This window comes from Sciurus carolinensis, chromosome 7 (genome assembly GCF_902686445.1).
Source record: "Sciurus carolinensis chromosome 7, mSciCar1.2, whole genome shotgun sequence".
In the NCBI taxonomy this organism is placed as follows: Eukaryota; Metazoa; Chordata; class Mammalia; order Rodentia; family Sciuridae; genus Sciurus; species Sciurus carolinensis.
The window spans coordinates 20,240,914-20,385,092 of NC_062219.1; the positions used below are offsets into that span (position 1 = coordinate 20,240,914).

The 144,179-nt window shown below is 37.7% G+C and overlaps 1 protein-coding gene across 1 annotated transcript; it reads left to right on the forward strand.

Annotated features, from left to right (window-relative positions):
• The first annotated feature begins 4,815 nt into the window (after positions 1-4,815).
• On the forward strand, positions 4,816-93,896 carry Epm2a (EPM2A glucan phosphatase, laforin). The gene is made up of 4 exons (XM_047559032.1): positions 4,816-5,349; positions 44,132-44,306; positions 83,897-84,138; positions 91,453-93,896. Exons 1-4 carry the CDS (start codon positions 5,061-5,063, stop codon positions 91,728-91,730), a joined length of 984 nt encoding a protein of 327 aa, XP_047414988.1. The 5' UTR covers positions 4,816-5,060; the 3' UTR covers positions 91,731-93,896.
• The last annotated feature ends 50,283 nt before the right edge of the window (positions 93,897-144,179 follow it).

Sequence of the window (144,179 nt, forward strand, 5' to 3'; positions counted from 1 at the left end):
TTTAGAACAATCTTTAACTTCCCTAGCTGAAGTGGTCTTGCAAAACAGAAGAGGTTTGGACTTAGTATTCTTACAACAAGGAGGCCTATGTGTGGCTCTAGGGGAAGAATGTTGCTTTTATATAGATCACTCTGGAATAATTAAGGATAACATGGCAAAAGTCAGAGAAGGACTAGCAAACAGAAAGAAAGAACGGGAAGCTAGTCAGAACTGGTTTGAATCCTGGTTCAATTTTTCCCCTTGGTTAACTACTCTGGTGTCTGCTGTGGTAGGACCCCTATTATTGTTGCTACTAGCTTTAACTATAGGACCTTGTATGGTCAATAAGTTAATTGCTTTTATTAAGGAAAGAATAAATACAGTACAGCTAATGGTGCTAAGGGCCCAATATCAGCCCATGAAGCCGCAGCAAGGGTTAAAGTAATAGAGACCCAAGATTGGCTCTCTAAATGCTCTTGGAGAGGGGGGAATGAAAGATAGAGACACCGGCTTCCCCAAATTGCCCACAGCCCTGCTCTTCCGCACCTGTTTAAACACAAGCTTTCCCAAACTGCCCACAGCCCCGGTTGTAAAAATGGTAAAGAATGTATAAACACAGACCTCTCTCGTCTTATCTGTGAAGGCCAGGGGAGCTGACCTGAGAACAAACTTTGCTAACGATAACCCTCCTCCCGGAGGTCAGAGCAACTCAGAACTTAAGATAACTTGCTTTACAATTGTATATGTTAGCTATTTAGGAAGAACACTGTATAACTGCTTGCCTTTTATTATATAAACCCTGCTAACGAAGGCTGGGGGGCCTCTCTTAGCGTCACTGGTTAAGGACGCAGAGGACCAAGCTCGAGCTTGCTAATAAATGACTCTTTGCTGCTTGCATTGATCGTGGTCTCTGGTGGTCTTTGCGGGGTCTCGAGCCTTCGGGCACAACAATGGTATCAGAGGTTTTAGTCAAAGTCATTTGTCTCTGTTGTTTCTGAGTTTGTGATGAGGCAGAAAAACATGGCAGACAGTCATGGTGACAAAAAGAAAAGAGAGAGAGAGAGAGAGAGTGTGTGTGTGGGGAGGCTGGAGTCTCAACACTCCCTTGAAGATCACACCCCCAACGGCCTACTTTCCTCATGAAGGCTCAACCTCCTAAAATTTCCATCATCTCCCCGTGGGGCCAATGGCTGGGGACCAAGTCTTCATGAGCCTTTGGGGGAACTTCCAAACTGTGACACCAAGTAAGAGCTTCCCCTGAGGGGACTCTGAAAAAAATTTACATTTGAATTGAATCCTGAAACTGTAAGTTTGAATTTATCACACATTCTTCAAAAAATATTGTGGTTGCCTATAGGACATCTTTATAGAAACGAAAGTCAGCGACAATAAATTGGTTTGGGCTTTCGAAAACTGTTATCAAGAATCTGACCTCAAATGGATTTCATAAATAATCCCTTTTAATAAACACCATGATTCTTTAAAATGTCAAAGGAAATCTCACATGGATAACCCAGCACGGGAAAAGATCTGTGAATAACAGCTTAACTTGTTAAATTCTTAACCTTGCCTTCTTAGGTCTGTATTTCTGTTGCCAACATGATAGGTATTATAAAGGCATAAAAATTACAATTTTCTAGGGTCTAATGTCAAAACCTCTTTACGTACCACAATACTTATGTCTACAGACTCATTGATTAGTTCAAACTACCACTCATGATTCTCTATTCCATCATTCCTAAGGACAAAGTTAGTTATAGGAAATAATTACAAGAAGTTCATATTTTAAATTAAAAACCCATGAAGCATAACATTTAAATGTTTTTTAAAAGTTTTTCCTTATCAAAATACACATTTATCTACATATCTTGAACTATAAGGTGAATGGATGCCTCCTTAGCATGTGACCTGGCCCTTTCCTTGCTGTGGACTACATACTAGTCTCTTCTGTACCTCAATGTCCTCATCTGAAAATGAGGATAACAATTATTGTTCTCATAGTGTTTCCTTGCAGAACCATTACCAGGTGGGGGTAAAGGCTAGTTTCTACCCACTTTTAGTACTCCACAAATACTATGCTCCACAAATATTCACAAATTGGCAGGAAAATAGGTTTTACTCAAACTTTGAAGGAAGACAGAAGAAATTTTTAAGCTTCAAATTTCTAAAGAAAATCGAAGGGCCAGGAAAGCATTTTTTTTTTTTTTTTTCCCGGTATTGGGGATTGAACCCAGGGCTTTGTGCTTGTAAGGCAAACACTCTACCAACTGAGCTATATCCCCAGCCCAGGAAAGCATTTTTAACTGAAGAAGTGAGGAGGCAAAGTGGGACCAAAAGTAAATAGATAAACAGATAATAAATACATAAACAAATGCATGCAAGCAAGCAAGCTGTAGCTCGGCTGTGTTAATCAGAAATGTGTCAGTCTTAGCTTCCATCTTTCAGGCCAGGAGGGCAGCACTTCCGTCTTTACTTTCAGTATGAGAAAGTGCAAAAAAAGAAGTTAACAGGAAGTTTACAAGGTAAACTTTTTTTTCCTTTTGTTGGTGGTGCGGGAGGGATTGAACTGAGGACCATCATGCATACAAGGCAGTTTCTTTACCAGTGAGCTGTATCCAGGCTCTAGAAGTTAAAGCAGTTTGGAGCTTTAATTCTCAGTATAAGGAATTTCCCTTTCATTTTAGAAGGATTCTCTTCAGCAGTTTTTTTTTTTTTTTTTTCCCCAATAGGATTCCTAAATCAAATGAGGTGATATGAGTATGGAAACCACATACCCAGCATATAATAAGGGCTCAGTGGCTGTGTACCCAAATGATTGGCAGTCAAAACATTGTGGTAAGGGCTCTCCCAGAACAGAGAGGGAAGAACATGACACTCAGTAGCTATGTGCACATGTGCCTCAGAAAAGGACAGATGCGGCCCACCCGGTGCAGATATACGACGGCCCCGGCGCTGTCATGCTAACATGGTCATAAGTCTGTTGAAATTTGATGGTTCAGAATATCTAATTAACATGTATGTTCCCATTTAGGGAAGACAGAGGAAGTAACATGTAACAGGGTACATAAGAAAACTCCCTGCTGAGCTCAGGGCTCAGCCTTGGGATACCAATCCACTGGGCCAGTGTGGGTACCAATAAATCTTCCTTCTGAATGCCCAGGTGCCCTGTCTTTCTGTGCCAGAATCCCACATCAATATAATTGAGTCTTTGAAATGTCATTTAACTCATATCTTGTATTGTTTTCCTTTCCAGTTGTATTTTGCTTGCTACACAGTGTAGCCACCATATCTGCACCATATTTAAATTCACAGCATAAAAAAGGCTCATATATTTTGTTTGGGGGCTTAAAGGGGCACTTTTTTTTTTTTTTTTTTTTCTTTGCAAGGCAAGGCAAGCACTCTACCAACTGAGCTATATCCCCAGCCCTAAAGGGATACTTCTTTCAGTGGTTAAAATCATTTGTCTTATGATGAGAGCAGAAAAAGGAAGTAATGCATGTTGAACAAGTGAGTTGTTTTCCTTTCCTGTTATTGTTTTATCTGTGGGATTGCAGGACTCACTTTGAAAGTTGATGGGAAAAAAAAAAAAAAAAAAAAGACATTTGGAAAGTATAGGACTCAGGCAGCACCACAGAACACAAGGGAATACTGAACTGTTGGCTCCTGGGTCCTGAAGAAATAGGAAGTCATCAAAGTCAGAATTCGGTCTTGCACGGCCAAATGACTCTTATTTTCCTAAAATTACTCCAAGAATATTTTGTAACAGCAACTTGAATAAACCTCACATGCGACTGAGTTCATGTCTGTTTTGCTACCAAATCAGCCATGTTTGGCCAGCCTTGCTGTCTTACATTTTTCTTGATGTTTATCCTTAAGCTTAGCAACCAACCAAACTTTAAGTGGAGTATCAACATTTAACAGTGAAATGTATTATTAGTTTACTAATTGTTCTACAGAGAGAGTTTGTGCAATTTACAATATTTTGTTACTTTTGTGTCTTATCATTTTCTGCATGCATAAAATTCCGTCCACCCCCTCCCCAAACAATACTGACAAGTTTCCAAATACTGGGAAATATGTTCTTAGAGTGACTTTAATTCACTTAAAAAATGTGTAGTATGCTAAAAGTTGGTGAATATAGAAAGGTAAGATGTGAGAAGAACAGTGGAAGAATCAAAAAGTACAAACAAATAGAACATTGGTTTAGTTATGGCAGGAACAAAGTGAAGTCCCTCCATCCTCCTGCCCAGATTTAAATATTTTTCTCTTGGCCAAAATATCTGAGTCTCTGTTTCTTGACTTAAAAATGTCTTAAGGTTAAAAAACAGTGATTTTACTAGAAGGAAATTTTAAAGGGTTTTATTTTTATGCCATTTAAAAAAAAATCATGAAAGGCATCAGTAACAGTTTGGGTCTTGTTTTGATCTTGAAAAGCACTTGAAAGTATGTACTCCAAACCCATTTTCACATACTAAAAATAGAGTGTTTTCGAAAACAGAAAGCGATCGTGTGTTTTGCCAGGCACCCAACTGCAGGAGGAAGGGGAAAGCACGAGCTGTGTCTGGTCCGCGCTGCGTCCTGAGCAACGCGCCCTCTGCAGCCGGTGGGATCTTGGAAGACCCCTGGTTTCTGCCCTCCTTTTACAAGATCCCCGAAGCTCAGCCAGGCCTTGGCTGGGCTCTGCGGCTGGGTCCAGGGCCTTCCTGCAACTGCACTATCTGGTGGCCCCGTCTGCAGGCCGTTTCCTTAGGGCCTTCGCGAGGGTCCCTCTGAAGGCCTCGGAGGGCGACTGCACGGTCACGAGCTCCGACGCTCTCGCCGGGCCGCCTGTCGCCTCCTTTGCCTCCATTCGCAGCGTCCCCGGTGCCCGAAGAGGCCTCGGGTGGCTCCGCCGACACCCTCCCGGGTCGCCAGCCCGGGCGGCATGAGGCCAGCGCTGCCCGGCCGCGTGATGTAGCCCAAAAAAGGCGCTGCCCCGCACGTGGGCGGGCCGCCCCGGGCCGCCCGCGCCGCCGTCCAATCGCCGCAGCCGCCCGCGCGGGGAGCCGGGCACCCGGAGCCGCGCCGCCGCCGCCATCGCCATGCGCTTCCGCTTCGGGGTGGTGGTGCCGCCCGCCGTGGCCGGCGCCCGGCCGGAGCTGCTGGTCGTGGGGTCGCGGCCGGAGCTGGGGCGCTGGGAGCCGCGCGGCGCGGTGCGCCTTAGGCCGGCGGGCGCGGGGACGCCGGCGCCGCCCGAGCCGGGCCTGTGGCTCGCGGAGGTGGAGCTGGCGCCCGAGGCGGCGGCGCGCGACGGGGCGGAGCCGGGCCGCGTGGACACGTTCTGGTACAAGTTCCTGAAGCGCGAGCCGGGGGGCGCGCTCTGCTGGGAAGGTAGGGCCGCCGCCTCGCCTTCCCTCTCCCGGCCGCCCGCCTCCCGCCCTGCCCCTGCCCGCGCCCGGCCGCCGCCTCGCCGCCCCTCTCCCCGCCTCGCCGCCCCGCTCGCCCGGGCCCGGCCTCCTCGCGCTCGCGGCCCCGCCGCGAGGTCCCCGTCGGGGTCGCGCCCGGCTGGGCCTGGGCTCCCGCGCCCTCCTTGCCTGTCCCAGTACCTCTAAGAAAAAAAAAAAAAATCCCACCTTGAAAGCCCGCCTGTTCGCCGACCCCAGGCGCCAGCGCCCTGCTTTACAGACGCCCGGGGTCTGCGGGGCCTGAGGAGGCCGCCGGTGCCGGTGCCGGTGCAGGGGCCATCCACGTGCAGGCGGTCGACCGCGGCCTGGTTCCTTGAAATGTGAAAATACTTGTCGGTTGTAAAAATAAAACGATAAAGCACGAATTGAAAACGTACACTGTCTTCTACATATGTAGACAAATCGCCTACACAGCACACATACGCACCCGTGCGGTATTTATTCAGTGTAGGCAACTCGTAGTCCAGATCTTTGTAACACAAAACTTGTGTAGTGTGTGATTCTGAATCTGCCTTTTCTTGTTTAACCACGCCGTGGAGACCTTTCGGTGTTACTGCACACAGAAGTATTTTATTTTTTAATGGCGAAAAACAAATATCTGCATCCTCCAAAAGTGTATTAAGGTTATTTCTAGTTTTCAGGTCTCCCGTGTTATAGACAATAATGGCTTAATGGGAAGTCCCTGTGCAAAGTTATTTTTGAGCATTTGGGAATATTTCCAGAGGGTGGATTTAAAGAAATGAAATTATTGATGAAAATGTAGCCTGTTTTACATTTCAATAAGGATTGCCAAATTACACTCCAAAAGGGAGATTCCATTGTCTTCTTCCCCCACCCTCAACGGTGTCTGAACGGAGATAACCCTTCTTTTTTTCTTTTTTTTTTTATAGTTGGTGTAAATTTTACTTTTTATTTCATTATCGTTTAACTTTTTAGGGTTTTTTTTATTGGTTTGTAAGTTATGCATTACATTAGGATTTACTTTGACGTAATTACAAATGCATGGAGCATAATGTGCTCCAGTTAAGCCCCTAGTATTTACCCTTACCCTCTTCTTCCTCCCTCCCCCTGTTCCCTTCCTCTACTGATTTTTCTATTTATTTACATTTTTTAAAAATAATTAGTGTCTTGTGGATATACATAATGGTGAGATTCACTGTAGTATATTTATATATTTACATTGGAAAGTTAGGTCAGATTCTTTCCACTGTTTGTCCTTTATCCTGCCCCACCTACCTCCCCTTCAACTCCCTTCTTCTACTCTCCTGATCTTTCTTTTATTTTGATAGCAGCCCCCCCCCCCCAGTTTCTTTTCTCTCTCTGTTTTACCTCCTAATTTAAATTAGCTTTGACATATCAGAGAAAACATTGACCTTTGACTTTCTGAGTCTGGCTTATTTCACTTAGCATTAGAGTCTCCAGTTCCATCCATTTACCAGCAAATGACATAATTTCATTCTTTTTCACAGCTGAGTAATACTCCATTGTGTGTGTGTGTGTGTGTGTGTGTGTGTGTGTGTGTGTGACTTTTCTTTATCCATTTATTTATTGAAGGACACCTAGGTTGGCCCCATAGTCTGGCTATTGTGAATTGTGCTGCTATAAACATTGATGTAGCTACGTCCCTTTAGTATGCTGATTTTAGATCTTTTGGATATATACTGAGTAGTGAGATAGCTGGGTCAAATGGTGATTCCAGTCCAAGTTTTATGAGGACTCTCCATACTGATTTCCACAGTGGTTGTACTAGTCTGTGGTCCCATTGACAATGTATGATTTTACCTTTACCCCCAAATTCTCACTAGCATTTATTATTATTTGTATTCTGGATAATTGACATTCTGATTGAATTGAGATGAAATCTTGGTGTAGTTTTGATTTGCATTTCCCTGATTGCTAGCGATGTTAAACTTTTTCTCATATATTTGTTGGCCATTTGTATTTCTTCTTTTGAGAGATGTCTGCTCAGTTCTTTTTCCCATTTATTGATTAGGTGTTTTTTTGGCATTAAACTTTTTGAGTTCTTTGTGTATTCTGGATATTAATCCCCCATCAGAGAAGTAGCTGGCAAAGATTTTCTCTTCCATTCTGTAGACTCTCTCTTGGTGTTCTCAATTGTTTCCTTTGTGGTGCAGAAGATTTTTAATTGGTTCTTAGTTTTATTTCTTGAGTTTTAGCGGTCCTGTTAAGAAAGCTGGTGCCTGTACCATTATAACCAATACGATGGAGTGTTGACCCTGTGTTTTCCTCTAGCAGTGGTGAAGTTTCTGGTGTAATTCATGTCTGTGATCCACTTTGATTTGACTTTTGTGCAGGGTCTCACCCCTCTCTTTACAGTTGAAAACCACATTGGTTATTTTGGTTTGAGATCTTTAGTTGGAAGTGAAAAACAGAATGTGAACCAGCCTCGAAAAAAAAAAAGAAAAAATATTAATTCATGTACCAATGAAGAGGAGCACGCAGTGCTGCCTGTCTCCCGTCACTTGCTTTCTGACTTTCTCTCCTCCCCTGGGTCTTGCTTTCTTCAAACATTGCCTTCATCCCCACCAGGCTAGACTCACACGTATACGCCTAAATCCAGAGAAGAGAATGGATGTCAGGTGAGCTACCACACTGCCTCCTCTTGGCTCCCCCAAGACGACAGGAGGACCCCCCGGCCCTCGCCCTCACAGCTGCGTCCAATGGAATAGAAAGTCCAACGGAATAGATGCAGGAGTGTGCAAGAGACCACCTGGAGTCCTCTTCATCTAGAAAGCAAAACCATCACCAAAATACACCCCTTTTCCTCTTATATTTAGAATTGGCCAGAATTGCCGTTCTTGACTCTCTGCGGCAGAATTTAGGCAAATACATTACTAAACTGAAGAAAATTAGGATTTTGATCACCAAGAAAAATGAGGGGGGTGCATTTCAGGTAGGCAATTAAAAAAATGTCTGCTACATTTTAAAATGAGATATCAAATATGGTATTTATTTGTTTAATATGTGACATTCCTCCAGATTGTGAACTCCACAGAATAGGGACTGTGTAATTTGTTCATTAAAAAAAAACAAAACAAAACCCTACACTTAGTTGGTGCCTAGCAGCTGCTCAGTAAGCATCATCTGACTGAGTGGAACACAGAGCAGGAAGGATGGAGGTTTAATGCATCGTTGTGAACTGGGGTCTGTACTTCCTAGATTGCATTATTTTTTACCTGATATACTTTTCCTCATTTATGATAAATCTCACCCATGTGACCACAGTACATTATGAGTTATGACTGCAGGGGTTTCTCATACTTGCCTTGTTTCTGAAGTGACTTTGAAAGTTTTGAGGAGTACTTCTCAGGTATTTTATAGAATGTTTCTGTTATTTTGCTCATTATTAGACTGGGGTTATGGGTTTGGGGGAAGAAGAGCATAGAAGCAGATTGCCTTTTTTACCGCATCATATCAGGAGCATATGGCACGGCAGGACTGACCTTTGTGGATGTTCATCCTGACCACACCACTGAGGTAATGATTGTTAGTTTTCTCTGCAGCAAAGTTCCTCTTTTTGATTGGTTTATGTACTGTGTACTTTGGAAAGAAGTCACTGCCCAGCCCACATTTAAGGAGTGAGGAGTTACACTCCACCTCTTTGCAGGCAGAATGTCTACATAAATTTTGATGCAATTGCATGGGGGATTTATCTCATTTATGTATTTATTATGCATTTATTCATTTTAACCTCAATATGTAAAAGGTTTAATTGACATAATTTGCATAGCATAAAGTTCACCCTTTGTAAGCATACAGTTCTGTGGTTTTTAGAGTCAGCAGTTGTATAATCATGAACACTAATTCTATAGCATGTTTGACGTGACAGAAAGAAATCCTGTGCTCATTAGCAGGCAGTGCCTGTCCTCCCCTCCCCTTTGTCCTGCAAACACCAATTTAGCACCTCCTGTCTCTATGGATTTGCTAATTCTTGATTCATCACAGAGATGGAATCATGTCATACGTGCCCTGGTAGCAGGCTTCTTTCCCTGACGGTGTTTCCATGATCGTACATGTGGTGTTTCTCAGAACTTCCTTCACTTTCACCGTAATATTCTTTTGTGTGCACGTATCCCATTTTGTTGATTCATCCGTTAATAAAGACTATGGGTTGTTTTCACTTTTTGGATAATGGTGCTGAGAATGTTTATGTCCAAGTTTGTGGGTAGACATAGTTTTCTGGGTATGTATCCTGAAAGGGACTTGCTGAGTCACGTGGGTCCTGTGTGTTTTCTAAGGCACCATCCCACACTCCCACCGGTGCTGGCAGGGTGCTCTGCATCCTCGTCCACACCGACTGTGTGCGTTTCTAGTTTCTAGTGTTTCATTCTGGAGGAGGGGAAGTGACTTTCCACTGTGGTCTTGATGCACTTTTCCTTTAATGAAGGATGATGGTGGATGTTTTTTATTTGCTTATTGACCATATGTCAGTTTAAAAGATATACTTTTGTGTGTACCTTCTTTGGAGGAAAATCTACCCAACTCCTGTGCCTATTTTTTAAGGTGATGATTTGCTTTTAATTGTTCTTTTGTAAGAGTCCATGTTTTTAAAATGTCCACCTCAGAAGAAATATCTGGAAATATCAGGAGAAATGTATGCAGACCATCCCTGAGTGGGTGACAGGAGATCGTGCAGTCAGCTGTTGATGCACCCACCTTGGGCTCAACACCAATGCTTTCACGTTGATTGGCTTTGCACAGTGCTCCACTTTACTGTGAATAAGCAGGGCGGCATGGCTGAGTGCTAATCTAGTGGCATCATCTGTTGGGCACCTTTATCCTTCCTTTTCCAATCCTAAATTGTCATCTTTCTTTGCCCTGCCCCGAAGTGTAAGTGCTTTTTTTGAGCTTCTGTCCTCCGATCACCTCTCCTCTCAAGCTAAATCTCTGGAAGCCCTCTTCCAAGCGTATGCTGTCTATCTCTCATCCCAATCTCTCTTCGGGACACTAGTCCAATATATCTTATTGTCTACCAGGCTTTTGCACCAGAATGTCCTGTCCTGTAAGTACTTTAAAGTCAATATGTCTGTACCTCCTCTTTAATTACCCTTTGTGAAACTTTGTTTTCCCTGTGGTTTTGATTTAAAGAGCCTGCAGCTCAGTCACTCAAGCATATGAAGCATAAGAACTTTTGAGGCAGGGTTGCCTGAGTTCTCAGCCTCTGGGGATAGTAAGCATTTCCCAGGTCACATTCTTAGAGATGTGATTTAGTATTTCTGGTACTGATCAGGGAGCAGGAACTCTATCATTTTCCTAGATACTTGTGGGAGTGACCTGGTTTGGAGGTCATTGTTGGAGGTTCTGCCATTGGAATGTCTCAGTCCCTCCATGTAGACCTTTTCTTACCATCCGCTGTCTCTGCTCTTGGCGGGGTCCTACCATTGTGGTGACCTGCAGCCTGCTCGGAGGCCTTTCTATCCCTTCTCTATTCAGTGCTTCCTTCGCACTGCTGCCAGAATGACCTCCCTGAAATACAGATGGGCTAATGTCACATGTGGAATCGAAATGACTCGATGACTTCCCATTCCCTACAAAGAGTAAGTGTAAACGTCTTGGTGTGGCCTTTCTTGCTCCTCATGGCCCTGCAGTTATTTGCTTTTTCCTGCTCTTCTCCTGACACTTCCTAAAAGCAGTCTGCATTCAGCTACTTAGCCTGTGGTTTCCATTGTCATTCATGCAACTCTTTCTTGCTGCGCCCTTTCCTTGGATGGCTGTGTGACCTATGAGTCTTATCTCTACAAAGAACCATGGTATATTGATTTGGCTTTGGTATAATAATGTGGAAACTAACCAGAGGTAGCATCTTTGTCCTTTTGGACTGCTAAAACAAAAGGACTTTAGACTGAGTAATCTGTAAATAATAGAAATTTGATTCTCACAGTTCTGGCAACTGGAAGTTCAAGTTCAGGCTGCCTGAGGATTTGGTAAGAGCTTCCAAGATAATGCCTTCTTGCTGCAATCTCCTATGGAGGAAAAATAGACACTGTATCCTCAGGTGACAGAGGGTGGAAAGGGATGAACTTGTTCCCTCGAACCCTTTTATAAGGGTACGGATTCCATTTGTGAGGGCTTTAATCTCATGACTTCATCACTTCCCCCCAAGGCCCTACCTACTTCTTAACACTGTTGCATCAGGATTAAATTTCAACGTGAATTTTGGAGGGGCACAAACATTGACACCACAGCAGGTAGCCTTTTCAAATAACTTATTTATTATTTATTAATGACAAAAATTATACAGGGTAAGACTGGTAAATCTATTTAAAAAAGCTTTTTTAAAAATTAATACGTAACACACACATATATATACTCTATTCTCTTGGGTTAAGGCACAGCATCTGAGTCGCCAGGTGGTGTCTGCCACGACATACTAGTGGCATTGGAGGACCAGTTGCTCTTCTTTTCTCCAGTTGCTGGATTCAGAGTAGAAGCTTCTGTGCGAGCTCCTGGTCCTAGACTTAAGCTCCCAGCATTAGCAGAGGGAAAGAATAACATTGTTGCAGTTGGAGCAAATATGCAATTTCCAGAACTCACATTTTTTGGTCACATGTATGGTTAGTGCACTTGTGTCTGGTGCTTGCACTCAGCTGTTTGTAGGTTTATATATATATATATAAATTCTTAGGTAAACCTAATGTGTTTATTCTAGTTAAAATTTGCACAATCAAGTTCTGATACCTGTAGCTGTCTGGCTAGCTTTGTGCATATGTTGAGTTGCGTTCTGGAATGGTGGTTTCCTTCTCTTGACACAGCTACTCCCCCGTATCCAGATCTGGGATTTCAAATCATGCTTCATGCTCACATTCAGAAACTTTCTCTCTGACTTCTTGTCTAATATCTACTCATTTGTATCTTACATATCTGAAGCTTAAATATTCCACATCCTCTAGGCTTCTATGATAGCCTTTTTTAAAACATTTAAATAAAAATTTTAAACATTTAAATAAAATTGCTTGATTTCCCACATACTGAGAAATCTGGTCTCTTTCCTCTGTGTTACCCAGAGCTGCCTTTCCTAAGTGTATCTTGGAAAGTGGCAGATCATTCCTGTTCACCAATATCTGGAGCCTCTCCCCATAGGTAGACTATTCTTTGCTTTGTGGAAGAAGTGTATCTTTACCATATGACTGGCTTTGGCCAATAAAATTTGAGAGGAAATACCACGTGTCAGTTCCTGTTACTCTACATCATTCTCTTTTCTCTCTGACAAGAGATTACTTTTGTTGTTCCAAATAGCGGTTTCTCTGTCTGATGGTCCCAATGTGAAGATGGCAACCAGCTGAAGAAGAACCTTTAGCTAATCTATGATGAACTTTGTTATGGGAGAAAAGCAAATCTTTGCTTTTTTGTACTGCCAATAACTTGGGGTTCTTTGTTATCACAGCATGTCCTAGGACCTAAAAGAATGCCTGGTATCTAGTCGGTGTTTATTAAGTATCCAATGAATAAATGAATTTGAATAAGTCACTTTCCAGGAATCTCAAACTGGAAATATCATGCTTTTGGTCTTCTTTTCTTCAGTGCATGATGTGCCAGTGAGTTCATAGCACAGGATTAAGGAGCCACTGTCTTAAAGCATTTGTGTTTTGAAGAGTGCTTGAAAAAAGGAAACATTTAAAAAATTAAGACAGGTATATCCTGTGGAAAAGAACACAGATCTCATGTTGATTTTAAAGGAAAAATGCCAGTCTTCCAAGAGTTTTCATGTCAGTAGAGTACTGCTTTCGACTAGGTTCCTAAGATTCATTCACTGGACGTGTTTGGTAATCTCCATGTCTCAGTTTTATCCTCTGTAAAATGTCTACAGTTTTGAACGAGAGAGATGTCATACTCTTTAGAAGGGGTCCTTTAGTGTGGATAGCAGCAGAACACCAGCCAGCAGCCCTGGACTCTTAGATTATTTCATCTAGAATCTCAGGTTCAGAAAGTGCATGAACAATTCTGCTGTGTGTACCAATGGATGTTTTTGAGGAATAATACAGTTGAAAGTACTTGGAAAATTATGAAGCTGTATTTTTCTAACTGAACTATGATATGAAATCTTGCAATCTTTTCAAATGATTTTACCTACATTATGTTTCCACTAGGTGGCAGCATGTCCCTGGTATTCTATAATTTTTGCGGTTTGTGTGTAATCTCAGAAAATAATTTAACCACCATTTTAAATGAGTACCTCATTCTCAACTTGCTTTTTCTTCTTTCTTGTCCCATATGCCCTCTTTCCTTCTAGACAATTTCAAAAACCATTCTTACTCATTTAGAAAGATAAATGAAGTAAAAATGAATCTAATCTCCCTAAGACTAAGCAATTATTCTAGGACTTCTTCATTTGGGAAGAATTATTAGATAACTTAATTTTGCTCTGGTGTAAGCAAATTACTTTAGTGTAATTTTTGCTATCTAAGTACTTAAAATAATTAAAGATCATCTACAGAAACCTTGCTTTTTCTTTTTCTCTTTCTTTATTTTGCAGTATTGGGCATTGAACCCAGGGGTGCTCTGTCACTGAGGTACACTTCCAGCCCTTTTTATTTACTTCATTTTGATGTAGGATCTTACTCAGTTTTAGAGCCGGCCTTGACTTTGGGTTCCTCCTGCTTCAGCCTCCCAAGTAGCTGGGATCACAGATGCGGGCTGCCATGCCTGGCACCCTTTGCTATGAATTCTTTAAAAATTATTCTTTTCAATAAACTTATGCAGACATTTTTGACTGTGATGTCTGCTTTATTCTGTATATCAGAAGATCATCACATAATTGTTACGCTGAGGATCCAAGATGGCGGCCTAGAGGGAGACTGCACCTCCGGTCGCTCCACAACCCAGGAGTTAAGAAGGGGAGGCATTGAGAGACTCGGACTGAAGTGGAGCCACGGGTGAGTCTGCCCACTGGGTAAAGCTCGGCCCGGGTGGCAGGCCCAGATAGAGGTGGCTTATCGGAGCCGGGCAGGGCAGCTAGAGTCATCCACAGGCAGTCCTGCGCACTCCGGCGGTGGGCCCCGCCCACACAGCCAGCTTCTCCAGGTTCTCGGAACGGAACTGGCCTGCTAGTGAGAGCCTGTCTGAACAGAGCAGGCTCCGAGTCCCGGAGCCCCTGCAGTGCAGTGTACTCCTGCAAAGAACCAGCGGAGAGCCTCGATCTGCAGTCAGCCTCAGGGATAAGGGCAGGGCAGCCGGAGACCTCTTCAGGCGGCTCTGCCCACTCCGGCTGCGGGCTCTCTTCACGGGGCGATCCAAGATGGTGGCCTAGAGGGAGACTGCACCCCCGGTCGCTCCACAACCCAGGAGTTAAGAAGGGGAGGCATTGAGAGACTCGGACTGAAGTGGAGCCACGGGTGAGTCTGCCCACTGGGTAAAGCTCAGGCCGGGTGGCAGGCCCAGATAGAGGTGGCTTAGCAGAGCCGGGCAGGGCAGCTTGAGTCTTCCCAAGGTAGTCTCCCACACTCCGGCAGTGGGCTCTTCCCACACGGCCAGCTGCACGGTGCAGGCCCACAGTGAGAGCATTTCCGCACAGAGCCAGTTCCAAAACGTGGAACCAGTAGGGGGCTAGGGGCAGTATTCTTCGAATGAGCTGCTTTATCAGATTCCTCCAAGACATCAGGCTACTGAAGGCTGGGAGGTGATACACTGGAAATCTACTGGGACACTATAAGCCAATAGTGGAAAACTGCAATATCTCAGGGTCCCACTGACAACTGACCATTATGAGAAAACAAGGGAAGAAAATGTCCCAAACAAACCTAGATACTACATCAATAAAACCCAATGACAGCAGAGCAGAAGAAATGTCAGAAAGGGAGTTCAGAATGTACGTAATTAAAACGATCAGGGAAGCTAATGAGGAGATGAAAGAGCAAATGCAGGCATTGAAGGAGGAGATGAAAGAGCAAATGCAGGCATTAAATGATCGCACCAATCAACAGTTAAAAGACCAAATACGGGAAGCAAGAGATCATTTCAATAAAGAGTTAGAGATACTGAAAAAAAAACCAAACTGAAATCCTTGAAATGAAGGAAACAATAAACCAAGTTAAAAACTCCATAGAAAGCATAACCAATAGGATAGAACACCTGGAAGACAGAACCTCAGACATTGAAGACAAAATATTTAACCTTGAAAACAAAGTGGAACAAACAGAGAAGATGGTAAGAAATCATGAACAGAATCTCCAAGAACTATGGGATATCATGAAAAGGCCAAATTTGAGAATTATTGGGATTGAGGAAGGCTTAGAGAAACAAACCAAAGGAATGAACAGTCTATTCAATGAAATAATAACAGAAAATTTCCCAAATCTGAAGAACGAAATGGAAAACCAAGTACAAGAGGCTTATAGAACTCCAAACATACAAATTACAACAGACCCACACCAAGGCACATTATTATGAAAATACCTAACATACAAAATAAAGACAGAATTTTAAAGGCCGCGAGAGAAAAGAATCAAATTACATTCAGAGGGAAACCAATAAGAATATCAGCAGATTTTTCAATCCAGACCCTAAAAGCTAGAAGGGCCTGGAACAACATATACCAAGCCCTGAAAGAAAATGGATGCCAACCAAGAATCTTATACCCAGCAAAACTTACCTTCAAATTTGACGATGAAATAAGATCCTTCCATGATAAACAAAAGCTAAAGGAATTTATAAAAAGAAAGCCAGCATTACAGAACATTCTCAGCAAAATATTCCATGAGGAAGAGATGAAAAACAACGATGCAAATCAGCAACAGGAGGCGCTAGCCTAAAGGAATAGCCAAATAAAGGAGAAACCAAATCATGTCAAAAACAAATATGAGTCAATTGACTGGGAATACAAATCATATCACAATAATAACCCTGAATGTTAATGGCCTGAATTCATCAATCAAAAGACACAGACTGGCAGATTGGATTAAAAAGAAAAATCTAACAATATGCTGCCTGCAAGAGACTCATCTCATAGAAAGAGACACCCATAGACTAAAGGTGAAAGGATGGGGAAAAACATACCATGCACACGGACACAGCAAAAAAGCTGGAGTATCCATCCTCATCTCAGATAATGTGGACTTCAAACCAAAACTAGTCAGAAGGGATAAAGAAGGACATTACATGCTGCTTAAGGGAAGCATAAATCAGCAAGACATAACAATCATAAATATCTATGCCCCGAACATTGGCTCATCCACGTACGTCAAACAAATCCTTCTCAATTCCAGAAACCAAATAGACCACAACACAATAATACTAGGCGATTTTAACACACCTCTCTCACCACTGGATAGATCGTCCAAACAAAAATTGAATAAAGAAACTATAGATCTCAACAACACAATCAGCAATTTAGACTTAACGGACATATATAGAATATACCATCCAACACAGAATGAATACACTTTCTTCTCAGCAGCACATGGATCCTTCTCTAAAATAGACCATATTTTATGCCACAAAGCTACTGTTAGTAAATACAAGAAGATAGAGATACTACCTTGTACTCTATCAGATCATAATGGATTGAAATTAGAAATAAATGACAGAATAAAAAACAGAAACTTCTCCAATACCTGGAGACTAAATAATACACTATTATATGATGAATGGATAACAGAAGACATCAGGAGGGAAATAAAAAAATTCTTAGAAGTAAACGAGAACAAAGACACATCATATCAAAATCTCTGGGACACTATGAAAGCAGTACTTAGAGGAAGATTTATTTCATGGGGTGCATTCAAAAAAAGAAGTAGAAATCAACAAATAAACGACTTAACACTACAGCTCAAAGCACTAGAAAAAGAAGAGCAGACCAATACCAAAAGTAGTAGAAGACAGGAAATAGTTAAAATCAGAGCCGAAATCAACAAAATCGAAACAAAAGAAACAATCGGAAAAATTAATAAAATAAATAGTTGGTTCTTTGAAAAAATAAATAAAATTGATAAACCCTTAGCCACACTAACAAAGAGAAAGAGGGAGAAAACTCAAATTACTAAAATTCGGAATGAACAAGGAAACATCACAACAGACACGAGTGAAATACAAAACATAATTAGAAGCTATTTCGAAAATCTATACTCCAACAAAACAGAAAACCTTGAAGACATCAACAAATTTCTAGAGACATATGAACTACCTAAACTGAACGAGGAGGACATACACAACTTAAATAAACCAATTTCAAGCAATGAAATAGAAGAGGTCATCAAAAGCCTACCAACAAAGAAAAGTCCAGGACCAGATGGGTTCTCAGCCGAGTTCTACAAAACCTTTAAAGAAGAGCTCATTCCAATACTCCTCAAACTATTCCATGAAATAGAAGAGGAGGGAACCCTACCAAACTCGTTCTATGAAGCCAATATCACCCTGATACCTAAACCAGACAGAGACACATCAAGGAAAGAAAATTTCAGACCAATATCCTTAATGAACATCGATGCAAAAATTCTCAACAAAATTTTAGCAAATCGCATACAAATATATATTAAAAAGATAGTGCACCACGATCAAGTGGGTTTTATCCCAGGGATGCAAGGTTGGTTCAACATTCGGAAATCAATAAATGTCATTCACCATATCAACAGACTTAAAGTTAAGAATCACATGATTATTTCGATAGATGCAGAAAAAGCATTTGATAAAATACAGCATCCCTTCATGCTCAAAACACTAGAAAAAATTGGGGTAATGGGAACATTCCTAAACATTATAAAGGCCATCTACGCTAAGCCCATGGCTAATATCATTCTAAATGGTGAAAAACTGAAAGCGTTCCCCCTAAAAACTGGAACAAGGCAGGGATGCCCTCTTTCACCGCTTCTATTCAACATCGTCCTTGAGACTCTAGCCAGAGCAATCAGACAAACCAAAGAAATTAAAGGGATACGAATAGGAAAAGAAGAACTCAAACTATCCCTGTTCGCTGATGACATGATTATATATTTAGAGGAACCTGGAAATTCCACCAGAAAACTTTTAGAACTCATAAGTGAATTCAGTAAAGTAGCAGGTTACAAGATCAATGCTCATAAATCCAATGCATTTTTATACATAAGTGATGAATCTTCAGAAAGAGAAATTAGGAAAACTACCCCATTCACAATAGCATCGAAGAAAATAAAATACTTGGGAATCAATCCCACAAAAGAGGTGAAAGACCTCTACAATGAGAACTACAGAACACTAAAGAAAGAAATTCAAGAAAACCTTAGAAGATGGAAAGATCTCCCATGTTCCTGGATAGGCAGAATTAATATCGTCAAAATGGCTATACTACCTAAAGTTCTATACAGATTCAATGCAATTCCAATTAAAATCCCAATGATGTACCTCACAGAAATAGAGCAAGCAATTATGAAATTCATCTGGAAGAATAAAAAACCTAGAATAGCTAAAGCAATCCTCAGTAGCAAGAGCGAAGCAGGGGGTATTGCAATACCAGATCTTCAACTATACTACAAAGCAATAGTAACAAAAACGGCATGGTATTGGTACCAAAATAGACAGGTAGATCAATGGTACAGAATAGAGGACATGGACACAAACCCAAATAAATACAATTTTCTCATACTAGACAAAGGTTCCAACAATATGCAATGGAGAAAAGATAGCCTCTTCAACAAATGGTGCTGGGAAAACTGGAAAACTATATGCAATAGAATGAAACTAAACCCCTATCTCTCACCCTACACAAAACTCAACTCAAAATGGATCAAGGACCTCGGAATCAGACCAGAGACCCTGCATCTTATAGAAGAAAAAGTAGGTCCAAATCTTCAACTTGTTGGCTCAGGATCAGATTTCCTTAACAGGACTCCCATAGCACAAGAAATAAAAGCAAGAATAAACAACTGGGATAGATTCAAACTAAAAAGCTTTCTGTCAGCAAAGGAAACTATCAGAAATGTGAAGAGAGAGCCTACAGAGTGGGAGAATATCTTTGCCAACCATACCTCAGATAGAGCGCTAATTTCCAGAATCTATAAAGAACTCAAAAAACTCTACACCAAGAATACAAATAATCCAATCAACAAATGGGCTAAGGAAATGAACAGACACTTCACAGAAGAAGATGTACAAGTAATCACCAGATATATGAAAAAATGTTCAACGTCCCTAGTAATAAGGGAAATGCAAATCAAAACTACCCTAAGATTTCATCTCACCCCAATTAGAATGGCGATTATCAAGAATACAAGCAACAATAGGTGTTGGCGAGGATGTGGTGAAAAAGGAACACTCATACATTGCTGGTGGGGTTGCAAATTAGTGCAACCACTCTGGAAAGCAGTGTGGAGATTCCTCAGAAAGCTTGGAATGGAAACACCATTTGACCCAGCTATCCCACTCCTTGGCCTATACCCAAAGGACTTAAAAGCAGCATACTACAGAGATACAGCCACATCAATGTTCATTGCTGCTCAATTCACCATAGCCAGATTGTGGAACCAACCTAGATGTCCTTCGGTTGATGAATGGATAAAGAAACTGTGGCATATTTATACAATGGAATATTACTCCGCAATGAAGAATGATAAAATTATGGCATTTGTAGGCAAATGGTTGAAATTGGAGAATATCATGCTAAGTGAGATAAGCCAATCTCAAAAAACTAAAGGACGAATGATCTCGCTGATAAGCGGATGAGGACATATAATGGGGGGTGGGACGGGCTAGCATTAGGTTTAGGGTTAGGTTTAGAGTTAGGCTAAGGAGAGCGGTAAGAATGAAGGAAAGAAGGACTGTGTAGAGGGAAAAGAGGGGTGGGAGGGGTGGGAGGGGTGGGAGGGGTGGGGGGGAGGGGAAAAATATAATAAACATCATTACCCTATGTAAACGTAAAAAAATAAATAAATAAATAAAAAAAAATTATCATAATGATCTAAAAAAAATAAAGTGTGTTGTGGTTAGGAATCCTAAAAAAAAAAAAAAAAAAAAAAAAAATTGTTACGCTGTCTCCTTTGATGTTTATGACATGTTTGAGAAACACTTTATTGTGCTACCATTTCAGTTTACTTTGTGTCAGAATTTCTTAGAGAATTAATTCTAGAAGATTAATTAAATGAGAAAAGGTCCTTGCAAAGCTTGATAAATTATTCCCTGTCGACTTCTGTCGATATGAAGGACTCAATGTAGTTGATGACAGAGGTGTATTAAAGTGGTCTTGCCTTATTGCAAACGAAAAAATTCAGAATTATTCAGCAGCACGATGCATTGCATTCACTTGTATGGGGACCACCAATGCAATTTTTAAACTGCTGCACTCATATTCTGTGTAAGAGAAAGTGCTCTGAAAAATTAGGCTATTTAAGATAGTTTATAAAAGGATGTAAATAGAGGAAATCTTCATTTATAAATTGGCTAACATTTGACAGTAAAATTCAATTGCTTTGTGTCAAATAAATCCTGCTGTTTTCAGGGGGGAAAAAGTTTTTTTAAAAAAATTTTTGCTTTAAAATGACTGAAATTAAATTGATATGTCACTGGAAAGTTTAATATATTTTGCTTATGGTCATGGTTATGAAATTCCATTTTTTCTCTTTTATAGTATAATGGTAGGTTGTGGGCATTATGTGCATAAGTATTTAAAACTTTTTTTTGAGGAAGATGATCTTTCCCTTGTCCCTGTTCTTTGCAAAGGAACTTAACTACCACATGAGGTGAAAAAACTCTGATGTTTGATCATCATTATATATTTCTGATTAAGTTTAAAAATTGCTTTAGAAATTTTGTCCAGCCAAATATCGGTCCCCATTTGCACAAGGGGGAAGATAGAAGAACATTGTATCTTAGTATCAGCAAAGGATTTTAGAGAAATCCCACAATTTCTTTTACAAAGATTAGAAAGTGACACTGCCTAGCTAGTAGGTTAGTTAGGCAGGTTCCCTGCAAGTTGAGCAAATGGACCTAAGTGCTGTGGTGAGTAAACAGAGAAGGTGAGGCGAAAGCCAGCAGCGAGCCGGCTCCTGGTCCCAGGTCCTTCCCTGCCGCATCTTCACTGGGAACTCAGGAAGTGTGCTTCACAAATTTGTTGGTAAGAGAAAATGGAGAGTTGGTTTTGGTTTGAGAGGAGCAGTTTTCAAAATATGATGTCCCAAAGTGGAATAAATGGATACAAATGTGTATTTGCATTAGTAAATTTTGTCATAAAAGTAGAAAATAAGATACTTGTTTTACTTGAAAATGAGGTGAGTTAGTTATTGGAAAAATCAGTGGTCTTGTCTTGGAAACACATGAACCCATGTGAAATTACTATTCTTATAGTCTTGTCTTGAAACATATCAGGCTGAACAAAGCTGTTAAAACTATTTGGGCATGGAAGAAAAGTAAGAGAAGAGTAATAGTTATGAGCTACTATTGAGTTATTGAACACCGACTGTGATAGTTCCTGTGTTAAATCCTTTTAATGGGTTATCTAATTGAATTCACAACAACCCTATGAGTTAGGTAGTACTGTTAGCCCTTTTTTGCAAATGAGAAAAAAGAGGTTTAAATGATTTTCTCATTACCTGTACAAACAGTAAATAATACAGTTGACCTACTGTATTTTTGGGTTCCACATCTGTGGATTCAATCAACATCTGTGGATAAAAAATATTTGAAAAAATAATTGTGTCTGTACTGAACATATACAGACTTTTTTGGGGTCATTATTCCATAAATAATATAGTATAACAACTATTTGCATAGTGTGATGGTTTGGCTATGAGGTGTCCCCCCAAAGTTCCTGATAATTCGGGAATATTCAGAGGCAAAATGATTGGATTATGAGAGTTGTGACCTCAGCAGTCCATCTCAGTTTGAATGGACTGACTGGGTGGTAACTGTAGGTAGGTGGGGTATGACTGAACAAGGTGGGTCTCTGGGGTGTGCCCTGGAAGGGAGCAGCTTTCCTGTGGCCCCTTCCTCCTGTCTCTCTGGTTCCTGGCCCAGCTGGCATGGGCTGAGTAGCTTTCTTCCACTGGGCCCTTCCCCCATGATGTCCAGTCTCACCTTGGGCCTAGCCAGAGCAATGGAGTCAGCCTTCTATGGATTAAGATCCCTGAAATTATGAGTTCCAAATAAATTTTTTGTCCTCTAAGTTATTCTTGTTGGGTATTTTGGTCACAGTGATGAGAAGCAAACTAAAACACATAGTCTTTGCATCATATTAGGTATAATAACTAATCCAGAGATGATTTAAAGTCTGTGGGAGCATGTGTGTAGATTGTCTGCAGATAGTCTTGTCATTTTATACAAGGGCACATGCATCTGTGGGTTCTGGTGTCTGAGGGTGATACTGGAACCCATCCTGCACTGACACTGAGGGACGACTATGTAACTTGGAATGGAATCTGAGTCAGAATCCCGAGGCTATGCGCCTGACTTACAATATACATTGCTTCCCGGAGAAAAGTATCCTGGAACCCCAGAGGAACATTTCCACAGAGTAGTCATTAAATGCTTCAGGCAGGTAAGGAAAGATAAAAATTTAATATGGCAACAGATGACCTCATTTAAAGTCCTTTTGGTGGGGTGTTGAGGGAGATATAATAGCACACTGGACAGTGACTAGGGAAGTGAGGGTGCTGGGTGAAGAGAGGCCAGAGGACGGAGGACAAGCTAATAGATGACTATGGGCAGAGATGATCAGAAAACCAGGAGGGAATTGGGGGAGGGTCAAGGCTTGGGTTAAAAGGCGGAGATTCTATGTTATAATAAGAGAATGTAAAAGCCAAATAACCAAGAAATAGACAAATAACCTGTTCCTCCCTCTTTGTCCCTCTCTCTTGACATTTAAAATGTTTTTTTAAAGTACATTAAAAATGCTGTTACTTCGATTGTAGATTTACTCAACTAGAAATCACATACAATTAAAAATTTAATGCAGTGAATACTTTGGAGTCAAGTCAGGTGGGGACTTGTGGCAGGCAGGAGATTTGATTTATTTTCCAAAATTATTTGCTGGAGAAAGTTGATGTTCCAGCCCATCAGCGTCACGAGCAGGGCCAAGCTGGCATTCATTTCTCACCTTTCCCCTCAGCTAATCACCTTGATTGGTTCAGCCAGTGCTACGATGAGCTGCCATTGCTCCAGGTATAGTAATCTCACACCTCTCTGCTGGCAAGTGATCTGCAGAGGTCGGTGTCACCTAGTTCTGGATAATGAGAGGGCGAAGTCTTTTGTGTGAGGCTCCCAGGAAAGCTTTCGCTTTTCTCATCAGAAGAAACAAAGGCTTTGTTGACGTGGCCCTTCACCCTTGCTCATGGCCAGGACTCCAGACATGATGATTGGAGGTCATCCTTTGAATGTGAGGCTACAAGCCTGACAGCAGAGTCTGTGTCTGAAGGGTGGCAAAGGGGACTTTAGAAAGAACTCGGTGTTGACCAGCTCTGCGCTGCCCGACTTTCCATCTCTCGTTCCAGGAGGCAGGCTTATATCAGTGTAAGTCACTGCAAGTCAGGGGTTTTTTTGTGGTTGTTGCTTACAACAATCCTTTCTCAGCCTTTTCTTATAAATGTGCACTTTATGGCAGATTTTAAGGTAGAGACACACTTTGTTTAATGATGGGAATACCTTCTGAGAAATGCATTGTTAGGTGATTTTGTGCAAACATCATGGAGTGTACCCAAAGAAACTAAGATGGCTACAGTGTCACCAGGGGACGTCATCTATGGGACCACCTTCAGAAGTGTCGCACATGCCGACCAAAATGTTGGTGTGAGTGTATCTACTTAATTACTAGAGTTAAGTAAGCCCTCTTTTACTTCCACAGCATACCGTAGCTCATCAAGAGGATTGAAAATGATTTGGCTTATCAATTTCAAAAACAATTTAGTCTTTACAAATTATGTTGGATCACTCCATCTTTCATTTCTATTAGGAATGCATTTCTAGTTTCTTCCCAGAGACTAGAGCAGTTCCTTATGATATCCTTGTGAGCTTTATGTCCACAGTATTCATAAAACATTTTGCCGTGGAAGAATCTGAAGCATGAAGCCATCAGAGATGGTTTTCACAGCAGGACTAGATCAGCTCAAGAGAGTGTTTCATTAAACTATTTAGTTTATATTCTAGAAAATCTTAGTTGAAGAGATATTTTATGCCAAAGTGTCTACTAATTATGAAACTGCCAAAATGCACATTTGCTGGGATAGTTGGGTTAGGATGGAGTTAAATAAAAAAATTAATCCTCACTGTTCTGAAGGGTTCCTGGAATGATTATGATTATTCTTTGTTCTCAGCATCCAGATGTTGGACATAACTGAGGCAAGACTACTGAGGAGGGCGGTCTTCTGCCCCAGCATTATTTGTGTACTTAAGTATGCAAGAAGGTGGTGTGGAATTTTTCTTATAGTCTTCAAAGTATGTCAAATGAAGTAGCAAAATCTGGTTATAAGCATTTGCTTAACATAGACTAATTCTAATGCAGATACTTTATCTATTTTTACAGTATGACTTTGATTTTTGTGTCTAGGCAATGATATGCAGTGAAGTTTCTAGTCAATTCTGAGAGCACTGTGGAGAGAAAAAAATGACCTGCCAATTAGACACCGCCACCACCAACAAAAGTCTAGACACTACAATAAAAATCACCTTAATGACAATAGGAAAAACAACATTAAAATTATTGGAACCATTAAATCAAAATTTATCAAGCACATGAATAAACATCTCTGTGTATGACACAGAAAGTAAACAGAATTCCTAGCAAATATCTCCAGTTACACGAAGACGGAGCACTTTAATAGCTGATCTTTTTTTTTCATCCCTTGAGTCATGGCTTAATTAGCTACCAAAAGATTTAATCATTTCAAATCAGATGGTCAAATATTTTGGCCTCTCTTTAGTTTATCATAACATTGAACAAAGTATTAATAATTGGGTGTTGGTACTTTGAGTCAAACCTGTTAAGAAGAATTTAAGTTTCAGACTTCTATTAGGAGTTATATAAGAGAGCTTGGTTATTGCGTTTAACTTCAAATGGGTGCACAATTGCCTAGCAGTGCCGTGGTTTGGAATGTTCTTCAGTTTTTCAGGAGAACTTATAATCTTCAAGATACATTCCATTAGGGCTGGGGATATAGCTTAGTTGGTAGAGTGCTTGCCTTGCAAGCACAAGGCCCTGGGTTCAATCCCCCCCCCCCAAAAAAAGATACATTCCATTTTGAGGTGTGTCTATTAGTGTGAAATCAACAAAAGTTTGGGCATATAAAAATATGCTGTTGTGGTATGGATGTTGTGGCCTGTGTGTTAAAGCCTTGGTCCCTAGGGCGACCCCGCGGGAGGTGCTCTGACCTGCAGGAGGTTGTTAGAGGTGTGCCCTTGAAGGGGGTTGTGGGATTCTGGCCTCTTTTGCTTTTCACTTTCCGGTTCATGTTTTTAGACACATACTCCACACCATGGTCACATCAACCCCCACCCACTTTTCCAGGACTCAAAGCAATGAACCTGCCTGATCTAGGACTGGAACCTCAAAAAGCATGAACTAAAATAAAGCTTTTCTGTTTCTAAGTTAATTACTCAGATATTTTGTAGAGTAACAGAATGCTAAGTAACCCATATGCCTTCTTAAATAATGGCTAAAGATGTGTGTAACTTTGTTCTCTGCTTTTCAAAGTCATGAAATCTAGTTGCTTAATAGTGTTTGTTTTACAATTTGGTGAGTAAGGGCTGGGGTTGTGGCTCAGTGGTGAAGTGTTTGCCTAGCATGTGTGAGGTACCAGGTTCAATTCTCAGCACATATAAATAAAATAAAGATCCATCAACAACTAAAAATACATATAATTTAAAAAAATAATAATTTGGCGAGTAATACGGACATTGTGTGGGCCATTAGGTTGTCATCTGTCCACCGAAACCAAATTTGCTGTTTTCCATTGGCTGCTTTGAATCACATTCATAGGTGATTGTATTATTTGTCATGTATGAAGCGTACCTTATTGTCAATTATAGCTTAAGGATGTCCCCCTATCATTCACCCTTTTTCAAAAATTCTAGCTCTCACTAATGTAGTCTTCTCTCATGAACCTCATTTTTAGTCTTCCACATCAGCAGAAGAGTACCATATTTTTCTTTGCCAGGGAGCCAGCTGCTCCTTAGAATGTATCTTGGCATAGCATTTCAGTAGGTATATATCAAAAATGGCATTTAAGATGGAGGCTATTATTTGCAAACCTTGAATATCCTGCTCCTGTGTCAGTTATATAGTTTTAAAATTATTTTCATAATTTAGTTTTCTTTAATTCACTAATTGTTTTGTGTAACATTTGTCTAATCAACAAAGGTTTGTGCATGTAGGGGTCATGTTTTAAAATTCATGTATTACCTCAGGACTAGCCACACAAAGACACTTGCCACAATACTTGCTATTGACTGCATTAAACTTTGGAATATTTTGCACATAAAATTGTTTTGATGTACTAGACATAACAAAATACCACAGGCTTTAGCTTAAACATCAGACATTTATTTTCTCACAGTTCTGATGACTGGAAATCCTAGATCAAAGTACCAGCAGCTTTGGTTTTGGCTGGGATCTCTCTTTCTGCCTTGCAGATGGCTGCCTTCTTGCCGTGTGCTTACATACTGTTCCTTTCTTTGTGTGAGGTGTGGGGTACAAGAGAGAGAAAGAGAGAGAAAGATAAAGATTGAGATTGGGATCTTTTGTCTCTTTCTGTTTTCCTCTTGTAAGAACACCAGTCCAGTTGGATTAGGACATAACACTATCTCGTTTTACTTTAATTATCTCCACCAAGGCCCTGTCTCCAAATACAGATATGTTGGGAGTTGGGTTTCAGCATATGGATTTTGGGGGAACCTCTCTCAGGGAAAGAGCTGCTGAATTTTACTTTCCCCCTAAGTTTTTTTTCCTACTATATTTCTTCAACTTAACTTTTACTCATATTTTTCTTTAATTATGGAAGTTTCCCCTTCTGATATTTTCTGCTCTATATGGTTCAGCAGGTGCTAAAAATTTAGTATTTCCTATTTCAAGGAAATTTTATCCTGGCTGGAATGGTTCAAGGCTCTTCGGAGAGTTTTCCTGTGGAGATTTCCTTTGGAGGCAGCGCGTGCTCCAAGGCCAAGTTTTATTAAGTACCCGCTGCTCCCCTCTTCTGCACACCTCGAGCTTACCTCTGAGAGGCCAGCACTTCACACCAGGCTGCTAAACAACTACCTCAAGGACTTTTGTTAATCTTTTTTCTTTTGTAAAATTTGGAGCATAAGTGAATAATAGCCTTAAGTCTGATTGATGAGAACAAATGAGGCGAAACCTATCAGGTACAGAGGAAGGGGCTGCCAACTTGTAATTCTGTCAGGTAGTGGTCATAGGTTGTGTTGCTCATTTTTGACTAAAAGGGTTAACGTTTTCCTGTACAGATGCAGAGAAAGGCCAAAACTTATCTATTTGCCATAGAAACAATAATCATCAATAAACAACAATCATCAATGATAAGTTTTCTGCATTTAAACGTGTGCACATGCACACACACACACACACACACGGATACACACAAACACACACACACACACACACACCTGTACCAGACATTTAATTTATTACTATGACCACCCTATCATGTTCCATATTTTCTTTTCTGGTACTCAAAATTCTAGCTTCCTTAACAAATAATATTCTCATATCTATTGTAGAAAAACCATATTATCTCTAGATCTAATGCCTATTTTAATCATTGCTAAGTGGACTACTTACTTACCTTTGTAGTTCTTCTTTATCATTATTATATTTAAACTTATAAATCATAATTATCTAAGTTTATGGGGTATGATGTGATGTTTTAATACATGTATACAGTGAGGAATGAAAAAATCAAGTTAATGAATATACCCATTACCTTATGTACTTATTGTTATTTCTGGTGTGGCAAGACCTTTGAAATTTACACCCTTATTTATTTTGAAATATAAAATATGTTATTAATGATTGTTATTACCTTGATGTGCAGTAGTTCTCAAAAACTTATTTTTTTTGTTTAAATGAAACTTTGTACACTTTTAATAACATATCTTTACTCCCTTTTCCCACCCTCAGCCTCTGGTAATTACCTTTCTACTCGCTGTTTCTGTAAGTTGACATTTCTTTTATTCTACATGTGAGATTGTGCATTATCCTTCTGTGCCTGGTTTGTTTCACTTGCATAAAATCCTCCAAGTTCATCCATGCCTTCACAAATGATAGGGCTTTCTGTTTTTTAGAAAATCTTGTATACATGCTACATTTTCTTTATTCATTCATCTGCTGATTCCATATGTTGGATATTGTGAATAATGCTGCAGTAGACATATGAATGCAGATATCTCTTTGACATGTTGATTTCATTCCTTTGGATCCATGTATATATAGAAGTAGGATTGTTGTACCACATGATATTTCTATTTTTGGTTAACTAATTTACAGTCCCAGATAAGGTTATCTCTTCTCTGCATTCTCACAAACACTTATTATCTTTCATCTTTTTGATGATAGCCATTCTAGCATGTGTGAGGTGACATCTCATTGTGGTTTTTTTTTTTTTTTTTTTTTGCGGTGCCGGGGATTGAACCCAGAGCCTTGTGCTTGTGAGGTGAGCACTCTACCAACCAAGCTATCTCCCCAGCCCAATCATTGTGTTTTAAATTTGAATTTCCATAATGATTAAGGATGTCGAACATTTTTTCATGAACTCATTGGCCATATGTGTGTCTTCTTTTGAGAAATGTCTGCCCATTTTTAAGTCAGATTATTTGTTTTCTTGCTAAACTCTGTGGGTTATATCTTTACTTTGCTAATTGTTTCTTTTCTGTGCAGAAGCTTTTTAGTTTGATTAAATCCCATTTGTCTATTTTTGCTTTTGTTGCTTCAGGTTTTGGAATTAAAGTAAAAAAAAAATCATTACTTAGACTAATGTAGTGGAGCTTTTACCCTATGTTTTCTTCCAGTAGTTTCAGGTCTTAATTTTTTTAAAAAATTGATACCTAAATACATATGTTATGCATATTCATGGGGTACCATGAACTGCTTGATACATATATACATTGTATAATGTTTAAATCCAGCTAAATATAGTCATCTCCTCAAACATTTATTATTTCTTTGTGGTGAAAACTTGGAATCCTCTCTTCTAGCTTTTTGAAATGTATAGTACATCATTGTTATCTATAGCCACCCTACTGTGCAATAGCACCTGAGAGTTTCTTGCTCCTGTCTCGCTGTAGATTTGTGCCCAATGATCACCTTCACCACCTCCTCCACCATTACTGTCCGCAGCCTCTGGTAACCACATTGGAATTTTGATAGAGATCACATTGAATCTTTGCTTTGGAAGGATGGACATTTAAAAAATATAAATAACTCAGGATACCTATCCATTTATTTTGTCTTCTTCACTTTCTTTTATTATCACTTTAAGATTTCAGTATACAAATCTGATTCCTCCTTTGTTAAATTTATATCTAGTATTTTATTTTATTTTTTTATTGATATTATAAATAAATTGTTTTCTTAATTTCCTTTTTTTGGTTACTTATTATTAGTGTATAGAAATTCTACCAGTTTTTGCATGTGGATTCTGTAGCCTGTGATATCATCATTTATCAGTTCTAATAGTTTTCATTGTGGGATCTTTAGGATTTTCTAAATATAAGATCAAGTTGTCAACAAGTAAAGACAATTTCACTTTGTCTTTACTATTAGAATGCCTTTTGTTTCATCCTGTTACCTAATTTCTCTGCTTAGGACTTTGAGTATTACCTTGAAAAGAAGGGATGATAGTGGGAATCTGTGCCTTGTTCCTGATACTAGAGATTTAAGCTTGCAGTATTTTACCATTGAAAAAGATGTTTGCTGTGGGCTTTAGGGTATTGAGATACAGTCCTTCTTATTGAAAGACCTTATCATGAAGGGTGTTGAGTTTCATCAGATGCCCTTTCTGCATCTGGAGAGATGATTATGCAGTTTTACCCTTTCTTCTCTTAATGTGGTATATCATGGTTTATTGACACGCCTATGTTGAGCCATCCTTGAATATCCCAGGAGTACATTTCACTTGATCATGGCAAATGAGTCTCTTAATGTGTTATTGAATTTGAATTGTAGTATGTTGTTGAGAATTTTTTGCATGTATGTTCATCAGAGATATTGATTTGTAATTTTATTTTCCTGTAATGCCCATGTCTGGCTTTCAGATCCGGGTCATGCTTGCCTCCTAAAATGAATTTGGAAGCATCCCCTCAACTTCAGTATTTTGGGAGTGTTTGAGAAGTACTGTTATTCCTCTTTAAATGTGTGCTGGAATTCATCGGTGAAGCCTTCAAGTCCTGGGCTTTTCTTTGAAAAGATTTTATTTTTTTACTTTACTTTTCGTGGTGCTGGGGAATGAAGCCAGGGCCTGTCCATGCTGGGCAAGGGCTGTACCACGCGCTCCCCCTCGCGCTGCTGATTCGGTTCCTTTTTCATTGCTCTCACCAGAGCTTCTGTTGCGCAGTGAGTCGGTGCACCGGGTCGTTTGTGTACGTAAGTTCACTCATTCCTTCTGGGTTCTTTGTTGTCATGTAGTTATTTATAGTGGTTCCTCGTGATTCTTTGTATTTCTGTGGTATCTGGTGTAATATCTCTTCTTTCATTTCTAATTTTATTTTTTTGAGTTATCTCACATTTTTCTTAGTCTAGCTAAGGGTTTACCAATTTTGTTTATCCTTTCAAAAAACCAACTCAGTTTTTCAATTGATTTTCTAGTCTCTATTTCATTGATTTCTGCTCTAATATTTGTTGGCCTTCTCCTAACTTTAGGCTTAGTCTGTTTCACTTTTTCAAGTTCCTTGAAATATAACCTTGTATTTATTACTTGAGATATTTCTTCCTTTTCATAGGCATTAATTGAAATAAATTTTCCTCACAGAACTGCTTTTATTGCATCCCCTAAGTTTTGGTATGGTGTTATTTCCACTTTTGTTTGTCTCAGGTAATTTTAATATTTTCTTTTACTTTCTTTTGACTCATTCGCTTTAATTTCTTTTTGACTTACTTATGTTGCTTAATTTCCACATACCGTGAATTTTCCAAGATTTTTCCTATTATTGAGTTCTAGTTTTATGTTATTGTGATTGGGAAATACACTTGCTATGATTTCAGTCTTCTGAAATTTGTTAAGATTTGTCTTATGGCTCTATCCTTTGTAATGTTCTGTGTGCATTTGAAAAGAATGTTATTTTGCTGCCTCTGTATGGAATGTTCTGTATATGTCTGTTATGTCCATTTTTTTAAAGTGTAATTCAAATTCAAAGCTTTCTATTGATTTTCTGTCTGTATAATCACTCCATTGTTTTAAGTGGGGGTATTCAATTCCCCAACTATTACTGGGTTGTAGGCTGTCTTTTCAGATCATGTAATAACTGCTTTATATTTTTTTATGCTCCAATGTTGAGTGTGTACCCTCTTAATGACTTTTCTTCTTTATCATTATATACTGACCTTGTTCCTATTTGCAAACTTCAACTTTGTCTTTTTTGTCTGATATAAAGACAGCTCCCCTGCTTTCTTGGTTTTCATTAATGTGGCATACCTTTTTCTATCCCTTCACTTTCACTCTGTATGTGTTTCTATAGATAAAGTGAGCCTCTTGTAGGCAGGATAGAGTTGTATTTAATTTTTAAAATCCATTCATTCAATTCATGTTTTTGATTGGAGAATTTAATCTTTTCATTCAAGATGATTTTTGATAGGTAAGAACTTGCTAATGCAATTTTATAATTTGTTTTGTAAGTCTTTTCTTTTTTCTTTTGTTAACTTCCAGTCATTTTCTGTGGTGATATTCTCTGAATTCTTTCATTCTATTTTGTGCATCTACTTTAGTAAGTACTTTAGTAAGTTTTTATGCTGTTGCGGCCAAAAGAGCTGGCAGGAACAATTTTAGAGGAGGAAAAGTTTATTTGACACTCAGTTTCAGAGTTCTCATCCCATAGAAGCCCTCTCCATTGCTCTGGGCCCTAGCTGAGGCTGAACGTCATGGCAGAAGAGTGTGGTAGAGGAAAGCAGCTCATCAGGGACAAAATATGTACCTCAGAGGCACACTCTCAGTGCCCACCTCCTCCAGCCACACCCTGCCTGCCTCCAGTTTCCATCCAGTTAATCCCTATCAGGGGATTAATGCACTGATTGTATTGTCTCTCATAACCCTATCATTTCACCTCTAAGTTTTCTTACATTATCTCACACATAAGCTTTTGGGGGACACCTCATACCTAAACCATAGCATTCTGCCCCTGTACTCCAGAATATCATTCTTATCTCACAACGCAACACATGTTTGATCCATTTTCAAGAGTCCCAATAGTTTTAACAGTTCCAGCATTTCAAAAGTCCAAGTCTAAATTCTCCTCTGAGACACAAGGCAAACTTCCAGCCTGAGTCCCTGTAAAAATCAAAAACAAGTTACATATATACAATATATAAAGGTACAAAGTAAACGTTTACATTTGAAATGGAAGAAATAGGGGCATAGAAAGAAGAGATGGGACCAAAGCAAGACTGAAATTCATCTGGGCAAACAAATCCTGGAGTTCCATGTCTGTTATCTGCAGTACAAGCATCATAAGGTTCTCTCCAAAAGACTTGTGTCACTCTACCCCTATGGTTTTGCTTATTGCAGCTTATGTGGCCTCTCTGTTGGTTTGTTTCTGCTCAATTTCTGTAGTTTTACCCAGCAGTCATTCCACAATACTAGTGTCTCTTAATCTTGGAAGTCTTCACTGCTGCCTCGGTTTCCTTTCCACATCTCCACACGTTGCCTACTCAGAGATTGCTGCAGGAATTCCAGCCTTGCTACACTTTGCCTGGTCTCCCAGGTCTTTCTTTGAAATTGCAGTGGAAACCTCCATGACTCTTTAATTCCAGCATCCTGCATTCCTGCAGAACCAGCACCACATTGTTGCCACCAAGGTCTGCTACCTGCTTGAGCTACTTAGCCAAGTCTCCAAGGACCACAGTTGCAGTAGCTTCTGAGTACTTGAGTGGCTGAGCATGATGAAACAACTTTCTAGGCCCCTCTCAGTAAGCATGGTGTCCCACTTGTCTCTTCTCAAAGGAATTTTTTACTTTTACTCCTATGAGCCTGAGAGGGGTATGGTCTTGCCAATACTGAAATACCTTTAAGCCATCTTTTCTATTATTTCTGGGTAAAATACTTAGCAGCATCTCTTTAGTGGCTGTACTCTTTTTAATTACCACAACTTCCTTAGTCCCCATTTTACTTGTAGTTTTATGACCAAACTGCAAGTTTTTCAAATCTTTCTGCTCAGATTATCACTATAAACTTGACTAAAAGCTGCCAGCAACATCCTGAATACTATGCTGCCTAGAAATTTCTGCCAGATTATTTGGTTCATCACCTTTAAATTCAGCCTCACAAAAAGTCTCAGAACATGGGCAAAATGCAGGCAACTTCTTAGCTAGAACATAACATGAATGGATTCTAGTTCAATTTCCAATAGAGTCCTTTTTTTCCCTCCGAAACCTCATAAGCTGAGTCTTTACTGTCCATAGTCCTATTGGCATTCTGATCTTCTGAGCTCCCACTAGAATCACCCATTAAATTCTACTTAGAACAATTTAAAGTATTTCTGGTTTGCATTGCTAAACTTTTCAAAATTCCTCCCACAAATTCCAAAAAGCTCCAAAAGCTCCTGAATCACATGGTCAGATTAGTCACAACAATGGCCCCACTCTTGCTACCAATTTCTGTTTTAGTCAGATTTTTTACTACTTTGATCAAGAGACCTAGCAAGAACAATTTTAGAGAAGGAAAAGTTTATTTGGTGCTCATGGTTTCATAGATCTTAGTCCACAGCCGGCCAGCCCCCATTGTTCTGGGCCCTAGATGAGGCAGAACATCATGGCAGAAGAGTGTGGTAGAGGAAAGGAGCTCAGAAAATGGAACCAGGAAGCAGAGAGAGGGAAGGGGATTGTAGGGAAATTGCATCCTTCCAGGACATGCCCCCAGTGACCCAATTCCTCCAGTTGTGCCTCACCTGCCTACAGTTACCACCCAGTCGAACTGGCTAGTTTATAGCTTTCATAATCCAATCTTTTCACCTTGGAACATTCCTGCATTAGCAAAGGAGCTTTGGGGAGATGCTTCATTTCCAAACCATTACATGGACCATATACTCTCCCTTTACTCTAGACTTCTGTGTATAAATGTAGTAGGTTATGTTAAAAGTTGGAGGAGAGAAGAGAGAAATATTATAAAAGTGCAAACAATTTCTACTTAAATATTAAAATGATTGCCCTTAACTGCTGTGTGGTGATCTTGGGATCAGTGTTTTGACAATCTTCTTCACCTCATATAGTTGGCAGCTGAATCTTCTCTTTCATTTCTTTCTGCATCTCACCTTTGCTTTTCCTTTCCAATCTCTGCATCTGTTTTGTCATCATCTTCTTCCTTAATTGTACCTCAATTTTCTATTCCATTATACTAGATAATTAAGCTGAGTCCAACTCTACAACCAAACTCAGCTATTTTCTCCCTTTGCATTTACAGTTTATCAAAGTTTTCAGCTGGAACAGGATCTACTCTTTCAGAGAGACAGTTGCTAAAATCTGTGTGTGTGTGTGTGTGTGATTTTTTGCTTTGTTTTGTCCAAGGGTTTTTAATGCCTGCCCCAGGTTCATGCAACTTTATGCACTAATAGTTTCTGAGGTAGTAACAGATGGGGCAGCATGAGAAAGATCAGATTTGAGTGAATTGATAGCTAAAATTAGAGATTAATGTGTTATGTTTAGAACTTATGTTCATATGCTAGAAATAAAAACTGTAAAGTAATTAAACTCTAAAGAGGATATATCCAAATAAAATAACATGAATATAATTAGACACTTTATTTTGCTTAAGGAAACTATACTTATCCAGTAGATATTATTCAGTATAATTGCAAAATTTGGCTATAAAAATAAACTTATTTTAACCTGAATCTTCAAAATTAAAGAAATATCTATTGAATTCTGAGTTTTATAAAATTCCAAGGTTTATTATTTTTGTGACTTTAATTGGAGTGCTAGCAAGCATGCTTCTTATTCCTTCATATCTTCTCATTTTGCTTTAATTCAACTAATTGGCCTTGATAAACAGATAACATCATGGTGAAAGCTGCTCTGAGGAAATGGTTGTTTTTGTTAAACTGGTTCTTTTCTTTTAACCAATAATGTAAATTGGTCTATCCCAACTTAGTAAGATGTTTGTGCTGGAACCCACAATGAACTGTGGGTGTATCTGAGCCGTCTCTAAGTGGAGGTGAGCCCCTTGAAGAATTCTTGGTGTCATCTCATGGATCTGAGACCGCTCTGTTGCCTTGGCAATGTCCTGCTCAAATTCTGTTGTACCACAGAATTTATGGGTTCAGACAGCACTAGTTGAAATGCAGCTCCCCAGAGGTGGAAAGAGATACCAGTGCCTCAACTAGCCTTGAGGTGCCAGCTGCCTGGAGGAGGAAGAAGCACTGTACAAGTGGTAAGACCCCAACCAGGCCAATTCCCCAGCCTCTCACTCCTTGTTTACCTTGAAAAACTTTTCCTCACAATAAATCCCCTTCATGTGCTTCCCTATAAATAAAGCAGGAGGAGCCTTACTCTTTGTTAGGGATTGGACCCATCAGGTCCCATCCACCCACTAGGCCCTTGCTATAGAACTGTTTTTCTGTGCCTTTTGTCTTTTATTTCTTACTAATTCAGACTTTTATTTCAGACTTTTAATTTCTCAGTCACTTCACACCTCTAAGTGGTTATCTGATCCCTAGTACAGGACACAGCAACATGTTTCTATGTTTATTTTTATTTTAAAAATGAATGCCAATAAATAAGTGACAATGATTAGATGCAATTTGGGTTGAAAATTCTCCCCCCTCCACCACTGAAAATCTACTTGTTTAAGCACTGTCACAATACATGCAAATAACTCTTATAAATAAACTGTGCTACATATTGTCCTTTTAGACTAGTACTCTGGGACAGAAACCTAAACATCTACCAGTCTGTATGAGGAAAAAAAAAGCCAAGATTTATTTTTTAATTAAACTTTTTATTCTGATGAACTGAGGGTTCATATGCAGCTGGAAGAAATGTGAATGCTGTGTCCCTTTACCCAGTTTCCTCCAATGGCGACATTGTGCAGAGCTAAAGTACAATATTACAGCTAGATATGTTTATCGATTTGATCAAGAGGATCCCATTTTATAGTGAAACCTTCTTTCCTCCTGCCTCCCCCTTTAATGTTGGGCAACCTCTAATTTATTCATCTCTATCATTTTTCATTTCAAGAATGTTATATAAGCAGAGTAATACAGTGTAACATTTTGGGACTGGTATTTTTACAGTGAGTAACATTTTGGGACTGGTATTTTTGGTTGCACGTATTAATAGTTTATTTCTTTGCACGTATTAATAGTTTATTTCTTTTTATGGTCTAATAATACTTCATGGTATAGATGTACCTCAGGGTGTTCATCTGTTCACCAATTGAAGTCTGTCTGGGTGGTTTCAGTGTTTTGACTGTCAGGCGTATTTCATTTATAAACATTCATGTACAGTTTGTATGTGTGTGTGTGTGAATATGTTTCATTTATCTGGGAAAAATGCCAACAATACTGTTGAGCTGTATGGTACTTGCAAGTTAGTGTTTTTTTTTTTTTTTTTTTTTAAGAAACTTCCAGACATGTTCCCAGAATGACTGGACCATTTTACATTCCCTTCAAGAAAGTATGCGTTTCCAGTTTGTATCCTCACATCCAGCATTTGGTGTTGTCTCTTTTTATTTTAGCCAGTCTTCTGGGAGTGTGGTAATTTCTTATTTCAGTTTTAGCTTCCATGTCCTTACAGGCTCCATGATATTGAACATCTTTTCATCTGCTTGTATTTTTCCCATATTCTGAGTTGTTTGTTTTCTTACTGCTGAGTTTTGAGAATTCTTTATGTATTTAAGACACTAGACATTTGCTAGGTAAGTGATTTACAAATATTTTATCCTAGTCTGTATCTTGTCTTTTTTCCCCCAAACAAGGTTTAAAGCAGAATCAAAGTTTTAAAATTTGACAAAATTCAATTTATAAATTTTCTTTCACGGATTGTGCGTTTGGTGTCAAGTCTAAGAACTCTGCCTAACCCTAAATACTGAAGATTTTCTTCTACTTTTTCTACAAGTTTTGTAGTTTCATCTTTTACATTTAAGCCCATCTATTTTTGAGTTAATTTTTGCATAAGGTGTATTTTTTTTTTATAAAAATAATGGCACATATACAAGTCTGACAAATTAGGGGAAATGTACCAATTCAGTGAAAACAAAAAAAGTTAACACAGTTTGAATATCCTTTAATTGTTAAGGATACTTAAAACATAATTAAAAAACTCTCCCCAGAAAGAAATCTCTAGATCTGCAGGGTTTGTAATATTATGTGTTTCATTATATTTTTGGTAACTTATGCCCTCTCTCTCCTTTCCTTTCTCTTTCCACTTTTGTTAGAAGTTTGTCAATTCGATTGATTGTTCTAATGAATCAACCTTTTGTTTCATTGATTTTCTGTAGTTTCTATTTCCATTCTTTATTAATTCCTCATATTTTTGATATATTTAGATTCTCATTCATTTTGAACTATTTTTATTGCCTTTGAAACTTTCTCTTTGACCTGTAGATTATTTAGAAGTAGGTTGTTTAGTTTTCTTGTATTTGAATATTTTTCTATTATCTATTATTTATTTCTAGTTTGATTCTATTGAGGTCAGAAAACACACTCCGTATGATTTAATTATTCTAAATGTCAAGGTCCTGTTTTAGTCTGGACATGGTTTTTCTTGGTACGTATTCTGTGTACACTTGAACATGTGTATTCTACTATTGTTGGCAGTGAATGTCCTGTAAATGTTAATTAGATACTGTTGGTTATGGTGTTGTTGATTTCTTTTCTATCCACATTGATTTTCTATTTGTTCTATCAGTTGTTTAGACTGAGGCTTTTTGAGGTCTTGAACCATAATTCTGGATTTGTCTTTCTCTTTTCAGTTCTGTTTTTTGCATTATGTATACTGGGGCTCTATTATTTGGACAATATACATTTAAAATAGCTTTATCTTTTGGTAGATTGATACTTTTAACATCATATAACTTTCCTATTAATTTTCTTTGCTTTGAATTCTGTTTTACATGATCTTAATGTAATCACTTATGCTTTCTTTTGATTAATGTTTGCAAGATATATTGCTTCTATACTTCTACTTCTCACTGGCCTATATAAAGTGAGTTTCTTCTAGACAGCATATAATTGGTTCATGTTTTCAAATTCCACTGTGCCAATCTCTTTATTTTAATTGATGTATTTAGTCTATTTATATTTAATGTAATTGTTGAGGCTTAAGTTTGCCATTTTATATTTTGTTTCTGGTTGTTTTCTGTTTTCTTGCATTCATATGGCATGTATGGTTTGTACTTGAACTGTTTATTAGAATTTCATTTTTATTACTTATTTTAACATAACATCATAGTTGACTGGTGACATCCTTTTGCCAGTTTGAATTGTAGAAAAATTACTTCCTTTTTTTATATCTTTGCTTTTCCCCACTTACACTGTAATTGCCTTAAATATTTCCTCTGCATGTTTTTCCCTGAATGGTCAAAGATTTCTTTTTACATGTGTTCCACTAACCATAGTTCACCTGGCAAAAATTCTCTTAGTTTTCTTTCATTGAGCATGTTATTATTTTTTCTTTCTTCCTGAAGGATATACTCACAGGGTATAATATAATTCTTGGTTTATAGTTCTTTTATCACTTAAAAAATGTTCTACTTCCTTTGTCCTGAATGGCTTCTGATGAAAAATCTGCTGACATTGGTATTGTTTTTCTCTTTAGTTACTCTGTCTCCTTTCAGGATTTTTTCATTTTTCATTTTTAGAAGTTTGATTATGATAAGTATTGGAAAATATTTCTTTGGATTTAGCCTGTTTAGATTTTGGTTAGCATTTTTAGATTTATACTTCTTGCCAAATTTGAAAAGTCTTAAGGGATTATTTCCTCAAGTATTTTTCTGCCCTATCATTTATTTTGCTCCTCCTAGGATTCTAATTACTTGCATGTTAAATCTTTCATTATAGAATCACAGTGCCTTCAGGCTCTTTTTATTTTTTAGTCTATTTTCTCTTGGATTTTTTTTTCTGGATTTGATTGGGTAGCTTGTATGATTCTATCTTGAAATTTGCTGATTCTTACCTGCACCCCTTCTACTTTGCTCTTGAGTTCATCCACTGATTTTTCTTTTTTAAAATTTCAATTATATTTTTTACTTCTAAAATTTCAATTTGGTTCTTCACTACATCTTTTATTTCTTTGCTGAGATTTTCTGATTTTTCATTTGTTTGAAATACATCATAATGGGTCATTGAGGCTTTCAAAAATCTTTGTCAGATAATTTTAGCATCTCTGGCATCTTGGTATGGACATCTTCCAAGCATCTTTTATTCATTTGGTTTGAGATTGTCATCATTTGTGATATAATGATTGACTTTCAATTGAAATCTGTACTTTTGTGTATAAAGTGACTCTGGATCTTATAAAACCTTGAGTTTTATCTTGGTTCTTATGACACTGTTCAGCAGAAAACCAAGGGTGCTGTGTCATTGCTGAGGTTCCTCACTCAATGTTCATTAATAAAGGGATTGGACTTCTCATTACTACTGAATAGGGTGGAAATTAAAGGTTTCCAATAAATTTCCACTGATCCCTTCCTGGCTGAGAGATGGAGAAGTGCTTGTTACTGCTCCCTACTTGGCCTCCATTGTTGGCAGGAGTTGGAGGGGCTTGAATATCCTGCCTCTCCACTAGGCCTCCTCTGCCATCTCTTCCGTGGGAGGTGCACCATGTCCTGCTAAGTAAAGGTGGTAGGTAGTTCACCTCCCCGCCTGGTCTCCACTGACACTAAGCACGGTTCTAGAAATCTTGGTTCCCTACTTGGTCTTCTTCCACATTACCAAAGTGAGCATGGAAGTCTAGGCTCCACACTGCTTTTGCTGGTATGGGTGGGTGTGAGGCCATTACACTGGTGTTATTTGACTGGCACCGAGCAGTTATTGAAAATATTTTAATTTTCTTGGACTTCTCCTTTTCTTTTCCTTTGGCTAGAGAGAATGCAGTTCCCCTTGCATTTTCTTTTGTCCATCTCCGTACATGTTATTAGGTTGCTGGCTTTTCAGATCCAATTCTGGGATATATAAGGTAATAAACAAACAAAAAACAACAGACAACACTCCAGTGAACTTATTATTATCTTGTTCCTTAGGTTACAATGTCCCTGGGTGATTTGGCTTCTCTTTGTTTAGTTGTCTTAAGTTTGTATGTATGTGTGTGTCTGTGTGTGTGTGTGTGTGTGTGTGTGTACACACACACATATAAATGTTTATTTATATTAAGTAAATATATATGTATATATTTATTTATTTATTTTTGGATACTATGGATTGAACTTAGGGACACTTGACCCCTGAGCCACATCACCAGCCCTATATTGTATTTTATTTAGAGACAGGATCTCGCTGAGTTGCTTAGCACTTCACTTTTACTGATACTGGCCTTGAACTCTTGATCCTCCTGCCTCAGCTCCCAAACTGCTGGGATTACAGGTGTGCACCACTGTGTCCAGCTCTTTATATTTAATGTCTACTGCTTTAGCTATTCTGCAAGGAATAGAGAAAAATATATTTACTATATATTCCTGGGTGCCAAAATCCCCCAAACAAGTTTTCTTTTATTATTCATCTTTGATATTTCTTTAGACTAGGAAAAAAAAAGACAATGACTCATCCTCTAAAAGACACTTTAGACTACAAAATAGTTTACATATCCTAAATTATTATATATGAAATACTTCTGTTAAACATTGCCTTAAACATATATGTGTAAAAATTAGTATTCAAAAACTAGTACTAGCAATCAAGAATTCTTAGGAAAATGATGAGACATAAAATTTTTCTCTTAAACACTTGAACTCCTTAATAATTATATTTATATAAGAGGTATCATTTAAATTGTCCTTAGTTTATTGTATTGATCAGTAGGGCACATAGATACTCTTTCATTAAAATTATAAAATATTAACTATTAAGATATTCTTTCAATACCAACTCTTTGTAACAAATCCAATCAATTTAGAATAGTTTTGAGTGAAACAGTCCCCTTCTGTCCAGTTCCATTTCCAAGATGTAACCGTTGCTAATGCCAGGCAGGCATCAGTCTGGTTTTTGTCTGTGTTTACATTTTCAGTCATTTACTCCTACTTTTTCTCTCCAACTTCATCTTTTGTAAGGTTATCCTTATCAGTTCAATTCTTAAATGTAGAAATGCTTTTGGATTTGGTTTTGAGCTCTTCTCTTTTCAATCAATATATATTTTTCCTTTATGAGTCATCTATATCCTTATCTCAAATACCATTTATTCTCAGATGGCTCATAACCTTATTTTTTAGTTCAGATCTGGTCTGAGTATCAAGCTAGTAATTCCAAGTCTATGTGACATCTCCTTTTGGACATGTCACAACTCAACATTCTAAAACCAGTTTCTTCCAGATTTTGCGTTTCAGCAAATGGTATTACTCTCTATTGAGTTATATTCATTAGAAGTTTAGGAGTTGTTATTGATTCCATTTCTTCTCCACTTTCCCATGCCGAGATTATTCACAGATCCTGTGCCCTTTCCTGTGTGAATCTACCTAATCCTTTCTATTTCTACCAACAAGGTTTCATCATCACCTCCCAGGACTAATGTAGGAGTTTCCTAAATGCACTCTCTACTTTTGTCTCATTGTTCTTGAGCCAGTTTTTTATTCTGTAACCAGAAAGGTCTTTTCAAAATAAAAATCTGGTCATACCCATGCCTGCTTAAAATTTTCAGAATTTTAAAATAACTCTTACTGTACATTCCTAAATCCTTACCTTGATCTAGCATAGTACCTGCCTTAGTAAATATATAGAAGGGTGAATATGTTTACATGGTTTACAGTATTTGCTATTAAAAACATATTGTTATACACATGTATCTCTGCATGTATTTTTACTCTTGCTACTAATTCTGTTGGATGTACTTGTAGAAGTGGGGTTACTAATGTATTTTGACTATCATCTATTAAATATCAAAGTTAATGGAGAAGTGTTGTAGTGCCTTGTAGCTATTAAGAGAAAAAAAACATAAAAAGAAAAACTAGGATTCAGATCTAGGAAGATCAGTAATGATTTATTAAGGGCATCATCACTTCTAGCTGATGGAAGAGAGTTATATTTCAGAGAATTGTCTGGTAACTTAAAGGTTTTTTTTTTTAGATTTTGTTTCTAGGAAAGTTGAGGTTAAGTATTTTGTAAGACAGAGCAAGTAGCAAATGATTTAAAATTTTATATTCATAGCAAATGTAATTTTTCCTATAAACCACTGAGACATTTATTTTGTTTATAAGTTTTTATTATAATCTATGAGAGTATGAAGAAAGGATTGATTTGAAATGGAATGGTTGCATAAAGTTTAACAAGCATAATGTATATATAATCTATATATAACAGCATTTTTATAGTAATTTAAAGCAACTTAGTGTCTAGATCATTTGGAATACTATTAACAAAATACCACAGATAGAGGGCTTAAAAATGACAGCAGTTTGTTTCTCATAATTCTGGATGTGGAAAATCCAAGATCAAGGCACCAACAGAGTCAGTGTCTGTGGAAGGCTCACAGTTGGGTTCACAGATGGGATCTACTTCCTGTGTCACATGGTAGAAGAGGTGAGGAATCTCTTTGGGGCTTCTTTTATAAGGGCACTAACACCATTCTTGAGGACTCTGTCCTCATGACCTAATCTTTTCCAAAAGGCCCCAGATCCTAATACTGTCACCTTGGAGGTTCTGATTTCAACATGGATTTGGGAGGAACACAGACCTTCAGACCACAGTGTCTCGTGTAGTTGACATGGGATAGCATTGTGAAGTAGGCATATAGTGTTTTCAGAGACATGTTCTTCTGCCTCTATCTCCTGTGCTTCTGGCCCTGGAAGGAAGATGGTGTGTCTGTGTGTATGATGTGGGTAGAGAATACATGAAGGTATGAATTGCCTTAGCAGGGAGTACTAGGGGAATTCGGTTACTGCTCACTCAGCTCTTGGTGGTTCCGTGACTTTGGGCAAGCTTGTTAATCTCTGTGAGACTGTTTCCTCATCAACCCCTATTTTACTTGAAAATTAATTTGGATGTGCTCCTTTAAAAATTATTTTGCATTTTTTTAATTTATCCATTTATTATTTGAACTTTATTACTGGTTTTAGTCATAAATTTGCTTACCATGAAGACAAAATTATGTAACACAGGAGCATTAATGGCTTTAAATACCCATTTTTAGTAGGTTATTGGGCTGCTAAATGATTCACAGTCGGACTCTTAGGGCCCTGAAAGGTACCATGAAGTTCTGAAAGAGTTAATTGTTTTAAAACTCATGTACTCGAAGGAAGCTTAGCATCTTGTGATCTTCATAAGTAACTCCTTATAAATACTGGTTGCATTTTTCAGTCCACCCTGTTTTTGCTCATAGCATAATGTATAGATTAAGCAGCTTTATGTTTATTTTCATTTAAAATTAATCTTGCATCAGCCACTTGGAGGTTGTTTAAGCAAAACACTGATTTAATTGCTCCATTTGTCATTTCTTCTTGTTCTAGGCAATGGGCCTCACCACGACCGTTGCTGTACTTACAATGAAAACAACCTGGTGGATGGTGTTTACTGTCTCCCAATAGGACACTGGATTGAGGCCACTGGACACACCAACGAGATGAAGCACACAACAGACTTCTATTTTAATATCGCAGGCCACCAAGCCATGCATTATTCAAGGTAAAAATAGTGCCATGTTTATAGGCATGGAAGTAGGACAAGAGGTAGCACTAGGGCAGTGGGAATACTCGTTCTCCTGAAACTGTCTGTCTCCCTTTGGAGGGATCTGAGGCCTGCAGGGCCTCAGGAGTCACCGCCAATCGGTGTGTGAGCTCTTCTCATTCTAGATGTGAAAGACTTTTTATACTATTATTTTACTAGATGTATATGCTAGTATCAGCATATTTGGACAGGGCACTAGTTAGCCAATTTCTTACTGATGCAGTGGGTTAAAAGGGAAAACTAAAGTAGCCCAGATCAGTATTTGTATCCTTTATGTTTCTGACCAACAGTGAAATACAAATTGCTGTCTCATAAAAATGTATTCAAGTAAGTGTTTGTGGAAAACAAGACATAAAACTAGATTGGCTGTGATTATTTGCCTTATTATTTATTAATATTTCATGTCTTTGTTCATTTAATTACTCTAACAGCTATATATGCCATAATAAAAATTCAAACCCTGAAGAGGATGCTAAATGAAGAGTAAGGCTCATTGCACTGTGCTCCATCCCTGCTCATTAGAAGTGATCATTTTTAATCACTTTATGATTGTTTTGGTGTCTTAAATAAGATGCATATACTTTATTTTAATATATTAGTTTAAAATAGCTATTGATTCCCCTTTATTACATGTAAGAAGTTTCTCTCTCCTATACATGTTCTCCCTTCCCACTCACTCTAATCTACTTAATACGTAGATTATGTATGTAATCTACTTATATAAAACATTATATAAGTAGATTAGTAAAACATTATATAAGTAGACATAGTAAAATAATTCTAAAAAATAATAAATAATAAATAAATAATAAATAATTCATAAAACTTCTATTTGTGACCCATCAATTTTTGACTGTGCCTTGTGATTTTCTACTTTTTAATTGCAGGTTTTCCACCCCCCTATATTTTTTCTATTTCTACTTTTAGCTAACTCCTGCTTTCATTACTTATATTTTTTCTATCTCTACTTTTAGCTAACTCCTGCTTTCATTACTTTTATGTTTTCAACATTTATAGAGTGGACATTTAATTTAATAAATAGAGATGTCTTTCATACTTTGATGATTTGAAACAAAACCAATTTCCAAAATTTAAAACATTATGTAAGTTTATTGTAGAATATGCAATGTCTATACCATCAGCAAGGAGATGAATTCTCATATTCTTAAAAAATGTTTCATTTGAATGAGAGCTATAATCAATACAGAGCATAAGAGGTCGGAGAGAGAGAAGATGCAACTTCATCATAGTGTTAAGGAGTTCATATTCTTCTTGAACACACCTTTCCTGCGAATTCATGTTTGATGTCTACCTTGCGTAGTATGAGGAAGCGAGGAGTTAAAGGTGCCTGTGGTTTTATGCCCTAAGCAACACAATTAATGGTGTTGCTGCCTACTGAGGTGTGGAAGACTGCAAGAGGAGCCATTTGGAACAGACACTGGTATAAAGTTCTATTTTAGTCACATATTTGCTATTTCTGTTAGATGACAAGAAAGGAAATCAGTTTGATATCATGAATTCGAGGGAGAAGTTGGAAATAGAGGTAAAAAACCGAAAGTTTTCTATATGTAGGCAGCATTCAAAGTGATGTGTCTGCATGAAGTCAAAAGAGGGAAACAGAGAAGAGATGGAGAGAAGCAGCGCGAGCGCTGAGCCCGGGGTGCACACCGTGTGGGTCGGGCCGAGCAGAAGGTGCAGGGAGAAGGATGAGGGGCACCTTCTTGAGATGTGCTGACCTTAATGAGCGTGTTTCCAGGTGGCTTTTCATTTTTCCCCAACCACATTTACTGAACCCTTTTATCTGGGGAGTCATGTCTTGGGCTCTAGAAACTTCTACTGTATGATTATTTTTTACCCCTTCATTGTCTTTGTTATTACCGATATGTCTTAGGTGGATTTTGGACCCATTGGATTTATTCTCTATTCTTCAATTTTTATATTGAAGAGTATTGTTTTATTACTTTCCATTATTCATTTTTTTCCCAACAGGAAAATTAATGAATTTTTTCCTTTATTTTGGTAATTATTTGTTAATTTTCATGGATTCTTACTTAGAGTCACTCTGTTTTGAAATGTTGGTTTGTTCCAGTTCATGAATGGATATATTCATGGATCTTTCTTAGAATACTTACAAGAATTACTTTATAGATCTTCTCTCTTTTTCTCTCCTCTTTCTTTTTGATTTTGATACAGGGTCTCACTAAGTTGCCTAGGGCTTTGCTAAGTTGCTGAGGCTGGCTTTGAATTTTTGATCCTCCTGCCTTAGCCTCCCGAGTGGCTGGGATTACAGGTGTGTGCCACTGGCTAAAGATCTCTTCTCTTACTGGAGCAATCTTATTTCCTCCTGAATCAGTTAGTCTTTATTTAGAAATTTCTCTTTTGTGTCATTAGTTTATAAATAATCTGTGATTCTTAATTGTCCATATTTATTATATGAAAAGATAAGTAGATTATTACAGGTGGCTGCTGTAAGTTTCTTCTACCATTGTTGGCTTCTCTGACTCTGAGAGTGTTGCCTGTAAGCAGTGGTATATGAGCAGGTCTTGTGTCCCTTAACACAATCTGCCTGGGCACTCCCTCTACCTACCCTGAATGAAAAGACAAGGAAAGTCCACTGTAGGGTGCACCTCTTACTCAGAGGACATTTACCCCTTCAAGTAGATATTTAAACTTTTAAAGGAGATGTTTTTCAGCTTCCTGGGCACTACAAAAGCTGTATTTGAGGCTAGAAGGAATCGAAGTTCACACCATGGTTCATATTAGTTCAACTGTGAAAGAAAGGTTGTGTTCCTTTACCTGTTTTATATCCAAGTCTCTGTCCTACTGAATTCTTAGGTATTTCAACCTGTTGTTTTATATAGTAACATGTAAAATGTACTCATAATTTGTAACAAATTATGTGTATAATATATAACATGTGTGTAGTCAGTCCTCCATATATGTAGGATCCATATCTATGGATTCAAACAATGGTGGATCAAAAATATTTGGAAAAAATTGGGTTGGTACTGAATATGTATAGGCTTTTTTGCCATTTTCCCTAAATAATATGATATAATAACTATTTTAATAGAATAAGTAATCTAGAGATGATTTAAAGCATACCAGAGGATGTGCGTAGGTTATGTGCAAATATTGTTATATAAGGGACTTGAGCATCTGCAGATTTTGATATCTAATGGGTATCCAGGAACAGTTCACCCACAGATACAGAGGGATGACTGTATATGAATTTATATCTGGAGTGCAATATATATGTAAAACATTTTATACACACGCCTATGTACATGTGAATGGGCTAAGATCTCAAGCTCATCAGTTTTAGATTTTACAAGTATTTTTGTTCCTCTATTTAGTTTAGAGTGGAAATAACCTGGAACTTTGTAATTAAATAATTCTTTACAATGGACCTTGTACCATGTCTTTACTTTTAAGAAGTCCCATTACCTTTCAGTATTTTTTGCAGTTCAAACTTAAAACCACCTATATAGAAATCAATTGCTTAGAGTGATTTTTAAAGGTACAGATTTTTGGGTCCCACCAAGTCTTGGGAATATTAATTTTCAACATATACATGTAATTCTTATGTACACAAATGTTTGAGAACACTGTAATTAGCCCAATAAAGATAGTAGTTTAAAATGGAAAAGGAATAGTTGTATGACCATCAATCATTTTATTCTAGCTCCTCTTAAATATTCCAGTCACAGCATACCCACGGTTGAAACTGAACAAGATAAAAATGTTCATTCAGCTTAAAAGAACAGAACTGAGAAGACATTCATGCGTTTTACTATTAAATTGAAATACCTAATTGCTAGCTGCCTACCATGTTCATCTGTGTGATTTATCTTAGGTGCTGAAATAGATATACATGATAGGTTGTATGTTTGAGTATATTTAATAAGTGTTATTAAAGCTCACCTAAGAATTTATAAATGTAGACTAACACTTTTAGTTTGCATATAGGCAGGGAATTATGCCTAGAATTCTCTTATGGTTATATCTTTCATGATATAAATCATATCAGAATTGAATCATCCCCATCCTTCAACATGCCAAGACTTTCAAAAATACAAATATCTAACAGTTAAATTTTTATATAATAGGGCATGTGATAAATTCATTAATTGAGTAGGAACTGTGTGAATGATTCTATGTGGCATGTATTGGGTGCTGGACAGATGGAGAGACACTCATCACTGCTCACAAGGAACTCATGGCCTAGTGGAATTCAGGCACATAAACAGTTGTAATACAGTGAAATAATAGCTGTAATGGAATTTTATATGCAGTGTAATCAGGGGCAGAAGTCATTAGTACGAGGAGATCTTTATGAGGAAGTAGAACTTGAATGGAAATGTGAATGATTTTTTTCCAGGAGAACATTTGGGAAAGAGAAATCAAGGTGAGTGTGAATGCAGAGGGATGTGAAAGAGCATCATTAGGGTGATCAAATGATTTTGTCAAACCAAGATACTTTCAAGAGTAAACAGAGCTATTTTCAGTACTTAGCCTGGACAACAGGTGTACGATTGGAATATTTGAAGCACACCAGGGCTACCAGAGAATGTATCATTTAGAAGAGAACATTTCACTACCCCTCAATGTTCAAATTCAGGGATTTTGACAATCAACTTACACTTCCATATTCAGGCTATGTATAGTACCAACTACTCATCAACAGAACTTTTGTCATGCTAAAGAATGAATTTGCATTAAAGACACAGATAACTAAGTTTAAGGAGACATTAGTGGAAAAGGACTGCAATTTCTGTTTCTTGAAAAGGTTTATTACCAATTGAACAACTTCAAGAGACATAAATTAGACTTAATGAATATCACATTTTAGATTCTTCCAAAAATGTTATGATTTATAAAATGTATTATAAAAGCATGCTTTTACTTCATAGTCCCTTTAGCTTATAATGAAAAAATATACAGTGATTTTCAAAATTTAAAATCACTTTGAACTCTGCAGAACAGAAATTTTGCACATTTTTAAATACTGTTTAATCTGGCACATCTTCTGAAGTGAATGGAATTAATTGCTTTGGAGAGAGAATAAGGAACTTGGGTTCTAGCCCCAGGTCTCTCATTTCTTTCTGGGTAACCTTGGGACAATCCTGTTAATAGTGCTGGAAATTTAGTCCCTAATTTGCAAAGTGAGCTGATTGAACTAGATAACTACTAAAGGCAGTTCTGGAAAACGATTAAAGGTTAATGCTAATTTCGAAAGCTAAGGCTTATGTGACATTTGCCAACATGTTATATTGACCTAAAAATGACTACGCTCTCTGTCGGCTTCTCTGGTTTCAGATCCAGGGACCAAATGCTAGTGCTGCTTCTAAGTGCTAATTTCCTTCATTTTTCTTGTCAGGACATACATTCAGTCCAATTTTATGGAATATTATATTTAAAAATACACATATTTTTCCAGCCAGTTTATAATAATCTTTAGTAAGATTGTATAAGCTTCTTATATAATGATTTTTTTTAACATTTCATTTATAATTTTTACATTACATTTATAATCAAACTTTGGCAAGAATTCCTTTTGGGATTACATGGAAAATAGCCACAAAATTCTGTGTGCAACAGAGCCTATTTACATTAGGCTCCGTTTTATAGAACAGAACTAATTCTGTGGTTCAAAATCATGAAATTATTGGCCAAAGGAGAAACATTGTTTTGATTGGTATTTGCATCTGATTGAATGATTTGAAATTCTTTTGAGCCTTAAATCCAAGATTGTACTTGTCCATTCTAGCAGGACAGGCAAAGGGCACATTCCTCTTTCTTGTTGAATTCCTCTGACGAGGCCACATTTTTTATTGAATATTAACTGGTGTGTGAGATTCTTCTAAGAGTTTCTTTTCCCTGCCTAAATAATGCTGTCCATATTTTATATGGTCATCCATTTAGTTAATGAGTGTCCTTTTCTTCTTATGCTTTAAAAATATTTTATACAAACATGTAAATTTTTAAGTAAACATGTATATAATTATATTGGGATGATTTATTTTCAACAATGAATCAAAGGAAAAATGTTAGTGATAAATATTAGTATCCTAATGGTAACATGTCCTAATGTAAACATAGCCCCTTAATTCTTATTTCTTAGTACTTCTCACATTTTAAAATGCTGTTTAATCTGGCACATCTTCTGAAGTGAAGAAATCAGGTTTTGTTAATAGTGCTGTTATGGAACCAGGACAATTATAAAGGAAGCAGCTGGATTCTCTGCTGCCTTGTATATTCTCAGCAGCATTGTTATTTAAATTATGATTGAAATGTCTTGATCACTGGTGAATGAAAGGGAGATTGGAGAGTTGGATTGTCGGACCTCAGGTGTGCTTATAGGCTTGACACAAGAAAGAGAGTCTATTTTATCATTAAATTAAGGAAATTAGATTCCTAAGTCATTATGTAGGTAAAATATTACTATAAAGTATGGAATTTTACTACAAAAGAGCAAAGCAGAGAAATGAGGGTATGTACAATAGGGAAAAGTAATTGATAAAAAGAGTGCTATTGCAGCCTATTTTCATGCTAATGAAAATAGTCCCATAGAATGGGAAAAACAAGCGATTAAGAGGAGAAAGTGGAGAACTGTATGTGCAAAACTGACCAATCCAGGAGAATTAGCAGGTTCATCCCTGGGCATGTGAGGCTGGAGGAGAAACCAGGTGTGGATGCAGTAGGTCCCTGTGGTAGTGAGAGCACATGGAAGTTCATGTTGTGATTGCCATTGTGAAGTGGAAAGCAAGGTCTCAATGAGAATGGGAAGTTTTGGGTTTGAATGAGACATACAGGTAGGGTGACTAAGGGAATGGAAATGAATTGACTCATAAATTTAAATTTTTACAAAATTCCCTAGTTCTAATATTTATTACTATATTACAATATTACAGTGACTATGACAACCAAAGAAGTTATTTTTTCATATTAAATGAATACAGAAGGTGGACAGGATGTTTTTTGACAAACTCACATAGCATTTCTCTAGCATTTTCTATGTGACTCTAGTCGGATCATAAAGAAGTCTAAGTAACATGCTAAAATGGAATCATGAAAAGTTGGGGACTTTGTATCCTATGTTTCATAGCTAGAATTAAATATATTATGCCAACGATTTTGGAAGGTTCACTTCAGGAAGCCCTGTCTATCTTTTTGTGTTAAGAGTCCATGAACACATCAGAGAATGCTTCTATCTTATCTTCAGAGGGTTGGTATAGTTAGAACACTTTGTTTGTCATCGATTATAGCTGTCTTAAAATGACTAGTTTCTTAGATCACAGTCTTCTCCTTGAACAGAATACAAGGATCATCAAACAAAATTATGGAGGAAGTACCAATTTTAAAAAGTACTCAAAATGCATATGTTACTTCTGGGTGTGTGATGATTAGTTTTGAACTTGGCTATTTCTGTATGTATCATAAAGACCTTATTACTTTTCTATTCACAACATGTTTGTTTTGAAATGAAAGATCTTTATTTTTGCATATTGATAAGTTGTAAAGTGTCTTTTACATTCTTTTTTCCCTAAATTCTTTTATTTTTGAATGTCATGTAGACCTCTTGTTCCTGAAAAGAGAATCAATAGTGATAACATATTAGCTTAATTTATCAGCATGTTTAAACATCACGCTGAAAAAATATCGAGTGTATGTGTACACACACACACACACACACACACACAGACACACAGATACACAGACTGATAACATCTACTTGTAAGGCTCTCCATTCCATGATGAGAAAATTTTTTTCTACTCCCAGGTCACATGTTAAGTGTTACAGGATGCTGGGGAAGGACTCTCAGATCCAGAGTCTCGAAAGCAGGGAGTAGGTTAGGTATAGTACAAGGATTATACCAGGAAAGTAAAACTGTAGCAATGAGTTATAACCTTTGACTACTTCTGCCTGAGAGACAAAGCACACTGCTCAGCATCTGCTCCAGATACAGATGGCAAATGGAGACCAAGGGTGCTGAGGAGTTTTTCTGAGGTCAGAACATCGGGGAAGCAACAGAGCTACAGTTCCCAGAGTCTCCTCCCATCTCTTAAATCTTGGCCTTCATTTTCTTAGAGCATTCCACCATCAGCTTCTGATCAAAACACAAATCTGAATATAAATGACTGACACAAAGATACTGGTTAGTTTCACCAAATTTTAAAGCTCATGTAGTTCAAAGTTCAGAGACATATTTGCTCTAATAGGAGAGTTTATTTAAATGGTGACCTCACCAAGGATTTAGGCCCATCTGTGGATGTCCTTATAAAATCCAGTTTTAGCAAAGAACCCTAAATCAATTTAGCAAAAACCTCCCACCTTAGATAATTGATTACCATATATGATCAGGTTCCTTGTCCTTCTTCAGCTCCAAGTAATGTCTGATCACCCTTGCCTGCCTGCAGCAAGAATCCTGATAGGTCAGTTTAGCCAGAATCTCCTTGACCCCAGACACTTCAGTCAGTTTTCCTTCCACTCACTTTTCTGCACCTTGGCTATAAATCCACATTTGCCCATGCTGTGTTTGGAGTTGTGCCCACTGCAAAGTCCCACTGCTGTGGTCCCTCTGCCTATTGCAGTGGTCCTGAGTAATGTTTCCTTACTGTATTCTAGTAAATATTGAATGACTTGTTTTTCTTTGACAATTTGTAGATAATATTTTGGTCTAATTTTAGGAGGGAAGAGAAACCTTGATGTTAAAATCAGGAAAGAAAATTAAGCATTTCATAAATGATAAATTGATTGAAAACATGATCAATTTGTTGAAAAAAATAATAGGTTTATACAGATGAGCAGAAACCATTTTTGTGCTAAGCAAAGCACAATTTTATCTATAAAGTTACTTGTATATTTATAGTTGATTTGTAGGAAGTAAAAAGGACCAAGGACAGAGAAGAAAGAAACATGCTGCAGAAGAAGAAACAGACTTCTTGTCTGGACGTGGCTGCTTTTTAATCAGCTATTCTGTGAAGGTAGAATAGATAATTTTTAAAAACCCATTTCCTTCTGAAGTATGCTTTGTCCCTAGAAAGTTCATTCTGAATAATCTGTGGTTTCTGATGTAACCAGAGGTTTGGAAGTAGGACCTTTTGTGTCTCATTGTTCATAACCATAGCAATGAGTTTTTATTACTTCAGATCTTTCCAAAGAAAACAAAGCCCAGGGATGCAGTGAGTCTGAAGGACCCATTCTGATAAAGGTCAGTGATCACATTCATCCATCAGTGGTTCTTGACCAGAATAATGGCTGTTTATAGTTGATGAGGTTTCCAGAACTTTTTTATAATTCAAGATAATCAAATCAAATATTGTTAATTAAATCAAGGAGGAGGAAAAGGGAGGATACAAATGGTATCATAAAATCAAATGTTGTATAGTTAATTGATTATGGAAATAGATGTGAACATCAGAGCATCACATTTCAAAATGTCCTTTCAAAATTTCATGAGGTTGTCTAACATTATTCCCTACTTAACAAAAAAATTGTAGGAAACTGATTTGGAAGAGTCATTTTGAGTATGTATCATGTGCCCAGTATTATGTTAAATATTGTTCAAATTTTTCAACCTACATAATAAAGAAGTAGTATGGTATTTATTTACACCACAAGGCACTCTTCAGTTTGTGAAAAGATTCCTTTTCCTTTGGACAAGTAGACAGTCTCAGGATAGAGCTGCTTGCAGGAAGGAGCTCTCTCCACTGAATGAGGGATACCTGAGGGATGTTTCTGGTCACTGCTGGTTACTGTTACGACTAGGAAAAATAAAGGGTAGGAGAAAGACACAACCTCAGAACAGTTAATTTGCATGTCAACAGTGAGTCAGGAGAAGTTTAAGTAGCCTGTGAACTGAAGATTGTGGTATGGCTTGCATGACAACTTTACCTAGCAATGCACTGATATCCATCAGATTTTGCGCATATTCTGTACTAACCTTATTTTTCAATTTCTTTGCCATTTTCTGTGTTTCTAGTCTATGCTCTCTGGCCCCCGCCCCGACCTCTCCCTCTCCCTCTGCAGCTGTGCCCTGTCTCCCTATCTCTGATAACTCCCTCTGTCTCTTCCTGTCCCTTTTTTTCTCTTGTATGACCCTTCCCCCTTTTTTTCTCCATTGTCTTCTTAATACTTTGTTAACTGGATCCAGTATTGCATTGAAATGCTTATCTAAAATGTATTTAAAATGTTTTGTACTTTCTCTACTTAATATGGTAATGTGGTGACTAATCTGGTTCATTCCATTCATTCATTCATTTGTTCATTCATCAAATATGTTTTGAGTGCCTACTGCTTGCTTTCTGCCAGGTGCTAGATAGCAGTGGTTTGAAATTAAGCAAGACCTAGTCTCTCTCTCAGAAACTAATAGTCCTGTGGTAGAAGAAAATAAAATATGCATTACTATGGAAATCTTAATGCAATTAAGTTACTTTTAGAAGTAACTTTAAAAAAATCTCTGTGATTTTCCAACTTCTTTTTAAAAAAGTGGTCTCGACTGAATCAAGGTCTTGCATTCCTGTTTAAATCTTACTGCATTTAAAATATGACTTTGCTTTTAAAAATTTAGTTAATATTTTATTGCCAGGAACAATTTTATTTAAGGAATGGATAGATCATGGTACTTAAAATTTCATGAAATAAGGAAGTTAATGAAAGTTTTATTTATCTCACCTTCTTATTTTCTCATCCTTAATAAGATCTTTTCCATTATTATTCTATTGAAGTAAAGAAAAAGGTTTTTGGGTAAAGAATAACACTGTCTAAAAATTGTGTTTTAGAATTTTGTTATTATTAAAAAGTAAAATCTCACTAATCAGCTGAATAGTATAGGAGTGTTACCTTGCATGATTCATGTGGTGGTTTACTTGAAACCAACCCCCACCCCATCCTCTGTGCAGTAGGAAGCCTACCCTGCTGTGTGTCAGAAGGCTGATTGGATAACAATCTTAGATACCATACAGAAACCTAATTGATGGGCATGATGATCTTTGCACCAACAGGGACTTAAACACTTTGCAGTAGACCTTTTTGACCCAAGATGAAGTAATAGCTACCAAGAAATTACTTGTATTAATCTTTTTTTTTTTTTTTTAAGTTTGTAAGTCAAATGACTGGTATTCCATCTCATTTCCCTTGGAAGTGTTTGAGTTAGTAAAGAGGCCTCTTACATTGTTTACTTTTCAAGAATATTCAACTTTATGGTTTGAAAAATCTTTCTGGAATTTATATAGGGAAAAGTAAGTTTAGAAACAAATAATTCTGAACACTACAAGAAAATAGAGGTAAAAAAATTATATGAAGGCATCGAATCCATTGGTAAGATGGCTGGTGACACTGCATCTCCAGTGGTGTGATCAGTTGGCAGGTGGCACTCAGCAGTATACGTGCAGGCGATGCCAAGGCTGGGTGTCCGAGCCTCAAGGGGAGCATGGTTTCTCACAGAGAAGTCTTGTTTAGCCATAAAAATAATGCGGTCCTGGTATGTGCAGCAAAATGTGTAGAAACATGGGACATCATGTGAGATAAGCTGGATGCAGAAAGACACATTCCATGTGTTCTCCCTCACGTGTGGATGTTTCAAAAAAAGATGATCAGATTGTATATCAGTGATTACTAGAGGCTGGGAAGGGTGGAGAGGAGGAATAATGGGAGGGTAGATAAGAGGGACCCAAAAGGTAGAAGTAATCAGTTCTCATATTCTACAGAAGAATGGGGCTATGGTTTATAGTGAGCTAGTATATATGAGTAACTGCAGGAGAGGAGCTTAGGGGCTCGAAATGCAAAGCAATGCTAAGGATGTGGAAATGTGAAATCACACTGATTTGATCAGTGCATGTTGTAAACATGTGATGAAATATCACACTGAACCCCCGAAATATGAAGTTATTACATGTTAAATCAAAAATTAAAAAGTTAAGGAGATGGAAATGTTAAACTACATTCTGTAATTAATGCATTGAATTAGCACACTGCACCCTGTAAACTACCACAATTAAAATAATAATTTAAAGTAACATAATTAACTAATTCAGTTAAAATCAAAACCACTTTTGAATTATGAAATCAGAAAACTATTATGGCTTTTCCCTACTTTAACTTATAAAAGGCAAAATAGCTTTTTCTACATATTTAAGTTTGTGAAATGGTCTAATAAGGCATGCGGCACACCAGACTAGGTTTTTCTTTTAATTGCTTAATTATGAGTTGAATTTTAATGAAAACAACATAATGTTCATCTGAAATTTAGTACACTATGCCATTAAAATAAGACTGAAATGAGACTTTTTGGTAGTGTTTTAAATGAAAAGAATAAGAAAGACATCTGCTGGGATTTTTTTTTTCTTTTAAACATAAAAGCAATAACAACTAACTCTCTGGCTGAAAACATCTCATAGTTGTGGTAATAGTAATGAGAAGGAAAAATAATGAGTTTAGGAGCAAAAGTCAGCTATTGTGTTGTAAATGGTGAATCTACAGATCCTCATTAAAAATAAGAAGCCCATAAATTTTAAAAATGCTATAGAGTACAGAATGGGTCAGTCATTTAATGGAACATATCTATAATTAAAAAGCAAAATAAAGAGGGTAAAATATGACTGCATGCTTGGATGGATGCAGACAGTATTTGCTCTTCAAATTGGGCTCAAGTATTTTATCTCATTGACTTAACTAATTTCTTGAACTTATTTAAAGATATTTGCCTTAGGCTGCTTTCTGGCTAATGTAAACAGGTTTTTAAAAATCAAAGTGGTAAATATAGAGTGCACGTAAACGTTCCTAGTGTAACTCAGAAAGAATAAGGAAAAAAGTTTTATTCCAGATATATAGGAAGAGAACAACATATTATGATGTACTAAGCTGGTGGGAATTCAGTCTTCTTAGTTTAGGACGAAGTTGAAGGGCAGTCCAAAGAGATGTATCTATCACCTGAGTGCCCGGATGCCTGCATACTGCAGACTCTGGGGACAGAGACTGTAAATCTTCTACTGTTTTAAGAGCTAAATGACAGTCTTCTGATGTAGAGAATGAAATTGGTCCTTAGAGTGAACTTGAAAATCTTACAAGGCTGCACTCTGATCCTAAAGTTCTAATAGCCTCAAACCCCAATTGACCAAACAGGTTTTTGCAAAAATGCTACTTATATTAAAAGTCAGATCCATGGATCGAATCTTTAAGACAGAGAGTATAGAAAGAAAAAGAGCAAATTAAAGAACAGGAATAGAGAAAAGCATATATGAAGAAAGGCAAAGACCAAAAGAAAAGCTAAGTGTACTGTAATGGTGAGAATAAATCCTGTCCCTTACATAGGAAGGAGGATGCCAGTGAAGAACTTTATAAGGCCTTTCTGGAAAGAGAAGGAATGTGCACCATGGACACATTCTTTTGTTTATTGTCATTTCAAGTTTTATTGTTGATTCTAAATCTATTATTGAAATTCTCTACCACAAACCCTGCCTTATTTTATTAGTAGGAAAATTTCTAGCTTTTCCTAAAAATAAGCTAGTAAATAAACATAAATAAGAACAAAGAGAATGTTTCACTTTGAGCAGCACAATATTGAGTTCTGCCTATTTTTACTTATAATGCTAGCTAAATTTCATGCTGCCAGACCATTAAATAACTTTTAAAAACTCATTTAGTTCAGAGATGTTTCGAGACATCAAATACTGAGGCATTCTGACCTCAATAGCATAAATAGACACACTGGACTGGGAAACTGTCCCATCCAGCTGCATATGACTCCTTTGGCCTAGGAACCTTGTCCCTTGTTCTCACCTGTTGCCATCTTGTCACCAAGTCTTGGTGCTGGAGGAGTTGAACACGCTTGGAGCAGTTCCCCTGGGAGGGGACTCTAGGACTCTCACACCTGGTTTCCTGAAAACTTCTCCTCATGTACTTTTCTTCTTTGCTGATTTTGCCTTGTATCTTTTCTTTGTAATAAATCTTAGTTGTGAGTACAACTCTGTGCAGGATCCTCATAAGACTCAGAATGGACCCACCAATGACCTAGCTATATTAATCCTAAAGAATTAAAGTTAGCATACTAGACAATACATGCATACTTGGGTTCAGAGCAGCACAATTCTTAATAACCAGACTGTCTTCTGGCAAATTTCAGAACCTGGTTGTCAGTCCATTTAGGATGCTATAATGAAATACCACAAATGCGGAAGTTTATGAACAACAGAAATTTATTTCTCTGTTCTGGAGCAGGGATGTCTAAGATCAAGGCACCAGGAGATTGGGGTCTGGTGAGGATCCACTTTCTAGTTGATAAATGGTACCTTCTAGCTGTGTCCTCATATGGTGAAGGGAGCTTTAGAAGACTGGTCTTACAAGGACACTGATCCTATTCACAAGGGCTCTGCTCTCATGATCTAATCAAAAAGTCTTATATCCTAACATTACATTTTGGAGGTTAGAATTTCTTTTTTTAGAACATTTGATTGGTGTATTATAATTACACATAATAGTGAGATTTGTTGCTATATATTCATACATGCATACAATATAGCAGTATAATTTGCTCAATTTCTTCCCCCAGTCCTTACCCATTCCAGACCCTCCTTGCAACCCCTTGTCCCCCTTCTACAGTGGTTTCCCTTCTATTTTCATGAGATCTTTCCCCTACCCCCCATTTTTCTCTTTATCTTCTGCATATGAGAGAAAACATACAACCCTTGACTTTCTGAGTTTGGCTTATTTAGTTTAACCTAATGTTCTCAAGTTCCATCCAGTTTTCTGCAAATGACATAATTTCATTCTTCTTTACGGTTGAATAAAACTTTGTTGTATGTAAATATATGTCACATTTTCTTTATCCATTCATCCATTGAAGGATACCTAGTCTGCTTCCATAGTTTAGTTATTAAGAATTGTGCTGCTCTAAACCCAAGTATGCATGTATTGTCTAGTATGCTAACTTTAATTCTTTAGGATTAATACCAACGAGTGGTATAGCTAGGTCATTGGTGGGTCCATTCTGAGTCTTATGAGGATCCTTAAAGGTTAGTATGTCATATGAATTTTGAGGGGGACACAAGCATTCAGACCATAGAAGTGGGGGTGGTTGTGGGGAACCCTGGCACACACTTTGAAGGACCCAGTCCAGCTAATGTCCAGAGTCGATTCTGGCCAGGACTGACAGGCTGTCAGAAAGCTCATCACCACCAGAGAGTGGAGCTGTAGGTAGCTTTTTTATTCTAGCCGGGTATCTGGTCAGGCTGTGTGAGTCCAGAGTACATGTGTGCCTGTTCTCTGGGAATGGATTTTTTTTTTTTTCAGTTTTTGCTTGTATAATGTAGTTTTGAAAAATTCTCTGCTGAGTTGGATTGCCAGGGTTTAAATCACAGCTTTGCCACCTTTTAGCAGCAGGATGTGGGTAAAATTGCTAACTGCTGTCTGTCATCTGTTGGGTAACAATGAAACTTATGTGCTTGGTGGTAGGATTAGATGAATAAAACATTATCACATTTATGAAGTACCTGAAACATGTTTAATTATTATCATAATAGGTTTTATAAATAAGTAACAATAGTTTTTTATGACCATCTTTCAGAATTCAGCAGGGAAATTTTCCCCCTGTCTGAAGATGAAAATCTGAATGGGTCAATAATAAAATCTGTATACTTAGTTGTAAAATGAAATCTTCATTTTCTTCTCAGAACAATTACTATTGTGGGATAGTCCAGGTTTCACTTTTATTTAAAATAAAATCTTTTAACATTTTCCTTTGAAAAGAAATCTTTAAACATTTTTCTTTGAATTTTTTATTATTTAAATACTATTAAAATCTTAAGCTTTGATTTATTTTATAAATAGTTTAATGGTAAATAAATTAATGATAAAAATGATAAATTTTTACCTAGTCATTTGTTTTACACATGTTGAAATTTCTAAATAAATTACTTTGCTTTTAGTATGCCTTTAAACTTAACATGCAGTTTGTTTTGCTTCTTGAATCATCAAGAAAATAGTTTTTTGTTTATTGTTGTTTGTGCAACTCCATTGATATTTAGTGTTATAAAATTCTTGGTCTTCATTGCACCATTTAAGTTTCCTGTTTTTAGTGCTTTTGAAGTGTTTCCTCTCCTTTTTTCTCCCTTCCTTCCTTCCTTCCTTCACTCCTTCATTCCTTCCTTCCTTCCTTCATACCAGGGATTGAACCCAAGGCACTTAGCCACTGAGCCACATCCCCAGCCCTTTTTATTTTTATTTTTTCATTTTGAGACAGGGTATTGCTGAGTTGCTTAGGGCCTCACTAAACTGCTGAGGCTGGCTTATGAACTTGAGATCCTCCTGACTCAGCCTCCTGAGTCACTGGGATTACAGGTGTGTGCCACTGCCACCCAGCTTAAAGTGTTTCCTTTTCTGTCTCTTTTATATGTGATCATCTTTCTGATAATATAGTATATAGAATGCTTCTTGTTCTACTAATGGTCACCTTTTAAGTGATAGCATATTATTGCTTCAAAGACCATGGATATAACAACACAACTCCTAGCCTTTTTGGCAATCTCAATTTTATTATTATTAGTTGTGCTTTTCCTCTGTTCCTTATTATTATCTATTTTTTTTTACTGTATAGTTCTATAAGTAATTGTTTTATAATATTAACCAATTATTTAGACTTAATCATATTTTATTTTAATTTTCTATTAATTTTTTTTATTTTTACAGACTGCATTTTGATTCATTGTACTCAAATGGGGTACAACTTTTCATTTCTGTGGTTGTACACAATATAGATTCATACCATTCATGTAATCATATATATACATAGGGTAATACTCTCTGTTTCATTCAACCATCTTTCTGTCCCCCACCCTCTCCCACCCCATTTTCCTCTATACCATCCAAAGTTCCTTCATTCTTATATCATCATCTACTTTTCAGAGAAAGCATTCGGCCTTTGGTTTTTGGGCCTGGCCTATTTGACTTAGCATGATATTTTCCAACTTCATCCATTTACCAGCAAATGCCATAATTTTATTCTTTATGGTTGAATAATATTCCATTGTGTATATATACCACAGTTTCTTTATCCATTCATCAATTGAAGGGCATCTAGGTTGCTCCCATAATCCAGCTATTGTGAGTTGGGCTGCTGTAAACATTGATGTGGTTGCATCATTGCAGTATGCTGATTTTAAGTTCTTTGGGTATAAACGGAGGAGTGGGATAGCTGGGTCAAATGGTGGGTCCATTCCCAGTTTTCTGAGGAATCTCCAAACTGCTTTCCAGAGCAGCTGTACCAATTTGCAACTCCACCAGCAATGTATGAGTGTGCCTTTTCCCCACATCCACCCCAACACTTATTATTTGTGTTCTTGATAAATTGCTTGCTAATCATGTGTATTTCATACAATGACATTACCTATCCTAGCTCCATTATTGGTTTGACTGAATTAATTAACTAAATAAGAGGTTTTTTTTAAAGTATTATCAGAATTTTTATTCACTTTTGCTAACCAGATGGTCATGAAATACTCTGTTTTTTAAATATATATTTTTAGTTGCAGATAGACATAATATCTTTATTTTTTTATTTATTTTCATGTGGTGCTGAGGATCTAACCCAGTGCCTCACAGGTACGAGGCAAGTGCTCTACCACTGAGCCACAACCCCAGTGCTAAATAAGAGTTTTTAACGAAGGACTCATGGAGGTAATATTTCCTAAATTTTCCTCATATTTAATATGCCTTCCTATTATCTTTATATAGGAATGACAGTTTGATACTGATTTTTTGAAGTGCCTTCAAATACCTTTAGCTATTGCTTTTGAGCTCCTTATTTAATTGTTGCTATGGCCAAGCTGGTGATTATTTTGTCCTTAATAGGTGACTTAAAAAGTTCTGCTAAAATCTTGAAAGCTCACTTAACTTCTCCAGGATATGCTTTCCATTTTAATGTTTTTAATTAATGCTAGTCCTCCCTCCTCTGTGCTATGTACAGGTCCCAACCCCATCTGACCAACCTTGGTTAGAGGTCAATCAATAAGTATTTATGGAATTTAGTGCACCCAGCTTTGACCCTGTAGAATGATCATCTTCAGGGTCAGAAGTACTGTGCTGATTCTTTTAGTTTGGTTCAAATGGTTTTATATTTTGACCATTTCTTGAAATTAGTAGTGTAACATTATTTATAGACTTGGTGATCTATTGTTGATTATTTTGACTTCGTGTCTGGTTTGGAGGGGAAGGTCTTGCAATCCTGTGTCTATACTGTCATTTTTCCTATAATCAATTTATTTTAAGATGTTAAAATTTGTTATAAATAGAACAACAAGATGCCAATGTTCAGTTTTTCTTAGTTCACAAGTAGCAGTAAACAGTAGGAAACACCTACTTCATCAATAAGAAAGGAGATTAAATTTTACCAAGTATCTTTTAACTTCTAAGTGTTGTGTCTCTAGGTATTACTTCTGATTACTTGCATGAAATTTAATTCTTTTAACACTTTATATTATAGGTGTTAGTGCCCCCTTTTTAATGATGAAGAAACTAATACACACGTAAGTTAAAATAACTAACTACAATTATATAACAGTAAGTTGTAGGATTGCTTGATTTTAAGGATGTTTGTCTATATAACATTATCTTATAAAAATGTGACAAAAATAAACATAGTATTCAAAAATGAAAATGAGGAGGTAGGGAAGAAGCCTCTTATTTGCTGAAGATAGTTTTTTTGTTGCATAAAAATAGCCAAATTGTGAGATTTTCTTCCCCCAGCAGAATGTTTTTTCTGCGGTTTCATTTTTGTCATCACTATCGACTTTTGGAAACTAAATCTTTAACTTACCTTTTCTACTCTCTTACATATTATTAGACTTCTGGATTTGCTCTGAACATTTCCATTTTAAATCGTGTAGGAAAAAATGGGTCTTAGCCGAATGCTCAGGTTGTATTTCTGTGTCAAACATTTAAAGATATTCAGTAGTAGCAATACTTAGAAACATGTTCAGCACTGAGAAGTAAACTTAGGTCCTGCTTTGATACTGTTAATTGTAGGGTCATTAATTTATGTATTCTACCTTAACTTAAAAATAATTTTTGAATTAGTAAATTCTATTGCTTTTTTCTTTTTTCCCAATACTTCTTTTTGTTTCATACGAACCATTTCAGAAGAAACACCAACCGAAAGATTTTTATGTCAACCCCTAAAAAAATTATTTTTTAAAATTTTAGGGAGGTCTAAAGCCAACAAGGAACATCCTTATCAAGTATTTATATTCCTTATAACTTTGGGTCCTTTCAATAGTAAATTTTTAAATACTTTTGAAGTCATTTTGCTTTGTAAGTTTGAAAATAAATTATAACTTCTACCTCTCAAATATTATTTTGGAGGACTAGTATCACTGGAGAGATTTTTGAAGTTAGGGACCCTATCTTCTTAACCTTTGTATCCTTGCAACTTATTTCAATGTCTGGGTGCAGAGTTCATACCACACTTTTACTGAACATTTCTTTGGATTGACTTTTTTGTTTTGGTCTTAGAAGTTTTTCATGAGTAACTTTTACACGAGTGACTTTGCACTTAGCTAGCTCCTTGGATGGTACCCCAGATGTACAACAATAGTTGATTAGGCACTGAAGTAGATATGATAGAAGATAATGGTAAGAGAGACCATTGGGGAAACCAGCCTACTTTGATTTCACAAAAAAAATATTGCCATTTGGAATAGTAGGTTCCTGGAACTTCCAGAAGTTCAGATTTGCTGTAGTGTTAGTGTGGTGCTTATTTACTTATACACACACACACACACACACACACACACACACACACAAACTCAGCCAAACCAAATCAAACAAACAAAACAATCTACAAAATCTTGGAGAATGAAAAAACAATTGACAATGGTTAAAAAGAATGTCAACCTCAAGGATCTGATAGTCCAGAGCAGGAAACAGACATATACACCTATACTATCACTCTAGCACTGGTGGCAAAAATCTGACTTTATATATATAAATATAAATATAAATATAAATATATACACACACACATACACATACACATACAGACACACACACACACACACATATTCACAGGGACTCTAGAAACATGGGAATATTAGCCAAAACATCAATTTTATTGAAATATAGGACTCAGACCAAGTAGAATTTGTTTTATGTTGATACTAGCATTTCAGTAGCCAGTTACCATTTTCCTTTATCAGTCAAATTTTCTCCTTTATTTTACACTAGCAGAGAGTGATGTCAGTGAAGAGATTACTTATGCCTACTATTGCTGCAAAAATGAAGAAGTGAGTTAGAATCTAGACCAGGGGTAATGAACATGACAGACTTTGTAGAAACAAGTTTCTAGGCAACTTGGAATTTCTCCTGGACTCAGTATGGTGGATCGAAGTGGTTTTTATATTTCTTAGAATCAAGAAAACTGTTAGACAGAGAAGGTTAAATTATTTTCATTCTTTTGGTTACTCCTTTCTGGTCCTAAAAGATTTTCTGTCTGTGCTTTCACACAGTATTAGCATTATGTACTTTATGCAGAAAATGGTAAAATTGACACTATAAAAATACATCACCATGTTGACAAATATATATAGTGAAATCTGAGATTAGAACAGTACAGGGTTAAGAAATTTCAAGAAAATATTCCTGTCCTACTGTCCATTGGGAATCATAAGACATCAGTGCCTGGTAATTTTAGTAGCAATGTATAAATTAAGCAAGTGCAGGCAAGATCAGAAAAGCCCCTGAAAGACAGCATGAGATACATACTCTTGGTGGTTAATTTTATGTATCCACTTGGTTAAGCCATGATGCTCAAATACCTGGTCAAATGTTTTTCTGTGAAGACATTTGTGGTGTTAGTTTTTTACTACCATAATGAAAGACTGGAGATAGGCTAACTTTAGAAAGAAAAGAAGTAGATTCAGCACATGGTTTGGGAAGTGGAACGTCTGAAGAGTATGGCACAAGCTCTGGCAAGGGCCCCCCAGTTGGCTGTTCCCTGGTGGTGGAGAGCAATGGTGGGACTGAGTATAGGAGGAGGAATCAAATCTCCGTCTCTGGGACCAGAATCAGACTTTTATAATGACTCTCTCAAAAGAACTACCAGACTTTTATAACAACTCTCCTACAAGTACTATCTTAATATCTTCCAAGAGCAACCCCCAGTCACCTAGGGACCTCCCAAAAGGCCCTACTTCCTTTTTTTTAAAAATGTTTATTTTATTTTTATGTGGTGCTGAGGATTGAACCCAGGGCCTCACAATGCCAGGTGAGTGCTCTACCCCTGAGCCACAACACAAGCCCCGGCCCCACTTCTTAAAGGTTCCATCAGTTTCCACATTGCCTCACTAGGTACCAAACCTGCCAACACATGAACATGTAGGGGACAAACCATGTCCAAGCTATAGCAGTAAATTTTAGATTATATTAACATTTAAACCAGTCAACCTTTGAGTTAAGCAGATTGCCCTCTGTAATTTGTGTAGAACTGAAGAGAAAAGACTGACCTCTCTGACATAAGAGTGAATTCTGCCCACTGGCCACCTTTGGACTTGAACTGCATTATCCCTGAGTCTTTAGACAGCTAGTCTACCCTGCAGATTTGAACTTGTCAGTCTCTGTAATCAATGAGCCAATTCCTTAAGTCTCTTTTCCTAACACACACACACACACACCGTATTAATTCTTTTTCTCTGGAGAAAGCTGATTAACACAGAACCAATGGCAGCTGAGTGTGGTGGCCTCAGCAGAGAACATTGGCTAACAACCTGATTATCATATATCTCTTGTATTACTTCCTTTTCCTGTGCTTAATCTTCTTTCCTAAGTGGTGAGCTGCTGGAGGTCAGTGGGAACAATATCAAAGGTCTGGTATGGATAATGACTCTGAAGGAGAATATCTTTTAATCCTTATGTTTAAAGCAATCAGAATGTAGTTTAATGCAAAAGAGGTAGGTTTGTCATAAGGATTTCCATCTCCACTGGTTGGTAGGAAGGCCATAGACAGTCCTGTGGAAGCCTACAAGATGAAAAGTCCAGACTGCTCTTCAAGAGTTGCATGGCATTGTATGGGTGATCCCGTGTCTGTACCTCTGTTTCTGCTTGTTGCTTAATCAGGATAATAGAATTTCATGTACCCACAAAACTTGGCAAAGCTAACTGTGCCACTATAAGCCAGGATAGTGGTAATCTGAAATAATAAGGGGCATGAGAGTAGTTTAGGGCTGGTGAAAGTTCCGCTTCTGGGACTTCCAGAAGGAGAAAATAAAAAAATAAAAATAAAAAAATTCATGGGCAGTGTGCATATGGGTACTTTTTTAAAAGTATTTTTTATTTGTTCTAATTAGTTACACATGACCGAAGAATGCATTTTGACACATCATACATATATGGAATATAACTTCTCATTCTTCTGGTTGTACATAATGTAGAATCACCAGTCAGGTAATCATATATGTACATAGGGTAATAATGTCAGATTCATTCTACTATCCTTCCTACCCGCATACCCATCTCCTCTCCTCACTCCCCTGTACCTATTCTAAAGTAACCCTACTCTTCCCTAGCCCCCTCCATTAGTGTGAATTAGCATCTACATATCTGAGAAAGCATTCAACCTTTGGTTTTTGGGGATTGGCTTATTTCACTTTAGCATGATGTTCTCCAGCTCCTTCCATACACCAGCAAATGTCATCATTTCATTCTTCTTTAAGTCTGAGTAATATTCCATTGTGTATATATACCTCATTTTTAAATCCATTCATCTGTTGAAGGGCACCTAGTTTGGTCCTGTTGCTTAGCTATTGTGAGTTGAGCTGCTATAAACATTGATGTGACTGCATCACTGTAATATGCTGATTTTAAGTCCTTTGGGCATAAACTGAGAAGTGGGATAGCTGGGTCAAATGGTGGTTCCATTCCAAGTTTTTTGAGGAATCTCCATACTGCTTTCCATAGTGGTTGCACCAGTTTGCATTCCCACCAGCAATGTATGAGCATACATTTTCCCTGACATCCTCACCAACATTTATTCTTGATATTCTTGATAATTGCTATTCTGACTGGAGTGAGATGAAATCTTAAGAGTAGTTGAACATTACATTTCAATAAAATGGGACTTGAAAGCGCATATTCTCACTGTTGTAAATACTTAAACATTTTTTTGATAGGACACCAAAGTCCTACTGTGTACTAAGGATAAATAACCAAAATGACTTCTTGTGAGCAGTTCCCTTCAATAGTTTCCGTGAGGAAAATTAGATTCTTATTAAAGGCAAACAAAAAAGGTGGCAAAGACAGGCAAAGTAAAACAAGCTTTTTGGAGGTCCATTAACTGATTTTCAGTACATCTACCTAAATTGTGTTTTAGATCTTTGATACTAACGTTTATCCCAGGAATGTGGTGAGGTGGAATGGTTGCATTTGTGAAAGTGCTTTTTGGTATTTGTAAAAACACGATGGAAAAGTAATGTAATAGCTGTACCGCCTTTTTATAGATCATCATAAGAGGAATGAATAATGTCTTAAAAGTGTATTTGTGGCTTCCCAGGTCCCAGTCAGAAGGTGGAATCATTTAGTGTTTTAATAAGGCATTGGGACTGCCCTCTTTTTGCAGATATCATGCCACTTGCTTACTTTTAATACCAAGAAGAAGGGGACAGATAGAGTTTCGCACACATGAATATTGGTATTGGAAACAATAAAATATACAACACGGTCTGCAGATCCCCTTTGACCTGTTTGACAAAAGAGCAGAGTCCCGCATTATGAAGTTTTTGTTTGTTTTTAAGCACCTGAGTAGCTGAGGGGCCTTTGTATTGAAGTGTGCTGATCATGAGGGCTGAATATCAGTGTATCTCAGTATTCTTTTTTGGTCATTTCATATTCCCAACTTCTCTTCTTTTTCCTTTTGTAAATATAAAGAAATACACCATTTAACTCCTGATTTCTTTGACATGAGAGTGCTGGCTAGAGGAGGCAGTTCGCTGGGAGATCACTCAATAGTTCAGGTTGCAGAAATGCTGTGCCCTGCCAGCAGAGGAAAAGGCTCTCAGGACAAGCTTCCTTTACATTGATCGAAGCAGGTGTTCTCTTTCAGTCGTCAAGTCAGCTCCCTTCTGAGAATCTCAGATAAGTGGTCCAAATTACATCTAAGGAAAATTCGCCAAAGCATAATTACTTTTCATCAGGGTGCCACAAATAATGAAAGGAAAGGAACGCTGGGAGTACATTGTAGTCTCCCTAATCACCATCATTTTAAAGAGCTGATGTAGAGTTCCTTACTTCAAGACAAATTGTATAGCTTTGGTGGTAAATTAGGCATATTTTCTAAACACTAAATTATATTTCTTCTAATTTACATTTGGCTAAGAAAAGCTGACTAGCAGCGGAATATGAGAGATAAGGTTTGCAGCTGCCATTTTCACACAGTGCATTTTGTCTGTTCTCAATAGCTTCCTGTGTTTCTATTCATATTGAATGAATCCCCTTCTTTATCTTTCTTGGTAAGATAAATTTCTCGGGGCTGCTGTCTTTGCAGGATGCTGGTCGATTCCTTACTTCACCTTGTCTCTCCAGCCTCCCTTCCCCCACCCCACCTAAGAGCTACACTTGCAGTGAGCAATAGATGATTAGTGTGGGTAGAAATAGTGAAGGTTCGTCTGGTGATAAACTACTGTACAGCATAAGAAATCCTCATCAACAGAATTTTGTGTAATGCTTCTCTGTATTTAGGAATATCGGAGAAATTCTAGAACTGGATAATTTCACTTGCGGCCCAGTGGAACATCTGAGAGTGATTCATTGAGGTTTGACTACAAGTTCAACCACTGATTAGATATGGGGACATGCTTAAACTCTGCATGCCTCGGTTTATTTATCTATAATATTAGGATAACAACACCTATCCTATAAGGATCAAATAGCATAGCAAGAACATTTTCAAGGTTCGTGCTTGATTAATAGTAGTAATTATAAAGGAAAGAAAAGGTTTTCGAGAGGGTATGTAGACTCCTGGGGAAGTCATGAGAGAAAATGCCTGTCACGTGAAAGCGTCTTTTAACTGGGGTCCAGACCTTTAGCTCAGCTGTTTCCTTGTTGAACTGTTTCTTCTCCACAGCGGCCCTTCTGCAGTGCTCACTGTGTGTCCTTCCAGCCTGTATCATCAAGAGCCTCCCACCCACAGCCTCTCCCCTTTTGCACCCTGTGTATAGTGAGTGTTCCCTTTCTTCCTACAGGCAATGGACTAGATGAAATAGAAATGCCCATTCATAAAATGGGCCTCGAGGATAAGATGATATATTTTTTCAACCCTCTGAAGCACACAGTATCGTGATTCCATTTTCTAGTTGAGGAAACTGAGGCACTGAAAGGTTAAGTAGCCTGCCTAAGGTGACAGAGCCAGTGGGCTGGAATTTGAATTGAGGCATCCTGGCTCCACCTTGGTGCTCTCAGCCACCTCCCACCTCCACATACCATCTGCATGTCGTTCTACAAGAGCTAGAAGGTGCTTTTTCAGTCCAGTTATTTCTGTATGCACATTAGAAATAAGAACTCCAGAGAGATTCAAGTGACTTTGCTAAGGTCACCAGTATCACTGACAACTGAGATGATTCGACAGATCACTTAATCACTGCCTTGGACTACCTAGGACTTAATGAAAGGCTTCAATTCATCCTTCATAAACACATAAAATCCTTTTAAAAATGAGTAATCACCTCTAATTTCTCCTTTTTACATTTATATTTCTATAACCAATTTTATTTCAATGGAACAAATACAGAGTTTGATTTTTAAAAGGTGGAATTTTAACATTCCGATGGGCCATCCCCTATCAAGCTGCCATTCTGTCTCCAGCTCTGACCTTTTTCCCAGGCTCTCAATCAGTGATTCCTCAGCCTCAGTGCACTTAGAATAAATGATGCTGGCACCACCTCACCCCCTAAGAAATTCTCATTTCTTATTTATTTACTTGTTTATTTATTTATGTTTGTTTTATAATTGCCAATGCATCTTTTGTTTTATTTATTTGTGGTGCTGAGTATTGAACCTAGGGCCTCACACATGCCAGGCAAGTGCTCTACCAATGAGCCACAACTCCAGCCTCTGAAAGTCTCCTTTCATGGAGGACCTGGTAGAAGATTTCAAAAGGGAACTCTAAGAGATCCTCCTGTGTGGGCAGGGCTGTGAGGCACTGCTGCAGTGTCTTTGGTTTTGCCTGCCCAGAGTGTCTGCCTGCATTAATAGCTTACATTTAAAACACACGTGGCAGGAGACCTAACTGATGCTTATGATACACAGGATATGATCATAAAGATGTGACCACATTCTAGCCAGGAATGGAACTTGATTATTGCATGTGAACTGTGCTAATGTCTGTAATGATCAGTTTCATGTGAGTGAGACTTTTGGATTGACCAGCATAGCTGCAGAACCAGACTGACCCTGCAGGACTCCAGGATTGGAGAGGTTGCTGTGAATCTGTGTGGCTCTGATAGAGGTGGGTTTCTTCCTTTTACGTAGCTGTCATGATGGGAGGGATGAGGATGGAAGAAACAAGTGTTTTGAAGACTTAGGTTTTCCTTCATTCTCCACCTACTTACAAATATATAATTATTACTAATAGAAGGCTTTGGAAAATGAATCACATGTAGTAGAATAACTTAGGATAGAAACAGATCATCTCTCTGTGAGAACAAATAGAGTAAAAATCACCAGGGACTTGAGACAGTCTAATTACTAGTGTTGAACACTAGATTCGTCTATAAGTTTTCTGGCAGTTAAGGCAAAAAAGGAAACATGTTGAGTTTCATAGTTTTATATTCTGGGTAAAAACAGCTTTAACATTCGTCTGCAGAGAAAATTGTTATTTTTTTAAGTTAAACTCAACCAATAATTTAACACAAATACCCTTGGGATAACACAGTTGAAAATGTCTTCACCATGATTTGTCAAAGTCACAGAAGTGCTGTTCAGTGGATGGCAGTGGAATGGATGAACTAGACACAACGAGCTGGTAAAGCCATTTCTGCAGTGGATCACTCCTTCATTCATTTATTCCTTCAATCATTTATTTACTTTTGAGTCTGTGGTGGGTACATTGTTATGACCTGGGGAGATGGTGGTGAATGAGGGCCTCTTCTCAGGCAACACGGTAGAGTCAGAAATGCTGAGGAAAACCAACAGTTCACAGCAGAGGCAGGAGCCTGAACTAAAGATGGGTGATCGTACATACCTTTAACAAAGGTAAGGGCTAAGTTTAAACTCACCAAATTTAACAAAGATATGTATGGGATGCCATGGGAAAACAAAGAAGGACAAGCACAGAGAGCCACTGGGGGATCAGGGAAGATGGTGGACTTAATCAGACACATAAGTGGTGCAAATGCATGTGAAGAGGCAGAGAAGCCGAAGAGGTGGGAAACGAAGGGTGCATGGCGCTTAGGAAAATTATAAACATCTCCCCCTAAGCTGGATGGTGGGGTTTATATGGTAATGTGTGGTTCAAGATTCCAAAGGGTCCAAGGGTTATGTCAAAGAATGGAAAACATGAAGGGCAGTCACCTTAGTATTTTAGGCAGGAAATCCCATGATTCGTGTTTTAGAAAGATCACTCTAGTGGTATGGAAGGAAGGCAGACTGAGGGGTCACTTAGGAGGCTGTGGGTGTAATTCACTGTGTAAGTGCTGAGGACCTGAAGGAAAGCATGGTATAGAGAGTAGGGACGGAGCCTACACTAGTTTGCAAACTGGCTTGTTTGGCTAGATTCATGACTGTGGCGGGAAGGGAAGGAACAGTCAAGTCAAGTTTCCTGGCTCAGGTGCCTGGTGGCACAATTCATGGAGATCAGGAACAATAGAGGAGAATCCAGTTTGTGGGTAGGGAGCAAAGAGTGGAAGGGGTGAGATGAATTCAGTCCATCCTTATGGGACGTGCAGTGGAGAGTGCCATACAGTTGAGATCTGAGCAGAGGGCAATAGATTTGGAATTTCCCAGCATGTATATGGCAGTTAAAGCCATGTATGTCAGTGATCTACTGAGTGACATGAAGAAAGATCGGAATTTGGGACTTTGAGAAACACTCACACTTAGAAGGCATAAGGGAACATAGCATATGAAGGTAAGAATAAACTAGGAGTATGTGGGGGTAATAGAAACAATAGATTATATCTGACTACCCACTAATGTAATTTGGAAGACAAATAGAAAAGAAGTGTGCATTAAACTGTCTTTGTGAAATGGCAGTCATGCCAGGAGGGACTTGGTAGGTGCTGGGTGTCTCGCTGATGGGCACTGGACTGATTTTCTTTCATTCATTCTTTTCATTCTTTCTTCATTTCCTTTCTCTCTCCTCTCCCTCTCTTCTCCTCTCCTCTCCTCTCCCTCTCCCTGTCCCTCTCCCTGTCCCTCTCCCTGTCCCTCTCCCTCTCCTCTCCCACTTCATAGGGTAGAGGAAGCTTTATCCTTTGTTTTTCTGGGAACTTACCTACTTTCTGACATCCCTCCCCTCCCCTCCCCTTCCCCTTTCCCCTTCCCCTTTCTTCCTTCCTTCTATCCTTCCTTCCTTCCTTTTTATGGTGCTGGGAATTGAACCCAAGACTCTGTACATATATGACAAGCAATCTACCAATGAGCTACATCCTCAACCCTTCTTATTTTATTTTGAGACAGGGTCTCTCTAAGTTGTTGAGGCTACCCTTGAACTTGCAATCCTCCTGCCTCAGTCTCCCAAGCAGTTGGAGTTATAGGTGTGAGCCACCATGTATGCCTGAGAAATATTTTAATATAAATAGTTTATGTGGTTCAAGGGACAGATTTAGATATCACATATATTTCAAAAGTTTGAGATTCAAACTCTTCTAACTTATGTAATATCTTTACACCCTTGAACCCCGTTGTAAATGCAGAATAAATTTCCTCACAAATCTTGAAAACAAGCACTTGGATAAAATAAAGTGGAGATGACAATGTCCTAGGCTAAGAAACATGAAAGAGAGGATTTTAGTTTACAAAATTTTGAGGTTAATTTTTATCAATTAAGCACTTCACTGAACAGAAACAGAGTGTGCTCAGTAGAATGTATGATCTTAAATAAAACCATCCTGAAGGTCTTGCTAGGATGAATTAACTGCTGATAGGAGCACCATGCAGCCAAGTGTACTTTCAGGGTGAGTAGGATTATTTGAGACTCACCAACTTAAAAATGACGATTTTAGTTTGGGTAAGATTAGTGCTTAATTCTCCCTGTGAATTTTACTTGACTCCATGTTGGACTGCTTATTAAAGACCTTTCCTTGTTAGAAATAATGTAAATCAAGTTTCACTGATACTTGATCTCTTTTGCCATATCTGTGGACCCTCAGTGTCCTGGGTAACCTTTCAGTTTGCATATCCTTGGAAGCTGTAGTCACTGCCATGACTTATCTGGATGCCATGAGGTGCACCCTGTGTACCTTGACCCCAGGCTGAATGAAAAGCAAAGCTCCCTGGAGACTTTGTAGGTCCCAGAATTATAGTATTTTTAGTTATTTCTTCTTTGTTTCCACCTGCATAACTACTCACTATTCATAGGGTAGAGGAAGCATTATTGTTTGTTTTTCTGAAAACTTCCCCATTTCTGACGTCCCTGACCACAGCACCACTGATCGCATCAGAGTTACCAACCATGTACAGTCCTTGGCGCCCCATAAAGTTCAAGCCTTATGTGTAGTTTCCCCAGTTTTCAGCATCCATGTATAAAAAAATGTTTGACTGAATTTTTAATAAAACACAAAAGGAAATTTTAGACCCATATAAAAATGCCAGTGTGTACCATAAATAAGGAGAAAAGAGAAATATTTTACAACCAAGGGAGGTCATTATATAAACACAAACATTTTGTTTCTAGCAGATTCTTCACTAAGAAATCAAGAAAGAGGACAAAAGAATCTAAAAATTTCCCTGCAATTATAGAATTAAAAAAAAATAACCTCTGAATGGTTAATATTAGGCCTGTAATATTAGTATCGACAATAGAGATGAAATGCTTGCCTCTTGCAGGATCTTATTCCATTGACTTCCCCACTGTACCTGAGCATCATGAATGGTATCAAACCACTGGGACACATATTAAGAGTATAATAATAGTATTGGGAGTAAATTATTAGAGTAGCTGTTGCTATTCAAAGTGTGATCCACAGGTCAGCAGCATTTTTATTACATGGGAGCTTGTGAAAATGCAGAATCTCAGGCTTCAACTTAGGTGTTTGCTCAATCAGTATCTGCACATTAATGTGATCCTCAGTTTGTCTGCACATGAATATTTGAGAAGCAATGGTCTAAATGAACAATAATCATTTTTTTTCTAGAAAATTATAATGAAAAAGTCTGTTGCTCAAAATATTTAATAGAATCTTTACACCAGGCATTCCTTATATTTCATTGAATCAGATAATTAACTGCAATGAAGAAGACATTAGCATTTTTTAAAAAGAAGAAAAAATCATGATTTTTTTCATTTTCCAACTGTCTCATTTTCTAAATTCATTTTTGTTCTACAATTGATGTAAAGATTCATAGAGCCAAAGAATTAATTTTATAGTATCTCTTTAAAGCAGCGGCACATGCCTGCAATCCCAGTGTCTCGAGAGGCTGAGATAGGAATCACTAATTCAAAGCCAGCCTCAGCAAAAGCAAGGTGCTAAGTAACTCAGTGAGACCCTGTCTCTAAATAAAATACAAAATATGTGTACAATGAATTAAAAAAAATACAACATAGGGCTGGGGATGTGGCTCAGTGGACCAGTGCCCCTGAGTTCATTCCCTGGTAACCCCCCAAAACAAAATCGCTTGAGTGACTTGATTAAGTAAATAAATCTCTTTAATTGTGTACCACCTTGTCTATAATGAATATTTCCTTGATATGAGTTAAATTTAATTATGGGCTACACATCCTGTGTACAAAGCTCTTCCATTAATAAAACTCCACCTTATTAACATTTCACTGATAGAAATAAAGACCGATGGCAAAGGAAAAGAAGTTAAATACCTCGATGTTATCCTGCTTTGGGGCATATGGGCGCCATTAGCACATGCCCAGTAAATACAGTGTTGATTGAGTTTGAATTTTGTACAAATATGTAGTAAAGAAACATAGATATTGGCTTCCTTGAATGTGAACCTGGCTGGAAAAGGTAGATTATAGTATCACATTAGTAAACATGGAATTGCTTTTGACTCCTCCCTTTCCTCAGCCACTGCACACAGTTAATGTGCAGGTTCTGATGTTTCTGCCCCTGGTGTCCATCTTGAAAGTGTCCACTCCTCTCTGTCTGCACCCTAACTGTGTTCATCCCTTCCGGACATCCTCCCTCTTTCTCTGTAGTTTCTACTGTACCTCCTGCCCAATCCATTTTCCACCTAATACCCTGTGCTGCCTTTTAAAAGTAATTTTTTTTAAAGTCCACATCACTCTCTACTTAAAAATTCTTCAGCACGTTTACATTAGCATGTGAATTTCCTAGCATGTACATAAGGTGGTAGGCATTTTAATCTGTCTGCTCCCACATTCTTCCTCATGTCTTGTTCCATGTCTCCAGATTTTTTTTGCAGTTCCTAAGGTATACCTGACTCTCACCATAAGGACGTTCTATATCGTGCTCCTTTTCCTATATCAGACCTGTTTTTCTTTTCAGAGAGGACTTTTCTGTCTAACTGAAGTCTTGCTTCCACATGGTTCTCTTCTTAACTTCCTGCTGTTGCCCTCATGAAGTCTACGGATTTCCTACATTTTGTGTATTTGTGTGTGTGTGTGTGTTTGTGTGTGTGTGTGTTGTCCCCCTCAAACAGTGTGGGCTCGAGTGAAGACTGTCTTGCTCACCACTGATGGCTGAGCACTTGGCAAGAAGCAGGCATCGTTCCGTGTTTGTTGAATGGGCAGGATGACTTTAGGACAAATGTGAAAATTCATAAGTTTAATTTTTTATTACTTCCTGAATCTCCTGTGGTTCCTAATTCATTATGCAAGTGATTAATTTTAAACAAATCCTTTCAAGTTCATTATGTGAAAAATTTTTAAAGATGACATTTTACTCTTCCAAGGAAGGCTCAGCTCTGGAAACAAAAATAACACACCAAGAGGACATGTTAATGGGATTAAAAAATTGTATCAAGGTCACCACCAGTTGAAGCTGCAGGCCTAGTTATTTGTCTCAATGTTTGTACTACCTGTGGTTGACCTAAGGAAGTGAAGTGTGCTGATTGCCCTCTTTACCACCATAATCTCTCAGTGTGGCATATAAATAAAATTTCAGGGCAACAAATACTCAAAAATAAGAAGGCCAAACTTTCTTGGAATCAAGAGGCTTACAAAGTTATGACCCTAACTCTCAGCTATGAGGTTGGGAGGGAGACTGCCTTTACACATTTCAGACGATTCTCAGTTGAGGCCCATTCTTTGAAATCCACAGAAGGGGCTCAACATGGTACTCCATTTATGGAGCTAAACACCTCAGGACTCGAGAACTGAGTCATGAAATCGAAGGAAGCCTGAATGGGTTAGGGCTTCCACCACATGGGAGGTGCTTAGGTGACAAGTTGAAGGATATGCATGAAGAACAGAAAGAGGGCACTGTCGTGACTAAGAGAGCAGTTGGGGCACCACAATCAAATGATGGTGGTACTTGTAGAATTCCAACCATCAGGATGAATGGTGAAAAATATCTGTTAAAAGGCTTCCAGTATCCCCGATCTATTGATATTGAAAGACCTGGATGGGTGCATTTTTAGCCTGGAAGTTTAAACTTCTTTTAGTCTGTTTGGACTGCCATGACAAAGTGGCATAAAAAACTGGGTGACGGACATAGTAGCAGTGTGTTGCTTCACATTTCTGGATTCTGGGAGACCCAGGCTTCTGCAGGGCTGAAGTTTCTGAGGGCTGTGGGAGAAGAATCTATTCAAGGTCCCTGTCCTTGTCTTGCAGGTCATCTTCTCTCTGTGTCTTCACGTTGTCCTCCCTTAGTGTCTGTATCCAAATTTTCCCTCTTATAAGAACACTAGTCATCTTCGAATGTCCTAGGGCCTCTCCAGATGACCTCAGATGAACTTGATTACTTCTACAGAGACCCTACCTTTAAATGAGTTACACCCTGCAGAACTGGGAGTCAGACTTCAACACATGAATTTTTATGGATGCAATTCAATCTATAAGAGGGTTTCATAATTAATTGAATTACATGGTATTTAATAATATAGAAAGTAAAAGAACAGTATATCAAGAATTATTCACTTAATTTGGCTATAAACTACATGGCATATCCAAAAAATATATAAAGTAACTGCATTTATAGAAATTAATGTGTGCTTTATATACAGTGTAGTCTACCACCCATAGCAAACCATAATAAAACTATGTTTTAATAAAGAAGCTAATTAGTATCACTCCAAATTGGAATTGGTCTTGAAGCAGTTATTCAGCCTTAACCAGAGCCTGGTATAAGCACCCTTGTGGGGTAAAGAAGTTTAATATTAATAACTTAACTCTTGATGTTAAGAGGACTCATTTTTAGCAGAAGGAACTATCTACTGTGTGCTAATGAAGCTTGGAGTTTACTAGAGGTTGATTTTAATGTTTCTTTTGCTTTCCCACTAATGGGATCTAAATGATAGGATTGATAGACTTTTTTTCTTTATTCATTATTTAACAGCCAGTTCACATTTTAATTTTATATTTAATTGCCCATAACAAAATATTAAATAAGGTAAATGTAGCACAATTATCCAAATTAAGAAATGTGCTTTAAAATTTTTTTAAAAAATTTTGTGGTTCCTTGGTATGATAAGTAAACAAAAGCCTATATTCATGCATTGGTTCCAGCAGTCCTGGGTTTTCCTAATCTTTTTTCTTTTATGGACACACAAGAATGCTAATTTTTACCTTCAGGAAAAGGTTATTCTGTCACTTCTTACGGCCATTAGTGATGGTACCTCCGATGCAGAGTCCATGCAATGGACTTGTCTCCTGGTATCTCTTGTCGTTTCCACACCAGCTCCTCCTGTCAATACCCTGCAGTGTTTTTTGCCAAGTGCTCGGATGCTCATTCTGTCTGATGTCCTCATTATTGCCAGTGAGTCCTCCTTTGACAGACGGCTGAGGTGGAGCAAGCAGCTGATTCGTATGCCTCAGTAGCTGTGGTATCACAGGCCTCCTCTGCCTGACAGGTGAAGCAGTCGGTGTAGTATTGTGGTGTGACTACCTGCAACCACAAGTCAGGATTCACTCAGATGAATTACATTGATTTTGATTTGCAGTCCAGGAATGTAAGGTTCCACAATGTCAGCCATCTGTTTCTTTCCCTTGGTCTTTAGCTAAGTTTTAATATCGCTAAGATATATTTTTATTTCAATCTAGACTAGTTGAATCACAGCAGAAATAGTAAAAATTCAAGCTCATATTTTTTTTCTACAAAAGTTTATTCTGAGTGTAGGGAACTACATTAAATATTTGTCGGGCTCACAGGTGGATTTAGTGCTGACTTTTTAGAAGAAAGGTGTGTTGAACACATGGACACGTTTTCTCTTAGAACCCTCTCATGACAGGCTTCCATTCCTCACTCTGTCTGGGAATCATTTGCAGCCTTGAAACTATTTTTGGAGAAAGGAGTGGACTTAACTTCATGTGTACATGTGTAGAGCTGAGCAAGTCCATTTCCTGTCACCTCCAGATCTTTACTGCTTTTCAAAGGTACCTATGTCCATAAGCTAAGCTTCTCTTACAGGCTTTTGGGGACCTGCCAGGCTAGTGGTCCTGAAATCGATCTCTTTAGGTAATTTGGTTGATTTTAGGGTTAGGATTAAGGTTCTAAAAACAGCAACAAAATCAAACAAACAAACAAGACAAATAATCCAAATAATCATGGACCTCACTACAGAGTTCCTTTAACAATATCTTTGGGATGGATCCTGTTACTAGATGCTTTTATAGAAGTACCTCATGTGACGTGAATGCAAAGCCAGGTTTGGGAACTTCCGTCTGGGTCGACAGTGTCATTATCCATTTGTACAGTGGTTCTCTTACTTTCCAAATAATCTATAATAGATCAGCCAGAAATCTCTGGCATAACTCATAATCTATGGTAAATTATCCATAAAATAATTCTCTGGAAGTTTTATAATGTAATTTGCAATAAAATTGTAAGCTATAACTTTTATTCCTTTATTACATCTTTGAATTTTGGTATGTCTTGCACTAAAACTACCTTAACAGGATTTTTATTCCCTAAATCTCATATTTCAACAAGATTTTTTCACTTTATAAATCCCGATATTAAAAATTGTTTAAAGTATCACTGACATCCAAAAGAAGATGAGATAAGTAAAAATGGTTTTTTAGTAGTGTTAAATTATTCTCTTCTGAATGGATAAGTAGAAATTTAATTACTGTTTAGAAAGTACATTATACATCCTGTTACCTCTAGTGTGTCATGGAGCTAGACAAACAGTCCCTACTACTAGAGAACAAACTGAAATGGGATTCACAGAAAGGGTACTTTGGCTGTCTGATGAAGCGGAATCCACAATGTGTGGGTTTCCCACAAGCCCCGCTGTTGTCTCCACATTCTCTGTAGTAGTTGAGTAAATTCCCTTTATTAACTTAACTCTCTATCCTTGATTACGGTGTTTGTTATGTCTGTCTTTGGTCATCTGTCTCCTAGATTCATGGCATCTTATTTTAGAAAATCAAGAATCATTTTATACCTGTTTCTTAAGTATGGTCTGAATTCTAGTAATGTGGAGGAAAAGTCAATTATGTTATGAAAAGGCTGGAAAAGCCCGACACAGGAACTGGAGAATTCATGTGACAAGCATATGTGGGTGTATATTGTAAGGGTCTATTTCCCTCAGAAATGGAATGTGGGAGGTTCATATGTGAAGGCACCAATTTTGACTTGTTCTAAGTTTCTCTATTATTAAAAAAAAAAAAAATTGAAGACCAGAGCAGAACAAGGTAGCAGAATAATACCTCTTTTAGTTGTTTTAGCAACAACTTGATTCTATGTGCTGACTCTGGTTGAGGATTATGGTTTCTTATTTTGAAGATTCCACTGTTCCAATATACCCTTTATTATTTCTATGAATTATTCTTTAGCTGTTATGTAAATCTTATGTGAAAAATCAGCCAGCCACTTTATTTTTATATTCATTGACTAGCTAAATATTAAGTGCTACCCACTCAAAAAGTACAACCTTCAAGAGAACTCTTGACTAACATTTGGAATTTAGCTTGCCTGTCATGAATATTCATTTTGACATTTTACCAGTTCCCTTTAAGACTTTTCCAGCAAAACATTCATTACTGCTCAATAGGTCATATTGCTTGGTTATCTGAGGTGCCCACTTTCTTCTCTTCCAGCACCACAGACATTAATGTGCTCAGTTAAACCTCAAAGTATATATATGGGAGTCCAAAACCACATCCCACTGGCATTTAGCTGGAGAAGGAATCCTTGAAGGATAATGGATAGAGGCAGGTCCTGTTCCCACTCGAATCTTCCACTCTGAGAGAACTAAATACTCAGTTCACAATGTCCTGGTCAGTCACAGATCTTGGATACTCTACAAATGTCCTTATTTGTGGTTTCTCAGGCCACTGGGTCCAAGGAAGTATCTGAGAATTCTTTGGAGTTAGGAATAGGGTGAAAAGGCCTTGGCATCCCATACCCTCTTTCTAATACCATTCCATCCTTCCTGGGTTCTAACTTTTTTTTTCCTTTATTTTTACCATAATAGTCCTCAATAAGGATTTTCACAAGGAAATTCCTAAAGAACAAACCAACAACAACAAAAAAAAAAAAAAAAAAAAAAGAGGGAAATCATCTTCTTCTGTAGGACAATAGGGCTGAGACTTTGGAAAGGTAGTGCTAGATCTCATGAGATATTTTCCCTGAGGATGAGTAATACCCATGTTCAAGGATTAGCCAGTTGGCTTCTCATGTTGACATCAACAATGACAACAGCCCAAAGGAAAAGGGAATAAAGCAAAACAAGCTAGATTCCATATTTTAAAAATTAGGGAGTGTTCTATACCTTGCAGCCTTCAAATGAAGAATATAGACAACAATGAAAATTTGACCCAATATTCAGTATAATACATTACAAAGTAAATGACCAAAACCAGTAATTATTGTAAATTGACATAAACTCCAATTGTGTTTCTTGTGCATTCACAATTGTCAGTTCTATTCAAATATATTACTTAATTGTGTTTATTCTTTACAAAACTCCTAGGAATTATTCTTAGGCTCTTTCTAAAGATGAGCACACCAAAAGCTTAGAGAAGACAAATACTTTGGCTTGAAATCCGATGGTTTTCTCCAAGCACTTTTGAAAGTGTCCTATGAGAATCAGCATTGGAACTGTTTTTCTGACTGTGTTTATAAAAATATTATAGTGCTGTGCAATATCTAATACTGGGCTTTTGTTTTACTCTCTAGACCTTCCCTTATATACATGCATACATATTTTTAAATATGACATGAACTATCATATTACTGTCAGAACAGCATAACTGATGAGCCACAGGCTCTTGAGTCAGATATGTTGGTTGGTCTTACTCCTGTTCACATTCCTTCTGTATGAATGGTAGGGGGCTCTACACTACCTTATTTTTCTACCAAGTCTTCCATACCTTGGCGTTGTTGACATCTTGGATCAGACAGTTCTTTATTGTGGGGGCCTGTCCTGCTCATTGTAGGATGCTGAGCAACATCCCTGGTCTTAATCTATGAGACACACAGCACCACCCATTGTGTTGATCCAAACTCTCTCCATAATTTTGCCAAAGATCTATAGAGCAAAACTGCCCCAGTCAAGACTGACTCTGAAGTCAGTATGCAGGAACTAACCAATCCTTCTGCTCAGTTTCTTTCCTGCATATTAAGATTTTCAAGAAATAAATTTAGGCATTGTATTTATCAGAACAAGACAAATTATGCTGTGTAACAAACAAGGTTAAATCGTTTAACAAAGATGCCATTAGCTCTCTAGGGCAGCTGTCCTCCTGCAGTAGCTTGATGGTCCAGGTAGTGTCAGACTTTCAGCAGCTCAGTGTCCACACACACTCACATCATCACAGTGGTATAATAAGAGTGTGGCGAACCCTGTCAACTGTCTTATACAGGAAGTGGCACGTCACTTCAGCTCACATTGTATTGAAAGGAACAAGTCACCTGTGTGTAACTTGAGGCAGAGAGGAATTTTGAACCTCCATGTTTGAAAAGGAATATCTGGGAATACTGGTGAGCATCAATATAAAGTTGTTATCTGATAACTATTGTCTGATTGCCCTGCGTTCTAGGCAACATATTCTAGTAAAATTTGATATACAGCACCTGACCATTGGTTCTGGACAGAATGTGTACACATGAAACAATTAGTGAACAAGATGATATGTATTACATGCAGTAAATGATGATATGCATTAAATTTATGTATTAGCTTATTAAAATACATTTTTATGATTTTTATATTTTATGATATTAAGTCCATAATATCTATGATATTAAAGAGTGTGATATTTCTCTATTTTGTGTTTTTAAAATATTCTTCAATAAATTTCATTGTTCTTTTTGGTTAAATACATTCCCAGGTGGTTTATAGTTTGTGATTATTTTTTCATGAGAGCTGTCTCCCACTCCCCACTCTGTTTCTTCCTGGCTATTGCTAGTACAGAGAAAAGCTATTTGATTTTTGTACACTTTCCTTCTCTCAGGTGTTTTAATCTGAATGATTTAAATACTTCACATCTTTTGTAATTGGATCACTTAGGAAGGTGGTTCTCCAGGTGTAACTCCTGAACTATCAGTGTTAGCATCACCTGGGAACTTGTTAGAAATCTTGGAGTCTTGGAGTCATGGAGACCTATCGATTAGAAACCGAGTGTGGTTTCCAGCCTTAGGGAATTTTAGGTATAGGATAATACTTGAAAAAATGATACTATCTTCTCTTTTTTGCTCACAGTAATACTGCTTTTTTAAGCATTAGATCAAACAATACAATGTTGGGTGTTAATGGAATTAATTTTGATTTTATCCAAAAGAAATTTGTCTTTTGTAATTTCTGGTGTTTAGCACATTTGAAATGTCCTATACTATTTAAAATTTTATACAGGGTTTTAAACAGAAATGACTGCTTAATTTTAGCAAATGTTTTTCAGAATTTATTGAGACAATTATAGGAGTTTTCACCTTTAATTTGCTAGCATTTGAAATGTATTAATGGATTTGTGGACTTTATGTGTTCATGGAATAAATACAACTTGATGAGCTTATTTTAATATGTTGCTAGATTTGGTTTGCTAATGACCATTTCCTGACATTCTTGTTAATTGAATTATTTGTTCTTCCCTTAACGACAATATCAGTACTCTTTTTCTTATAAATAATATTGATCTCCTATCCTTAAAAATCCAGCTTATCTTGTGCCAGATGGAAGGGTTAATTGCTTTTTAATGTTCTATGTTTTATGCAGTTACTTTAGGCCTCAAATCAGAACAATAGTGACAGTTGCTCTCATATGTTTCCATTAGAATTTTACCAAATATCTGGCTGGGTAGTTGCCCTCGCCAAGTGGAACATGTAACCATCAAACTGAAGCATGAATTGGGCATCACTGCTGTCATGAATTTCCAGACAGAATGGGATATTGTCCAGAATTCCTCTGGCTGTAACCGCTACCCAGAACCCATGAGTCCAGACACTATGATTAGACTGTACAAGGAAGAAGGCTTGGTCTACATCTGGATGCCCACACCAGACATGAGCACTGAAGGTAAGGATCAGAAGAGCTGCTCTAGCTTCTTGCCGAACGTGTTTTTTAGGGAAGACCTCGCAGTCTGTCTGTCCTTGTATCTATAATTGAATGTCTTAAATATGAATGGCATAAATATAAAACTTCAGATTCAATGTATTTAATGTGTATCTTTTGATGATTTGGTTAAGATTCTGTTTAACATGGCTTCTTTAATTTGCTTATTTAAGAAATATAGATTCATTGTGTATCTACTACGTGTGTGATGTTATGCTGTTTGCCAGGAAAATGACAAAAAAGAAAGGTACAGCTCCTGTCTTTGTGACAGTTATAGTCCTACAGGGATGTGGAACATTAATGGATAAAAATAAAAAAATTAAAAATATGAATTTATTTGCTAAGAAGACACTTAGGTAATACTGTGAGAGCAAGAGATAATCTAGGAAGGTTTTCTCAGGAAGTGATGTTGGAGTTAAGATCTGAGGGTGGACTGGGGGAAGAGTGAGGGGCAGAGAGACCCCAGGCAGAGGGGCAGCTGGAAGAACCCCTGTGGCAGGAGAGGGTGCAGTAGTGCAGGAGCTCCATCCAGCTGCAAATAGGCGGAGGAGGGAAGGACTCTGCCAGGATCTGGGCCACAGTAAGGACTTGATGCTGTCCTAAAGCGGTGACAAGCAGGTGAATGATTGGGAAGCTTGGAAATGCCAAGATTCTTTTTTTCCCTCCGGAAGTGCTCTTTGATTACAGTTGGGAGAATGGACTGCAGGTGAACCTGGGAGGTCCGTGAGGAGGTAAGTGAAGTGGAGACGGTGTGAGAGAATGCAGCTGAGCCAGGGTGTCAGTGGGAGTCTTTATTGATTGCAAGAGGGCTTGCTGAGCAGGTCTTTGTGAAAAGGAATCACGGTGTCTTGGGTGCTGCTGAGGAGCCAAGACAAATAAGGCATAATTCGGACTGAATGGGAAGAGGCGGTAAGAGGAGCGCAGAGTGTAGTGCAGAGAGGAGTAGATGTGAGAGGAATAAGGAACATGCTCTGGGTGCTGTGGCTTTGGAGGGGCCCATTCTGTGGAGGAGCACAGGGAGACTTTGGGAATGCTGTGGCATTTGAGGTAGGCATGACTTAGGAAGGTGTGGAGGGAAGAAGGACAGGCGAGAGGGGACCAGCAGCCTCGACTGTGGTTCAGAAGCAAGGGATTTTAAAGGAATGATATATCTCTCAGACTGGTTGGAGAATGGGTACTTGTAAAGAAGTGGAGGTAGCTGTAGCTGAGAGAACAAAGTAGCTGATACTATCAGCAGCATGTCAGCAGGGGGCAGCAGAGAGCTGCAGAGATGGCACAGGCTAAGAGAATTGGTGACCTGCTGTTCTGGAGGAAAGAAGGCAGGGCTGCCCAGCCAGGAAACCAGGAAGTGTTTCTTTCATCAGCCCCACAATGCACGTTATGCATCAAACACTCTACTGAGCAATTTGCATGCATTAACTCATTTAATGCTCTAACAGATCTCTGGTTAGGTATTGTCATTATCTCCATTTTAGCTAGGAAGAGACAGGTACAAAAAGTTAAGTAACCTGCCCAGGCCAGAGAACTAGAAAGAGGCACAGCCTGGATTTCAAGGCTAGCAGCCTGGCTCAGAACATTGTTCCGAAAAGCAGATTACGAAGATCTCCCTATGTTCTCACAGATACTCTTGCAGATTCTATGGACCAACTAGTTTAGTCCCTCAAACTCATGACCAGCTGTTGTTGTTGTACACGCCATGACTTATCGGGAAGGTAGCTTATCTCCCCCAAAGCCAATGGTATGCAAGGTGGGAGAACCTACCTCCCTGGTCACCTTGACTCTGTATGAATCTCAGGTGGTTCTCCTGGCCAAACTGGGCCTCCTTGTGAGTCTGTGTCTGAACTGAACTTTCATTGAGGTTAGGGCATGATTTTTGTTCTGAAGATGTGGAACATTATTGCCAGTTTGTTTATTCCCCTTGGTAATCTGATCCAAGGAAACCTGTTTTAGTCTTAAAAGCTTGGCCCTTTCTCAAGGAAGAAAAACAAATCAAAAAAGAAACTTGATTTACATAGAAGAACATTGGCTGAATATAGGTGAGCCTTGCCCTGCCCAGCTTGTTACTCGGGGTTCAAAACAGAGAAAATTGTTTGTTCCCAGAGAGCATTTTAATTTAAATTTCTTTGATTCTGACCTGATAATATTGTTACCCACTGAGCAACACAGGAGACAGACCTGGAGAAATCGAGCTAACACTACCTCGAGCCTCGCGTTCCTTCCCATGCACTGATTACCTGAAAGGCCCTGCTGCTAGGAGGTAATTTGCTTGGTATTTTGGAGGTCTGCAGAAACCTGAGGGAAAACAATCCATAAGCACACACAATGCGTTGTTGTATTCAAATCTTTTTTGGGCTCATTGGGTCACCAGGTCTGGTGCAGCCACAGTCATCTTCCACAACGAGGCAGCACAGCAACATGGGTGGTAGCAAACTGAGACCTCCCACCGGAAACAGGCCAAACCCTAAGACTGAAAGATGAGTTTCTTTGGTTCATTCAAACCTGGAGGAGTAATCAAAGAGTTAACAACCATTCCTGAGCATCAGGAAACTTTTTACCAATAGATTAATCTATGTGACTTGCAATATTAGCACAATGAAAGTACAGATTAATCCAGCTGAATATTTTTAGACCTCTAGAGAAAAGATCCATTTGGAAGCATTTTGAGCTGCAGCACAATGCTGTCAGATAAAGTCTGAGAAGAGAGACAGGCTCTTAGGCTCTCCTGTCACCACTGGTTGTCACAGACCTGTTACGATCAATTCTGTTATTGATCTTACTCTGGTATACTTTGTCATATGTGGAGGGGTCGTTTAGATTTCTTTTTCATTTTTTTTTTTTAAATGTGGTTTGTGTCTTTTACTTGAGAAATGAAAATCTCCCAAATCCAGTGCCCACCTGAACAAAACAAACCAAATCTACCCATTAAAATGCCTTTGCATAGAAAGGATTCAGAATGAGCCTTGACCTCTGTTCCTGCAGTGCTGTGTATGATAAATGGTCTCCCCTGCCTCCCAGATGAGTTAATGTGCCTCCCGGAGTCCTCAGCCAGTCCTCTGTTGTTACAGCCTGAGTTCTTTTCTCCCATTCAGCAGACTGAATTCAGCCTGCCATTGTGGGAAGATGCTGACCTCGGAGCCAGAACACCTGGTCTCCAGCCCCATACCTACTGCTGTTGGCTTGTGATGTTGGTAGGTTAGTTCCTGCATTGGGAAAAAGGGAATAGTAATTCCTGCCTTATTGGAGTGTAACAGTAGAATAAGATGAGTGATATGAAAGGGCTTTGAAAGTCAGCAAGTTGGGACTATATGATTAGTACCTAATCTTAAGTTTCTACCAAAGAATGTCACAGATGAGATGGACTGACTGTGTGTGTGTGTGTGTGCGTGCATGTGTATCCCTCCAAAGATGGAAAAGAAGATATGCACAAAAAATAATAACATATTAGGCATAGTTCTGCCCCTGGAGGAAGGAAAGGTGTGTGTTTTTGTGAATGAGAAAGGCCCATGAATGAACCCTTCAGGTCAACTCAGATAAAACATGACTTTGGGGTCTGACCCGCCCCTTATCTCAGACCCTGATGCCCCAGCCTGCTCCACATTACATGCCCGAATGCTCTCTTCTCCTTACCACCTTGACTTTCCCTGTGTGGCTCTCAGGATGCTTTTTATCACTTTAGGATTGGGTTAGCCTGGAACAGGTGTGGGCCGCAGTTGGGAGACAGGTGTCCATCACTGTCTCATATCAAGTCGGTACTGCTGTCTTCTTGCTGTTGTTTCATTTTTATTCATGATTTAATGAATGTTTATTGAGCATCTACTGAGACCCAAGGCTTGTTTTAAATTCCAAAGTGAGAAACACAGATGGTAGAGTGTTTTGTTTGACCTACATAGGGTTTACAGTTTTTCAACTTAGTTGCCAACACTTAAAATATGGAACATTTTAAATGAAAAGATCTGGATTTTTGCCTTATCATGAGGTATTACTGTCTTTAAGAATGGAAACTTCTTATCAGATTCAGTTCTGCATGGAGACTATATATAGGAAACCTAAAATTTAGCGGCTCTGATTGATTCTGACTCTAAATTGTTCAGGGTATTTTGTGGTAAACCCATCTTAGTGATCTCTTTTTTGTTCCAAGGCGGGTTTTGTGTTACTCTGGGCTCCTTCGGATGGGCTTTCAAGCAGGGAGATGGGCCTGTTGGGAGCAGAGGGTTTCTCTAGGTTGGGGTGGAGGTGTTATAGGTCACGGAGGAGGATGCTGTCACACAGGGGTAAGAACAGCTGCATCACCAGGTAAGTGGGGTGCAGAGGGACTGAGGATTCAGACTGACAAGATGGGGAGTGGAAAGTATCAGCAACCAGGTCAGTTAGAGAAGGACCTTGCTAGTTAAGATCAGAGGCTTTGGACTCAGACTGGCTTGGTTTCCAGTGGCCACTTAGGGAATAACTTAGGGCAACCTCTGTACCTCTGTTCCTCCATTTAAAAATTAAGGATAGCAATGGAAGGGACCTCATAGTTGGTAAGGGGTGGTGGTTATAAATGAGCATTTCATGCAGAATACTTAATACAGTTGGCAGGTAAAAAGGGCTCAGTATGTGTTACCTATAATTAGTCAGTGCAGGGTGCGGTCTCTAACAGTCAAACTAAGAAGGGCTCCAGCTGAGGCCAGGTTAGGGTGGGAGAGCACCCTGCACTGGCTACTTTTCTGTGCCCCTTCCAGTGACTTATGTTTATTATGTTACTTAAATGTTTGATAGATCAGGGATTGTTCAGTGATTCTGAGAGGAGCCTTCTGGTGACTACCCCGTGTTGGTGAAGCCTGTGTGAAGCCGGGCACCTTTGGTGCACGTGGCAGCTGACACGTACTCCGCAGAAGGATGTGTCTGAGATGAGAGAGCCTCAAACTAACATGTGTCCCTTTTTAACTTCTGAACTGTGCACATGCTTCTTAAAAAAACCTTTTGCAGATAAAAAGGAAGGGGAAGGTATTACATCATTTGAGCTATTTGGAGCAGACCTGTCCTTGGGGAACCTCTGAGCAGACCTAGAGAAGAGATTCTGACTGGGTCTGTTGAAGAACTTATTTGGCACGCTGGCCACACCGGTGCCATGCAAGCTGAGCACTGGGGCTGGACTCCTGAGTTCAGCAGCCTGTACTGCAAATGGCCACTGTAGTCTATTCACAGGCTGGGCATTTGATAAAACTCTACATTAACATCATTCTTGTATATTTCCTGCCAAGGTACATAGTGTCTGGAGAGGCAGCCATAGCAGAGAACTTGTCACATAGTGCCAGGGGTGTCAGGAGCAGGAACTGCAAGTGGGATTCCATTCCCACCCAGAATTTCTTAGATCAAATCTCCTCCCCAACTCTGGGTGGGACATAAGTCCTGCAGTTAAGCAGGTCACACCATCTCAGCAAGATCAACCGAACTAACTTGGAGACTTTGCCACCTCTGATCCCCTGACTTCGATGGTGAATCCACCACATAGTGCTGTCCCTGAGACCACTGTGAGGTGCCTCACTGGCTCATCAGATGCTCTCCATGCCTTGCTGTGTCTCCAGGACATTTAGTACCTGTGGGAGGGTACCCCAAGGAACTTACGGCAGCCCTACCCAGCTCCAGCCTCAGAACACCTGAAGCCAGGAATGAAGGATTGATTCCATGAGTTAAAATTTGTGACTCAGTTTGGACACGAGGGATCAATATACACAGGGGAGTTAGCGTGTCTCGGAGACCAGAAAGGGAGCATGAGTCAGGGCAACAGGCACTAGGGAGAGAGTGATGGAGTCTGAGGTACCAACACATTGGACACATTCTAAGCTGCTGGATGGTGCCTGTAGCTTTGGATTCCTTCATTAGGGAGACTGACCCAGCATGGCAGCATGGCTAGACTGTTATCCTGGCTTCCCTGCAGACTCCCCCATTCCTGTCTCCCCCATTCCTGTCTCAGTGTGCTGGGCGTGAAGCTGAGTGGACAGGTGACTGAGAGGGCCTTCAAGCCATGGTGGGCTCTTTGGTACTCTGTTCTTCCAAGGTGCCAGTCCAATTCCAGTGTGTTGGTTAGCTCCTGCAGGGCACTTGTGTTTCAAGAGGGCATCTAAAGAGGAAGCACTGAACTCACTTGAGTGCATTTTCTGGGAATTCTAGGCCTTGGAGTAGGTCAGCAGGTGAGGCCCTTTGAGGGAGGGGTTTACCGCCACTTCAGCCATTCAGTGGGGATAGCAAAACAAAGGCCAGGTAGGGTCCTGGGAGGATCCTTCTGGGGCCATTGTGTCCTCTGTGGAGAACAGAGAGTACCTAGAGAACACTGAGTCCTAAGTATCCATTTATAATCCAGGACTCTGTGGTTTCTCTGTTTTATTCCTTCTTGCAATAATTTACAAAAAAAAAAAAAAAAACAAAAAAAACCCCTCCAAATCATTAAAATCTCTCTAGTGAGAAGCTATAAGTAGAAGAAATTTGGGGCATCCAGGAAATCCCAGGATGGTTGTAGGGTGCTCCTCTGCTCTGCAGGACAAGAGGACGGAGTCTTTCAGCACTCAGCAGGGCATAGAACATCCTCTCTCAGAAGAAGACATTTGGATAACCTAATAATTGAAATAGCCAGAATAAAGTGACAATGGCTATAATCATAATTTCCTAATAACAAAGAAATTGAATCAGTTTTAGTATTCACTGTATCATGATGGAATAAATGATTGGTTATTCCATATAGATCAATTATAAGTCAGCCATTCCATTTGACAAAAGAAAATTAACATATTGAATTCTTTTTCATATTTCACTTATCTAATTAATGAAAAAGATTGATTCTTTAGCTGGTGTGGAACAGTTCTGTGTTTTACATTTATCTGGAAGAACATTTTCTATTAAATGAAATTTGGGTGACAGGATTTAACATGCTTTCTTTGAAATCTTCCAAAACCACTACCCAATCTCTGTGAGCCCTTGTAAGAGATGTAACAGTCTGTTCCGACCACAGATGATAGCCAACTGTTTTTGGATGGAAATCTGCATTGATGGTAAGCCACTCAAAGGAGCAGCGACATCCAGTGAAGGTTCAGAGGGACTCATCCGGTGCCCCTGGAATGTTCTTTCCACTTTGTTACCGGGTTAAGCTTGTCTCACCTCTGCCTTCAAAGCAGAGGAACGCAGCCGCCAGCTCACACCCTGCCTCGCTCGGCCTGCCCTGCGATGTCGTGGTGCGCCGGGCGAGTTAACGGTAGCATGTGAGGCTCCTTGTTCACGTGTGTGCTGTGCTCTCTCCGTCAGGCCGAGTGCAGATGCTGCCGCAGGCAGTGTGTCTCCTGCACGCGCTTCTTGAGAATGGACACACCGTGTACGTGCACTGCAACGCGGGCGTGGGCCGCTCCACCGCGGCCGTCTGCGGCTGGCTGCAGTACGTGCTGGGCTGGAGTCTGAGGAAGGTGCAGTACTTCCTCATGGCCAAGAGGCCCGCTGTGTTCATTGACGAAGACGCCTTGGCCAGGGCACAGGAGGACTTTTTCCAGAAGTTTGGGAAGATTCGTTCTACCATATGCAGTCTGTAGCTGGCCAACCTGCCTCCCCTTCCTTCCAGTTTTCTTAAGGGTTCTGGGGTGATGTTTGTAAAATACCTAGAAACAACAGTCCCTCCTGAACTGGGAGGATGTGGGTGTGTGCTCCTCCTCCAAGCTGCTCCCGGGCTTCTGGGGATGGTTTTCCGTGAGGATGTATTTGGGCTGTGTCTACAATATTTTATGAAGGAAGCTGTGACTGACGCATGGGAAAGGCTGAGAGCCATTGGGTTGTGCAATATTGTTCAAGCTTTAGACAAAAAAAGAATGTATGCAGTTCCTGCTGGCAGAAGAGTCCTTTGCTTTACAGGCACTGCATTGGTTGTAGTATAGATTCATGAGTGCAGTTTCTTGTTGCATTGTAGTTCTTTGGCATGCAAAAGAAAAGATCGCAGGTTATGTGAATTTTATCACTAGAGTATATGCATGCGTGTGCGTGTGCACACACACACACACACACACACACACAGCTTTTCTACTGAACTGAACTAACATTGTGGTCATTTGCCAAAGGAGGGAATAAGGGTAGAAACCTGAACTGCGACCAAAGAAGAGCTCACATAGGCAAAAAGCAGAGGTTTTCTAGGTTGCCAGGTCCTGTTTCATAGTGTAAAGCACTCTCCTAGGCATCTCCTTCCTTATGTACCTGAAGACCCCAAGTGATAAACCAAAGCAGACTAAGCTCCATTTGTTTCACTGAGGTTTAATGAGTTCGCCCAGGGTCTCACAGCTAGTCAGGCATGAGCTGGAGTTTGTAACTCATGTTTGTCAGGCAGTGCTCTTTTCAACCCATTGGTTTTTCCAGCATAGAATAGTGACTTCAGTTTTGTCCCTGTCAGGATAAGGTTGATTCCCTGCAGAAATTTCTACAGTAAGAAATGAAACAGTGTTCTAATCGATTACCAAAGAATTTAGGTAAGTAGTTCTATTTTGTACAACCTAATTTAAGACATGGTGGGCTGTCTCAAGGCCTGAGCCTTAGCTCAGAAACTATATTCTGAAAATGAACTATAGAAGAGGAACTGTGTTACCAAAAAAGCCCAAAGAACCAAAATTCACACACCATTGTTTCTGATTCTGACTCAACATCAATTTAGTGCAACACACAGTTACTGTGCCTCCAAAATAGGCAATTCATTCCACTCGGTTCTAGAGGAAAAAAAGTTGAGCAAGACATTTTCAAAAGCATACACCCCGGAAATAGACCTGTGTTCAACCAACCATAATGCAAAATTGAGCTGTGCACAGTAGGTTAGAATATAGCAAGGGAATATCTTTCAATTGAGCACCTGTGTGCGGGTGTCTAGCATCTTATTCAGTTGCATCTTCATAGTACACCATGAGGTAGGCTTCATTTTCTCCATTATTTAAAGGAGAAAGCAAAAGCTAAGAGGTTAAATCAGTGTCATTTGCCACATGCTGAGTAAATGCAATGAGATACAAAACTAGGTTTGTTTGACCACAGTTCATGCTTTGAAAAAATTAAACTATAATGCTTATTTATTTTTCTGTTTCTTCTTTCTTCCACAAACACTTACTGATAGGTAAGAGAGGTTCTCATACAGGAGGTATAGGGGATAAGAAGGACTCAGGGTAAGTTCCAGTAGAACTCAGAAGAGGGGAACATGTCATAACCATGGCATTGGGGGGAGGTGACATTTTGATATTTGTTTTGGGCAGAGGAGGCTAGATAGGAAACATTTTTTTTCTGACAAGTTTACAAAGTTAAATTTAGAAAGCAGTATTGGATAATGGGAAGTCTAGTTCTTTTGCTGAAAATAGTAAGAAGTAGTCATTATATTCTGGAACCCATTTATAGTCCCAATGTGTTATGTAAAATTTAATCTTAAAATGGAATATTTTAAACTAATATACATAAGTGTGTGTGTGTTTTTGTGTGTGTGTGTGTGTGAGAGAGAGAGAGAGAGAGAGAGAGAGAGAGGGAATTTTCTTAATGCCTAAGAAATCCAGCAGTATAATTTCTATTCTAGAATGGCCTTTTGGGGTGGATTTTTCCCTTTTCCCTTTTGCTCTGATAAAACCAGTTTAAGACTATTACAGAATGTTTTAGAATAACCTCTTTTGTCCTCAGTGAATGGAATGTCTAATGTATTTTGAAATCACCAGGATTTTTTGTTAAATAAAAGCATTAGAAAAAGACCTTTGTCTCTGGAATTGTTTTAATGTTATCAGCCTAGTCTGGAGTCTGGAGAAATCAACTGTGTTTTTTGTTTTTAAAGGGGGCAGTCAGCTGAGCTAAATTGTTCTGTCTTTGTCATCCTTACTCTCTCATTAACCTATCAAAACTGGCAGTTAAATGATGGAAGAAGTCAATGGTGGGAACACCACAAAGAAATGAAGAAAACTTACAAAAATGGGTCTGAGAAAAATCATATCAGATTTGGCGTCATTAGCTGCTTGTCATTGGCATTAACAAAACTTTTGGGGGAGGGTACTAGGGAGTCAACCCAGGGCCTCCCATACATTAAGCACTCATGCTACCACCCAGCTACACCCCAGCCCAACGAACTTCAATCACAGATTTCTCAAAGAAAATTGTAAGATCTCATTCATGGTAAAGAAATATCCAAGTAGGGTTATCTCCTTTTAGACTTTGAATGTTATCCTTCTCTTACTTTATTAAAAAAAAATCTGAAAGAATACACACTCTCTTTTGGCCAACCTTAAAGTAGTAGGTAAAAACCACTTGCTTTAGCCTAAGAAATAATGATTAAAAAAATGTGGGTAGGACTTTGAAAACAATAAGGAGGTAATGGAAGGAGAGATTTTAAAGGTGTTATAAAAGAAATGAAACTTGCCACATGTGAAAAGAAAACCACCGAAAGCTAAATGTGGAGTCAGATCAGAAGTCAAAGCTGAAATTATCTTAAAGATAATGTCATTATTTTACATAGGAACAAACAGACCCAGAGATATTAACTCAGTTTTCTGTAGCAAAGAATTGTACTCCAGAGAAAGAGGATTCTCCTGGTACAAGTCAGAGGGAGAGGGTACTCCAGGGACAGGTCAGGAGATTTACTGTGCTATTGAGGAATCATAGAAATGATGGGAATGAGATCAGATAGTATTAGTAGGGGAGAATTGATAGAAGGATTAATGGAAATTTAGGTAAGTAGAAGAAAAATGATTAAAATGAGAAAAAGCGAAGAACAGTGACATTTCCAAAAAAAGAGAAAAAGCTGATTTCTGGGGAGTTTGAGAGAGGCCTGACCACAGAGGCAGATGGGGAGCATCCAGTTATTTGTTCTTGTTAGACATACTAAGCGTATGCCTATTTCTCAGAGGGACTAGATTACATTTGAAAGAAGAACCAGCTAGATGTAATGTGCTGACCATGTTTGGTAGGTGTACGGCTATTGATTACTTTGTAGGAGATGAAAGAAAATCTGATTGGTGACAGAGCTAAGAATAAAGGAAATAAAAACTGATGAAGGTACCTCTCATTATAGCAATAATGACAATAATATAATAAAAGGAAGAGGAAGAGCAATAGTAGTACAACTTTGCTGTTTCCTTCCCTAAACCATAATTCCAAAAGTCTTCCCCAGTTCAGTTGTTGGAAATGTACTTCCAGTTGCTCAGTTATTGTCTTAGTCTGTTTTTTTTTTTTTTTTGTTGCTATAAACAGAATCTATAAAGAAAGGAAGTTTATTTTGTCTCATGATTATGCAGACTGGGAAGCCTGAAACTATGGTTCCAGAATTGGATTGGCTTCTGGTGAGGGCCTCAGGCTGCTTCAACACATGGCAGAAGGTGGAAGGGCAAGCAGAACGTGTGAGAGAGTGGGAAGGGAGCCAAACTTCCCAAGACAGAAAACCCACTACAAGAGAGGCATCATCCCCATGACCCAAACATCTCCCACCAAACCCCACCCCTCACTTCTGATGCATTGAGGAATTAAAGTCACAACACATGGACTTCCAGAGGACACACTCAGACAATAGCAGGTCTTAAGCCTTAGAGTCATCCATGACTCCTCTCTCTCTTTCTAATACCACATCTGATCCACCAGGAAAGCCCGTCATATCTATTGCCTCTATGCTTTTCCTCCTTTATCAAATAACTAGTCAGAGTCATCATGATCACAAAACTGGATTCCAGAAATAGAGTCCAACTAGGATTTCCGTTCTTGTTCCTCCCTCTCTTCTAGTCCCTACCACTATCAAATTTATACCCACACAATGGCAGGAGTGGTCCTGTAAAAATGTACCCCAGATCATGTTACTCCAGAAACCTCCCACGTCACTTAGGGCAAAAGTCAAAACATTCAAGGACATATATAGTCTGCTACCATGTTACCCTTTTGGCTTCATCTGTTGCCTTCCATATGGTTCACTCTTCTCCACCAGCGCAAGATTTCTTGGTTTTCTTTGAACATTGCAGGCTTTGATCTGAGGGTACTTGCACTTGCACTTGTAGTTATTTCTGCCTGTGTTGTGCTTGTCTCATGTGTTGGAAGCTTGATCCCCTGTATGGTGCTGTTAAGTGGTGGAACCTTGAAGAGGTGGGGTCTAGTGGGAGGAAGTTAGGTCATTGGAAGCATGTCTTCAGAAAGGATTAATGCAGCTCTAGTGGGACCCTGGTTAGTTTTCATGGATGTGTGTTGCTATAAATGGGTCCAACCTATGTACTTGGTGCATGTAACCATTTTTCTACTTCTTTTCCACCATGTTGTGACATAATCAAAGTTGTCCTCACGAGAGGCTAAATCCATGGGCCGTTTGATCTTGGACCTTCAGCTTCCAAAACTGAGAGCTCAAAAAATCTCTTTTATTTATGAAGCATGAGGTCTCAGGCATTTTGTTGTTAAAACCTGTAATGCTCTGTGGGGAGCCGTCTATGGCTAGCAAAATCAGGTTGGTTGAGCCATCAGACATGGAAATCTGGCTTTCAGGAACTGGCAATCATTGAGAGATTGTTCCAGATCGCCTGAAGAATATTACTTCCATGCAGAGTGGCTCACTGCCATAATTTGCATGTCCTGGATGTGTCACGTGACCTGCCAGAGCAAATGGCTTCCTTAACTCCACCCCATCCTGTTTCTCACAGAAGATGCTCCTCCTGGTCCCTCTTTTACCTGTATGACAATAAATAAAGGACAGGTGGGCTCTTCCATTATCAGAGCCAGATTGGTATGGCTCAATTGGTCATGCCTCTGCTTCAAAGTATAATTGTCTCCTGTGGTTCTGCTATTAAATAAGTTTCTTAGTGATTAATTTACAGTCAGCCCATCCCTCTGACAGAAACCCTTTCCCTCACCCACACTGGATGTGGAAGAAACTCAATAATGTTCTTTTGCCAGGTAAGCCCAAAGCTTTCTCCCTCAGTGATGCTTCCCTAATTTACCCTATTAAAAACTGCCTGACTCCTTACTGACCCTCCGTATCCATAGTCTCTGCTTTATTTCCTTTCATATGACTTAACACTGGCCAACATATTGCATAATTTGCTTATTCATTTTATTGTCTGCATCCTCTCACTTCAATGTAAACCTCATAGAGTTGGATATTTATGTTTTGATTGGTGATGTACCGTAGTGTCTGTACCAGAACCTGTGTATAGCATATAGTTCAGTGAATGAAGCACAAGAATAGCTACTAGCTATTGAGAGCATACAATGTTACAGGCATTGTTCTCTCTCTCTCTCTCTCTTTATATATATATATATATATATATATATATATATATATATATATACACACACACTCCACATATATATATATACTCATATATACATATATATGTGATTATATATATGATTATATATATATATAAGCTTATTTAGTCCCTTCAACAATGCTATGTGATATTATTGTCCTTATTTTACAGATAAGAAAACTAGAGATATAGAGAGAATGTGAAATTATTCTCAGGCAGTTAATATAGTTTTACTTAGTTTGGTGGTGTAAGTTTCTAATCACTCATTATAAACCTTGGACATTTTACATATATTAGTTCTTTAGGGCAGCAGTTATAGTGTACTACAGACATAATGGCCTGAAAAACAGAAATTTATTCTCTGATAGACTCTAGAAGTTTAAGATCAAAGCGTCAGCAGGGCTGGTTCCTCCTGAGAACAGTGGGAGGGAATCTGTTCCTTGCTTCCTTCATTTCCAGCAATCTTTGGCATTTCTTGGTCTGCAGAAACATCACTGAGGTCTTTGTCTTCAGAGTTCTCCCTGTGTGGGAGTCTGTGTCCATTTCTGGTTTTTATAAGGATACCTGTCGGTCACACTGGATTGGGTCCCTGACTCTCCAATATGACTTCATCTTAACTAATTACATCTGCAATGACTTACGTTCATGCATGGTCACATTCTGAAGTAATGAGGTTATGACTTCAACATATGTTACAGAAAACTACTTAAAGATATGGACACAGGAAAAACAACCAGGCAGGTTGGAAGGGAGCAGAAATTTGAAAGAAAGAAGAGAGTAGCATGGGCTATTTCCCATTTTCATATGTTTATTTTGTAAAAGAGTACTACTGAAAAATAGAGATGGAAAATTGGAACTGTTCAAATAAAAGAGGATGAATTCCTGTACTATAATTATATTAGGTAATATACCAATATTATTAAAGGAAAGACTTAGGTCAGTGAAAAATATTGCTGTCATCAAAAAGCAAAGTGAATTAAGTACCAAAACATAAGATCTGAAACCATAAAACTGGAAGAAAGCATAAGGAAAAGGCTCCCTGACACTGGTTTCAGTTGTGATTTTTTGGATTTGATACTGAAAGCATAGACAACAAAGGCAGAATCAAGCAGGTGGGTTTGCATCAAACTAAAAAGCTTTTCCACAGCAAAAGGAAAAAAAATGAAAAGGCAACTTGCAGAGTGGAAAAAAATACTTGCAAAGACTATGTATAATAAGGGATTAATGTCCAAAAGATATAAGGAACTCAAACCAGTCAGGAGCAAAAAGACAAATAACTCAATTAAAAATGAACAAAGGACCTGAAAAGACATATCTCCAAAGACACGAATAGCCAACAGGTATACATAAAGGTGCTCAACACCATTAATCACCAAGGAAGTGCAAATTAGAACCACAGTGACAGATCATCTCACGTGATAGATGTCTATTATGAAAACGAGAAGTAATTTGTTATATTTAGTTTTGTTTGTATTTATTTAGAAAAAACTATTTTTGATTTTTCTGTTTCTTTTCTTGCTTTTATTTTTTGGTAACTATAGATTCTCCCTTATAACAAAAAATACTTTCATAATGACTTAAGTAGGCCTCCTTCATGTTGACATTATTGCCATTATAATTATGACTTGTTTTTCATTTATTTACTCTTTTTCTTTTTTTGGTCCTAATTTTTTTTTTTTTTTAATGGGATCAAACAGAGGGTCTTGTGCATGCTAGGCAAGTGCTATACTACTGAGCTACATCCCCAACTCTTGATTTTGTTTGTTTTTGACAGAATGTTGCTCTTAGCCCAGGTTGGCCTAGAACTTGTGATCCTCCTACCTCTGCTTTTGAAATGAGTGGGCTTACAGGTGTTGCCACTATGCCCAGTGCCCCTTTTTCTAAAGTTGTTAGGAAAGTCAAAGAAATTGTTGATAGGGACCTAATCCTCATTGCTGGACCTACATCACTACCCTGCCCCATTCCTAACTTTCTTCTCTCTCTCAGCTTCTATCATTACTGGGAACTTTAACCTGGTATTTCTCAAGGTTTTAGTGAGTATATTATTGTCCACTCCCCTGTAGTCCTGCATCCCTCATAAGGTACGCTGGGCCCTACCTTCCATAGGTTATAGTGTTCATCTATCAACACACTTCCAAAAAACACTGTATCATTCTGAAATATCTATCTGCTGGTAATCCTTCTTAATTGTCCTTTCATTGTTGCAGGTGGATTTCTGTCTTCAAGTTTTATATTGTCATTTCCATTCATATATCAGGAGGAATGGTGTGTAAACTAGAATTTTCTCAATCATCATCTACACCAATGACATCCAAATCTCAATCCTCTTTCTAAGCTTCTTTTCTGAGTGCCAGGCTCACATATCAATAAAACTTTTTTTTTTTTAAATTTCCCCCAGTTCTCAGTATTCCACAAACTAATTTTCTCTTCCTGTGTTCAAGTCTCTCATACTTTCTCTCTCAGGCTCACAGTGGCAACCTCTTCTTCATCCCTAGTTGCCCCAGGCAGAAACCTGAATGTAACTCGAATGTTATTTTTGCCACCTGCCTTATGTTTACCACCCTCCTCACTCCTCAGTAAGTCCTTTCAGTTACACCTAAAGACCTCCTACGTACGTTATCTCTTTTCTATTAAAGCTTCCTGACTAGGCCTGAGGCATGTCTGGGTGTGAAGAGTTGTGAGATCAAAGACACTGCCCTACTTAACTGAAAGGCACCCTGCACGGTTTCCTTGTACAGGAAAGAAGCCCAATCTCTGCAGAGAACAGAGGAAGGAACCATTTTGCAGTCAAGGTGTGGGGAGCCAATTTCTGGCAAATTTGAGTCTGGCCTGAAATACAGGCCTGGAAAATCCACATTGCATGCATAACATAGAGGGTGCCCAAGTGACCAGTAGAAAATCAAACATGGAGAGATGTTTACACAAGGGACAACAGGTGGAAATCCACCTGACTCTTCCCCTCCCCCTTCAATCCCGCTGCTTGCAGGACCTGCTGGGAGAGACAGGCCTGGCCGGGAATTCAAAAGGGTGGGAGTGGTAGAGATTGAGTTTGGAGACTGAATGTGAGACCAGGAATTGTGGGGTCCACAGATGATAATCGGGGACTAAGAATTGGCTCCTCTACCACATGAGTGGAACCCAGGGAAGATCTCTGGGGTGCAGTTTTTCTGCATGAACTGGCAACTGCTGGGCCCTGGAGGTGTGCTGATTTAAATCTCCAGACCAATTGGTATTCATCAAAGAACTGGAGTCTACCTGAGCCAAATCCTACCTCTGGGAATTCTGCCCACAGGATTACCTCTCTCCAGGAACCCAGTGGAGCAAGTATCACACTCCAGATGACCCCTTCTAACACTGCTGAGAAGAGAAGCTGAGAATCTTTTGAAATTCAACAATTCTTTAATTAAATCAAGATTTTTTTCTCTATTTTCTCTGTTTAATTGTGATCTTTTTTTTTTTATTTCTTATACATATGTTTTATTTCATACAGATTTATTACATAGACACAATTGGAGTTTTATCATTTTCTTTTAGTTACATTCTTTTTTTTTTTTTTTATTTTTTTACGTTTACATAGGGTAATGATGTTTCTTTTTTTTCCCTTCCCCCCCACCCCTCCCACCCTTTTCCCTTTATACAGTCCTTCTTTCCTTCATTCTTACCGCTCTCCTTAGCCTAACTCTAAACCTAACCCTAAACCTAATGCTAACCCCTCCCACCCCCATTATATGTCCTCATCCGCTTATCAGCGAGATCATTCGTCCTTTAGTTTTTTGAGATTGGCTTATCTCACTTAGCATGATATTCTCCAATTTCGACCATTTGCCTACAAATGCCATAATTTTATCATTCTTCATTGCGGAGTAATATTCCATTGTATAAATATGCCACAGTTTCTTTATCCATTCATCAACTGAAGGGCATCTAGGTTGGTTCCACAATCTGGCTATGGTGAATTGAGCAGCAATGAACATTGATGTGGCTGTATCTCTGTAGTATGCTGATTTTAAGTCCTTTGGGTATAGACCAAGGAGTGGGATAGCTGGGTCAAATGGTGTTTCCATTCCAAGCTTTCTGAGGAATCTCCACACTGCTTTCCAGAGTGGTTGCACTAATTTGCAACCCCACCAGCAATGTATGAGTGTTCCTTTTTCACCACATCCTCGCCAACACCGATTGTTGCTTGTGTTCTTGATAATCGCCATTCTAATTGGGGTGAGATGAAATCTTAGGGTAGTTTTGATTTGCATTTCTCTTATTACTAGGGATGTTGAACATTTTTTCATATATCTGTTGATTACTTGTACATCTTCTTCTGTGAAGTGTCTGTTCATTTCCTTAGCCCATTTGTTGATTGGATTATTTGTATTCTTCGTGTAGAGTTTTTTGAGTTCTTTATAGATTCTGGAAATTAGCGCTCTATCTGAGGTATGGTTGGTAAAAATATTCTCCCACTCTGTAGGCTCTCTCTTCACATTTCTGATAGTTTCCTTTGCTGAGAGAAAGCTTTTTAGTTTGAATCTATCCCAGTTGTTGATTCTTGCTTTTATTTCTTGTGCTATGGGAGTCCTGTTAAGGAAGTCTGATCCTAAGCCAACAAGTTGAAGATTTGTACCTACTTTTTCTTCTATAAGATGCAGGGTCTCTGGTCTGATTCCAAGGTCCTTGATCCATTTTGAGTTGAGTTTTATGCAGGGTGAGAGATAGGGGTTTAATTTCATTCTATTGCATATGGTTTTCCAGTTTTCCCAGCACCATTTGTTGAAGAGGCTATCTTTTCTCCATTGCATATTGTTGGAACCTTTGTCTAGTATGAGAAAATTGTATTTATTTGGGTTTGTGTCCATGTCCTCTATTCTGTACCATTGATCTACCTGTCTATTTTGGTACCAATACCATGCCGTTTTTGTTACTATTGCTTTGTAGTAGAGTTGAAGATCTGGTATTGCAATACCCCCTGCTTCGCTCTTGCTACTGAGGATTGCTTTAGCTATTCTAGGTTTTTTATTCTTCCAGATGAATTTCATAATTGCTTGCTTTATTTCTGCAAGGTACATCATTGGAATTTTAATTGGAATTGCATTGAATCTGTATAGCACTTTAGGTAGTATAGCCATTTTGACGATATTAATTCTGCCTATCCAGGAACATGGGAGATCTTTCCATCTTCTAAGGTTTTCTTGAATTTCTTTCTTTAGTGTTCTGTAGTTCTCATTGTAGAGGTCTTTCACCTCTTTTGTGAGATTGATTCCCAATTATTTTATTTTTTTCGATGCTATTGTGAATGGGGTAGTTTTCCTAATTTCTCTTTCTGACAATTCATCACTTATGTATAAAAATGCATTGGATTTATGAGCATTGATCTTGTAACCTGCTACTTTACTGAATTCACTTATGAGTTCTAAAAGTTTTCTGGTGGAATTTCCAGGTTCCTCTAAATATATAATCATGTCATCAGCGAACAGGGATAGTTTGAGTTCTTCTTTTCCTATTCGTATCCCTTTAATTTCTTTGGTTTGTCTGATTGCTCTGGCTAGAGTCTCAAGGACGATGTTGAATAGAAGTGGTGAAAGAGGGCATCCCTGCCTTGTTCCAGTTTTTAGGGGGAACGCTTTCAGTTTTTCACCATTTAGAATGATATTAGCCATGGGCTTAGCGTAGATTGCCTTTATAATGTTTAGGAATGTTCCCACTACCCCAATTTTTTCTAGTGTTTTGAGCATGAAGGGATGCTGTATTTTATCAAATGCTTTTTCTGCATCTATTGAAATAATCATGTGATTCTTAACTTTAAGTCTGTTGATATGGTGAATGACATTTATTGATTTCCGAATGTTGAACCAACCTTGCATCCCTGGGATAAAACCCACTTGATCGTGGTGCACTATCTTTTTAATATATATTTGTATGCGATTTGCTAAAATTTTGTTGAGAATTTTTGCATCGATGTTCATTAAGGATATTGGTCTGAAATTTTCCTTCCTCAATGTGTCTCTGTCTGGTTTAGGTATCAGGGTGATATTGGCTTCATAGAATGAGTTTGGGAGGGTTCCCTCCTCTTCTATTTCATGGAATAGTTTGAGGAGTATTGGAATGAGCTCTTCTTTAAAGGTTTTGTAGAACTCGGCTGAGAACCCATCTGGTCCTGGACTTTTCTTTGTTGGTAGGCTTTTGATGACCTCTTCTATTTCATTGCTTGAAATTGGTTTATTTAAGTTGTGTATGTCCTCCTCGTTCAGTTTAGGTAATTCATATGTCTCTAGAAATTTGTTGATGTCTTCGAGGTTTTCTGTTTTGTTGGAGTATAGATTTTCAAAATAGCTTCTAATTATGTTTTGTATTTCAGTCGTGTCTGTTGTGATATTTCCTTGTTCATTCCGAATTTTAGTAATTTGAGTTTTCTTCCTCTTTCTCTTTGTTAGTGTGGCTAAGGGTTTATCAATTTTATTTATTTTTTCAAAGAACCAACTATTTATTTTGTTAATTTTTCCAATTGTTTCTTTTGTTTCGATTTCGTTGATTTCGGCTCTGATTTTAACTATTTCCTGTCTTCTACTACTTTTGGTATTGGTCTGCTCTTCTTTTTCTAGCGCTTTGAGCTGTAGTGTTAAGTCGTTTATTTGTTGATTTCTACTTCTTTTTTTGAATGCACCCCATGAAATAAATCTTCCTCTAAGTACTGCTTTCATAGTGTCCCAGAGATTTTGATATGATGTGTCTTTGTTCTCGTTTACTTCTAAGAATTTTTTTATTTCCCTCCTGATGTCTTCTGTTATCCATTCATCGTATAATAGTGTATTATTTAGTCTCCAAGTATTGGAGAAGTTTCTGTTTTTTATTCTGTCATTTATTTCTAATTTCAATCCATTATGATCTGATAGAGTACAAGGTAGTATCTCTATCTTCTTGTAGTTGCTAACAGTAGCTTTGTGGCATAAAATATGGTCTATTTTAGAGAAGGATCCATGTGCTGTTGAGAAGAAAGTGTATTCGTTCTTTGTTGGATGGTATATTCTATATATGTCTGTTAAGTCTAAATTGCTGATTGTGTTGTTGAGATCTATAGTTTCTTTATTCAATTTTTGTTTGGACGATCTATCCAGTGGTGAGAGAGGTGTGTTAAAATCGCCTAGTATGATTGTGTTGTGGTCTATTTGAATTCTGTAATTGAGAAGGATTTGTTTGACGTACATGGATGAGCCAATGTTCGGGGCATAGATATTTATGATTGTTATGTCTTGCTGATTTATGCTTCCCTTAAGCAGCATGTAATGTCCTTCTTTATCCCTTCGGACTAGTTTTGGTTTGAAGTCCACATTATCTGAGATGAGGATGGATACTCCAGCTTTTTTGCTGTGTCCGTGTGCATGGTATGTTTTTCCCCATCCTTTCACCTTTAGTCTATGGGTGTCTCTTTCTATGAGGTGAGTCTCTTGCAGGCAGCATATTGTTGGATTTTTCTTTTTAATCCAATCTGCCAGTCTGTGTCTTTTGATTGATGAATTCAGGCCATTAACATTCAGGGTTATTATTGTGATATGATTTGTATTCCCAGTCAATTGACTCATATTTGTTTTTGGCATGATTTGGTTTCTCCTTTATTTGGCTATTCCTTTAGGCTAGCACCTCCTGTTGCTGATTTGAATCGTTGTTTTTCATCTCTTCCTCATGGAATATTTTGCTGAGAATGTTCTGTAATGCTGACTTTCTTTTTGTAAATTCCTTTAGCTTTTGTTTATCATGGAAGGATCTTATTTCATCGTCAAATTTGAAGGTAAGTTTTGCTGGGTATAAGATTCTTGGTTGGCATCCGTTTTCTTTCAGGGCTTGGTAAATGTTGTTCCAGGCCCTTCTTGCTTTTAGGGTCTGGATTGAAAAATCTGCTGATATTCTTATTGGTTTCCCTCTGAATGTAATTTGATTCTTTTCTCTCGTAGCCTTTAAAATTGTGTCTTTATTTTGTATGTTAGGTATTTTCATAATAATGTGCCTTGGTGTGGGTCTGTTGTAATTTTGTATGTTTGGAGTTCTATAAGCCTCTTGTACTTGGTTTTCCATTTCATTCTTCAGATTTGGGAAATTTTCTGATATTATTTCATTGAATAGATTGTTCATTCCTTTGGTTTGTTTCTCTAAGCCTTCCTCAATCCCAATAATTCTTAAATTTGGCCTTTTCATGATATCCCATAATTCTTGTAGATTCTGTTCATGATTTCTTATCATCTTTTCTGTTTGGCCAACTTTGCTTTCAAGATTAAATCATTTGTCTTCAATGTCTGAGGTTCTGTCTTCCAGGTGCTCCATTCTATTGGTTATGCTTTCTATGGAGTTTTTAACTTGGTTTATTGTTTCCTTCATTTCAAGTATTTCAGTTTGGTTTTTTTTCAGTATCTCTAACTCTTTATTGAAATGATCTCTTGCTTCCCGTATTTGGTCTTTTAACTGTTGATTGGTGCGATCATTTAATGCCTGCATTTGCTCTTTCATCTCCTCCTTCAATGCCTGCATTTGCTCTTTCATCTCCTCATTTGCTTCCCTGATCGTTTTAATTACGTACATTCTGAACTCCCTTTCTGACATTTCTTCTGCTGTGCTGTCATTGGGTTTCATTGATGTAGTATCTAGGTTTGTTTGGGACATTTTCTTCCCTTGTTTTCTCATATTGGTCAGTTGTCAGTGGGACCCTGAGATATTGCAGTTTTCTGCTATTGGCTTATAGTGTCCCGGTAGATTTCCAGTGTATCACCTCCCAGCCTTCAGTAGCCTGATGTCTTGGAGGAATCTGATAAAGCAGCGTATCCGAAGAAAACTGCCCCTAGCCCCCTACTGGTTCCCCGATTTGGAACTGGCTCTGTGCTGAAATGCTCTCACTGTGGGCCTGCACCGTGCAGCTGGCCGTGTGGGAGGAGCTCACTGCCGGAGTGTGGAAGGCTACCTTGGGAAGACTCTAGCTGCCCTGCCCGGCTCCAATAAGCCACCTCTATCTGGGCCTGCCCCCCGGGCCGAGCTTTACCCATTGGGCAGACTCACCCGTGGCTCTATTTCAGTCCGAGTCTCTCAATGCCTCCCCTTCTTAACTCCTGGGTTCTGGAGCGACAGGGGGTGCAGTCTCCCTCTAGGCCGCCATCTTGGATCGCCCCCTAATTGTGATCTTAATGACTCATGGACGTTTATACATATTCATATTTGTGATTTTTAAAAATCATTTCTGTCATTTTTCAAGCCAGTTATTTTTCATGGATCAGTGTTTTGAGAACTAGGATGTTTGATTAGACTATTTCAGTTTTGTTTTGTATTCTTTTATTTTTAATTTTTAAAATTTTTACTTTATATATTTATTTTATCTCACCCATTTCCCTTTGTTTTCTTTCTGTCTTTTCTTCCACTAATAGCCAATCTATATTGGTCTCTCTTTCATTCTTCCTTTAATTTTTTACTTCTATCTTCTCTCCTCTTCCCTCATAATCATTGCATCCTATGTCACTTTTTTTTTCTCCCTGTCTGCCATTCAAAATTGTAAACCCTTTTGTAAACTTTTCTGTTTATTGTGACAATTAACATTGTAGACATCATAGCAAGAATTATTTATTTTAATTCTGTATATTGTTTGCATTGGTTGTTGTTATTATTTGTCTCCCCCAAATGATGAGGTTTTGGAAACCTTCAGGGACACTATAAGTCTACAGGGTAGAAATTCTACTGCCTCAGATAGTGTTAAATGGGTAGACACACAAGCAACATGAAAAAACAAGGAAACAAATTGCCTCAAACAAACCAAGATACTCTAATAACAGAATCCATTGACACCACGGTGGGAAAAAGTCAGAGAAGGAGTTTAGAATGTACATAGTTAAACTGATCTGCAAGGTAAAGGACAATGTAAGGAGGGAAATTAGAGAAAATACAGGAAGTGAAAGATTACTTCAAAAAAGATATAAGAGATTTTGAATGAAACTTCCTGACTTATCTTCCTATTGCTGTCCCTCTCTCTGGACCACTGGTTATACTGCTACAGAGAAACCTTCCTGAATTTCAAACATGGTACTCTCTCTCCCTTGCTCAGTACTCCTCAATGACTCCTTATTGTTCTCAGAAAAAAGTAAGACACCCTTAATGGGACATAGCAGACTCTTTATGTGGTCTATCATGTGATGCCTAATGATACCTACCTGGATATAGATACCTACCTGCTCTCTCCAGATATTTTCACAGGACTCATCTTAAGGTGCTGTACTATGACATGCTGCACTGTGACCCCATTAGGAAGGAATTTTAAGACTTTTAAGAATGCTTAGCAAACACAGGCACATTCTCTAATGTTTAAGCCAAGTACATTTTTGGATTCTATGCTCTTATGTAGTGTGGGTTTTAATCTAAGAGCAATGTGAAGAAACCATTTATTTTTTCATGTAAGTTAATGTTTGGAGTAATTTATTCAATGGAAATACTATCAAATTCCTCATTTTTATTTCCTTTTTGTTTTAAGCATTTTAATAACTATTTCTTTTGAAATATAGTCTGCATTTAATGATATTTTCATGGCAAGCATCACATGTTAACATAACCATGATCCTATAAAATGTTTTATTACATTTTCAATAGATCATCTTCCTGAAAATTGCATTTACTTAATCCCCTTTCAGCTTACCATCACAGGCTAATACTGATATCCTTCAAAGAAGAATGTTCTATGTGTTATAAATATAGTGTCAGTTATATTATATCACACAGTATTCTCTCAGTGAGTGGTCTCATGTAGGATACTTCCTTTTGGCCAGGAATAAAGCACAGCTGTAATTCTTGAGCAATAAAAGAATACTCTATGCAACTCTGAAACTTAAAAATAAGTGTTTTCCTGCTCTTCATAATAATTAAGATTATGAGCATGTCTTTCTTAACCAACTTTACTTCTTGTTCTCCCTTGTATTTTACCCCTTTACCTGATATTTCTTACTTATTTTAAATTTTACTTCCATTCTGTCATATTATCTGATAAACTATGAAATACTCTATTTGATCCCTTTTGGAATAAAAAGATGTAAATAAAATAATTACATGTATAAAATATTGCCAATTTGAAACACTCATATAATCAGAGGATGACATAACATAGTATTGATATAAATGTTGAAAAAGTGGAACATTGTACGTTTTAGGATAAAACTCCATCGTTTAACAAAGATTCTCTACAAATAGAACTGTTTTTTATTCTTCACTACATGGACACAAATATCAGAAACCTGTTTCAAATGTGCAGAATGTACATTAGCAAGGAAGAGATAGAATTCAGGCCATCATCCCAAGTTTCACTCTGATTGAAGACTTTGCAGGTAGAGGAATGTGTTTCCCTTTACTTCTTCTGACTAATTCAATTGACTTTGTCATACTTTCTCCATAATTTATCTTGAATCAAAAGAGCAAACAACCAGATGTAACCACTTGATCTTCCTCTGGTTCTTCTGTTGTACACATAAACATCTGCAGGTGTTGGAAAGTCATAAATAAAACTCAGTTAAAAGGGCACACCTAGTGACCAGTCACATATTTGATGTCTGAAGAGTGGAATTCTTTCTAACAGAAAATTGCAGACTTGATAGTCATTATTAATTGGCAGAACTCCCTCTTGAAGTTAACACCAAGATTTAATATCTCCCCTATTTATAGTATATTGTTTTCTCCAAGGTAAAGAAATTTGTTGGTTCATTACTTGAAAATATTTGTATTCCTGTACACATAGGAAATTTTGGAGTATTATTACTACACTAGGGTGATGATTACTGTTATGGTTTGAATGTGAATTGTCCACAAAAGCTCACATGTGAGACACTGCAAGAAGGCTCAGAGGAAAAATGATTGGGTTGCGAGAGTCTTGACCTATTCAGTGAATTAATCACCTGATGGGATTAACTGAATGGTAACTGAAGTGGTAGGGTGTGGTTAGATGAGGCATGGTATTGGGGGTGAGACTTTGGGGTACATATTTGTATCTGGCAAGTGGAGTCTCTCTCTATTTTCTGATCATCATTTGAGCTGCTTCCCTGTACCACACTCTTCTGCCATGATGTTCAGCCTCACCTTGAACCCTAAGGAATGGAGTCAGCCTTCTGAAACCCGGACTCCTTAAATGAACATTTTCTTCTCTACCATTGTGCTGGTGGGGTCTTTTAGTCACAGCAGAAAAAAAGTAGCTGATTAAAACAATTACAAAATGAAGGAGACACTCTTTGGAAGGTGTTAGGTCATAATATATGTAAACCAACAGGTAAAGGATCCATGTGTGCAATCAAGTGCAAGTAGTAATTGGAGTTGTGTGATTGTTAATTATTTAGGTATTTAATTAATTAGGTATTTAAATAATTTAGGTATTTAATTATTTAGGTATTTAAGTACTTTTGGATCTACATGAGGAATAATAACTGATATGAATCAAAATAAATCTATTTAGATGGCGATTTTAAAGTCTTAAAAAGCAAATGTCCTAATTTGAGGCATTTTCCAGTATTTTTTTTTTCAGGAATTACTTTCACTGAAATAATCGTTGTCACTAGACTATATTTTATCCCTCAGTGGCCTGCTTTTCTGTTTTTCAGACCAAAGGGAACTCTTTGACTTATGACATATAATTTTCAATTACCAATCATTTTTAAGGACAGCAGTGGAGGATATATAAACTAAATCTACATTTTCATTATGAATCTATTTCCCCATATACAGCTCATTATAGAAATGTTATAAAATATTATACAAAAATAAAGAAAGGTGGAAACCTGGTTTAGTAATAGCTCAAAGGAGAACAACCTAGGGTATTTAAATGAGCTAGCCACTTACTGCTGCTACTAAAAAGACAAACAAGAGGTCCTTTATCACAAAAAGTATAGCACAGAACTTCAGGTCTAGGTATGATCCAATAAATCACATTCAACTCTGTTCAACAAGTTTGAAGAGAATATTGACATTAACAAATTAGGGCTCCAAAGAGATTTCTGATATTTTCAGAAATGTAGGTGGAGAAAGCAAAACCCAGAGCTCTTTCTGCACTAGTAATTTCATCTTTTGACAAATTGTGAAAATACTTAGTATCTTCCAGGTACTGTGAAGGGCTTTTACTAATTTAATGCGATACCATAGGCTTTGTTAAGTGGGTGCAAGTATCAAAATACATAGAAAGGAGTTTGGGAGGCTTAGTTTGGAGAAAAGAAGAGTATGAATAGAAATAACCATCTTTAAATATCTGATGAACTGATATATAAATAAGGCAATTACCTTAGACAAGAGAACAGAAGTAAGATTTGGGGCTCTGAGTTAGAGAGGGGACGTTGTTAACTTCTTTTAAAAAAGGAACTTTCTAGGTAGAATTGCAAAATGATAAAACAGATTGCTTTGTGAGATAAAAAAAGATTCCTACCACTAAATTTATTTAAACCTGAAGTTGAAAGTCTTCCTTCCAAAAAATATATTAAAGATTGATTACTGGATGAAAGATTTTATCACATGACTGACAAGATCTCTTCCAAAGTTAACAATCTATGCTTCTAATTATTGATGAATATCAACTTTAAACTTCCACCCCCTCCACCAGCCTGAACATTACAACTACACATTAGCACTTACCAACCCATCTAAAGCACATTACAAAAGAGTGCAAACGTCTGCAGTCTTCTAAGAGAAAACAAAATGATCTGCCAGCTCTTGGTCATGTTGGAGAAGATGAAGACAACATACAGCCAGAATAGGGCAGCACTTCTGTATCTGCACTGGGGTTCACATTGCATGTGTAGGGAATAGTGAAGTGATCTATCTGGAGCCAAATGGGACAAGTCATGGACAGTTTGCCCAGTAAGAAGTTTAAAAGAAAAAGAGGTTACCACCTGCAAGAGTAGAAAGACATCTTTGTTACAGCAATCAGTCCCTAAAATCATTTACTATTCATGTAACTGTGTTGATTGGATGTAAAGCATTATCTTCATGGTGTTTCCATGTAACATTTTTTATTCAGAATTCTTCATGAAGATAACACTTTCAAACAACACTAATGAAAATCCAATCTGGTAGTAATAAAACAAATTTAAACATCATTCCTAGACTGATTCTGGTTCATTGGTGATAGTTCTGTGGCTCGTGTTACAGTAGGTATATTGGCTAGTTAACGCTTGTTCTCTTATTTATTTTTTTACTTTAACTTTAAGCTAAGCACAGAGTCAGATCAAATGAATTGATCCAGGGTACTACATAATTAAGGCAAGTATGTTAGACATGCCAGGATTTTACTAATTAACAATCCCTCTCTCCCAATGGAAAAACATGAATTCTTTCACCATTTGCAAGGTAATGCCCTAACCAAGTACATTAAAGAAAATCACACTTGTGCATGTGATCCCATTTATCATATCATCTCCAGAATAGTTTTATCCCTATTTCCTCTTGGTGTTTAACTTCTTCCTCAAATAATTTGGTGCCTGTCAGATTATATTGTGGCAATTAGATATTTGTGTTGATTATATATTTATTGTCTGTCCCAAACTGGAGACACATAGCTCAGTGATGGGAGCTGGCTCTTAGATGCTCATTCTGAGAGTAACTCTTTGCTTTCTTATTTTCCACATGACTCACTGGCAATTTTATCTCTTCAGTACTCCTGTGGCTGTCTGAGAGTACATCAAACTTAAATGGGCCCTCAAAGCAGCGCTTTTTTGTACTGTCTGTTGTGTAAAGATGTGTTGATATGATTGTGCTGAGAAGAGGGAAAGAAGAAGGAAATATGAACATTTACCCTCCTTATCAAGATCTTGAACCATTCATGAGATAATGTGTGTAAAACAGATGTAAGAATTTTCCATATAATGAAGTGCACATAGAAAAAGATGGTTCACAAAAGAGCATGAGAAGAGCATGAGGAAGAGTTTATAACGTTTCATCTCTAGCTCGTGAGGTGTGCGTGTGCACGCGTGGTTGGGTGTAGGACACGACACATTGTGTTTGACTCCTATGCGGGCATCCCCTGTACTTAGAAACAGCAGTCCAGGCGTCTCACCGCTGGGCAAGCAGGAGGGACCAAACATAAAGGACAAACGGGAGCAGCAGAGGACCAGTACTGCCAGCGCTGAGCTCCCCAGCGAGCAGGGCTTCGAGGTAAAAATGGACTCTTCCTTTTGTGCTCTCCCTGTTGATGCATGTGACCCTGTTCGTAGAGCTAGTGGGATGGAGATCCCAGGACGCTGGGGAAGAGAGGAGCAGCGGTGTGCCTCCCTTCCAGGTCTCCAGCCCTGCCCTCCTGTCAATCAGAGCTGCCCTGTCATCTTCCTCCTGCCACTTGAAGCCACAGGTGAGTGTGTTTCCACGTGCTCTGCAGTCTTCACTCTGTACGTGGCTTTTATCACTAGCTGAACTTCATCTCTCCCCTCGTGTCTCTCCCAGTTTTACTGGACGCCCGTCTACTGGCTCTGGATCTTACACTCCCCTCGGGTCCACATGTTGACTTGTCCTTCCCTTTGCTCCTTAAAGTCCTTCTCAGCGCCTTCTTTACTGTTAGCTCTCAAAGCTGTGCAGGGCCTCCTTGCTGACGGTTCTCCAGAACCCTGAGGGCCACGTCCTGTACCACAGACTCCAAGGAACAAGCACTGAGTTGTGTCCTTGGTTTCTATTTTTTGGTTCATGATCTTCAGTTATGTTAGACAAACCTGTCCCAAATGCAAATGATTGTCATCTGTGACCAAATGCCAAGCCTTTAAGAAAACAGCCTGTTAAGTCTTGATTTATTTCTCTCTCAAGATACTGAAAGGTAAACTGAAGCACAGTTATTTTTTTAGCATTTTGTTCGGGTAACTCCAAACTATCAACTTTAGGGGCTCCACAGAGTTAACACAGGGGAAGGATATTGTGGGGGTAAAAAGAGGGAAAACAAAGAAAATGTTTGGTTACAGTTATGCACTGTCTTATTTGCCTACCTTGCTAGAAAGTCTCTAGTTTTGTAACTACGGGTTAGTTGATGGCTTCCAGATGGTTAGCCTTAAGTTTCATTTTTCTCTAACATAGGCATTTACAAGGACTTGTTCAAGTTAAGCTTCACTTACGTGTGCAGATCAGCAGATTAAGGCCTAACTGGCTTTCTGATCAGGGATTGTCCAGGCCTTGGTGACATTTTAATTTATTTTAACAAAACTAATCGACCACACTCCTGTCAGTAAACTGTCACTAAAACCTTTGCTCTTTTTTTTTTTTTTTTTTTTTTTTTTTTTTTGGTGCTGGGGATTGAACCCAGGGCCTTGTGCTTACAAGGCAAACACTCTACCAACTGAGCTATCTCCCCAGCCCCAAAACCTTTGCTCTTTCAAGAAGCCTTTCCAGGGTAACCGGAGGGAACCTGAACTTGACCTAGTGTATATGGGATTCTCAGACATTCCCACCACTATCCCAGCAATTCATCCTGTTTAACTTTTAAAGAAAATTGTTACTTTTTTTGTTTTTTTTAGTTACACATGACAGTAGACTGTATATTGACATATTACACATACTTGGAGTATAACTTCCCGTTCTTGTGGTAGTTACACTGGTTATGTATTCACATATGAACACAGGAAAGTTATGTCAGATTCATTCTATTGTCTTTCCCATTCCCATCCCCACTCCCTGCCCTTCATTCCCATTAGCCTAAAGCATTTCTATTCCATACCCCTCACCCCGGTGTTGTGTGTTAGCATTCGCACATCAGAAAGAACATTTGGCCTTTGGTTTTTGGGGATTGGTTTATTTCATTTAGCCTGAGAGTCTCTAGTTTCATCCATTTACCAGCAAATGAAATAATTTCTTTCTTCTTTATGACTGAGTAATATTTCATTGTGCATATATATCATGTTTTCTTTTTAAAAATTTGTTCTTTTTAGTTATATATGACAGCAGAATGTATTTTGATATACCATATATACATGGAGTATAACTTCCCATTTTTGTGGTTGTACATGATATAGAGTTACACTGGTCATGTATTCACATATGAACATAGAAATGTTATGTTCAATTCATTCTACTGTCTTTTCTATTCCCATTTCCCCTCCCTTGCACCCACTCTGCCCTGTTCAATTCCTTCTCTCCCTACTCCCCACTGATTGTGAGTTGGTATCCACATATCAGAGAGAAAATTTGGCCTTTTTTTGGGGGGATTGACTTATTTCACTTAGCATGAGAGTATTTAGTTCCAACCATTTACCCGCAAATGCCAAAATTTCATTCTTTATGACTGAGTAATATTTCATTGTGTACTTATACCAGATTTACTTTATCCATTCATCTGTTGAATAGCACGTAGGTTAGTTCCATAGCTTAGCTATTGTGAAATGAGCTGCTATAAACATTGATGTGGCTGTGTCACTATAGTATGCTGATTTTAAGTCCTTTGGTATATGCCCAGGAGTGAGATAGCTGGGTCAAATGGTGGGTTCATTCCAAGGTTTCTGAGTGGTTGCACCAATTTATAGTCCCACCACCAATTTATGAGTGTAACTTTTTCACCACATCCTCAGCAACATTTATTGTTACTTGTATTTGTGATAATTGCCATGTTGACTAGAGTGAGATGAAAACTCAGTGTAGTTTTGATTTGCATTTCTCTAATTTCTAGAAATGTTGAACATTTTTTCATGTATTTGTTGACTGATTGCATTTCTTCTATGAAGTGAATGCTCAGTTTCTTTGCCCATTTATTTATTGGATTTTTTTTTTTGTGTGTGTGTGTGTGTGTGTGTGTTAAGTTTTTTGAATTCTTTATATATCCTGGACAGTAATGCTCCATTGGAGGTGCAGGTGGCAAAGATTTTCTCCCATTCCATAGGCTCTCTCTTCACACTCTTGATGGTTTCCTTTGCTGTGAAGAAGCTTTTTAGTTTGATATCATCCTATTTATTAATCCTTGATTTTACTTCTTGCACTGTAGTGTTCTGTAACTTTCATTGTAGAGGTCTTTCACCTCTTTTTTTTGATTGATTCCCAAATATTTTATTTTCTTTGAGGCTATTGTGAATGGGATAGTTTTCTTAATTTCTCTTTCAGTTGATTCACCACTGATATATAGGAATGCAGTTGATTTATGGGTATTAATTTTATATTCTGCTACTTTGCTGAATTCATTTATGAGCTCTATAAGTTTTCTGGTGTAGTTTTTTTGGGGGGGTGGGTACTGGGGATTGACCACTGAGGACACTTGACCACTGAGTCACATCCCCAGTCCTATTTTGTGTTTTATTTAAAGACAGGGTCTCATTGAGTTGCTTGGTTTTTGCTTTTGCTGAGACTGGCTTTGAACTTGCGATCCTCCTGCCTCAGCCTCCAGGGCCACTGGAATTACAGGCGTGCACTATGGCACCTGGCTGGGGGAGTTTTTTGGGTTTTCTAAATGTAGAACCATCTCATTGCCAAATAGGATAGTTTGAGTTCTTCCTGTCCTATTCATATCCCTTTAACTTCTTTCATCTCTTTGCTTGCTCTGGCTAGAGTTTCTAGGACAATATTGAATACTAGTGGTTGAAGAGGGCATCCCTGTCTTGTTCCACTTTTTAGAGGGAATGCTTTCAATTTTTCTCCATTTAGCATAATGTTTGCCTTAGGTTTAGCATATATAGCTTTAACAATGCTGATGTATATTCCTATTATCCCTAGTTTTCCTAGTGTTTTGAACTTGGATGGCTGCTGTATTTTGTCAAATGCTTTTTCTGCATCTATTGGAGATAATCATGAGATACTTGTCTTTAAGTCCATTGATGTGATGTATTGTATTTATTGATTTCCATATGTTGAACCAACCTTACACCCCTAGGATGAACCCCACTTAATTGTGGTGCGCTATCTTTTAAATAATTTTTTGTATGCTATTTGCCAGAATTTTATTAGGAATTTTTGCATCTATGTTCCTTATTGATGTTGGTCTGATATTTTCTTTCCTTGATGTGTCTTTGTCTTGTTTTTGTATCATGGTGATACTAGCTTCATTGAATGAGTTTGGAGGGGTTCCCTCATTTTCTGTTTCATGGAATACTTTGAGGAGTTTTTGTGTTCATTCTTCTTTGAAGGTCTTATAGAACTCGGTTGAGAATCCATCTGGTCCTGGGCTTTTCTTATTGGTAGGCTTTTAATGGCATTTTCTATTTCATTACTTGAAATTGTTCTGTTTAAATAGTGTATGACCTCCTGATTCAGTTTAGGTCTATTTCTAGGTCATATGTCTGTAGAAATTTGTTGATGTCTTCAATGTTTTATATTTTATTGAAGTTAAATTTTCAAAATAGTTTCTGATTATCATCTGTATTACAGAAGTTTCTTTTTTATCCTGACTTTTAGTAATTTTTCTCTCTCTTTCTCTTTATTAGCTTGGCTAAGGGTTTATCAATTATATATAATTTCTCAAAGTACCAACTTTTTGTTTCATTGATTTTTTTGATTTTTTAGGTTTCAATTTCATTGATTTCAACTCTGATTTTAATTATTACCTGTCTTCTATTGCTTTTGGTGTTGATTTATTTATTCTTCTTTTTCTAGGGTTTTGAGATATAATGTTAGGTTATTTATTTGTTTCACTTTCTATTCTTTTAATGAATGATCTCAATGCAATAAACTTTCCTCTCAGAACTGCCTTCATAGTGTCCCAGAGATTTTGATATGATGAGTTGCTATTCTCATTTACCTCTAAGTAATTTTTTATTTCATCCCTGATTTCATCTGCTATCCATTGGTCATTTGATAGTGTATTATTTAGTCTTCAGGTGTTAGAGTAACTTCTGTGTTTCATTTTATCATTGATTTCTAACTCCATTCCATTATGATCTTATAGGATGCAAAGTATTATCTCTATTTTTTTGTATTTGCTAAGAGTTTCTTTGTGGCCTAAAATATGGTCTATTTTAGAGAAGGATCCATGTGCTGCTGAGAAGAAAGTTTATTCAGTCATTGATGGATGAAATATTCTCTAGATGTCTGTTAAATCTAAATATTAATTTTATTTTTAGTTCTGTAGCTTATTTCTTTAGTTTTTGTTTAGAGGATCTATCCAGCAGTGACAGAATTTTGCAAAATATCCCAGTATTTATTGTGTTGTGGTCTAGTTGATTCTTGAAATTAAGAAGGGTTTGTTTGATGTATGAGGAGCTCCACTGTTTGGAGCATAAATATTTATGAATATAATGTCTTGTTGATGCATATTTCCCTTAAGCGGTATGAAATGTCCTTTTTTTTCCATTTCTGATTAACTTTGACTTGAAGTACATTTTATCTGATATGAGTATAGAAATCCCTGCTTGTTTATGAGATCCATGTGAATAATACATTTTTTTCCTATCCTTTTACCTTCATTCTGTAGATGTATTTCCTATGAGGTAAGTCTCTTGGAGACAGCATTTTGTTAGGTCTTGTTTTCTAATCCAATCTGCCAGTCTATGTCTTTTGATTGATGGGTTTAGGCCATTTACATTCAATGTTATTATCGAGATATGATTTTTATTCCCTGTCATTTTGATTTATTTCTGGGTTTTAATTTGAATTAGTTTCTCCTTTGATTGACTATTCTTCTAGTGTAGTTCCTCCCTTTGATGATTTTTATTTTTATTTTTCATTTCTTCTTCATGAAATATTTTGTTGAGTATGTATTGTAAAGCAGGCTTTCTAGTTGTGAATTCTTTAACTTTTGTTTATCAGTGAAGGTTTTTATTTCATTGTCAATTCTGAAGCTTAATATTGCTGGGTATAGTATTTTTGACTGACATCCATTTTCTTTCAGAATTTAGTATATATTATTCCAAGACCTCCTAGCTTTGAAGGTCTGGATTAAGATATCAGCTGAGATTCAGATTGTTTTCCATCTTAATGTGACAGGTCATTTTTCTGTGACAGCCTTTAAATTCTATCCTTGTTCTTTATGTTAGGCATTTTCATAATAATATACCTGGTGTGGGTCCATTTTAATTTTGTATTTTAATTTTAACTTGATGTCCTGTAAGCCTCCTGTATTTGATTTTCCATTTTATTCTTTAGTTTTGGGAATTTTTTTTCTAATAATATTTCATTCGAAATATTTGGTTTGTATGTCTGAGCCTTCACATATCCTGATAAATCTTGAATTTGATCTTTTCAAATATTTCCTGAAATTTCTGCTCACGGTTAACTTTACTTTCAAGATTATATATTTTGTTTCCATTGCCTGAATCTCTATCATCCAAGTGGTCCAGTCTGTTGGTCATGCTTTCCATTGAGTTTTTGATTTGATTTATTGATTCCTTCGTTTTGAGGATTTGTGCTTGATTTTTTTTCAGAATCTCTATCTCTTTATTGAAGAGATCATTCACTTTCTGTATTTTTTCTCTGATTTCCCTCCTTACATTGTCCTTTACCTCGCAGATCAATTTAACTATGTACATCTAAACTCCCTCTTTGACATTTTTTCCACTGTGGTGTCAATGAATTCTGTTATTGGAGTATCCTGGTTTGTTTGGGGCAATTGTTCCCTTGTTTTTTCATGTTGTTTGTGTGTCTATCCCTCTAACACTATGGATCTGAGACAGAATTTCTACCCTGTGGATTTATAGTGTCTCCAGTACCTCACCATTTAGGGAGAGACAAATAATAACAACAACCAATGCAAACAACATATAGCATTAAACCAAATAATCCCTGCTATGACATCTATGATGCTAATTGTCACAATAAACAGAAATAATATGATGAGTTATTGCCTACCATAAAAACAGGGCTTATAATTTTAAATGGTGGACAGGGAGAGAACAGAAGTGATATAGGATGTGGTGATTATGAGGGAGAAGGAGAGAAGATAGAATTAATAAGTTGAAGAGTGAAAGGAGAACAATAGAGATTGGCTGTTAGCATAAGAAAAGAGAAGTAGAGAGAATCAAGTGAAACAAGTGAGAGACAAAAGTATATATGAAATAAAAATTTAAAAAATTTTTAAAAATAGGATACAAAACAAAACTGAAATATACTAATCAAATATCTCTGTGCTCAAAAAACTTATTCATGAAAAATAACCAGCTTGAAAACTGCTAGAAATGGGGAATAAAAATAAATTTGAATATGTATAAATGTTCATGAACTATGAAGGTCACAATTAAACAGAAAAGGAAAAGACAAAAAAAAAAAAGATATTGAAGAAAAGTTAAAGAACTGTTTCCATTGGAATTCAAAAGATTCCCAGCTTCCCTTCTTAGCAGTGTTAGGTGGGGTCATCTGGAATGTGATGCTTGCCCACCCTTAGGGCATGGTTGCTAGAGAGGTAATCTGCTCAGCAGTACTCCTCAGGCAGGGTTTAGGTTTAGGTATGCTCCAGGCTCTTTGTTGAATGACAGTTTGTCTGAGATTTTGAACTGCCCTCCCTCCAGGGCCCAGCAATTGCCAGTCCACACTGGTAGTAAACCACAAGCCAGGGTTCTCCCCTGGCTTTCACTCATGTGATGGAGGAGCCAATTTGTAGTCCCCTACATCACCTGTGGATCCCACATTTTCTGGTCTCAGGTTCAGTCTCCAAACTTCATCTCTCTGGCCCCAATCCTTTCAAACTCTCAGCCAGACATATGTCTCCAAGTTGGTCTCACAAGCAGCAGGATTGGAGGGAGAGGGGGAAAGCCAGGTGACTTTCTATGACCAGTTGTCTTCTGTGTAAACCTCTCTCCACTTTTGATTTTCTCAGGGTTACTTAGGCACGCTCTGTCATGCAGTATGGGTTTTTCAGGCCTGTATTTTGGGCCAAACTTGGGTTTGCCAGAAATCCGCTCCCTTAGCTGCCGGCCCCCACATTGCAGCTGCAAAATGGTTTCTTCCTCTGTCCACATGAAACCGGGAGAGTTGGGACTTCTTTCCTATAAAAGGATATTGTGCAGCATGCCTTTCAGTTTAGTGTCTTTGATCTCTAAATTCTTCATACCTAGACATGCCTCAACCCGCCTAAAAATGCAGGTTCCTTTAATTCCTTATCCCTCCACTTTGGTCAGCTCTGGCTGATACCTCCGGCTGTGGAAGTGGTTGTGGTGCTGGGGTTTTCATCCTTAATTTATTATATCCAACTTCCTGAGTCCCCTTTCTGCTTTGAATGCCAAGTATTAAATTCCATTAAGGTCTTCCCTTCTTTTGTTGTGTTCACTCACCTTGCTGAGAAACTGCCTGTCTGCTGTCTTGGCTTCATGTCACGTAGCAGCCAGGAAAGCAATCTTCTCTATTCTGCCATCTTGAAAACCCCCTCTTCCTGTTTAAGTTTGGCAGCATTTCCATGTTTGTAGTCAGGTTATTACAGAGTTCTGTACAGGGCACTCTGTTGAGGGGTGTGTGTGCGTGTGTGTGTGTGTGTGTGCATGTATGTGTGTGCACAGGCATGAGAGTTCACAGATTTTGAGAGGACTCATCAATGGATACATTTACACAGTGCTTAGAAGAATGCTATGTGTTCAAAAGTTTTGCTGCTTTTTGTGGACATTCTGAACTTTCTCAGAAGTAAACAAAGTACAAGTTGGCATTGTATGCCATTTTCTGACTTTCAAGAGTAACTTTTCTAAAATAAATAGACCGTAAAATATACAATCTGTTTCTGGCACAATCATAAATTAAATTTGTGCCACTACCTTGCTGTCCCATTAAGCAACTATTACAATTCTTTATATTTTCCTGTCCTCTCTCCACCTCCAGTGATGCTAACAAACCAAATCTGAATGTAAGGGATGACTCCCTCCCTCTAACCCTTAGCTCCTCAGGCCTGCTTTTCTCAGTCACGGGTCACTACTCCTCCCCTCTTAATCTAACTGATGTTCCTTCTTGTGACTTATTCTCATGATTGGACAATTGACCATATTGTAAGTCCTAGGTGAAACACGATTAGATTATAAAAGTTTGCTGTATTAGTTCTCCCAGCACTTAGAAACCAAAAACGGGAACTGCTTCCACACCAAGAAAAGTTATGAAGAATGAATCTCAGGTGGAGAAACATACAGTCCTATGTTAGTCTAGGTGAGTTGATCTTTAGAGACCAGTGGTCCTCATTAGTGGTTTTCAAACTTAGATCCTTTCCTCAAACCATCTATGAACTTACATTTAACAATTGCTGAATCATTGGAAGATGAAATTGGAAGGAGGTAGACATAATATACTTTATTCTACTTTTCCAAAAAGAAGTAATGTTGACACTTCAATCTCTGTAACCACAGAGATTTTCTGATCTCATTATTCCTGATAATGAGTGTATTCAGAAATATGCAGAAGCACTGCAATGTGTGATATAGTGCCTTGGGGAGCCCAGGACATTACCCAGTAAGGCTGGGGAAGGGAGACTTTTAAGGGTAAAAAAGAAGTACCTGTAATTTGTTTTGTAGAAGTCGATATCGGTTTGTTAGTGGAGACAGTGTATCAGGGAAGCGACCTTGTTCTTCAGGCTCACTGTCCTTGTGACTCATGTGGCAAGCTGCAGTTTGGAAAGTCCTTGGCAAAAGGTTGTGTTACAGGCCCATGTGTTTATGAGCATCTTAATGAGTCTTTGCAATAGTTCCTCTTTAGGCACGTGTAAGGGTTTGACACAAGAGAGTTGATGTTGATTCCGACGACTTCAATAGCTAAGGGACAGTTTTTTGCATGAGGGTATGAGGAGAAATACAACATCTACTCAAATTACTTTCTTTTTCTATTCTGTTCCTTTGAAATATCCTTATAAATTATTTGACTTATGAAAATTATTCTTGGGTTCCAGAGCAAGTGCCACTAAATGCTGTACAAGTTTCAGTGAACTATGTTCATTAATTATTTAATTTGAAAATTACAATACAACTGAACGAGGGAAGGCTTCTTCATGGGGGAAAAAACTATATTGAATAGAGTGTTTGAAGGTGTTCTTTTGTGTCTGGGTTAGAGCTTCTGGTAATTTTATCTTGTAGATTCAATATAAAATTTACATCCATAAGGATTAGGTAAAAGTTAAAACAGAATCATTCAAATATTTACATATTCTTTAGCAGATATCAAAGTTGGTAAAAATCAGTTATTTTAAATGGTTTAATGTACCCAACTGTCTAAAATATTTTTCTTGAGTATGATTGTAAATTTCTACAGGAAGCCACAAAGTCTTTGTATAGAGTAATATTCAGTAGACATAATAACAATGTCAAATTCCCAAGAAATACAAACTACTTTATTTTGTAACATAATACATTTTTTAAAATGCACACATACATTTTTGGGATTTTTATCATTGCCCCAAAAGAGCATAAACTTTTTATGGTTATCCTATTTGGTTTCTATGAATAAACAATTTTATTGCTTATAATTCTGTTGGGTAAAAAATTAAATAGTCAACAAATTTTCTTCCTATGCATTTTAATGAAATTTCTCCCCACATGTTTAAATTTACCCTGAAGGTTTTCTTTCCTGTTTAAACTGTAGAAGATAGTGTTAGTGGTTTAAGGTAGGAGAATGTATTTTGTGTTTAGAATCCCATAACTTTTTCAGGGTTTTTTTTTTTTTTCTGGAAGGCATCCTTACTGAACCATTGCTAGAGTAACTTCTTTGTTTTGTAGATAAAAAAATGAAAATCTCAATGAAGTCAAGTAAACAATCTGAAATGCATGTCAGACATACCAAATCCCAGTTCATGCTATAGATAAATTCAACAAACATTTGCTGACTACTTAGATAATTGAGAAATAATATCAGCCTTCTAGGAGCTTGTGATCTAATAGGGTATGTGGATGCATACCCAGAAAATTTCAATAGAATGTATTAAATATGGTGATAATGATAAGCACAAAATAAAAATATAAAAGATAAATAATTCAATTAATAAATGCTTTTATTTTCCTTCAAATAACATTTATTGAGCACCTACTACTTGCCAGGTGGTAAGTGCTGTAACTAAAAAATAGACATAATTCCTGAACTCCAAATTCTTAGTCTTTTGGGAGATAGATGTCAATTAATTAATCAAATAAAATGTACAATTACAAATGAAATAAGTATTTTGAAAGGAAGAAAGAAGGTCAAGAGCACAAAACAAAATAACTAGGTGGGCTTAAAGCTCAAGAAAATCTTCCTGCTTGGTTAATCACCTTGACAACCCTCATGTTGAAAGGATCAAATTCACTAAGTAAGTGCTTCTTTTTTAAAATTAGAAATAAAAGAGTCTCTTCTAGATAATCTAGTTTGTACAGAAACAATTTTATAGGTTCATATTGCCACAGCTGAAAATCACACCCAAGTTGCATCCCTGGGGTACTTTAGCAGATGTGTTCTCTGTGGCTAAGCAAAGACCCTAGAGAGTGCCCTGCTGGCTGGCACCGGTGTTCCAGTCAGCATGAAGACACCTGCCCCTTTGATTCTGGTCCTGGGATGCCTCTGGCCACTCTACTGGAATGAATTCTGAGAGGAACCCACTTCTTCACACAACTGCCCGGCCAAATTGAAATCTCATGAACAAAGTCAGAATTGGCATGAACCCACAGAAGCTTAAGCTCAGGAACCCTTACTTGTATAGGTCCCTTCCAAAATCCTGGGTATGGTGCTAGGTATTTATTTTTTTAAGATACATTTTTGTAAAATTTGTAAAAGTCAGCATTTTGGTCTTGGCAAGTGAAAACTTTTTTTAATTTTTCACTCCTATTTCTTCTCCCATTATATTCCTTTCTGTGTCACATAGTTTTGAAGTGGTTCCAGGAATATTGGGAATCCATCTTATAGACAATGGAATTGGAACATTTAATTTGCATTGAATGAGATATGCAGTTTTCAGGGCACTATGGGCAGAAATAAACTTCCAGAAATTCTCCTGTTGCCCATGGCACTGTCTTATCTGGCATCACGACACAAAGGTACAGGACCAGATGTTGCCGTACAGCATGAATGTCTTGCGGTGGCCAGCACCATATGTGTGTGGGCAATGGAGTCAAAACAAGCTTTCAAACAGCTAGAGGCTAGCCTGGGTTATATCCTTCCAGTCATTCAGCTGTAATACTGGAAGCAAGTGATTTGACTGTCATTCATAGCAAACCAAAAGGAAAGTTCTCCCTGGCTATGTGCATATTGTATAATGTGGTATATACGATTATCAAGGAACCAAATGTCTTTTACTTTTTGATGGAACCTTTAAACTAGAATTTATTCAGATTGATTTATTGGAAGGCACAAACCTATAGCAGAACTACAAACAGCAAGCACAGCTGCAGGTGAAGGAGGACACTATGTGCATCTTTAGCATAAATAAATAAGAAATATTAGTTAATTCTACCAGTGTGAAGACTAAAACATCTCTTTATTTTCCTAATAAAAAATTATAAAACAATTATGTTCTCATGAAGAATCAAAGAGAATTCATCTAACATGTGGGAAAGAAAACATATGTGTGTGACAATAAGTCATTTAACTAAAAATATTGTGTTATTTTTCTAGATTTCAGGTTATTAGAAATTCGCCAATTTTTCCAAATTTGAAATTAATGATGATTTCTTTTCCCTTTCTAAATAAATATTTAGATATTTATATTTTTGTAAATTATTTTTATTTTTAATATTGTATTATTTTCCTTAGAAAAGGGTGCCTGTAATTTTGTAAGCTTTCCACCCCGCCCCCCAGTTGGGTTCATCCTTCTCATGAGGGTTTATCTGATTGGCAAGACATAGGATACTTGCCAACTTTTTGCTTTCGAGGAAGCTGGAGAAGCAGGTTCAGCTTCTCCTATGAAGAGGTGCTTGGTAGTCATGATGTGCAACACTCCAAAGAGGTCTCACCATCAAATAGATGTCATGCTTTAAAGACTGCATGTTAATGGTGCCTAAGGAAACAGAAGGATTCTAAAACATTTCATTTTCATTTACACACACACTTAGCTTTTTCGCTGCTGTGACTAAATGTTCTGACCAGCACAATTATAAAGGAGGAGAGATTTAATTTGAGGGCTCACAGTTTCAGAGGTCTTAGTCCATAGAAGGCTGGTTCCATTCCTCGGGGCTTGAGGTGAGGCAGAACATCATGGCAGAAGAGTGTGGCAGAGGGAAGCAGCTCACATCAGGAAGCAGAGAGAGGCAGAGAGAGAGAGAGAGAGAGAGAGAGAGAGAGAGACTCCATTCATCAGATAAAAATATATACCCCATAGCCACACCCCAATTCCCACCTCCTCCAGCCACACCCTATCACTTCAATTAATCCCATCGGGGTTGATTCACTGATTAGGTTAAGACTCTCACAACCCAATCATTTCTCCTCTGAACCTTCCTGCATCGTCTCACCTGTGAGCTTTTGGGGGACACCTCACATCCAAATCATAACAGAGGGTTAATATGGGAAGAGGAAATCTGAGAGGCTTTCACCTAAGGGAATAATCAATAGGAAGTCTAACATTGTTGAGAGTGTGCATTAGATGTGTATTGTTTGGAGATATGGAGAGAAGTCCCAAAAGCAATGGCCAAAGTAGTAGAAGGTGATTGCTTCTGGAAGGGGTGGTGGGTGGGGTTTGGGAGGTTATGTGTGGTGTGCGCTACACGCTGCATGGATTGCAATGTTTCCCGCAGGCTCATTATTGCCATTTTGGGTGGTAATGATGCATCTTTTCATGGGACACCTACATGCATTGCAGGTCAGTTGGCTCAACTAATGATTAAAAATCTGATGTCAGTAGCACCTCCTGGTCACTGTGACACATCCAAATGCTCCTATACTTTTTTTGTTTTTTGGTCCGTGTACACATCAATTTATTTTTGTCAAGAGAAAAAAAAATGTTGAGAAGATGGTTCTTGTTTTTTTCCCCCCAACATTTCAAATCAGCTTTATTTGGATTTTTCAACCTTTTAAGAGTTGGGTCCTAGATGGAACATCTTAGGCAGGGCAAATAGCTTCTCAGTGTTCTTTGTTGAGATCTCTCTGAGAGGTAGATGTCTGTTGTTCTGTTTGCTAGTAGAATTTTACACATACAGACTAAACAAACATAAATGTGGTTGCTACACAGAGACCAAAATGGCTTCTATACTTTTGCTAAAGCCCTCTGTGAGGAAATGGTACTACTTGAAGCAAAGAATTCTAATTATATTATTCTGAGAAAAATAAAAACAATTGCAAAAACAAACCGAACACGTAGGGCACAGAGAAAGCAGAGAACTTTTAAAAAGTGAGAATATTGTGCAGTCATTATGCAAATACATTTAAAAATTTTAAGGAAAAATGATTTTGCTAGTCAATTTGAAATTATAAAATATTAGTGAGAAAAAAGTAACCTTGAAAAGAAACAGAAATGTGTTCAAAACTGACTTTCGAACACACACATTATAAAAAACACATTATAGGCTTATGGAGTTCTAGGAACTTTGAAGAGATGGATATTTTTGCATCATTGGAACTATTTTATAAAAAGAATTAGAAAGTTTTTTATAAAGCAATAATACTAAAATGGAAAGTGTGGGCACACACACACACATGCAAATTCTGTGGACCAATTTTGTTTTACTTGTGGATGTAGATTAAGATTCTAAAAAAAGATCAGCAAACTTTATTTAGTAATATATAGAAGGTGCTATTAAATCACAAATTACATAATATCCAGTCATGCCAAAATATATCATCAGGAAATTTAATAATCAAAAAATTATCAAAAGAAAAATTATTTGTCAATATCAACATTAATAAACACATTTCATGACTCACAACACATATTAGTGAGATGATACTATAGAGTCTTGGAACATTCTTTCTTTTTTGAGTTTTTAAAAAATTAAAAATTTTTATTTTTATAGATTGCATTTTGATTCATTATACACAAATCTCTTTGACTTTTAAAGAAAATTATTAGTTGTTCAGTAATTTTCAGTTTCCAATGTTGTTATTACATGGGTTAGTATTTTCTTGTTAGTGTCCAGTTTTATACTATCCCAAGAAAAACCAGGTAATAGCAGCCAGTATTGCTATTCACAAGTGTGATGTTCTCCTTAAAATTAGAATGCTGCGGAGGATGCTCAGGATTGTTGCTGTTATCGCCAGATTGTTCTGGGAGTGCTGGTCAAGTCATTAAAGATGAAAAAATGAGAAGAAAAGGTACAAACACCTCTGTAAAAAATCATTTTTATCTTCAATAATATAACTAATTTAAACAAATCTCTGGAAAATAATGAGCTGAAATGCGACTGATTTTAAAATCAATATGTAGCAACAAATAGATTCATTCTCAACTGAGAATAATGACTAGCAAGCAAAAATTTAAATATGTTTCTTATTTAAAAAAGCAAAAAGAAAAGGTGAAATAAAATTACCTAAGATGCACATATTATATTTTTGGTATATTTGAACAAATGAAGAGACAATCTATGGAAGTGATGCATTTTTATTAGATAAATAAAATTTTTAATTATATAAATAGGTTTAATTGTGGCCTATTTGTACCTGCAAATAACATGCTTTGATCATATCTACCCTCGTCATTTATCCTCCTCTCCCCTTTCCCAATCCCATTCCTTTTCTCCAATACTTTTCCTGTTATTTTCACTTTGTCTTTAATCTCCTCATATGAGGGAAAACATGTGATACTTGTCTTTCTGGGTCTAATTTTGCTTAATATCATTACCCCTAGTTCCATATATTTTTCTGCACATGACATGATTTCATTCTTCTTTATGACCCAAAGTACTCCATTGTGTGTACCTACCACAGTTTCTTTATCTGTTCACCCATTGACAGGTACCTAAGTTGATTCCATGACTTGACTATTGTGAATTAGGCCAAAATAAACATGGGTGTGTAGGTATCTCAATAGTGTGCTGCCTTCGCTTTCTATGTGTATGTACACAGGAAAGGGATTGCTGAACTACAGGGTAGATCTATTTTTAGTTTTTTGAGGAACCACTATACTGATTTGCATAGTGGCTGTACTACTTGATTTTCTCACCATCAATGTGTAAAAGTTATGTTTTTCCACAGCTTCATCAGCATTTATTATTATTTGTAACCTTGGTGATAGCCTTTCTGACAGGGGTGAGATGGAGTCTCAGTGTAGTTTCGATTTGCATTGCCCTGTTGGTGAAAGATGTTGAACATTTTTTTCACATAATTATTGACCATTTGTACTTCTTGAGAAGTATCAGCTCACTTGCCCACTTACTGACTATGTGGTTTGGGACTTTTTTTTTTTTCTTTTTTGGTGTTAAGTTTTTTGAGTCCTTTATGTATTCTGGATATTAATCCTTTGTTGGAGAAGTAGCTGGCAAAGATTTTTTTCCCATTCTGTAGGCTGTCAAGAGTACATATTTAAAGCTGTTTATTCTCCCTAAATTGCAATCCAATTTAAAAGAAATCAATATAAAACTCTTTTCTGTGAAAGCTTAATTAAATGATTTTACATTTAATCTAAAAGAAGAAAGAAATCTGAGGCCATATGTGTGTCAGCTTTTCATCACCGTGACCAAAATCCCCAACAAGGACAATGTAGTTTTGAACAATAAAGTTGTTCAATTGTTAATTTAGCAGTTAACTTTATTTTGGCTCATAGTTTCAGAGGTTCGGTTCATGGTGGGCCAGCTCCATTGCTCTGGTCCAAGGTGAGGCAGAACATCATGGCAGAAGGGTGCAGAAGAGGAAAGCTGCTCGGGACATGGCTACCTGGCAGCAGAGAGGGAGCAAGAGGAAGGGGCCCCAAGGCAAGATGAACCCTTTTGGGGCATGCGCCCTGTGAACCACCTCCCTCGTCATGCCCCACCTTCCCGCTTTACCACCCAGCTAATCCATTCACGTTAGGATGAAGTGATTAGGTTGCCGCTCTCACAATCCCATCATTTTACCTTCAAGCATTCCTACATCAATAGGAGCCTGTGGGGGACACCTCACACCCAAATCATAAGACTATGAAAATAAGGAAAGTTAAAATAGCACCTAATTTCCACAACTAAAGCAAGGTGGTATCCGAGCAGACAATCAAAAGAATAAAATAGAGAATACACTCAAAAATTCATAAAGGAGTGACAGTAAACTTGAAAACTAAAATTGGTGGGTGAAACAGATGGATTGTAGTTCTGGGATGACAAGTGATTTTTTTTAAAAATAAGAAAATTCACTGTTTATCTTATAACAGAATAAATGGCAAATGGGCATTTGGTATGACTTTGACTAGGAGGTGGTATGTGTTCAGTGTCTGTTGCAGGTGACAGTGGCTTCAGATTCCTCCAGTGTCCTTGTTCTGCTCTCCTGTGTTGTCTTTGGTGTTCCCTGAGATTATCTCCTCAAATGGAGTCTATGCCTTGCAGTTCTTTGAGGTGTTATCTCTTATTGTCATTACTTTAGAACCCTGTTGAAGCGATGGGTAGGCATGGGAAAGGGCAAGTGATCTCTCATCTTATGGTCAAATTTCAGTCTTCTTGTGGCCTGTGAGTCTGTATCCTTGGCCTGTGAACTCCACAAATGTATCCGAGTTTTTTCTCCTCCTGATTATTGAGACAGGATGCTGGAGTGAACTGGAATAGGATAAGTGCCTGTCCCTCAGGTGTGTAAAGCTCTGGTAAAATCTTTCTCCCTTCATATGGCGAACACTCTGGGCATATTTCAAAATGGTTACTCCTCCTTCTCCTGCCTGTCATGTGAAAGGATCCCTCTTGGCTCTTAATGGTAAGAACCTGCTGAGATTTCCTGAGGTAAAACCCAAACAGTGTGAGGGTTTCTTAAGACTGTGGCCTGTGGCTTGTCCTATTCTCTCCAAAGTCCACACTTAGCCTTCAGCAGTTTGTCAGAATTACCACAGGGGGGTCCCTCCAGTTTAGAGTCCACAACTTTGGCTTCAGGTGAACAGATCTTGGCTGTGGTTCTCACTCTCCTGCTGTCTTGATATTACAGTGTGGTGGTTTGCTCTATGATCTCAATTCTCTGATGGAGGTTATTAATTTTTAGCACATTTAGTTTTATCCCTCTGACTTTAAAGATGAGAATGATTATTTGTAAGCTTTTGTATGTCAGAACTGAAACTGGAAGTTGAGATCAATTTTTTTTTTGCAACTTATTTTTATTTATTTATTTATTTTTATGAAAACTTTTATTTTTACAGACTGCATTTTGATTCTTTGTACACAAGGGGTACAACTTTTCAAGTCTGTGGTTGTACACAATGTAGATTCACACCATTCATTTAACCATACATATACATAGGGTAATACTGTCTGTTTCATTCTACTATCTTTCCGTTCCCCACCCCTTCCCACCCCATTTTCCTCTACACCATCCAAAGTTCCTTCATTCCTCTTCCCTCCACCACCCAGCTCGTTATATAGTGTCAAGCACTTATCAGAGAAAGCATTTGGCCTTTGGTTTTTTGGGCTTGGCCTGTTTCACTTAGCATGATATTTTCCACCTTCATCCATTTACCAGCAAATGCCATAATAAGAGACCAATTTTAAAGTTTCATTTCGCTTTGTCTTATTTCTTTTTAAAATTTGAAATGTAGAGCGATCCCGCGTGTGCTGAATAACCCAGCTATTAGGGATCTCATCCACACAGTTGATCCTCTTGGCCTATCTTTATCGTCAGGTGACACTCTGACCCCTCCCTAGTTCTTGCGTGTAGTCCGATTCTACTTGCACCATCGCTCCGGTTACTTCATCGTTCTCTTCTTTTTCTTATATTTGAAGTCCTTACTTAAGATTTCTAGGGGAGGTGGAAGGGATGAGTGTGATGCCCGCACATCTGTCGTTAGTAAATCCCCATCAGACGCATCTTTTATAAAGTCCCTCTGCCCAGGTGCTACCTGAGCTACACCACGCCTTCACGTCTCCCGTGCACTGTGCACTCCTCCCCAGCAATGGTGCTCAGCTGCCGTTTCTCCAGTACAAGTTGTATTTTACAAATAATGTCCTCATTGTTTTACAAGAATCAGCACATTTGTAAGGGAAAAGTGAAAGAAGGAAATGCTCTGTCCAGCTGTATCCCAGGACATACTTTCCTCACCAGCAGCTGCTTCTAAGTAACTGTAATCCATTCTCCCCCTCTGACCGCTTCTGTGCACCAACCCCAGACTGCCCAGGCATCCAGCAGCTTTGGCTTTTTCTGTGCCTAAAGGCAGAATTACAACCTATCTACTTTTGCACCTCTTCACTGTCTTCACTTGCAATTCTAGAATTGGATGGCAGAACAGCCCTCAAAACATTCCACATGGACGTTATAGTCAGAAGAAAGAAAGTGACATCCAGAAAAGCGGGATCAGGAACAGAGATAGTTGGGTAGGTCACAGCTCAGTCTGACTTCATCTATCATGGCTTGAACATTTGGTGGCTCAGGACTGGCTTAGACTCAGCTACTTGGTACAAGAGTAGGTTACAGGCTGTTTACATGCCAAGTTAGGTTATAGTTTGCTATGAATGGAGAAACCTTTAGTCAAATTAGGTGAATAGACTCAGCCTTAGGGCAAAACCTGTCATGAACAAGGAGGTCTGGACCCCAGCCTTGGTTGAGGACAGAATCTCTCCTAGTCATTAGTTCTATTTTCCATTTTTCTTCAGCCTAAAGGCACTAGTTTCTTTTGATCTTGTGCTAACTCTGGGACTTTTAGAGTCCTCTTCCACCCTTTTAGTAGTTAGCTACTAGCGAATTTTACTGAGTAAAATTTCTGTATCCTGATGGGACTGATTCCTTTGTCACTGCACATTTTTCTTCAGTCTACCTTCATCTGTTTCCCTTTTACATTGATAATTGAAGCTGGTAGGTTATAAGGTTTAAGTCATAGGCTATATTGTAATCATCATTTAATTTTTAACATCTTGCATTATCCCTGACATGTGATAAGTACTCAACAAGAGTTTGGATAGCATTTCTCAGAAGAGGAAATATGAATGGTCAACAAATATATAAAAAAAATGTTCAACATCTCTAGCAATTAGAGAAATGCAAATTAAAACTACACTGAGATTTCATCTCACTCCAGTCAGAATGGCAATTATCACAAACACAAGCAACAATAAATGTTGACAAGGATGTGGGGGAAAAGGTACATTCATACACTGCTGGTAGGACTGAAAATTGGTGCAACCACTCTGGAAAGCTATATGGAGATTCCTCAGAATACTTGGAATAGAACCACCATTTGACCCACTTATCCCATTCCTCAGTATATACCCAAAAGATTTAAAATCAGCCTACTACAGTGATGCAGTGATATCGATGTTTATAATAGCTCAGTTCATAGTAACTAAACTATGGAACCAACCTAGGCGCCCTTCAATGGATGAAGAAAATGTGGTATACATACACAATAGAATATTACTCAGTCATAAAGAAGACTGAAATGAATGGCATTTGCTGATAAATGAATGGAACTGCAGACGATCATCCTAAGTGAAACAAGCTAATCCCCAATAAACAAAGGCTGAATATTCCCTCTGATACGTGGATGCTAACACACAGTAAGCGTGTGTGGGAGGAATAGAAGAATAGAAATTCATTGGATTAGACAAAGGGGAATGAAGGGAAGGGAGAGGGGATGGGAATAGGAAAGACAGCAGAATGAATTGGACATAACTTTCCAATGTTTGTGTATGAATATACAACCAGTGAAACTCCACATCATGTACAATCATAAAAATAGGATTCTAATTAGAGTAAGTTATGATGTTTACATGTATAACATGTCAAAATATACTCTACTGTCATGTATATCTAAAAAGAGCAAATTTATAAAAAAGAAAAAAAAAAAAAAAGAGAGTTCCATGGTTCTGAAACAAGGCAAGAGAGTCAGAGTCCACTCAGGACAGGGAGGATTTAGTATCTTTATAGCTCTCCAAACTATACTTCTGTTCCTGCTTGATACATTGAGACAGGTAAAGGAACACTCAGGTATAGTTGGAAATTAATGAGCAGTAGATATAATTACACTTTTTCCTCTCACTCAAGTGAATATGCTAAATTGCAAGTCTCTACGATTAAAGTATGTGTGCTCTAACTTACTGAAGAAGAAAGCCATTCACAGATTTTTGTCCTTTAAATATTATTGTCAACAAATTACTTGTAAAATATGTTGAAGTTACTGGAACTACAACAGAGAATCTAAGATGACTCGTGGCATATATCTATAAATATTTTTTGAATTAGCAAAAAATTGTTTGAATAAATGACTGAATTGTAAATTTTTAAAATTGAAAAAGTGGAAGTGTTTTTGTGTCTGTATAAAATGAAACAAACAAAAAACCCAGCATAGAATAATGAATGCTAATTTAGGTGCTTTTCATTAAATGTTCATATTTTTCAATGCTCCTTAACACTCTTCCCAAATTTCAATCATTTAAACTGTAGGATTAGCAATGAAAATTGGAATGAAATCTCCTGAAGGACATTACTAAAAAAATGCCCAAATTAAACATGTTCTCCAAGTTAAACATGTTCCACCTGAAGACTCTTTACTTCTCTTCTCCAAGTAATTAATCCATGAATTGCATGATTTGTCCGTTCTTGTTAAATGAAGAATAAATAGTCCTCTAACGTAAAACTAATTTATTTCCTCACAATACTCATGGTTTCTTTTAGGTTCTTTCTAACTTTAAAGAACATTAAACTGTGAGATCACATTTTTCCAGAAGATAAACATATCAATATCATACTCCTTGAAGTCTAAAAAGCCTGTCTTTGGCAATGAAAGTACATTATAAGGCAACCCAGACACCCCAGGGATCTGTGTAATTCATTATGGGTTATCGAGAAACCTATCCTGAGGTTTGCTGTTCGTAGTCAGCAATTGATAAGCATATCCGTAATAAGTATTGCAAAAGATTACACAACTACTGAACTTGTGGGTGGTTTTCCAAGCACAGTGATATCCGACTTGGTACATATACAACATAACAATTCAGACATTTTGTTCATGAGATTTTACCAACATTAAATTTTCATTTCCAAATCTCTTGAGAAATTGTGTTCCAGAGAATAGGATGGATTTATGTAAGAAAAGTGGCATGCTCTTCAAACTTTTAGATATTTTATTATGTTTTGTACCACACTAAAGGATCCGTTAGCCCAATTCTTACCTTTTTCCCCTCCTGGGAATGTTTTTTAAAAAGTTGGATTAAGTGAGAATTCTGCTCAGTAATGAAAATTAGAATACATGAATTGGGCATCAACTTTGTGTGATACATTGAAAGGAATCATAAATCATGTTCTGGCTGTAGCTTCACCTGTTCAGAAAAAAAATGAGTCCCTCCTCTCTCTGACTTGCTGTACTGAGAGAATTCTTATCTTCAGAAGTCAAGGAACAGCTGTTTACTAATGGATCACAGCAGGAGAATAAACACAGCAGTCGGGGCCGGGGATATTTTTCACTCTTGTGCAACTTGTTTCTCAATATTTTGTCCTCTGTTTTGGATTATAAAGTGTGTGTGTGAGAGTAAACATCAGGCAATCACTCTTCCTCTCCCTGCAGGAGCAATAACACTTCAAGGCATATTAGTAATTCATATATTCTAAGCAATGTGCAACACGGTTCTTTATTGAATAGAATGAGTACAAAATGGAAACACGGTTTGGGTTTACTTTTCTCATTAATCATTAGAACAACATATTAAGATAGGAATATTTCTTTCTAATGAGTTACCCCTGATTTGCCTGTTTCTGTGTTCTGCTGTATTATGTTATTACCTGTTGTAGCATGCCTTCTATAATTACATGGCTATTGTGGTCATCTAGGCGAGATAGAAGAGTGAACCAGAGGAACCAGGGACTGGAATAACAACGTTTCAAAAAGATGAGTGTTCAAGGGTTTCAGATATTTTAGAGGGGTCGTACGTAAAAGGAAATGAGCAAACAGAAAAAGCAACCAATTATAGTAATCAGATTTGGCCATCAGGAGGTTTTTGGTAGCACCGCAATCTGGTTAGGAGGCACACTATAAAAGAGAAGGATTGATTATCAATTTTTCCTTCAAGAAGATTAGCAGTAAGGACCAAAGGAATTCCTTTGTAGTTCTGTTTTGAGTACAGTGAGCAGTACTCAAAACTTTTCTTTGGATTGGGAATATCTGGAAAAATACCTGTTATGTTAATTTTCAAAATTACCAGTTTGGAGATTAAGTTAGGATTTCAGAGGGTGCTCAAAAATAATTACTACTAACTAAAGAGGAAAGATATTTCTGGGGATGACAGGGAAGTCTACATGTTATATAAAGATCTAAAGGAAACAGAGTTTGAGTATGCATCTTGTGTAACTTACTATATCACTATATCACTTTTCCTTCAAATGTGGCATTTACTGTCCCTCCTTTCATCTTGAAGGTGCTCAAAATGTAGACACTGGCTATAGCCTCAATTGCACAGTGAGTTAATTGATTTCAAAGGCTAAGCAGCTCTACAGGGATATTGTGATATTGGCAGCACTCTGCTGTTACACCAAGCTTGCTGCTTGCTCACTTCTTCCCTGAGGGTAAGGCCACATTTTAGCACCAAAGGGTATCTCAGACAAATAGTAGAAAAAATAAGGCTGCTGAAGTAATGATCATAAAGGACTTTAAAATTATTTTTAAAATAGGATCGTGAAGATAAAGGGACAAGATTTACCATCCTGCATTACATAAGCAAAACACTAGACACCTATATGAAAAAATGGTTTCCAAACACTATACAGAAGACAGTGGAGGACAATGATCTCTGGGTGATGAGAAACAAATGACTTGAGCTCTAGTGATTGCCTCAGTTTCCAGGCAGTGGCTCAAGAAATGACCCAGGTGAAGCCCAGAAGGGTTGGAAATATGGGGCTGAGGTTGACCAAAGTGACTAGAGGTTATGGAATGGAGTACTGCAGAGGTACTCCAGCTGCTCAGACATAAGGACTACCTGCAAAAATTTCCAATTATGCGTTAGAACTGGTTCCTACTAATCAGACTGGAAAACCTAATAATTCATGGAAAATTGAATAAGTACAAAGAAGAACCTTGCATAGTAGAGAGGCAAAATTAGACTAAGGCTGCTGTGAACCTGCTTAATATATTTAAATACAACCCATCAAAACATCATACTGCTTCCAAGAAACTTGTGTACCAAAACAAAACTCAAATTTGTCCAGAGATACCAAATATAATCAGCACCCAACAAGATAAAATTTAGAATACCTGGTAAAAAATTGAAAATTATCAGCTCTACAAAGAAACAGGAAAATTATAGCCCACAATGAGTTGAAAAACCAATTAATCAAGCAAGACCCATTAATGTTACAGTTAGGAGACAAAAACATTAGAAAAGCTTATTACAGATGTATTTCATTTATTTAAAAATGTAAATAGGGAGAAGGAAGACAAAAAGACTCAAGTTGGACTTCTAGAGATGGAAATTAAAATGTGTGAGATGAAAAATACAGTTAATGAGATTATACATGACAAAAGGAAGGACTAGTGAATGTGAATATATTTTAATATGTATCAATAGAAACAATTTAAAGTGAAATGCAGAGAGAAATAAAGCAATCTGAGTCATGCTCTCAGCTTCCCTGGTTCTTCAGCCTACAGATATAGCCAGTGTGAGACTCTTCAGTCTCCATAATAATGTGGGCCAATCTCCCAATAAATCTCTTCCTATTGATCTATCTATCATCTATGATCATCTCCAGTTGGTCTCTTTGAAGAACCTTGACTAATACCCAGTTAACAACAAAGTATCAAAATATGTGAAAGTTGAGAGAACTGCAAAGAAATATATAAATCACTATTATATTTGGAGACTTTAATACTCCTTTATCTATCAGAAATGGACAGATCCAGTAGGCAGAAAACCAGTTATGATAGCTGAATTCCACGGTATCATCAATTAATTGGAATTGGTTGTCATCCGTAGACTATTTCATTCAAGAATAGCAGTATACACATTATTCGTAAGCTCATAAGAAATATTCGCAAAGACAGCTCACATTCTGGACAATAAACCATGCCTTAGCAAATTTCAAAGAATAAGAATCATGTAAGTCTATTGTCAGACTACAATGGAATTAAACTAGAGATCAATATAAGAAAGATACTTGGAGATCCAACCAAAAAGGAAATCTCAAGAGGAATTTAAAAATATTTTGAACTAAATGAAAATGAAAACAGAACTTTCAGAAATTTGTGGGATGTAGCATAAACAGTGATTATATGGAAATTTAAAACATTGCATGCATTTATTAGAAAAGAAGTGACATCAAAAGTCAATAACCCAAGCTTCCAGATTAAGGAACTAGGAAAAGAATAACATGTGAAATTCAAAGTTAGCAGAAGAAATAAATAATAATTATAGCATAAATGAATGAAATGGAAAATACAAATCAATGGAGAAAAATCAACAAAACCAAAAGATGGTTTGTTGAAAAAAATCAATAAAATTGACAAACCTTTAACTAGAATATTTAATAAAAGGAGCAAGGACACAAATTGCTAATATCAGAAATGAAAGATTACTACAGATTCCACAGACATTAAAAGAATAACAAAAAATATTATGCAAAATTCTAAGCCCATAAATGTAATAACCTAGAAGAAATGAACCAATTTCTTGAAAGACACAAACTGTCAAAACTCACACAAAAGAAAATTGTCAACAGAAAGCCTGAGGCCCAGGTAGATACACTGGTGAATTATGCCAAATATGTATATAGAATTATACTACTTCTATACAATATTTTCTAGAATATAGAGGCATAGGGAATGATTTTAATCTTATCCTCTGAGGTCATGATTACCCTAATATCCAGATCAGATAAAAATGTTGCAAGAAAAAAGCAAAAAATTATTGTTTGATATATCTCATGAACATACATGCAAAAATCCTCACAAATATTTGCAAATCAAATTTGACAATGTGTAACAATAATTATACAACATGACCAATGGGACATATTCCAGGTATATAAGGAATGTAAGAATGATTTGACATTTGAAAATCAATTAATACAATCTATTAACTGGCTAAAGAGGAAAAATCACACGATTGTATCAATAGATGCAGAAAAACAAAGCAAACTATTTATGATAAAAACTCTCAGTAAGCTAGAAAAAGAAGGAAACTTCAGCTTAATAAAGAAAAACCTACAGCTAACATCATACTTAATGGTGAAAAACTGGAAGATTACCCATTATGATCAGAAACAGGTAAGGTTGTCCTCCTTACCACACCTTTTGGACTATCCCAGCTCCTAACTAAGGCGATCAAACAAGAAAAGGGAATAAAAATGTAATAATTGGAAAGAAAAAAGCAAAACTGTCTTTCCTTGCAGATGATAACTGTCTTGGTAGAAAATCTGAAGGAATCAACAACAATTCATGGAAATAATAAGCCAGGTAGAAGGATGCAAGGTTAATGTATAAAAGAATATCACTTTCCTATATTCCAACAATGCACAGGTGGAATTTGAAATTATAATACAATGCCATAAATATGCAAGAAAATGAAACACTTAGGTATAAATATAACAAAATATGTATAAGAGTAAATTTATCAGGTATCAGATATTAGATATATCATATATATATACATATATGTATATATGTATATGTATACATATATATATATATATACATGTACAGATATATATCCTCTACTTCCACCCTGAAAAAATAAAAAAATAAGATGCAATTGAACTTAAATGGAAGAAAGGAAATATTGTATCAGAGCAGAAATCAGTGTGATAGAAAACAGAAATTCAATAGGGAAAAATCAACAAAATCAAAATCATTTCTTAGAGATCGATGGAATCAACAAAAAAAGGAAGGAGCAAATAATTCAGCACTTGCAAGAGAGTAATGCCATTGCTAAAATTCTACACATCTTACAATAAGAAGAAATAATATGAACAACTTTATGGCAATAATTATGACAACCTAAATAATATGGAGAGAACTTAAAAGAAACAGGATACCAATGCTCTCATACAAAAAGAAATTTAGAGCCCTCAATTGACAAAATAAATTTTTATTTTTTGGTACCAAGGATTGAACTCAGGGACACTCAACCACTGAGCCACATCCCCAGCCCTATTTTGTATTTTATTTGGAGACAGGGTCTCACTGAATTGCTTAGTGCCTCACTTTTGTCAAGGTTGACTTTGAACTCGAGATCATCCTGTCTCAGCCTCCTGAACTGCTGGGATTACAGGAGTGTGCCACCTCACCTGGTAACAAAATTAATTTTATTAGGCAAAAATTTTACAATGAAGAAAATTCTAGGACCAGATGACTTACTTCAGCTTGTTTTTTATAAAAAATTTAAGAAATAATTCTCATTCCTGGGACATTTTGGAAAATGGAAAAGGAAAGGAATACTTCTCAACTCATTCCATAAAAGCCACCATTAAGAGGGAGGGTGGGTATGAAAAATGGTGGAATGAGACAGACATCATTACCCTATGTACGTGTATGACTACACGAATGGTATGACTCTACATCGTGTACAACCATAGAAACGAAACGTTGTACCCCATTTGTGTACAATGAATCAAAATGCAGTCTGTAAAAAATAAAAAAATAAATTTTTAAAATTCTTTTTTATTATTATTATTTTTATTTAGCTTTTAATTTCTATGGTTGTACACGATGTAGAGTCATACCATTCGTGTAGTCATACACGTACATAGGGTAATGATGTCTGTCTCATTCCACCATTTTTCATATCCCCCTCCCTCTCATTTCCTTCTACATATTCTAAAGTTCCCCCATTCTTCTCTCATTCCCCACCCCACCCCCATTATATATCATTCTCCACTTATTAGGGAAAACATTCGGCCTTTGGTTTATTTCACTCAGCATGATATTCTCCAATTCCATTCATTTATCTGCAAATGCCGTAATATTATTCCTCTTTATGACTGAATAATATTCCATTGTGTTTATATACCAGAGTTTCTTTGTCCATTCTTCTATTGAGTGGCATCTAGGTTGGTTCCACAATCTAGCTATTGTGAACTGACTGCTATAAACATTGATGTGGCTGTGTTACTGTAGTTTGCTGATTTTAGGTCCTTTGGGTATAAACCGAGGTGTGGAATAATTGGGTCAAAAGGTAGGTCCATTCCAAGTTTTCTTAGCATTCTCCATACTGCTTTCCAGAGTGGCTGCACCAATTTACAACTCCACCAGCAATGTAAAAGTATACCTTTTCCCCCACATTGACGCCTACATCTATTATTGTTCGTGTTCTTGATAATAGTCATTCTAATTGGAGTAGGATGAAATCTTAGAGTTGTTTTAATTTGAATTTCTCTAGTTACTAGAGATGTTGAACACTTTTTCATATATTTGTTAATTGCCTGTGTGTCTTCTTCTGTAAAGTGTCTGTCCAGTTCCTTGACCCATTTATTGATTGGGTTCTTTGTATATTTGGTGTAAAGTTTTGTAAGTTCTTTATAAATTTTGGAGATAAGTGCTCTATCTGAAGTGCGTGTGGAAAAGATTTTCTCCCACTCTGTAGGCTCTCTCTTCACATTCTTGATAGTATCCTTTGCTGAGAAAAAGCTTTTTAGTTTGAGTCCATCCCATTTATTGATTCTTGCTTTGATTTCTTGTGCTTTGAGAGTCTTATTGAGGAAGTCTGATCCTAAGCCAACGTGATGCAGATTCAGGCCTACTTTGTCTTCTATTAGGTGCAGGGTCTCTAGTCTAATTCCTGTGTCTTTGATCCATTTTGAGTTGAGTTTTGTGCAGGGTGAGAGATGAGGTTTAATTTCATTTTACTGCATATGGATTTCCAGTTTTGCCAGCACCATTTGTTGAAGAGGTTATCTTTTCTCCATTGCATATTTTTGGCACCTTTGTCTAATATGAGAAAATTGTATTTATTTGCATTTGTGTCTGTGTCCTCTATTCTGTACCATTGATCTACCTGTCTATTTTGGTGCCAATATCATGCCATTTTTGTTGCTATTGCTCTGTAGTATAGTTTAATGTCTGGTATTGTGATACCTCCTGTTTCACTTTTTCTATTCAGGATTGTTTTTACTATTCGAGGTCTCTTGTTCTTCCAGATGAAGTTCGTGATTGCTTTCTCTATTTTTATGAGGAATGTCATTGGGATTTTAATTGGAATTGCATTGAATCTGAATAATGCCTTTGGTAGAATGGCCCTTTTTACAATGTTAATTCTGCCTATCCAAGAACATGGGAGATCTTCCCATCTTTGAAGGTTTTCTTCAATTTCTTTCTTTAATGTTTTGTAGTTTTCATTATAGAGGTCTTTCACTCTTTTGTTAGATTAATTCCCAAGTATTTTATTTTTTTTGAGGCTACTGTGAATGGAGTGGTTTTCCTAATTTCTCTTTCAGAGGATTCATCACCTATGAATAGAAATGCATTTAGATTTATGTGTATTGATTTTATATCCTGCTACTTTGCTGAATTCATTTATTAGTTCTAGAAGTTTTCTAGTGGAGTTTTTAGGATCTCTTAAATATAGGATCATGTCATCAGCAAATAGTAACAACTTTAGTTCTTCTTTTCCTATTTGTATCCCATTAATTTCTTTGGTCTGTCTAATTGCTATGGCAAGTGTTTCAAAGACCATGTTGAATAGAAGTGGTGAAAGAGGGCATCCCTGTCTTGTTCCAGTTTTTAGAGGGAATGCTTTCAGTTTTTCTCCATTAAGAATGGTGTTGGCTCTGGGTTTAGCATAGACAGCCTTTATAATGTTGAGGTATGTTCCTACTATTCCTATTTTTTCTAGTGTTTTAAGCATGAAGGGGTGCTGTATTTTATCAAATGCTTTCTCAGCATCAATTGAAATAATCATGTGATTCTTAACTTTAAGTCTATTGATGTGATGAATTACATTTATTGATTTCTGAATGTTGAACCAACCTTGCATCCCTGGGATAAAACCCACTTGATCATGGTGCACTATCTTTTTAATATATTTTTGTATTCAATTTGCCAGTATTTTGTTAAGGATTTTTGCATCTATGTTTATCAGAGATATTGGTCTAAGTTTTCTTTCCTTGATGTGTCTTGTCTGTTTTTGGTATCAGAGTGATACTAGCCTCATAGAATGAATTTGGAAGGGTTCCCTCCATTTCTATTTCCTGGAATACTTTGAGGAGTATTGGTATCAGTTCTTCTTTAAAGGTCTTACAGAATTCAGCTAAGAATCCATCTGGTCCTGGGCTTTTCTTGATTGGTAGGCTTTTGATGTCTTCTTCTATTTTGGTGCTTGAAATTGATCTGTTTAGATTGTGTACATATTCCTGGTTCAGTTTGGGAGGATCATATGTCTTAAAAATTTGTCAGTGTCTTCAATATTTTCTATTTTGTTGGAGTATGGATATTCAAAGTAGCTTATAATTATGTGATGTATTTCAATGGTGTCTGTCGTGATCTTTCCTTTTTAATCACGAATTCTAGTAATTTGGGTTTTCTCTCTCCTCTTTGTTAGTGTGGCTAAGGGTTGATCAATTTTGTTTACTTTTTCAAAGAACCACTTTTTGTTTTGTCAATTTTTTGAATTGTTTCTCTTGTTTCAATTTCATTGATTTCAGCTCTGATTTTAATTATTCCTGTCTTCTACTATTTTTGGTGTTGATCTGTTCTTCTTTTTTCTAGGGCTTTGAGGTGTAATGTTAGTTTATTTCGTTGTTGACTTTTTATTTCTTTAATGTATGAGCTCAGTGCAATGAACTTTCCACTTAGCACTGCTTTCATAGTGTCCCAGAGAATTTGACATGTTGTGTCATTGTTCTCATTTACCTCTAAGAATTTTTTTATTTCTTCCTTGATGTATTCTGTTATCATTGCATCATTCAATAGCTTATTATGTAGTCCCCAGGTGTAGGAGTAGTTTTTGTTTGTTATTTTATCATTCATTTCTAATTGCATTCCATTATGGTCTGATAAGATACAGGGTAGAATCTGTTTTTTTGTATTTACAAATGGCTTTTTTGTGGCATAGCATACGGCCTATTTTGGAGAAGGATCCATGAGCTACTGAGAAGAAAGTATATTTGCTTGATGATGGATAAAATACTCTGTAAATATCCATTAAGTCTATATCATTGATTGTATTATTTAGTTCTATAGTTTCTTTGTTTAGTTTTTGTTTGGAGGATCTATCCAGTGGTGAGAGCGGATAAAAATAAATAATTTTTCAAAAAAGTCACCATTATTAAATGCTGGATAACAAACCAGATATGAACAAGAAAAATAAAACTATAGTTCAATATTCCTTATGAACATAGATGTAAAATTTCTAATCAAAATTTTAATAAATTGCATAAAACAATATATAAAATAAGTAAAACATCATGACCAGGTAGTGTTTATTCCAGGTTGATTCAATATTCAGAATATCAGGTAATTTACCATATTAACAAACAGAAAGTAAACTATTATGATTATTTCAATGATGAGAAAAATATATTTAAACAAAATCTGACATCCATTTCTGATAAAAACTCTCAGTACACTTGGAAAAGAAGAGAACCCCTCAATTTGAGATAGGGCATTTACAAAAACCTAGGCCTTCATACCTTCTGCTGAAGATGGAATGCTTTCCATCTGTACTCAGGAATAAGAAAAGAATATCTACTTTTACAATTTTTATTAGCATTGTACTGAAGGTTTTAGTACAATAAAGTAAATAGCTAAAATAAAATACTTGAAGGATATATAGATAGGAAAGGAAGAAGTAAAAGTTTGCTATTTGTAGACAACATGGTCATCTCTGTTAGACTATCTGATGCTATCTACCAAAAAATGCCTCAAGAAGTGATAAAGTGAATATAGCAAGATTATAGAAGACAAAAATGAAATATTGATGAATGTATCTGACACATACAAAGCCTGTACCTGAAAATTATAAAACTGTTGGG

Excerpts from the sequence above, each read along its gene's own strand:
- Epm2a (XM_047559032.1), top strand. The coding sequence starts at position 5,061 with ATGCGCTTCCGCTTCGGGGTGGTGGTGCCGCCCGCCGTGGCCGGCGCC. Across the intron at positions 5,350-44,131 it reads GGGCGCGCTCTGCTGGGAAG|GCAATGGGCCTCACCACGAC; the intron begins GTAGGGCCGCCG and ends TTCTTGTTCTAG. Across the intron at positions 84,139-91,452 it reads ACCAGACATGAGCACTGAAG|GCCGAGTGCAGATGCTGCCG; the intron begins GTAAGGATCAGA and ends TCTCTCCGTCAG.